General features: G+C 41.1%; 4 protein-coding genes and 1 long non-coding RNA gene across 12 annotated transcripts; 3 read left to right on the top strand and 2 right to left on the bottom strand.

Annotated features, from left to right (window-relative positions):
- The first annotated feature begins 25,438 nt into the window (after window positions 1-25,438).
- On the top strand, window positions 25,439-30,033 carry PIGZ (phosphatidylinositol glycan anchor biosynthesis class Z). Its single transcript, XM_068692389.1, has 2 exons — window positions 25,439-25,602; window positions 26,127-30,033. Exons 1-2 carry the CDS (start codon window positions 25,485-25,487, stop codon window positions 27,686-27,688), a joined length of 1,680 nt encoding a protein of 559 aa, XP_068548490.1. The 5' UTR covers window positions 25,439-25,484; the 3' UTR covers window positions 27,689-30,033.
- A 679-nt stretch (window positions 30,034-30,712) lies between these two features.
- On the top strand, window positions 30,713-34,627 carry LOC137861241 (nuclear cap-binding protein subunit 2). The gene is made up of 4 exons (XM_068692400.1): window positions 30,713-30,872; window positions 31,068-31,249; window positions 32,016-32,154; window positions 32,785-34,627. Exons 1-4 carry the CDS (start codon window positions 30,792-30,794, stop codon window positions 32,854-32,856), a joined length of 474 nt encoding a protein of 157 aa, XP_068548501.1. The 5' UTR covers window positions 30,713-30,791; the 3' UTR covers window positions 32,857-34,627.
- Window positions 34,628-56,948: 22,321 nt separating this feature from the next.
- Window positions 56,949-130,660, bottom strand: CPB1 (carboxypeptidase B1). 5 transcript variants are annotated; one of them, XM_068692392.1, is made up of 12 exons: window positions 130,586-130,660; window positions 125,584-125,646; window positions 79,240-79,315; window positions 76,629-76,753; window positions 74,787-74,886; window positions 70,535-70,636; window positions 69,842-69,943; window positions 67,529-67,639; window positions 67,330-67,420; window positions 66,490-66,692; window positions 58,362-58,446; window positions 56,949-57,176 (listed from the first exon to the last, which is right to left on the bottom strand). In XM_068692392.1, exons 3-12 carry the CDS (start codon window positions 79,309-79,311, stop codon window positions 56,989-56,991), a joined length of 1,179 nt encoding a protein of 392 aa, XP_068548493.1. In that variant the 5' UTR covers window positions 79,312-79,315; window positions 125,584-125,646; window positions 130,586-130,660; the 3' UTR covers window positions 56,949-56,988. The 5 variants fall into 5 exon arrangements, with proteins under 5 accessions (XP_068548493.1, XP_068548492.1, XP_068548494.1 ...); XM_068692391.1 differs by having other exon boundaries at window positions 125,584-125,661; window positions 130,586-130,643; XM_068692393.1 differs by lacking the exons at window positions 125,584-125,646; window positions 130,586-130,660 and adding exons at window positions 91,485-91,652; window positions 92,766-92,796.
- On the top strand, window positions 65,303-85,478 carry LOC137861243 (uncharacterized). The gene is made up of 4 exons (XR_011099487.1): window positions 65,303-65,601; window positions 70,809-80,066; window positions 81,428-81,473; window positions 82,160-85,478. It is a non-coding gene; the product is annotated as an uncharacterized lncRNA (long non-coding RNA).
- Window positions 102,357-130,703, bottom strand: AGTR1 (angiotensin II receptor type 1). 4 transcript variants are annotated; one of them, XM_068692399.1, is made up of 3 exons: window positions 130,586-130,659; window positions 125,584-125,646; window positions 102,357-109,332 (listed from the first exon to the last, which is right to left on the bottom strand). In XM_068692399.1, the coding sequence occupies exon 3, from the start codon at window positions 109,282-109,284 to the stop codon at window positions 108,205-108,207; it is 1,080 nt and encodes a 359-aa protein (XP_068548500.1). In that variant the 5' UTR covers window positions 109,285-109,332; window positions 125,584-125,646; window positions 130,586-130,659; the 3' UTR covers window positions 102,357-108,204. The 4 variants fall into 4 exon arrangements, with proteins under 4 accessions (XP_068548500.1, XP_068548496.1, XP_068548499.1 ...); XM_068692395.1 differs by having other exon boundaries at window positions 125,584-125,661; window positions 130,586-130,643; XM_068692398.1 differs by lacking the exon at window positions 125,584-125,646 and having other exon boundaries at window positions 130,586-130,703.
- Window positions 130,704-144,179: the final 13,476 nt, after the last annotated feature.

Genomic DNA, 144,179 nt, shown 5'->3' with positions numbered 1-144,179 from the left:
ATCAGGAGGGGGTTCTTCACAGAGAGAGTGGTTGCACACTGGAACAGGCTCCCCAGGGAAGTGGTCACTGCACCGAGCCTGACTGAATTTAAGAAGAGATTGGACTGTGCGCTTAGTCACACGGTCTGAACTTTTGGGTAGACCTGTGCGGTGTCAAGAGTTGGACTTGATGATCCTTAAGGGTCCCTTCCAACTCAGGATATTCTATGATTCTATGATTCTATGAACTTCTTGGTGCAGGTGCTAACGGAGCCAACTAGGAAAGGTGCCCTCCTAGACCTGTTGCTAGAAAACAGAAAGGGTCTGGTGGCAGATGTGGTGATTGGTGGCCGCCTCGGTCATAGCGACCATGAAGTGGTTGAGTTCAAAATTTACGGTGACAGAAGGAAAAGTGCCACCAAAACCTCATCCCTGGATATGGGGAAAGCGGACTTCAGGCTGCTCAGGGAACTAGTCAGCAAGGTCCCCTGGGAAACTGCTCTTGAAGGCCTCGATGTCCACCAGTGCTGGTCATTCTTTAAGCGATGCCTCCTAGAAGCACAAGATCAGGCAATTCCTAAATATCGCAAGTCAGGCAGGCGGGGCAGGAGGCCTGCCTGGCTGACCAGGAACATTCTAATGGAGATTAGGCGGAAACAGAGAGTGTTTCACTACTGGAAGGAGGGCCAGGTATCATGGAAAGAATACAGGGATGCTGTTCGTGTTTGTAGGGAGAAAATTCGTGTGGCCAAAGCACACCTAGAGTTGAAGCTGGCTGTGTCTGTGAGAGAAAATAAAAAGGGTTTTTTTAGATATGTGAATGGAAAAAGGAGAACTAAAGAATACATAGGGCCGCTCCTTGATAGGGAAGGTCTCCTCACAGACAATGACGTAGGCAAAGCAGAGACGCTTAACGCCTTCTTTGCCTCTGTCTTCAATGCCGATGATGGGCGTCGGGACCCAGCGTGCCCTGAGCTGGAGGACCGGGACGGTGGGGATGACAAACTCCCAACCGACCCTGAACGTGTACGGGATTTGCTACTCCACCTGGATCCCTACAAGTCCATGGGTCCAGATGGGATTCATCCCCGGGTGCTGAAAGAGCTGGCGGACGTCATCGCGGAACCTCTCTCAATTATTTTTCAACGATCCTGGGAAGTTGGAGAGGTCCCGATAGACTGAAAGCTGGCAAATGTTGTGCCGATTTTCAAGAAGGGTCAGAAAGAAGACCCTAGCAATTACAGGCCTGTCAGTCTCACGTCAGTGCCTGGTAAAATCATGGAGAAGATGGTTCTCGAACTTAGTGAGGCGCACCTGGGGGACAAAGCAGGCATTGGTCCCAGCCAGCATGGGTTTGTGAAGGGTAGGTCCTGCCTAACTAACCTGATTTCCTTTTATGATAAGATCACCCGTATGGTGGACCAAGGGAAACCAGCTGATGTGATTTTTTTGGACTTCAGCAAGGCTTTTGACACAGTTTCCCATAGGATCCTACTGGACAAAATGTCCACCATACAGCTAAATAAAAACATCATACGATGGGTGAGCAATTGGCTAACGGGCAGGGCCCAAAGGGTTATGGTAAATGGCGCTGCGTCAGGCTGGCGGGCGGTCACTAGTGGGGTCCCTCAAGGCTCCACTTTAGGGCCGGTACTTTTCAATATTTTTATAAACGATCTGGATGTAGGAATAGAAGGTATTTTGAGCAAATTTGCTGATGACACCAAACTTGGAGGAGTTGTGGACTCTGTTGAGGGTGGAAAGGCCTTGCAGAGGGATCTGGATAGGTTGGAGAGCTGGGCGATCACCAACTGCATGAAGTTCAATAAGAGCAAGTGCCGGGTCCTGCACCTGGGACGGGGAAACCCTGGCTGCACGTACAGACTGGGCAATGAGACGCTGGAGAGCAGCCTAGAAGAGAGGGATCTGGGGGTCGTGGTAGACAGCAAGTTGAATATGAGCCAGCAGTGTGCCCTGGCAGCTAGGAGGGCCAACTGTGTCCTGGGGTGCATCAAGCATGGCATCGCTAGTAGGTCGAGGGAGGTGATTGTCCCGCTCTACTCTGCGCTGGTGCGGCCTCACCTCGAGTACTGTGTGCAGTTCTGGGCACCACAGTATAAAAAGGACATGAAACTGTTGGAGAGTGTCCAGAGGAGGGCTACGAAGATGGTGAAAGGCCTGGAGGGGAAGACGTACGAGGAACGGCTGAGGGCACTGGGCCTGTTCAGCCTGGAGAAGAGGAGGCTGAGGGGAGACCTCATCGCAGTCTACTACTTCCTCGTAAGGGGGTGTCGAGAGGCAGGAGACCTTTTCTCCATTAACACCAGCGACAGGACCCGCGGGAACGGGGTTAAGCTGAGGCAGGGGAAATTTAGGCTTGACATAAGGAGGGGGTTCTTCACAGAGAGGGTGGTTGCACACTGGAACAGGCTCCCCAGGGAAGTGGTCACTGCACCAAGCCTGTCTGAATTTAAGAAGAGATTGGACTGTGCACTTAGTCACATGGTCTGAACTTTTGGGTAGACCTGTGCGGTGTAAAGAGTTGGACTTGATGATCCTTAAGGGTCCCTTCCAACTCAGGATATTCTATGATTCTATGATTTTTCTTCCCACTCTTTATGATATGTACCCCTCAATACCGTGCCATGCACATTTGTCAAGGAGGTTAACATGGACATTCGTTGTAACAATTTCCAATTCCAAACAAGTAATACAAAAGACAATATTAAACTTATACCAACTAATATCAATAAAACAATAATTGGGTGACTCAGTGTGTTCAAAATTTCATTTGCAGTTGGCAACCATCTAAAGAGTGTATCCCACCAGTTGTGATTTGTGTCTTGTTTTACTCTTTGCAAAACTCTGCTTATTTCCTTTGTATCATGATGGACAGTGATTAGAGTCTTCTCTCCATTTTCCTGACTGCCTTTTAAAATTTTAATCAGGTGTTGGTGTTTTTATTAGTTGCTTCACTAGTGTGAGGTTCATCCCAATAGGTGTAGGTAATAACTTACGATACATTGTGTTGTTAGACTTGACCAGCTGGTGGGATACCACTGGTGCCAAATATAGAAAATCACACCCGATGATTCTGACAAAGTTACAAATACAGAAGTTAGAATGATTTTTGCTACGGAGAGTTATGTTCTCCTTATCTATTTCTACAAAATCACAAGCAGTTCTTAAACACACACAGCCTTGACCTATATATACAAGCACAGTCTTTTGACTAGTATTTGGATGAATTTCAAAGTGGCAGACACCTTGCTCCGTGTCAAAACATACATCCTGAGCATCAATTGTATTGCTTTCACAAATAAATCCTTGTTGTTCCCGGGTAAAACATGATTCTAGATTTACAGACTGCCATTTCCCATTCTCCATCCGTGCCCATGTTCTGTGCTCCAAAGGATAGAGCACTGTCTTCTCATGGTTTAATCCTAATGCAATGATTGGGTGGATAAACTGTGGCATTACGTATAGTAAGCACAAAGGCAGTAGCCATATTAACAAATGGGATCATAAGTAAAATTTACCAGGGTCCACCAAGACTGGAACTTCTTCTCAAAATCATTGGCATTGTCCCAAACAGTCTTTCGGACTTCAGCCAGAAAAATGCCTTCACTTCCCTCCCTAAAGATCAAGGCAGCTGTTGCCTGCAACCATAACTGTGCTTGCATACAACTAAGAGCTAAGGATACATTATCTTGAACCATACTAAGTGCATCTATTATTAGTTTGTGGTCTTGGTCTTCTGCATTTTCCCATCTCGGTAACACCTTTGAAACTTGCCATTGGCTAGTTCCCAATGCCAATAAGGATGATAGTAGGGGTTGTTTTAGTTTTGTCAAAAAAAACTTTTTGCACCACTCCACAACATGGGGAATTCACCTCTCCAGGACTATACCAGGGAATGGCAGAAACAAGATGAAAAGCACACTCTGAGGTACCTCATAACCACACTCTACCTACTGCAATACCTATCTCTTCCCAGCTGTTTTACTTCTGCTGCTCTCTGTCTCCAAATCAAATTCTTTTAACTGCCATGCAGAGCAGTGGTCCTCCAGGCACCATAGATTGGCGGTCATCTGGGTTCCATAAAGCACATAAAGCAGTGCCATATTTTTTTTTATTTTTTTTTTTTATTTCAAAACAGCAGTCTGCATCCCTCTGGAGATGAACAGTAGGTCAATCCAGTCACTGAGTTACCAATGCAAAGCTTCACAGTTCCAGAAGGCGCTCTTTCCTTTGACCGATTCCTTATAAGTGTTATCCACCACTAGCAAAAGCAATTAAGAGACTGCAGACAGGCACTGCCACATTTGACAAACTTCATCTTTTTCATTTTATCATTTCAAAAGAGCAGTCCACTTACCTCTACACCTGAGAAGTAGATCAAACTAGTCACTGAGTTGCCGAACAAGAACTTGACAGTTCCAGAAAGCACTGTTTCCTTTGACCAGTTCCTCCTAAGGTTTACCTGCTGCTGGAAAAAAGAAAAAAAGACTCTGTGCCAGCTGCCCTTGAGTACTCACCCAGAGCTTGATTATTCACCCAGAGACAGACCAGATGTCTTTTCCAAAATAGTCAGGACAATGTATTATTGCACTGATGTACCACCACATTAGCTACCATCACTAATTGCCAGGCAGGACAGCTCCAGGCCAAACGCACACATAAAAAGGCACACTACAAATATCATGAATGAAACACGGGAAAGAATTATTTATGCTATAGGAATTACTATAAGAATTACTCACCTGAGGAAGAACTGCATGTGATAAAGGCACCTACTATTATATAGATTGATTTACTTTAAATGATCCTACTAGATTTTACCTTAAGTAGATATACTTATCTCTTTCAACTTGGAAACACATCAACCCATAGACTCTGACCCACACCCCAAAAAAAACAAAAAAAACACAACCTGCAACTGACTGAAGGAAGAGCAAAGCACTTACCCCAAAGAGCAGCTCAGGCAGAAAGAGCTCTTTGATAGGACACCTGCGGTTCATATATGTGAGAAACACTCTGTAGCCAATAACTTAGGCTCAGGCGAGGATCTCAGTGAAACAGTAATTTATTCGCAATTGCAATGGCAGGCGCCCCACAAGCAGGAGAGAGCGCGTCTACTAGTTCCATAACACAATTTATATACTTTTTGATGACAGGACCCTCCCCTGTTTCCCCACTGAGTGGGTAGTCCAGGTTCACAATCTACCTGATGCTTCACAAACAATGCATGGCCTTCAGTTGCTGGCCTGTTAAATTTCAAATTTCTTTTGACATTTTTACTGCTTGAAGTGGTAATGTTTCTTCACTTATCTGACTTGACACCGTGATTTTCACCTAATTGTCCTAAGGAGTCTGGTTGTCTGCATTTTACAAGGTCGCCTGCTAAGCTTTCTTATCACTGCACACATATCTCAATACCACATTCCTTTCCTCTAAACAATATAACTCTGCAAAAACAACATTTATATTCCCATGTATACCATCAGGCCCCACCCAGCATCCTGGCCCAATCACCTGGGAAAGAGGAGGGGCAAAGCACAGGAAGGGATAAAGAGAGCAGGAGGAGCAGCAGCTGTGTTTTTTATTTGGCTTAGCTCAACAGTGTGTGGAGTGTTACTAAAAACAGCAATTCCTGTGCTTTTACTTCAGTTCTGATCATTGAAATGACAACGTGACCAAGTAGGTAACGAAAACTGGTTTTGACTGTAATTAGCCAAAATTTTTATTTACATAGGTAGAAATAATCTAGGAGTGTAGCAGATTACAAACCACAAAAATACTATATTGAAGTGTAAAATGACTCACAGAAGCAGTAACGTATGTTAGTAGACTATCTAAAATACAATGCAGATGGGTCCAAAACTATGCAGATGAGTCCAAAAAAGTCAACCCAACCAAGATCTGAGAAGGGTACAGACATTCTCAAAAGAAGCAGGGAAAAAATAGTGGCACACTACAAGCCGGAAAGGACACTGCGCAGATTTAAGGGACCTGTAGGACCTCAGGAGGAGCAAAGCATGTAGGTCCTTAGAAAGTGTGTTTGGGGGGGAGGGGGTCAGGTTAGGCAGGGACTAGGAATACTAAGTAGAAGAGAAAAGGAGTGTTGTGAGCCTGAAGTGTGTATAAGGATTGTAAAGAGGGCTCCTGAGAGGACAAGGAAACAAAGGGAAAGCCGCTTACCTCTTAGAAGTCATCCTTGATCTTCGTGCCACGGACATTTGTCTCGCATGCTCGGTGCACGAGTTTAGATGTCCCCGTCCATTGAAGGCTTACCTCTGAGAAGTCCTACATGGCTCTGCCTGCGTTACTGATTTTTTTCGCCAGCAGGCGGTGGCAGAGGGCGCTACCGCCCTCATCCCGAGAATGACAGACAGCCTCCCAAACAGTTTTCTCAATAATGGAAGCAGTGCGAACCGCATGGAAAACCACACCCCACGTTGTCTCAGGGAGGAAATAACTGCTATGAGCAACGTGCACTTCCCAGCTAGGAAGCTGAGCAGCAATGTGAAGAACTACGTTTCCCGTCATGCCATGGAAACCAACATGGTCGACAATGTTATACATGTATATGGAGTAGTAATTCTTGTCGAGAAAATAGTTGCTATTAATAAAGAAGGGGGAGATGTGGGAGTGTGCCATTGGGGTCGGCAAACCCCATGGTTAATGATAACAGTAGACTCTTAACGATGAGGCCATCAGGAATATAAGAGTTTAGAGGGCACAAAGAAAGGTGACTCCATGCAGTCTCGGGTTGCTTGTTCTCCAACCAAAGTTTCTGGGTGTTTGCCATTGCTGTTATTTGCAAAGTTGTTTGACCAATGAAAAGTTGTTTTTGAAAAGGACTGCTGTGGGGAGAAGGGTATAAGAGGGGAGCCTATCCTCAAGATAAAAAAAATTTAAAAAAAAGGCAACACGATGAAGTTATGTCATCAATAAAGAAGCAGGAAAAAGGAATGAAAAGGAACAGGCTAGCAGAATGGAGACCAGGACGGGAACACTTTGATTGCCTCATGAAGATGGGTTCGGCCAAACTCAGCAAACCGCTCAGAGAAGCTTGTACTGAAAGTTGCTGGAAATGGATGCACCGGAGCTGGAAAGAAGCTCAAGCTGAGAGAAGCAGACCCGCGCACACAACTGCCCCTCACTGGGCAGTTGCACATTATGGGGAATCATACGTCCTTAGAAACAAAGACTGTCCTGGTAACTTTACAGCTTATTATCCTTATTAACAATCAGACAGTTTATGACCCTGAAATATGGGACCAAGGGTACAATATGGGACCATGGGTCAAGGTATGGGACTCTGCAACTAAAAACGACAAGGTTGCAGTGGAATTGCTTGGCACCTGGTGAGCAGTCTCTGAGGCCTTAAAGAGCTGTGTGGGACCACAGTCAGAAACGTGTGGTTTGCCAGACAGTGAGGGAGCTGTGGGCTCGTTTACTGCTACGCCATCGGCCCCTCTGCTGCTACAGCCGTCAAAAGCTTTTGCTGTTCCGCCCCCTGGTGACCTGGATGTGCCTTTTGACCCAGGCCTCATTGGCCTTGAAAAGGAGATGGATATGCTTTTCTTCGATCTGGGAAGAACGGGATACATAAGGCCCAAAGACCGAGTTGCTTGACAACTTAAAGCAAGACATAGTGTTCAAAAGGAATGGAAAATGGAGACCTGTTTGTAATCAGGAAAAGGAATGGAAAATGGAGACTGTTAAGTCATGGAACTTAAAGGATTGTTTGTTACCTTTTCTGATTGTATAGGCATACTCGGGTTTAGTATGTAAAAGCAATGTTCTGTATATTTAGAATGTTTGATGTTTGTGTGTACGTGTTGGTGGAGCGTAGACTCCCCGCACACACAGCGCTGTTTACTTGCTTTTTATACCTTTGATAAATATTTCTTTTACAAATATTACTAAATTCAGATTGAGTTGAGACTTAATTTATAACAACAGGAAGCTCAAAACCCAAAGACCACGACTCCCAGCAAGCCCCTCAGGTCACCTGGCTCTGCGGATACCCCGGAGCCAGCCCCCAGCTTCCCGCCCTGCAGCCCGACGCCCCACCCCACCCCCCGCCGGGGCTTTCCCTGCCCCAGCTGCTTCACCTGCAGTATCACGTTCCCAGCAGCAGGTGGCGGCATAGGGCGACGCACCACTACCGCGCATGCGCGCCGGGCCCCGCTGGCTGCACTGCTTTTTCCCCGTCCCCTTGCGTGGAACCAGGCACGGCTTCTCAAAACGTTTTATCGTTAACACAAGCAGTGGGATCCGTGCGGAAAACCACATGAAAGCAGCAAAGAGGCACCCCGGTCCACTGGTGCGGAGGAAACAACTACCCTTCCTACCCGTCTCCATGTTGCTCCTGGCTTGGAAGCCGAGCGGCAATGTGGAACTACATTTCCCAGCATGCCACAGAAGCCAAAGTGGCCGAATGTAAGCTCGGAGCCCAAAGACCACAACTCCCGGCATGCTGCGGGGCACCAATCTTGGCAATTACTATAGCGCATGCGCGTCGTCTCCGCCTGCGGTACCTCCCTCTCACCAGCAGGTGGCAGCAGAGAGCGACGCGCCATGCAGCGACTCTGCCTACAGCACCGCTCGCTGTTCAAAGCGGCGCCAGCCCGCTCTGTGCATGGGCGGAAGCAGAACAGCGGGCACGGCTTCCCAGGCCGTATGCTCGTTAAGGGAACACCAGACGGAAACTACCAGAAAAGGCACCCCGCTCCACTGGCGCGGAGGAAGTACCTGCCCATCCTAAATGGCCCCGTGCCGAGTGGCAACTTGAAACTACCGTTCCCAGCATGTTCCGGAAACCAATGTGGCCGACCAGAAGGCCAGAGCCCCAAGACCACAACTCCCGGCATGCTCCGGGGCAAGATGCTCCTAGCCACCATCCCAGAGCCCCATCTGTGCTTCCTAACCACCCGCCTACCCCCTGCAGCTTTCCCTACCCCAGCTCTTGGTAAACATTAACATAGCAGCAGGTGTCTTGGTAGTGAATCCAGTATTGCTACTAGAAATGCATACCGCAAATGTTTATTTAATCTAAACGAGATAGTCAAGATAAGTATTATGGGTATCTGCGAGATTATTGCTAGGTGAATGAATAGTTTTCAAACCACTGAAATCCAATGTAATCAGTAAAGTATCTAAGTAACTGAAAAAGGTAAATAGAGATAAGAAAAGGGACCAATCAGATTAATAAAGGGGCTGTGATTATAGAAGACCCCCCGTACTGGGTCTCGCTGGAATGTTAACTTTCCCGGCAGCAGCCCATACAGTGCCATACTCTGCACTTGTAGCTGGAACAGCAGTGTTATCACACCAGTGTTGTGTCTACTGCTGAGCAGCAGTGGCACAGCATTGGGCCTTTCTTTAACCCTCCTAGGGGGTGGGCAAAAAGTGAGGAGAGAAACATCACTAGGGCAGCTGACCTAAACCAATCAAAGGGATATTCCATACCATGTGATGTCACACTCAGCAATAAAAGGTGGAAACAGGAAGAAGAGGGGAGGGATGGGCTCTCGTTGGGAAAACATCGGGCCTCCTCTTGAACACCGGCTACATGCGTTGAGGCCTTGCTTCAAGGACGTGGTCAATCATCGCTCATTTGTGGGAAGTAGAGAGTAATTTCTTTCCTCTGCACTTCCATATAGCCTTCATTTATTTTATTTGTTTGTTTTCCTCCCTTCTTTTTATTTTTCAGTTTTCCCCTCCCTTTTCCCCTTTCCCTTTCTATTTCCCCTTAGTTAAATTGTTTAGTTCATAATTATCTTTATTTAATTATTATTATTATTATTTCCCTTTAATTAAATTATCCTTATCTCAACCCATGAATTGTTCTTTGCTTTACTTCTCCCCCTCCTCATCTAAAGGAGGGGGAGTGAGAGAGCGGTTGTGGGGTTTAGCTGCCCAGCACGGTAAAACCACCACACCCCCAAAATAAACTGCCCTTCATTGCATTGTTCCTAGCCGTGATAGTACTAATTGAATGCGACTAGATCAAGGACATGCTACGTTATAGGTGAATCCGTGACCATGAGACCATTATAGTTCAGTAACCTGAATCCGACCAGACCCATAACAGTTAGTCAGCTACACCCCTTAACACAACAGTATTTCACAGGGAAAAACATAAAGCCTAAGATTTCTCATCCCAAAGGCCTTGGGGGGCAGGCAGAGAAGGAACCCAAGACTCTTAGTATGTCTCCTGAGAATCGCAGCTTACAATTACTCCATGTCTCCTGGTCTCACAGGATGAGGCAGAGGTATAATTAATTCCTTCTACATCTCGCTGGAAAGAACTTTTCTCATATCTGTGACAATGGAAAAAAATGTTATGATCATGGGAGTCATTATACAAAGCCACACTCAGTGAATTCACAATTACCGTTAAAATCGCTTTTAATTAAATGCACCTCAGCAGCAATATTACCACTGCAAACATAGCACTGCAAAAAAATTCAACTCAAGATAAAGGAAAGAGCAAGCTAAAAGGACAAATAACGTGATCAAAGGCATCTGCAACAACCATCTGGTAGATGGTTGTCCACAACCCTCAGATTTCATGGTCATCTTTCCTGACAAATGAATCCTGGAAGAATAGCAAAGATACACAACATGTCCACAAAAACTTTTGGGGAGACTACTGAAAAGAATAACAAAAAACAAAAACAAACAAACAAACAAACAAACAAAAAAAACACAGAAACAGCAAGCAGCTAGTAAGTCAGTTTTGTTAGCAGAGTAACATTAACATACTAGAAATTTCCACATTCTATGTAGCCCCAAGGTGGTGCTGGGTACATCCACTCATATTATTAATGGAGTGGCACAATGTGAAAGATAGTTAATAGACAAGGTACACCCAAGGCGCACAGATTGCATATTCCAGGCAACAAAAAAGGCACAGCTTGGCATCCAGTTTCGATCAGCTTGCATATGAGCCTGCTGATACACGAGTATATGCAACAAGCAGAAAAGTCTTTCACTCCACAGACTCAGTTTCATCTATATATATACAAACAAACATTTTAAACTTTATAACCACTTGAGTAACAATCATTAGCTACACCTAAGCTTAAAGCCAGGACTACACTTAAGTAGTTAAGTAAACATGAAACCTTATATGTGAAACGTTGAAAATTCCCCCAAACCACTGGGCATCTTTAAGCATACATTATTTTTGCACAAATGTGCATCTTAATACACAAAGAGGAGAGGCAGACAAAGTTTTTAGAGATGTGTCAAGACCAGAACAACCAATGGGCAATTGTTCAGATGTGCAAAGCTCAGCCAAAACCCGCAAAAATCCACTGAAGGAAGGAGGCTACCTACTTGTCTGCTTAAAATAACCTCTACAAAGAACGTATTACAAAATAAAAAAAATTGAAACCATCGCCCAGCAAAGCAAACAACTGGAATACAAAGGGCTAAAACTGACAGCTGAGGTTTGATCATTTAGCAGTGTCAAAGGTCTTCAGATCCTACCTGACTTCTAGTGGATGTTGGTGTTGCAGCATAGAAATGAGGGGATTGGGAAGACTGCAGCAGGCCAAACGCAGTGCTGAGCTCCTAAAGGAGCTGGTGGGACAGCACTAATGAGAGTGAGGCAGGCTGTCAGCCTTCTGCACGAGCTGAAGAAGAGGAGTGCAAGTATCCGAAAAAGGTGTTTCTTCTCATCCTTCATTTAATACACACCGTCTTTAAATCTGTGACATTTTCTTAGGGAACATATAGAGGTAGAGTTAGCAGCTCCAAGGACACTTCAGGATTTCAGTTCTTTTTATAGTTAGCTGCTATCCATATAACTGAACCAGTTGAAATAGAGAGTTACATTAAAAATTCCAGATAATAACAAAAGTATGGGATTATAAATGCATGGAAAAGAGGTTAAATGATCTTTCATTTCCCAATTCCCCTGCAAACTATGCTCAGCTCCTCTTAACTCACTTACCTATCCAAACACAGGGCAGACGCATCAGTTCTCATCATTCTTGGTAAAAAGATGACATTTTCATGATTGCTGTCAAATATCATCTCTTTCCAGCATAATTTTCTGCAAGCTATGCTAATTCCTCCAGGCTTTTTAATATATGGTAGAAAGTTAACTGTTTTATCTTAATGGCCTTCTCGGGGGGAGTCGCCGAGCTGCTATCTCTGATTCTGCTGTCTTCATAAATATAAATAAAACAGTACTTCAGCTATGCTCTATGACAAACTATGCAATATATGCATTGACTTCTTACATAAGTAAGGAAAGAATTTGTAGACAACATCCAGAAAGCATTACTTTGTTAGACATTAGAGTGGTGGAGCAGAATGACAATGCTACACAACACTGTACTCCTGGGATTGTACACAGTTTGCTGGAATCCAAAAAAAAAAAAGTAAGGTCACTGTGTGGAACAAGTTCATTCACTCCATTATTATTGTGAATGACAAGAATATTTTAGTAAGCATTCTTTTAAACCCGTAGACATTTTTGGATTTATCTCAATTTGGCTTCATGAAAAATGAAACTTGCAGTGCAAAGATCATTTATAAAAGCTTTAGCAGCTGACCTTTTTAGACATGGATTTGGTAACCTTTCTGGAGGGTAATATTCATCTCTTTCCCCCTATCCCCCCCCAAAAAAAAAAAAAAAGCTTAAAGACCAAAAAAATGGGACTTCTTGGAGGCGTGTCTCCCTTTTTCACCTTACCTAATACACACTGTTTCTTTACTATGTTAAACTTTCACCATGACTGCATAACAGAGCCTCACTGATATTGTTTGTCTGTGAGTTTGATACCTCCCCAAATTGAATGAGATGAGCATTTTCTGTTGTGATGGACATCAAAACCAACGATGTCTCTTGTCAGCTGTGGAGTCCTGCTGGCACTATCACCAGCTCTCACACAACCCCCTCATTTTGGGATCCACCCCATCCATCCTCAGCAGTGGGAAGTTCTTCCAGAAGCAAACACACTGCTATTCGTTCCTAGGTGGAGCTGAGGCTCTGTAAGGCTTTCCTTTTTTATTTCCCAAGCTTAAACATAAAACATAAGCTCGTGGGGCTGGGGGAGGGGAGGGGAGAATCCCCAAATCAAATCCTAGCCCCAGCATCCCACAGTGCTCTACTCTCAGGCCCATCAATCTACAAATGCACACAATGCTACAGACTGTGGCGGGCAGGTCCTTCAGGGCAGGGATGTCATCATCTTTTCAGGTGATGTTCAGCTCCCTGAAAGGGCTGAAATACCACATCCATACTCCCTTCTCCTATTTAATTCCCACAGGTGTAGTCAGGGGAGCAGGACCACACCAGCACTCCCTGCTCACAAAGCTGACCGCCTACCTCCAGGTTTGCGTCATTTCCCTGGATTACTGCTACTTCTGACACAGTCCTGCTACAAAAGCATAGCTCAGTGCCATTAAGCAACCAAATGCGTGGATTGTGCTGTCCGCAGTATTTTGTCCCACATGCTCCTGCCCCAGGCCAGTTATTTAATCAGCTAGTGAACTCATGACTTAAGGAAGCCTCTTGCTGGGTAACCAGCTCCTAGCCTTGAGGGGACACGTGAGAACTTCCAACTTTGTTTCCTGGTAATGTTTGAAGTAAAAGCAGTAAGGAAAATCCCTGGAAGAAAAGTCTTCCATGAGCTGAAGACCTGCAATATCGCAAAACTGCTATGAAATATTACAAAGGCAGGATGATGGCTGAGTCAGCCCACTCTGACCAAGTATCAGTAACCTCCCAGAGGTCTTTCTGTTTGCAAGAGCCCATATTTGAGATACTTTCGTGCAGCTACCCTAGTGCATGCTGTGTGTTTCTCAGGCCACCTAAAATTCTAGAAATGCAACAGTTCTGGTTTTCCCACCTCTTATTAATACCATTATTTCAAGACAGTCAAAAAAAGTAATTTATGTTTTTATTTGGTAGAGTGAAATCACTTTCACTATCATTACGCTCATGGCTTGGACTGACATACACTTCGTTGGGTTAAAAACTGGCTGAGTAGCCAGGCCCAAAGAGTTGTGGTGAATGAAGTCAAATCCAGATGGAGGCTGGTCACTAATGGAGTCCCCTGGGGTTCAGTACTGGGGCCAGTCCTCTTTAATATCTTATCGATGATCTGGATGAGGGGATCGAGTGTACCTGCAGTAAGTTCACAGATGATACCAAGTTAGGTGCATATGTTGATCTGCTTGAGGGTAGGAAGGCTCTGAAAGAGAATCTACATAGGCTGGACTGAGGGGCTGAGGTCAACTCTGTGAAGTTCAACAAGGCCAGGTCCTGCACCTGGGGCGCAACAACCCCAAGCAGCGCTACAGGTTGGGAGCTGAGTGGTTGGAAAGCTGCCTGGCAGAGAAGGACCTGGCAGTGATGGTTGATAGTCAGCTGAATATGAGCCAGCAGTGTGCTCAGGGGGCCAAGAAGGCCAACAGCATCCCAGCTTGTGTAAGAAGCAGTGTGGCCAGTAGGTCTAGGGAAGTGATTGTCCCCCTGTACTCGGCTCCAGTGAGGCCGCACCTCGAGTACTGTGTTCAGTTTTGGGCCCCTCGCTACAAGAAGGACATCGAGGTGCTCAAGAGAGCCCAGAGAAGGGCAACAAAGCTGATGAGGGGTCTGGAGAACAAGTCTTACGAGGAGCGGCTGAGGGAGCTGGGATTGTTCAGCCTGGAGAATTGTGAATAAATTACTGCTTTACTGAGATCCTCGCCTGAGTCTAAACTATTGGCTACAGAGTGTTTCTCACAAGATGCTACAGAACGTGAAACTGTAAGGTTACTACTACATTTTGTGACCTGTGGGATCTTCGGTAGGAACAGCTATCTAAAGAGCCAACAAAATCCCCTTCACGCCTCGATTTCACCCGAAGGTCGCTACATCTTACCTGGACAACCTGTGACTGCAGCACGCCAGCTGCAGCCTTCCTCAGTTTACCTGCCGTACCACCCTCACTCGGCAACAAACCCCGCAGGGGTCCTAGCGCCGGGGAGCTGCTTCTGCCCTGGTGAACCGCAGAACATGGAGCCGGCTGTCAGAACGCAGGGAGAGGAAAACCTCCGAGGCACAGTCCAATGATCAAGCGCAGCGAGGACCCGCGCCCGGCCGCCGCAACCCCGACCTCTCCCAGCCCGACGCTCCGGGGAGGCACCCCCGATAGTTCTCGCTCGCCTCACCGCCGGCAGCCGCGCTCGCAGCCAGCGGCAACCTGCGCCTCCCGGCGCGCACGGCCCGACCCGGGGAAAGACCGGCCGCCCACGGCCCGGAGCCCGGCACCACAGAACTACAGCTCCCAGCACGCCTCGGGACGGAGCACCCATCCAACCCAGAGGGGAGTCGGCCAAGCGCACGCAACCGCACCTCTCCCCTTCCCCTTCCCCTTCCCCCGCCGCCACCGCCTCCTCCCGCCCCCCTCTCCCCCAGCCCCCAGAAGCCCTGCGCAGTGCAAACTCCCGCGCACGCCCGGTCTGGTCCGGCGCCGCCCCCCCCCCCCCGCACAAGGGCTATTTCCGCAGAAGCCACCGATCCAGTGGCGCCCGAACCGCCCGCCGCCTCGCCCCGTCCCATCCGGGGGAGGCACCGACCCGATCACCAACCTCGTCGCGGCACCGCCCTTCGATGTGGCGTGGCGTCCCGAGCCCGGACCCGCTTCAGAGAAGGACGCCGCCATTTCGCCGCGCGCAGAGGTCCTGCGGCGCCGCTCGGCTCCCCCGCCTTAGGCGAGCCACCTGGCTGCGCGCGTGCGCGGAAGCAGAACGGCAGGCACAGCTTACGGAGCAGTGCTGATGTGCGAGCTAAAAACAAAACAAAACAAAAAAAACGCCACTCACAGCTTTATGCGTTTACACAATTTAGGGCAGAGGTTTGCCTCTGTGTTGCCTTTTTTTTAAAAAAAAAAAAAGAAAAAAAAAAATCTTTTTTTTTTTTTTTTTTTTAATCGAGAGGGTCCGGGTATGCTTGGTCCTCTCTCATTGCGTATTGCAAGAGGAACACGAACACCTTTTCTGGAAGCTGGAATTGCTCAAAAATTTCTTCTGGAACTTGCCCAAATACATTTGGTGGCCTTGAGGTAGAACTGTCCATCCCTATCGTTGCTTCTGCCCCATTTCAGGGTCTGTCCAAGGCAAGCGTATCTTTGCTTTTGGCGACTGAGAGCACCCCGCTAATAGCATTGTTATTCTGCTGGAAACCAGTCTCGGTTATGCACAAGAATAACTAAGTTCCCATCTCGTCACAGAGCTTAGCCACAGTGCCTCTGCTCTGCTCTGCACTCTGTACTGCTGTTCCTCTCAGAGTCAGCATGCCCGGTTTCCCAGTGCAATCAACATCTAAGGCTTGAGGCCTCAGGATCTTTTCTGTAGCATAGCTACACTCCACCTTGGAAGCTTCTTCAGCACTGTACCTTTTTTAAAAATGTGAATATCAGGTTAATTTTCAGGTCACGTGAGGCAATTATTACCCATAGCAGGGACTAGGAATGCTAAGTAGAGGAAAAAAATTAAAGTTGTGGGCCTCAAGAGTGCACAAAGAGTGTAAGGAGGGCTCCTGAGAGGACAGGGAAACAAAGGGAAACCTGCTTACCTCTGAGAAGTCGTCCTCAATCTTCGTGCCACGGACATGTCTTGCACGCTCGGTGCATGAGTTATGGGTCCCCATATGTTTGAAGGCTTCTTACCTCTGAAAAGTCCCCCCGGGCTTTCTTCTGCCAGACGATGGCTTTCCCAGAGACTCGCCACCATGCCACAGCTGCTCTCCCCATGTGTTGTTCTTTGTTTGTTTGTTTGTTTGTTTTTAAAATATATATATATATTTAGTTTTGTTGTGTGTTCAAAATTACAATACAATCAAAAACACACTCCACCTGTAGATAACCACATTTGGTTTTCTACAATGCAGCAACAATGGCTGTTTTTGATCTGAAAATAACTCTTCTCAGAACAGTGAAAAAATAATAATTTAGAGCAAAACAAGTAACAAGTACTTTAGGAGCATAAACTCAGGTGGGGAGCTACCTATCAGAGCTTCCAGCTGATTCTAATACTTTCTTCTCTCTAATTACAGCCTCTGTTACCAGCCTTTCCTTTTCGTTTCAGCAGTCAGTCAAGCAGGTGAGCTTCCATCACCATGACACAACTATTGGATGCAGCATTTTGGGTGGTGCTTATCAGCCTTCTATTTATAGAAGCAAGCTCCATCAGACTTACTTTCTTCTTTAAGCATTTATTTATTTATTTATTTAGAGGGGACTGGTCCAGCTTAAGGTCTTTGGGTGGTTTGTTTGTTAAGCTTTAAGAAGGAATCAAGTGCTGAATTGTTGTCTTATGCTGCTGGAGTACACTTAAGAAAATTAGATGGTGACATTATGTGCTTAGAATATGGATATATCCAGAGGAATGGATGTCTTCCAGATCTATAGGTTCCTGTTGTTTGTTTGTTTTGGCAATCTACTTGCTGAAAGGAGTGGAAACAATTGTGATAGTCTTGAAAGAAGCCAGAAAGAAAAGGCTTGTTAGCAATTATATTAATCTCCATGCATTTCAGGTGGTGCAGCAGGTACTATGTTGTTTTAATGGAATCCGGACAGGCAACCCCTGAAAAATAGGAATGGGACTTACAACTATCATAGTTGAGGATGTAGCATAGTTTAAGTGTCTTAGCAACAGAGAGATGTCAGTTAATCACTTAATGGTGGCTGGAAAGGATTTGTGTTCTTAGAATGCAGGGGACTAGGAAGATGTCCACAATTATGATTTGATAATGGAGGGAGATCCTGCCCTTTGTGTTTGTGTTGATTTATGAGAGTTTATTGTTGTTTGCATTGTGGTTTTACTAAACCTTAGGCCGTATTAAGGCTTAAGAACATAGCAAAAGGTAGTCTTTACTGCAAGACTTAATTCAATGTAGCAGAGCCAGGGCATGTTCTTCTGGAGAATGCTATGTTTTTTATGCTCCTGTCTCAAGTGAATGACCTGTTTTACAATAATGTAGCTTGTGAAGTTCTATTGTAATTAGTGTTTCATGTAAATACTAACCTGCAGGAAGAAAATCCATTTTGTGCTGCACTTTGACTATTTCATTCCTTCTCCTGTGTGGACCTCATTACAAGATCCTTGTCAGGCAGGACAAATTTCCATTGTGCAAAAACCTTCTGTAAGGGAAGACTACAAATAACCTACTCCTTGAAAGGTTCTTGTCCGAATTATGTGTAAACAAAACAGTTGAAAGATTAGTATCTAAGTAGCTTTTTAGTTGATTTTCTTTCAATGTAAAGTGACGTCCAAGGTAATCATTCTGCAAGAGTAACAAAATTTTGTATTGTTCCTCTTGATGCATGAAATGTGTGCAAAATTGTTTGAAAAGTGCAAGTTGATTAGTAAAAGAAAGCTGGCAGTAATAGTATGCCTCTTTGTGTGTGCACCATCAGGAGATGTCACTGAGGACCATAGATGGCTATTTTGACCGGAACACTTGTAATTTACAATGCTCTTTATGCCTCTGTACTGCTTTTAATCCAGAAAAAAAAGTCTCGGACTTGTACTAAAGTTATATTCTGAAGGATATATTTACATTCTGTTCTGAGGCTTTATCAAACCTGACTCTGGACAGTACTGTAGCAGCAGCAATGTAGAGTTCAAAATACTGGTGAACTTTTTTTAGATGCCTTATGCTGAGCTACCACTGTTGCAGATTCACAGAATGGTTTGGGTTGGAAGGGACCTCAAAGATGATGTAATTCCAGCCCCCCTGCCAGAAGCAGGAACACCTCCCACCAGACCAGGACCCTCAAAGCCTCATCCAGCCTGGCCTTAAACATTTTGAGGGATGGAGAATCCACAGCTTCTGGGAAACCTGTTCCAGTACCTCAGTGCCCTCTGAGTAAAGAACTTCTTCCTGATGTATAATCTAAACTTTGTTCTCTTTTGGTTTAAAGCTATTCTCCCTTGTCCTATCACTATTCTCCCCGGGGAGTTCTTCCCCACCTTTCCTGTAGGCCCCTGTTAGGTACTGAGAGGCTGCTATAAGGTCTCCCCACAGCTTTCTCGTCCCCAGGCTGAACAACCTTAACTCCCTAATCCTGTCCTTGTAGGAGAGGGGCTCCAGCACCTTGATCATCTTTTTGGCCCTTCTCTGGACTGACTCATTCTAATAGGCCCATGTCTTTCATGTGCTGGGGGCTCCAGAGCTGAACACAGTGCTCCAGGTGGGGTCTCAAAAGCAGTAAGACCTTGAAATTGTTTTCTCTAGGCAGTAAGCAGTTTAAGTTTGCTCATGCAGCAGCAGAGCTGCTCACCACAGCTGAAATATATTCTCAAAAGGTATGAGTGCCTTATGCCAAATTCTATCCGAAATTCTAAACCAAGAGCAGACGTGAGATTGTGATGCCTGTCCTGGCTTGTGCAGGTAGAAAGGTTAGATGATTAAGTCTCATTCTGTTGCGGCCTACATGGCCCCTACTTTTCCCCACACCTTTTAGATGTGTGTTCCCATAAAGGTCCACTGTGAGGAGTTCTCTGTCAGTGGACAAATCATGGCTCATAGTAAAAGCTGTTGTTGACTCACTGGAATTATATGCATTCTCCTCTTTCTGCAGCAAAAGAAATTATTTGAGCTTTCTAGAGAGCTGAAGAGTTTCTTTCTGTTACTTAAACAACCCTTACAGCCCTAAACCTACAAACCCTTGCAACACCCCTTTCTTTTGACTCCTACAAACCTTTGCAGAGCCCTCTTTCTTTTAACTCCTTTTTAGAGAGTTTAAGAGTTTTTCTCTTACTTACAGAACCCTTACAGCCCTAACCCCAAAAAACCCTTACATCCCTAGCCCTAGAAACCTCACCCCTTGTTGCGCAGTCCTTCACCCAGAGACACCCCCCTTGTTGTGCACCCTTACCCCCAGACACCCCTCATCCCCTTATTGTGCATCCCTACCCCCATAAACACAAGCATGCCCCCTTTTGCGCCCTTACCCCCAGAAAAACACCCCCTTGTTGCACTCCTACCCCCAGAAACACAACACCCACCCTTGTTGCGCACCCCTACCGCCAGAAACAATACCCAGCCCCTTGTTGCACACACATACCTGCAGGTACATGCCCTCCCCCACCTTTTTGCCCACCCCTACCCCAATAAACATACTCCACCCCCCTTGTTGTGCACCCTTACTTCCAGAAACACACACATCCAACCCCTTGATGCGCAACCCTTCCCTGAGAAACACACACACGGCCACCCCATTGTTTCACCCCTCACCCTCCAGCCCCAACCCTGAGGAAAAGCCCCTTCCCCTGTGGACCCAACCCTCAGGAAAAGTCCCATTTTTTGTCCCCAACCCTGAGGAAAATCCCATTCATCTCCAGCCAGAACACTAAGGAAAAGCTACAACCCTGAAGAAAAGCCCCTTCCCCTCCGGCCCCAATCCTGAGGAAAAGCCCCTTCCCCTCTGGCCCCAATCCTGAGGAAAAGCCCCTTCCCCTGTGGACCCAACCCTCAAGAAAAGTCCCATTTTTTGTCCCCAGCCCTGAGGAAAATCCCGTTCATCTCCAGCCAGAACACTAAGGAAAAGCTACAACCCTGAAGAAAAGCCCCTTCCCCTCCGGCCCCAGCCCTGAAGAAAAGCCCCTTCCCCTCCGGCCCCAATCCTGACGAAAAGCCCCTTCCCCTCTGGCCCCAACCCTGAGGAAAAGCCGCCGCCGCACCTCCGGACCCCAACTGCGAGGAAAAAAACCCTCCCCTTTGTCCCCACCCCGGGGGACGCAGCCTCTTCGAGTCTGGCCCCACCCCCGAGGAAAAGCCCTTTCTCCTCCAGCTCCAACATAGAAGAAAAGCCCCAACCCCGAGGAAAAGCTCCTTCCACTCCGGCACTGACCCCGAGGAAAAGCCCCCCCCCTCAGGCTCAACTGTGAGGAAAGCCCCTTCCCCTCCACACCCAACCTTTGGGAAAAGCCCCTTCTCCTCCGGCACCAGCACTGACGAAAAGCCCCAGCCATGAGTAAAAGGCCCTTCCTGCCTGGCCTCAACCCTGAAGAAAAGGCCCAATCCTGAGGAAAAGCCCCTTACACTGCAGCCCCAACTCTGAGGAAAAGCCCCTTCCTGCCCATCCCCCACCCTGAGGAAAAATCCCCTTCCCACCCAGCCCCAAACCTAAGTAAAAGTACCTTCCTACCCAGCCCCAACCCTGCGGAAAAGCACCTTCCCTCCAGGCCCCAACCCTGTGGAAAAGCCCCTTTCCCTCCAGCTTCAACCCTGAGGAAAAGCCTTCCAGCCTGAAACCTAAAATCCCTAACCATAAAAATTTAGCACCCTAAAACCCTAAGCCTAAAACCCCTAAAACTTTAAAATCCTAAAAACACTAACCAAAGAAATTTGAACTGTAAAACCCTAAAACCCTAACCCTTAAGTCCCTAAACTAAAAAGACCTTAAAATCCTCACCCTAAATACCTGACCAAAAAAGCCCCTAAGACCTTAACAGTAAAACTGAAGACCCTAACCCTAAAAACCGTATCAACACCAAAATCCCCCAAAATCTAAAACCCTAACATGCTGACCCCCAAACCCTTAAAACCCTAACCATTAAAACCCCGACCCTAAAAACCTTAAAATCCTAACCCTAAACCCTGAAAACCCTAACCATGAAACCCAACCCTACTGCCCTAGCTGGGAAACCTTAAAACACTAACACCTTGTGAGAAACACTGTAGCCAATAACGTAGGCTCAAGCAAGGATCTCTGTGAAGCAGCATTTTTATTCTCAATTGCAATGGTGGGTGTCCCACAAGCAGGAGTGCACCTACTAGTTCCATAACACAGTATATATATATATATTTTTTTTCCTTGATGACCGGGATCCTCCTGTTTCCCCATTGACTGGGTAATCCAGTTTCACAATCTATCCAGTGCTTCACAGACAATACATTGCTTTCGGTAAGAGAGGGAGTTAGGAGAATCTTATCAAGTAGAGATAGAGCGCTGACGGCATTAAACTAGGATGCTACTTGGTGTCTTTGCTAACTATGGTGCACTGTGCAAATTAACTAAAGCAAGAAGCCTTGGACCCCTTTACCAAAGTCAGTCTCCTAATAAAGAGTGTGAGCCTATCTTAAGAAACTGGTAAACTGATCCTGCGGATGGACAAGAGCCAAGGAGCAACTGAGTCTGCACAAAGACAAGAGGTCAACTAGCAGTGATGAGGAAGAGTCATCAGTCTTCACCCCCACGACCCCCGATGACCACCACCAGAATACACTGCGCAAGTGCAGATGGAAGGAGTTTATGGAAATGACTCCTTGGAACTAATCTTAATATGAAGCGGGGACCGGTTATGAATATGTATAGGCATATTGTGAAACTTCATGCATATGTAACTCTTTACTACATAAAACCAAAGCAAGTTGCCGTGTCAAGTGCACACGACTTTGGTGGGACTACCACCCATGCTGCCCAGTGCTGAATAAACCTACCTACTTTACAATCTTATTGATTGTGGAGTCAGTAAAAGGTTAGTGAGTTATTGTATTCTCCTAACTCCCTCTCTCAGAAATACCCAGAAGAAGTGAAAGAAGCTTAGGAGTATCATTCAATGATAGAGATACATAGATTCTGTTGGGGTGCCTAAAGGAGTTCCTGATGAACAGAAAGCCAGGAACCAAATTGTTGCAGGGTTTGAGTCACTGTTCTGGTGGGTAACAATCAATAAGAATGGGGATTGGACTAATTATATTGTAGTGGGTTTACGTGGCAAGGTTTTCGTAGCAGGGGGCCATAGGGGTGGTTTCTGTGAGAAGGATTTAGAAGCTGCCCCATGTTTGGTAAGGGCCCCACTGCTGACCAGAGCCGAGCCAATAAGCGATGTTGTTTTGCACCTCTGTGAGAGCATATTTAAGACAGGGAAAAAAACACTGCGCCACACAGCAGCTGGGAGAGTGAAGGGAGTGAGGAACAGCCTTGCAGGTGCCAAGGTCAGTGAAGAAGGAGGGGGAGAGGTGCTCCAGGCGCCAGAGCCGAAGTCCCCAGCGGCCTGTGGTGAGGACCATGGTGAAGCAGGATGTCCCCCTGCAGCCCATGAAGTACCACGGTGGAGCAGGGTTCCACGCTGCAGCCCGTGGAGGAGATCACGGTGGAGCAGGTGGTCCTGCACCGATGGAGGCTGCCACCTGTGGAAGACCCCTGCCAGAGCAGATTCCGGGCCGGACCTGTAGCCCGTGGAGAGGAGCCCACGCAGGAGCAGGTGACCTGGCAGGAGCTGCTGCCCGTGAGGGAGCCAGGTTGGAGCAGTTTTCTCCTGGGGGATGGACCCTGTGGTACGGACCCATATCTGGAGCAGTTCTGGAAGAGCTGCTGCCTGTGGGAAGCCCACGCCGGATCAGTTCATCAAGGACTGTATCCCATGGGTGGGACCCCACAGCACAGGGTACGAGAGTGACTGAGAAGGAGCAGCAGAGAAGAAGCACTGTAGACTGACCATAACCCCCATTCCCCCATTCTCCTGTGCTGCTTGGGGGGAGGAGGTGGAAAAGGGTAGATGGGGGGGAAGGTGCTTTTGGTTTCTTTCCTTTGTTTCTCACTTCTCTAGCTTGTTAGTAATAAGCAATAAATCTTACTATCTCCCTATGCCGAGTCTGTTTTGCCCGTTACAATAATTATTGCGTGATTTTCTCGTCCTTATCTCAACCATTGAGTCCTTTTCATCATATTTTCTCCCCATTCCTCTTTGAGGAGGGGGAGTGAGAGAGCGGCTGTGGTGGAGCTCAGCTGCTCACTCGAGCGGAACCACGACATTATATTTACTATAATCAGCAGAGATTCATAAATTATACAAGGGATGCAATAAGAGGAATCACTGAACAATTAGATGCCACCAGCAAAATGGCTTGGGAAAACAGAATAGGATTAGGTATGATGCTCGTGGAGAAAGGAGGTGTGTGTGTGTGATACTGAGCAACCATTTTTGCACTTTTATACCCAACAATACTGCCCTGAATGGCACAGTAACTAGAGCATTGCAAGGGCTTACCACCCTTCCCAGTGAATTGGCAGAAAACCTAGGAACAGACACTTCCATCACTGGATGGTTGGAATCTTGGTTTGGTAAATGGAAAGGGATGGTAGTGTTCATATTTACATCCTTGATCATAGTAGCAGGAGTTTTGACAGCCACTGGTTGTTGCATTATCCCCTGTGTAAGAGGACTAGTACAGTGGTTAATTGAAACTGCACTACTGAAACAAATGACCATGGAGCCACCACCTTACTTAGATAAGGTGGTATTAGAGGAGATGGAAAGCAAAGAAAGTGAAGAAAAGGAAGCTATAGACCAAATTGCACCTAGAGAAATGTTTTGCAAAAATCAACAATTTATAAAGAAGAAAAGGGGGGAATTGTGGGAATAAAAATGTTTTTGCACTGATTCAAAGATTGAAGCCGAAATTTCCTTAAGTGGTATATTCTTTATTGCAGCGCTGGATGCACGGGGGATCTCTCTGCCTATCGTGCATACCCAAAGCGGAGAGCAGTCTTGAACAATCAAGCTATTAATATTCTATAAGTGCCTATACATATTCATCATCTATCCCTTCCTTCCCTCACTTCTCATGCTAATTAGCTCTTTGGCACCTTGCGCCTGCGCAAAGCCTCCCAAGAATGGCAGGCAGGGGTCTTCGGGATGTGGGCAGTGGTCTTTGGGAGGAAGACCCCGAGTCTTCCTCACAGTGTACTTTTCACCTTTGATCAGGATTCTGCTGAGTTGGCCCGTTTCCTAACCGCAAGAACTGGCTTTTGTTGATTCTTCTGCTTGCTGTCTCCTTATCATGAATTCCAGTGTCCTCTTTTGAGTTATATAGTCCTTATCTGGAAATTGTCCTTGCCTTCTCAATGTCTCTAATCAGCACAGGGTTACATCATTTAGAGGTAAGGAACGTGGTATTGAGATATGCTTGCAGTGACAAGAAAGCTTGCAGACAACCAGACTCCTTTGAGCAATTAGGCAAAAATCATGGTGTCAAGTCAGATAAGTAAAGAAACATTGCCACTTCAAACAGTAAAAAAGTCAACATAAATTTGAAAAGTAACAGGCTGGCAACTGAAGGACATGTATTGTCTGTGAAGCATCGGATAGGTTGTGAACCTGGATTACCCAGTCAATTGGGAAACAGAGGAGAGCCTCGTCATCAAGAAATAAAGTATATAAACTGTATTGCGTGACTAGTAGGTGCGCTCCCCTGCTTGTGGGGCGCCCGCCATTGCAATCGCGAATAAATTACTACTTCACTGAGATCTTCGCCTGAGCCTAAGCTATTGACTACAGAGTGTTTCTCATAGATTCTATCCACCTGGAGGAGCCAACTCCCTTTGGCTATTCTCCCCCAGCAACTCCCATTCTGTGGTCCCCCCTCAGCGGCCCGCACCTGCGCGCCCGGTCGCTCCGCCATGACTATGCAGAGGGCGAGCGCCCCCTGGTGGCGCGGCGGAGCCCCCGTCGGGCCGGGCCGGACCGGTCCCGAGATGGCGGCGTGGCGGCTGTGGGCGGTGCTGGCGGCGCTGCGGGCGGGCTGGTGCCTGCTGCCACAGGCCGGCTACTTGCATCCCGACGAGTTCTTCCAGTCACCCGAAGTCATGGCAGGTAAGGCGACCCGGGGGGGGAGGGCGGCGGCCCCGGGGGAAGGGGGGGGGGGGGGCGGGGCAGCCGCGGGGCTTCGGGACGTGAGGGGGCCCCGCCGCCGCCGCCGCCGCCGCCGCCGCCGCTCGTGGGCGGTGGTGGTCCCGGGCGTGGTCCCGGGCCAGGGGACACAAAGGCGGCAGGTGAGGCGGGGAGCTGCCGGCCCTGCTTCGGGTGCCCTCTGCTACGCCGCCCCTGCAGGCAGCGGGGAGCCCGGCGGCCGCCCCTGGTGTTCTGGTTTTTGTGGCAGCTGCTGCCAAGTAAGTATTGGCCAGAGCCGTGCTGCCCTAGGAGATGTGGTTCCGTCTCTGAAACTTGGTTAAAATTAATGGTGTGATCCTAAAAAAATCATGGTTGACAGTAGTCCCAAAGATTTAGGGACTGCACTGCATCATGATGCCTTTTACACTAAGCTGTATCCCTATTGCCGAATTACTGAATAAAATGTAATATGTATGTTTGTTTTTTTGTTCTTTCTTCCTTTGTAGGAGATATTTTAAACCTACAGGTCTATTACCCTTGGGAGTTCCATTCCAGCTCTCCTTGCAGAACAGTTGTTTTCCCACTAATGACTTCTGGAGTTACCTACTGGGTGGTCAAGTCTTTGCAGCAGCTGGACATATGTTCAAGTTGCATCAACAGCTACACCCTTCTTGTATCACCTCGTCTTCTCTTTACAATCTTTTCTTTTGTACTTGACTATAGCGTGTATCAATTAGCTCCGTCCTGGGAAGCAGATCCATGGAAAGCGCTGGTACTTCTGGCTGGATCGTATGTCACTCTGGTATTTTACACAAGAACATTTACCAACACGCTTGAAGGACTTCTCTTTGCTCTTCTCTTGGTATTGGTTTCCTCCAACAAATCTGACAGCAGCTCACTAAAGCCTACAAGCAGCCCTCTCATAGGTATTGTAACAACTGCTGGGTTTTTCAATAGGCCAACCTTTTTGGCATTTGCGCTAATGCCCCTGCTTTACTGGGCAGGTTTAAATGTTGACTCCCAAAAGAGCATTAAAACTATCATAAACCCCTTATTGAAGCTAATCACCTGTGCATGTTTTACTGCCGTTGTTTTCATAACAGCTGACACCTTATATTTTACCTCCGTGGGCTTAGACAACTTTTACAGCATTAAAAAGAGCAGCCTATTTGATGTAATAGCTCAATTGAATCACAAAATGGTAGTAACTCCTTTAAATTTTCTCAGCTATAATCTCAATCCTCATAATCTTGCGCAGCATGGAAGTCACCCACGAGTTACACATTTTACAGTCAATGGAATAATGCTCTTTGGGATCTTACATATTCTGGCCATTGGTGCCGGTTTTAAAATGCTAAAGAAATACATCTATCAATTAATGCGGGTCAAATCATACTACCGTGGGTCACCTAGGGTATTTGTGCATTCTGAGGGCAATCCAAAATTACTGCTGTTTTATTTTGTTCCTTTGGCATTCCTCTCCCTGTTCAGTCACCAAGAACCTCGTTTTCTCATTCCTCTCATCTTGCCATTAGTCCTGTTCAACACATCACAGAACAGAGCTATGAAGTGGAAACCTGTCATTATTATTTTCAATGTCCTTGGGGCTTTGGTGTTTGGGTGGCTACACCAGGGGGGACTGATACCATGTTTGTTTCACCTGGAACATCTCATGCATTCTCCAGGGTCCTCAAACCATACAAGACACTATACTCTACTCTTTGCTCACACCTACATGCCTCCGAGGTCTCTGCTTAATATCAAAAAAAGGGACACAAATATAGAAGTAATCGATATGGCTGGATCTGAAGAAGAAACCCTCTGCCAAACAGTTGGGCAGCAAGCAAAGAATTTTACCTGCAATGACTGCCATTTTTTTGTTATAATCCCTGGAACAGTCAGAGCCACAATTACAAAGTGTGGTGTCTTGCTCAAGAACGAGACTTTGATCTTTCCACACTTATCAATGGAAGACCCACCACAAATATCCTTCCTCTTCAGTGAAAATTGGAGAAGTCAGCTAGGTCTATACATCCTTCAGCTAGGCAGAGATCATCAGAGCCCTTAGATGTTAGAACAATGTGATAGCTTTTCACTGCCCTTTGACTCTGTGCTGTCAGACCCCCCTTGTCACAGTCCCATGCTCAGTATGGGCAGTGTCCATGAGCTCCCTGATTCTCTTCATTCCCTTTCTTCATGTTTGTACACTCCTCAGGATAGCCAGCTCTTGCTAGATGCAAGTCATTCAGTCCCTGTGGTGTTTCTTAAGAACTTGTGTAATTTTCCTGATGAGAGAGGGTGAACTTAGAGTCCACAAAAACTGTGATTCAAGCTTAGCTCTTTTCACATGAGATATACTTTAAAAGTTCTTACAGACTTGGATAGAGGGCTTGTGGACTGTGTTACTGATAACAGACATTAACACTGCTGCTGCCGGAGAGAGGTTACTGGACTAGACAGAACCTCCTCACTCATTAGACCAGACTGCAGTCACAATATAGGCATTAGCATCATGCTATTATTGTCTGAGATGCTCTTAGGTGGTTCTGTCTTGAAAAATCCCTAGTATTGATCTAAAAGAATCTGATTTAGAACTCGGAAGATACTTCAGCATAGGCAATTATGCTAAATCCTAAAATCCAAGCATTGTTTTTGCCAGTTTCATTCCTGTAGAAATTCTGCACAAATATTACATACATCAATGCGAGGTCACTGGTTGATGTGACTAAGCCTATCTGCTGCTTAGCTCCTGAAATGGGGCAGGTCCTTTTTGCATTCCAGGTGAGTGTCACAGCTTTCATTGCTCTCAGGTGGCTCTGTGCCCGGCAATGCTTGATTCAAGGAGCTGTGCAGACAGAAAACTGGCACCTTGGAGGGGCCCAATTCCTTTTATGTATTTGACCAGACAGATCTCTGAACTGGTTGATGGCAAGGTTAGAGGGGCACAAGTTCTGTTGCCAGGGTGCGTGCAGGTTACCAGGGAGGAGTCACATTCACTATGCCCCCTCACCTTTCAGGATCAGCTCCCAGCTTAATCGGAATGATGGATCACAGCCCTGGTGCCCTAGTTGAGACCAGTTTCATTTTAAAGTAGGATACTGCAGCATGACTAAACATTTTATTTCAGAACATTTAGAACTTCAAATGCAGAAACATCCTGACCTGGAGGGAGGTACTAGTTCAGTACATTTGTAACACCCCTCTCTATGAACTGAATCTGACACTAATTCTTTCTGCTTATAATGGCAGTAAAGCTTTTTGCAGTTCTTCATCCATACAACTTTACATAAGACCTTATTTGCCAGTTTTTCAACAGAGACAAGAATGGTTGATACCAGAGTCTAAAGGGAGGCTAAGAAAAATCCACATGAAGGATTTGCCTCTTATCTTCCAAATTAAATATTCAGTCTAGATTTTTAAGGAACATCTCTCTCATAAAGCATATTGTGTTAAAAGCCTCCCCTACGTGTTCACTGTAAGATCCTTTATCCCTCATTACTGACAGGCCTGCATAATGAAGGTGTGTGTTTTTTGGTGAGGTAGGGGTTGCATGTGTGTTTGTACTGATGTCTCATCCAGTAGTGAAGAAGTTACAAAAGCATCATGACACTTACCAGCTGTATTTTCCAAGTTCAATTCCTCTTTGCTCTTTTACGCTGGGACAACAGTATTGTGCCACAGCTTGTATTCCACATCCCATTTACTGTTTTGAGCTGTTTTTAAACAGCTTTCTTTAAAAGTTGAAAATTATTTTGAAATTTACAATCTCTGGCTGTATAAGCAGGGTAGATCTTGAAACTGTTCAGAGTTGATGAAGCACCAATTCCATAACCTGACACTTCCACTGCTACACAGGTAACCTGAGATGGAGCCAGAAGAGACTCTGGGCTACAAACACTAATTCAGAATGACATTACACTGCTTTTGTCTCACCTGCTACTTTTATCACTTATACTACAGATTCAGGTTTTCCATCCTTGCACACCTAAGTCTTTGTTGGCAGGAAGTTTAATTTTACCAGCAGTGCAGGAAACTGTGCATCTCATCTGGTTTGCAAGGTTCTTTCACCTGGAGCAAGACTGGAAACCTCCCTCCCAAGTTAACTAAGCATCTAGGCAGCTGTACATAGTAAAACACAGTGTGGGATGGCAATTTTAGTCTCATGGACAGTGTTAGAAACAGCGATGAGAGTAAAGCAGCCCTGTGTGTTACGTAAGATAATTTATTTTTCTCATTTATTTTTCTCTATTTATAGTTATGATAGCAGTATTTGGCTTTTTTTTTTTTTTTTTTTTTTTTTCCCCTAAACCCTTTTTGCTACCATTGTCTTAAGGTGTGCCTTTCGGAAAGCTACCAAACTCCTGCACCCACCTGTAAAGCAGGGCATTATCCTATCCATCACCACCATCCTCATCATCAAGCACTCTCGGAGCTTTTTGTATTTTAGTTGCCATACAAATGTAGAACATTACTGTTGTACAGACAGGAATTGTTAACGGAATTCCGGTGCGAAATATGGCTTTATTTCAAGTTTCTTAATCAAGCACTTAAAGTGGCAATGCTGACAGTATCTTGGTTGATGTTTAACGCTGAGTCCGTCCTCTGCGTGTTGCCGAGTCCTGTGGAGAGTGCGGGCCGGCGCTGAAGTCCATGGCAGCAGCTTCGCCTCGTCACGCTCCTCCTGTCCGGCGGTGGCGGTCCTCTCCTCCTCCTCCTTCTCCTCCTCTGTCCCGCCGGCGGCCCTCCTCCTCCTCCTCCTCCTCCACCTCCACCTCGTGCCGCCGTTCAGGGCTCGGCCCCGGGCCGGCCGCCGCGGCCCCTCCCGCTGCCGGGCGCCCCTGGCCATCCGCCGGGCGGCCGCAGGAAGGCATCCCTCAGGCGGGCCAGGCCGGGGCCCAGCTCCCGCGCGGCGCGGCGGGCGCCCAGCTGGCCGCGGCTGAGGGCGCTAGCGGTGAGGCGGGCAGCGGCGCGGATAGGCGGCGCCTCGGAGAGCTTCTGCACGAGCCGCGGGTCGCTCAGCAACGCCAGCAACAGCCGCCGCAACACCATGCTCCCGCCGCGCCCGCCCCGGCACCGAGCGCTCTCGCGAGAGTCCCCGCCCCCTCGCCTCCGTCCCCGCCCCGGCGGGCGCGGATCTCGCGAGAGCCGCTACGCGCCCCGCCGCTGGCAGCATGTGCTCGGGGGGCAGCCTCAGCATCTTGCGTAGTGACTCCTACGTGGACCTCAGCCAGTACCGCGACCAGCACTTCCGGGTGGGCGGCAGGAGCGGGAGCGGGGCCGGAGCGCGGGGTCACCTGGCGGCCGGGCGACGGCGTGGCGGCGTGACCTGGCGGTTGGGTGGCTGGCTTACGGGTTGACCTGGAGGCCGAGTGACGGGGGTGGTCGGGAGATGGGCCGACGTGGCGGCCGTACCTAGGAGATGGGCTGACTTGGCGACCGTCCCGCAGGGAACCCGTTATGACCAGGAGCGGCTGCTGCGGAAGAGCTGCACACTGTACGTGGGGAACCTGTCCTTCTACACCACCGAAGAACAGATCCATGAGCTGTTTGGCAAGAGTGGCGACATCAAGAAGATCATCATGGGGCTGGACAAAGTGAAGAAAACCGCTTGCGGGTTCTGCTTCGTGGAGTATCCTTGTGCTGGGGGCCATGTGGGGGAGCTGCTGAACACAAAGTGATTGAGGTGCCCTCATGTGGGTGCCCCATCCCTGGAGGTGCTCAAGGCCAGGCTGGATGGGGCCTTGCCAGCCTGATCTAGTGGGTGGTATCCCTGTCCATGGCAGGGTATTGGAGTTAGATGGGCTTTGAGGTTCTTTCCAACCCTGTCTATGATTCTGGGCAGCATAGTGGGTGGAAGGCAAGGGCCCTTAGGCCGCTTTCAGCCTGGTGCTTCAGCCCTGGCTCCTGCAGCCAGTCCAGCTCTGCAGGACGAACCTGCCCTTGGTGCCCAAGGGAGGGTGGGTTCCTGTAAGTGTGAGTATGTGTCTGAGGGTTTTTGTTGGTACATTGCATGATTGATGCATTGGCTTTGGCCCATAGTGTTGCCGAGGATCACTCTGTTATGCTGAGGTGATGGTGGTTGGACGTGACAGGAACACTTGTGGCGCTTCTCTTTCTTTGTTTGGTAACATACCTTGGTGCTTCTGAGGGAGAGTGTGGCTCCACAACTTGACCCAATGTATGTACTTCTGACATGTACATTCCTGCACATTACTCTGATTTAATGTTAGTTTTCTTAGCCCCTGTAGCTTCGTAATGGCAGGCACCTTTAAAAATATCTGAGCAGGAACCTGATTCAAACAAATACTTGGTTTTGCAGCTCATGGGATATATTTGTTCTTTCCACATGCAGAAATTAGAAGCCTGTTTTTTTTTCCCTTTAACTTATTTATAAGATACTATGCAAGAGGAGATGCTGAAAATGCAATGCGGTACATTAATGGAACCAGACTTGATGATAGGATCATAAGGACAGACTGGGATGCAGGTTTTAAGGAGGGTAGACAGTATGGTCGTGGAAGATCGGGGGGCCAGGTAGGTTGTTGTACACCAGTTTTTAAAGGACTGGTGACTTTGCTGAATAATTGCTATTTGAATTAACGCACTCAGAACAACTTAAGAAACAGCAACTTCAGGCTTGTTGTTAAAGATAGTAATATGCATTAATTCTGAAGACATTTTATCTGTGATGATGATATCCACTAAGAACATGTAACATTTTTCATGTATTTATTTCACTGAAAGTACTTTTAGAAACTTGTTGGCTGTCTCGGGTAATGAAGCTCAGAAAATGTGAGACTGTCAAGAACACAAAGGATGGCACTTAGCTTACCTGAAGTTGAGCAGGTAGCAGATGCTTTTATTGCTGAAAAAATGAGACTAGCCACCTTCACTTTAGCTGTCTTGATTAATAATGCCCAATTCCTTTAAAAACGAAATTTGTGTATGTGGTATTGTGGGCTTCTTCATGACACACTTTGCATTCTCTTTTGTCTTGTCAACTTCTTGTGGACACTTAGATACAGTGGTCTCTAGTTTGACTATGTAGTCTGATGGTATAATAGTTCTTGAGAAATAGATAGTCTTATGGTGCAATAGTTCTTGAGAAAATAGTTTTCTTTATATCTTTCACAGACTTTTTTTTTTTTTTTTCTCCTTTGTAAGGTCCGAGATGAATATCGACAAGACTATGATGCTGGAAGAGGTGGCTATGGCAAAACCGTTCAATGCCAATGAACAGTAAATGACTCATCAGCCTCGCAGGAGAACTAAATCTGCATTGTAAATGTCACGAGGCACAAAGTAGGTCTGTTGCACACAGATTTAACATAAATAGAATTTCACAGGTATATTCAGTGTTCCTGTAACCGCATGGAATGTTCAGTATCTCTTCCATTTTAATACCAGGATTCAAAACATTGCAGAGTACATTAATACAAAGGACCTGGGAGCAAGGTTTTGAGCAATATTATGCATGAGACTTTGGTCTTTGGAAGTTGCTGTAACTCTTTCAGAAGAAACAAAGGTTTAACAGTATGGTGCTTTTCTTTTTCCCTGGCAAAAACTTGATTATTCTATCACTGGATTTTGTTTACATTAGTATCACAGGGTAGAGAGGGGTCATAAAGGAGGATTTATGTGTGTTTCAGAGATGAGAGGAAAAGGCAGAACATGAACAGGAAGTGAAGTTCCAATTTCCAGGAAATAACTTAAAGTTGCAGATTTTCTGGAGTTACTGATTAGTAGCCTTTTACACTGATGCTGTTCCTTTGTGGAGTTAGCACATGTACTTGAAGGGCCACAACAAAGCAATTCAGATTGAGCCCAATAATAATAAAGCCTAACAGGTAGGAGAAAACAGACCCTTTCAGTCTTCTACAAAGAATAATGTGATTGCGTGACATGGCATGATTCAGAACCATTTTGCTTTATGGGATACAGGGAATAGCAAGTGCAAGAATTACACTACCAGTTATTTTCGTAGTTGGAGTAGTACTATTTGCTCTTGTCTGGTAGCTCTCTGCAGCCTACTATTTGAGGAACAGTATCTTTCCTGTGACTACAAGGGTGACATGGAACCAAGCTTTTACAGTTTACCCCATCCCTGCTCCCTCCCTGTCCTGGTCAAAATGGGGTGTTTGGGAAACTGTATGTATAATGAGAAAGTTTGTCCTCAAAATGGATTTTCTCTTTGAGAAAGCCAATTGCATATAAAGGTAAGAATAAAAGTTAAACAAACAAACAAAAAATGATGAATTTTGTGAGGAGCCTTACATTATTCCAAGCATGTGGTAAGACTGGTAAAAGAATTGCAGGACTCTAATTTTTTATTTTTTTTTTTAATTTTTTGGATCTTACTAACACTGCCAGTACATGTGATGGGATATTGTACTGTAGACATAGAAAAAAAAATAGATCCCAGCAGGTGTGAAATTGAACTGCTGAAATGGTAGGGTTTGAAAGAAACTGTTACAGGGTTTGGGATTTTTTTGTTTTGTTGTTAATGGACTTCTGAGTTCTTTGGAAACTGCAATACATAACGTTTTGTCCGAGTGTCTTGTTGTCCATAACTTCTTAAACTCCTTTAAAATATCAGGTATGTAAAATTAGACCGTTACTAATTTAACGTATTGTTGGAAATATTAATGTATTTCTATTTTACAGTTTGTCAAAACTGTGACTGTAAATTGGAAATGCAGTGAGGTAGAATGGTAGTAAGACTCCTTTCTTAATAAGTGAAGCTTTGGGTGGGTGCTTTTTGCGCAGTAGCAAAACTAGATGGCAAAGAGTAAAACCAGATTTTCAGAATTACTTGATGCAGGTCTGTAAACGTGACTGAACAGATTTTTTTTAATTTTTTTCTATATATTGCATTTGATGATGAGTTTACAGCCTGTAATCTGCTCTAGGAAACCTCTGAAGTTTGTTTTTCACTGTATCAATTTTGTATAAAAATTGGTGTTAACAAAACTCTTAAGTCACTTTCAAATAAAGCTGCAACACTAAAGTGGATTGTTATTTCTTAAAATGGAGTGAGTGAAAGAAATGAGCTATATCCAGACTCTTGCCCACAACCATCGTTCTACTATCTTTTAAGATGGAGAGGGAATATTCCTTCCCTTTGACTGGGTTTTTAAGTCTCGTTCTGTTCTTAAATGAAGATGTTTGCTTAATGCTCTTCATTCTGGTATTTTTTGGGTTACAGAACAGAAATGAGTTAATAGTATTGAAATGTATGTGAAAAATAAAATAAAAAAGAAAAAAAAAGAAAATGAACCTTACTCTGCAGTGATTCACCAAGCACTGCAGAATGCAAACGAGCAATGTTACCTTCCTGAGAGGATCTGCTTTTGAGATATATAAGCTTAATAGAATAAAGCATACCAGTAGGCAAGGGCTGATATGCACCTGTTCAGTTTTAGGTGGTGCTGTGTTTAATGGTCAATGTTCGATGTGGTGGCAAGCAATGTGAGGTAAGTCTTAAAAAACAAACAAAAAAAAAACAAAAAACGTTCACATCTGTTATTATTGTAACAATAATCTCAAAAATTGTAACCAAAAAAACCCACAACGAAACAAAAACAAAAAAAAAATGTAAAAATAATCTCAAAAACTGTAGAGCTTAACAAATGAAAAAACCATGAGTAAGTCTCTACAAAGAGACCAATGTATGTGATACCATAAGAAAGGCAAATTCTTGTTTTAATCAAATTTGTTTAGATCAAGCAATATCCTTCAGGAGTTCAGTGGTGTCTAATAAAAACATCCTCTCTATACTTCTGGCTGTCTTACTGAGTACAGTAACAGTACTATTCTGCTGTGACTAGACAGCATGCTTGAAGGGGCTGTGCTCTGCGTGTTCTGTTTGCAGCAGCAGCTCTGTTACATATCTGTCTACGTTGTACTGAATAACATTTAGAAAGGGCTTAGAACTTCTGACATTTGACTGCAGTCCTTATAAGAAATGCTAAAGCTTGTCTTCATTAGGGGATCCTGATTCTCTCTTGTTTTGCCTGGTCAATGGGAAGCCAGGTGTTTGGAAGTGACTTGATTTATTCCTGACCTGTTTCTAATGAGATGGTGGGGGAAGGTTATAATGAGTTAAAATAATTTTATATTGCTTTTTATTAGTAGTATAAGGCTTTCAGATTCTTTTAATATGGAAGTAAAAAGTTTTAATGTGAGGTTTTCTATTTGGAGAGGTATTGAACAATGGGATTTAAGAGCACATGGACATACCATTTAAAGTCTTAGTATCTCAAAAGAGAATATAGAGGAAAACTCTTGAACCTGGTTTGATTTTTGCATACCCCAATACAAATCAGGCATGGCTCTGCTGAAGCTAGTGTTGTATAACTGAAGTTGTAAAACTTAAGTGCGGGGCTTGGTTAGTTTTCTAACATGCAAATTCATTGTGATTAGGTTCACAGAATCACAGAATTTCTAGGTTGGAAGAGACCTCAAGATCATCGAGTCCAACCTCTAACCTAACAGTCCCCACTAAACCATATCCCTAAGCTCTACATCTAAACGTCTTTTGAAGACTTCCAGGGATGGTGACTCCACCACCTCCCTGGGCAGCCTGTTCCAGTGCCTAACAACCCATTCAGTAAAGAAGTTCTTCCTAACATCTAACCTAAAACTCCCCTGGCGCAACTTTAGCCCATTCCCCCTCGTCCTGTCACCAGGCACATGGGAGAACAGGCCAACCCCCACCTCCCTACAGCCTCCTTTAAGGTATCTGTAGAGAGCGATAAGGTCGCCCCTGAGCCTCCTCTTCTCCAGGCTGAACAAGCCCAGCTCCTTCAGCCGCTCCTCGTAGGACTTGTTCTCCAGGCCCCTCACCAGCTTCGTCGCCCTTCTTTGGACCTGCTCAAGCACCTCGATGTCCTTCTTGTAGCGAGGGGCCCAAAACTGAACACAGTACTCGAGGTGCGGCCTCACCAGAGCTGAGTACAGGGGGACGATCACCTCCCTAGCCCTGCTGGCCACACTGCTTCTTATACAAGCCAGGATGCCGTTGGCCTTCTTGGCCACCTGAGCACACTGCTGGCTCATATTCGGCCGACAGTCCACCATCACTCCCAGGTCCTTCTCTGCCTGGCAGCTCTCCAACCACTCATCTCCCAGCCTGTAGCTCTGCTTGGGGTTATTGCGCCCCAGGTGCAGGACCCGGCACTTGGCCTTGTTAAACTTCATAGAGTTGACCTCAGCCCATTGGTGCAGCCTATCCAGATCCTCCTGCAGAGCTTTCCTACCCTCGAGCAGATCGACACACGCACCTAACTTGGTGTCATCTGCAAACTTACTGAGGGTGCGCTCAATGCCCTTGTCCAGATCATTGATGAAGATGTTAAAGAGGACCGGCCCCAGCACCGAGCCCTGGGGGACGCCACTAGTGACTGGCCTCCAACTGGACTTGGCTCCATTTACCACAACTCTTTGGGCCCGGCTATCCAGCCAGTTTCTAACCCAACGAAGCGTGCGCCAGTCCAAGCCAAGAGCAGCCAGTTTCTTCAGGAGAATGCTGTGGGAGACAGTGTCAAAAGCCTTGCTGAAGTCAAGGTAGACCACATCCACAACCTTTCCCTCATCCACCCAGCGCGTCACTTTGTCATAGAAGGAGATCAGGTCTGTCAAGCAGGATCTACCTTCCATAAACCCATGCTGACTGGGCCTGATCGCCTGCTTGCCCTGCAAGTGCCGCATGATGACTCCCAAGAGGATCTGCTCCATGAGCTTCCCTGGTACTGAGGTCAAACTGACAGGCCTGTAGTTCCCCGGGTCTGCCCTCCAGCCCTTCTTGTAGATGGGTGTCACATTTGCTAGCTGCCAGTCAGCTGGGACCTCCCCCGATAGCCAGGACTGCTGATAAATGACGGATAGGGGCTTGGCCAGCTCCTCTGCCAGTTCTCTCAGTACCCTTGGGTGGATCCCATCCGGCCCCATCGACTTGTGCACATCCAAGTGCCGTAGCAGGTCACCAACCAGTTCTTCGTGGATGGTGAGGGCCACATCCTGCTCCCCATCCCCTTCCACCAGCTCAGGGTACTGGGTATCCAGAGAACAACCGGTATTGCCGGTAAAGACCAAGGCAAAGAAGGCATTGAGCACCTCCGCCTTTTCCTCATCTCTTGTAACTAAGTTTCCCCCCGCATCCAGTAAAGGATGGAGATTCTCCTTAGTCCTCCTTTTTGTGTTGATGTATTTATAAAAGCGTTTTTTGTTATCTTTAACAGCAGTAGCCAGATTGAGCTCCAGATGAGCTTTGGCCCTCCTAATTTTGTCCCTGCACAGCCTCGCTACATCCTTATAGTCCTCCCTAGTGGCCTGCCCACTTTTCCAAAGATTATAAACCCTCTTTTTTCTCCTAAGCTCAAGCCACAGTTCTCTGTTGAGCCAGGCTGGTCTTCTTCCCCGCTGGCTCATCTTTGGGCACATGGGAACAGACCGCTCCTGCGCTATTAGGATTTGCCTCTTGAAGAGCGCCCAGCCTTCCTGGACCCCTCTGCCCTTCAGAACCGCCTCCCAAGGGATTCCACCAACTAGTGTCCTGAGCAGCCCAAAGTCAGCCCTCCGAAAGTCCAATACAGTGGTTTTACTGGTTCCCTTCCTGGCCTCGCCAAGAATAGTGAACTCCACCATTTCGTGGTCACTCTGCCCAAGACAGCTCCCGACAATCACATCATCCACCAGTCCTTCTCTGTTTGTGAAGAGAAGGTCTATCGGGGCACCACCCCTGGTAGGTTCACTAACCAGCTGCGTCAGGAAGCTATCTTTCTCCAGAAACCTCCTAGACTGCTTTCTCTGGGCTGTGTTGTGCTTCCAGGATATGTCAGGGAAGTTGAAGTCCCCCACGAGTACAAGCGCTGAAGATTTCGCAACTTCTGTCAGCTGCCTGTAGAACTCCTCATCCGTCTCCTCATCCTGGTTCGGCGGACTATAGCAGACCCCAACCAGGACACTAGTCTTGTTGTCCCTGCCGATCCTAACCCAAAGGGACTCGACCTTGTCATTCCCAGCCTCGAGTTCTACAACATCGAAAGACTCTCTAATATAGAGAGCCACACCACCACCCCTTCTGTGCTGCCTGTCCCTTCTGAAGAGCCTATAGCCAGGCATTGCAGCACTCCAGCCATGAGACTGGTCCCACCACGTTTCCGTGATGGCAACCAAGTCGTAGCCTGCCCGCTGCACGATGGTTTCCAGCTCCTCCTGTTTGTTACCCATGCTGCGTGCATTAGTGTAGATGCACTTCAGCTGGGCCTTTACCTTATCCTCCGGCCTTGCCATTGCTCAAGGTTCTCTTTTGGAAGTGCAGGCTCTCTCTCTCCTTTTTTATTTTTTTTTGAGAAGATAGTTCACTCTGATTATATGCACTTTCACAGAAATGTAAGCTATATTAGCTTTTCTAAATACTTGTTCATCATAACTAGGTATGTTCATGGAAGTGTATCTGTAAAGTAATACAGCATCTGAGACTAGGAGTGGAAGCTTAGACACCTTGATGAAAGAGGGGATTGTTAAAAATTAAGATAGGGATGTCTTTGGCCTCTTCTTTGTTGTGAAGACTCACTGAAGGTTGATTTACATGTCTGTCTTCTGGCAGTTCCTACATAACATTCCATCCAGTTACATGTTATTTTCTGTAGCACCTTATAGTTAAGGATTGGGCAAAGTCTCTTTATGTTTTGTTCTAATTTCTCAGTGAACGATCTAGGTGAGGAGATTCCATAACTGTAGCATTTGTATATTAAGGGTGTGTAACTTCCTGCACTCAATGTTTCTACCTCAAAGGTTGTGAGGATGTGTTGCGTCCCTGTAAGTTGAACACGGTTACAGGAAGAAGACAGTTTGCTGAACTCCTTCTTAAACCTCATCCTGAAAGAAGGAGAAACTTGTTCTTGTATATGTGTTCCACAGTTTATGAAGATGATCTTTTCTGCCACCCTGCTTCCCACCCTACTTTCAAAGACAAAGATACACTTTACCTAAGTGAGATAGTGTTCTCCAAAATTATTTTAGCTTCTAGCTAAAGACTGGGAGACAGAGGGAGAATTGCGTATCCGAACTCTTCTTTGCAGCACTTACTAATTGGTATGTTTGGATCTGACACAAATCTTTCCCTTAGCAGAACCATGAATTTTGAATTTCAAACATTTAATGAACAGCAGAAGAAAAATGCCAGATGGCTCCCTCTAGTGACTACAAAATTAGTATGTGCTTATTTTCTGACAGCCCACAACTGCTGAAAGCTGTTTAGCACAGCATGCTGCGTGTGGTACTGTCTTATGATTTTTCTTTCTTTTGTGTTGTAAAAGTGGAAAAAAAGCCCCACTAATTTTAATCTGTAAACCTTCTTTCAGAGTGGGAGCAACTAAAGATCAGGACTGTATCCCATTGCTGTTTCTCTGATTAAAAAAACAACGTAGTTGTACTTTATTATAATGTGTTTTGCCATATTATATTCAACACAAAATGGAGAAGTTGTGATTGCTTCAAGCTGGTGTTACTTCCTGTAGAACATTATTGGTCCAGCATGGTGTGGTGTCCTGGAAAGCAGATGCCTACTTACCTCTCTAACTTAAGCCACAAAATTCCACTCCCCTGTTCAACAGACCTGTTCAGAAGGGTTCAATCAAGACACCTCAGTCCATAACCATTGAATGAGATGTGTAGGGTTTGTATCTTCCCCAAAAATTATGTTCAATAGGTTTTTATGCCAGTTGATGTCCATGTAAGGACTGTGGGATTTGGTACTGGAGGAAGAGAGGACTTCCTGATCTGTGGTTTGTGATATGACTCACTTCTATGGATTTTGGTGTGTATATTTGTTAATTATTTAATATGCAGTAGTACATTTTCTAGTTTGGTACATCTGAAAGGCTGCAACCAGTGTGGAATTTATAAGGAATAACTTCAGTGACTTTTCTTCTCCCCTAGCAACCTCCTAAAATTTTGCAAAAAGCACTTCTATGATATTAAAGGGATGTTTGACTATTAAATTCCCAATCCAAATTTTACGACCTCCTACTTACTAGCTATAACTGTGTTCCAGCAAATTCATGTGTGCCATAAATCTGTTTTTCAGTCTCTAGCAGGTTATGAAATAAAGTTCTGTACTAAACATAAGGTAAATGTATGTAGACTGTCAAGGTACCAGACAGGGTCTTAATGTCAAATTTGCTTATATGGAGTTAGAATAGTCCTTTGAGCACTTTGCAGACTTTAATGTCTTTAGAGTATCTTTCTAGGAAAGTGTCCTTTATGTTACATACTTTTTTGATCTAAGGTGTAAGAGGAGTTATGCAGAGTGTTAGAGAAGCCTGTGCTGGTTGAGGAGTTGAACCTCTTGATCTCCTGCCTACAAAACTGTCTTTCCTAACTGCACAAATGTATTTCATGACGTGGTAACATGAGTGTAAGGAGACCAATAAATATGTGCAGTACAGTTCTCACACATGATTTGGAAAGATGAGCAATGCTTGCAGGCTCAGTTCTTTTAACCTATTTTTACAAAATAAATATATTAAAAATGAAATAAAGTTCTAGCAAACTGAATTCTCTTCACGCAGGACTGGCATTACGTGCTTTGTTTTAGTACCTTCCAAAGTAGTTGCAGGCATATATAGTACTGCATCTGATAGTACTGACATACTGCTATATAGGCTGGGATCGGTTGAGTTGAGTATATATTTACACCGCTCTCCTTTCACTTCCGTCCCTGAAGCACCTCAGCCTGAATTTCCAGTGGCTGCTGACAGTTCACAGTACTCAATGTAAACAAAAACCCATGGAGTGGCTTTTCACATGTATCCCTCCCTCTGCAGCTTGGAGAGTCATAGTTCATTCCACCTTTTGTGTGGTGGCTAAATTTGGCAGAAGCAGTAACCTAAAAGTACACAACTGAATGTAGATTTTGTTCTTCACGTGTGGAAGCCAAATACGAGATAGTCCTATGTTAATGGTTTCACTCCCTTGAGTGTACCAGAGCAGACAGGTGCTTTTGAAATCCCCTTGACTGTTCAGAAAGAGCAGCATTTCTGGTTGAATGTTCCACAGACAGACTCCCAGAAGCTTTCTCTTCATTCTCCGTTGCTTGCCTGAAACCTGCTTGTATTTTGTTCTGTTCCCTTCCAAGAAAGTTCAGACAAAGCCAGTTGCTTCTGCCCTTGCAGGAATATCTACCACTTTCTCAGAGCCTGGATGAAGGGCTGAATCAGGATTTCAGAAGCCAAGTTGCATAGTAAGAAACTGAAATAACTTCAGTCGAGAAACAGTGTGAGTCAAACATTAGTCAGTGACTAGGAAAATTGCCTTCAGTGCCTTGTGAATGAGCGTGTTTTCAGATATAAGACTATATCTTAAGTTACTTTGTTGGTTTTAATTTTAAGTTAGAGGTATCTCTGACTTTTCTATTTTATTTTTATTTTTTCTAGGGAGGGTCATTTATTGATTCCTGTGGGATCAGTATTTTTTGATAAGGATCCCCAATTCATTTCAGCTATGATTAAAAGACGCTTTTTCCTCAGCACAATTTTAAAAACAAATGGAAAAAAATGCTATTTTGTTTTTTCTCCAATTACGTGTAGCATAAATATCAACATAATTTAGCCTGATGGAGTCATTTGTAGCTAAGTTTCTGGACATTGAAATCTTTTCCCCTTGACACCAATCTTTCCCTGCAAGCCAACAATTTAAGGAGATACTGATATTGTACTTATAATAGGTAAGAATGTATTAGGCGTTAGAAAGACATACTTGTCTTTAGATCTGTCACCCACATGTAGTTTGAATTGCATGAACTCGTGTCAGTTTTCTGACTTTCTTTTATTAGTTTAAAATAACAATCCTATTTTTTTGTGCTTCGTGTCGTTATGCTTTCTGTATGGGAAATTTTTCTCAAATAAGTGAATTTTGCCACTCTGTTCACCTTAATTTAATTATAAATTGGTGTTTTTTGTTGTGTGTTTGATTTTCTGTAATACCACTGTTTTGCAACATTTTAAATTGCTTTTTATGAAAACAAACCAAAAACCCTGTCAGCTTGTCGTGCTGCCACAAGATGTCATGAGAAGCTGTGTCTCGCTCCAAGATGCTCTGAGTCCTTGGCAGTCAGCTAAGTTGAGTGGTTGTTCTGGAACGACGTGTTCTGAAAGCACATCATTTCACCATACAGCTAATGCAATATCTTCTCTTGAATAAATTCTTTTTCATGTTGGGACTCTCTCCAAAACAAGAGAGACTGGTGACTGATTTAGTGATCTTCTAAAATACCCCAAAGTAACAGAGGTAAAAGTGGCTTATTGCTGAGGTGTAGTATGCCTCATACCAGTGAGCACTGTAGAACTGAAGAAGGGTTCTGCATGTCTGTTTGGGAGGGCGACACTTTGCCAACATAAATATTAAAAAGTGAAAAGACTCCTCTTCTTGATTACAGAGTGATCTTGGAAAAGAATGGTGGGTTTAGTTTGTATGATCTTTTGCATTTAATATCTACGTAATCAGCATGGCTCTCCTTGTTGATAAAAGTACTGGATTCTCAGGAATATTCATGGATTTTATCTGAGAGTATTGAATGAGGTCAGTGTAACTCCAAACTGCAATAGAAAACTATTCTCATGAATATAAATAAACCTAAAGCATCATAAGGCTGTTCTGCTTGTTACCAAAGTCCGAGAGCTGTACACTAAAGAGCTAGGAGGAACAGATGGATAAAACAACATTTCCTTTTTTAGGAAAATGTTCCCTGCTCGTTCTGTCTGTCAACACGTGCAATGGGGACATAGAAATATATCTATTTATTTATTTATTTATTTATTTATTTATTTATTTAGCGTGCTTCTAAAAATGCTTTTTAGTTTGCTTTAGTTTGCTTCTGCCTCAGGTGTTTTAGTGATCATGGTTCAGTTTCTGGCTTCCTGAAGGCAGCAGGAGTTCTATTGTTGATCTGGGAACAGGATGTGTATCACCTACCTGTCCTTCATAGCTTTTCCTTTGGTAAGTATCGGACAGACTTCAGTCATGTTTTAGAACTTGTGCAGCTATTAATAACAGGAAAGCTGTTTAAGATGTATCTTATCTTTATGTCCATAATTTTTTCTTGTGTATACGTAAGATGGCCCTTATCTGGACCTAGAACTCATTGAGCACAGCCTCTTTGTCACACAATTATTATCTAACCAGTTCCTTTCTTGGATCCTTTTCTGGAAATCGGTTTACCTGTGTGCAGATGTTTGTGTGCTTTCATTTGTGCTCATGCTTGGACATCTGGAGCTGCAAATTTGCCACACAGGCAAATTTTGCTCTCCTACAAACTCATTTAAACCTCTGTAAGTTTGACTAATGTCCTAAAATCTTTTTGGGATAGAAACAGTTGCTTTGTATGTTCATATATATGTGACTGCGGAGTCACATACTGACAAAAACAGTTTTATTGCATGGGCCACCTCTGCCTGTTGATGTATGGTGAATATCCTAAAAGATGAATAAATAGATTAAGAAAGTACATGCATTAGCATGTGCATGCATTAACTGGTGTGTGTACTTGCCCTGACCTCTTTTGGTCTAGCATGTCTTCCACGAGATAGTCTTTTTCAAGAATCAAGAGCAATGTTAGAGGGATAATACGGACTAAATAAATATTAACATGGATTATTTAAAAATTACTGCAGTCAGATGAGTGATCTCTTTTCTTTAAATTTATGACCAAATGAATGTCTGTGAGAAACCTAAGAATATTTTGGGTAAACATCATGCCAAAGGTACTCCATGTAAATTAATTGCATCTTTCATTTCTCCTTTTGAACTGCTTTGGCGATGCTCTTACTTGACACAGCCAGGGTAAGGCATGCTATGAACAGCCCAGGTGAGTGCTTAGTAGCACTTAAGGGAATGTGTCTTTGGGCTACAGATACTGGAGAGTGAGAAAGTAAACCAGATGTTCAAGTAGTTCTTTCAGCCTTAAATAGTTTTATAATAAATGGCTGCAGCTAACATGCCAGGGGAACTCTGTCAAGAGTGTGTGGGAGCAGTGTTGACTCCTGAGCTATTTCTCAAAGTGAGTCAGAGACGCTGAGCAAAACAACTTCACAAAAAGTAATCACATCTTTTTAGTAGGAGAGATTCAACATCCATCAGGGTAAGTGTCCAAAATCAGTTGCAGGACAGTATTCTCAGAATCCAGGGCTGTGAGGGCCAACAAGTATTAGTCAATGTACAGAGGCTGGCAGAGAAAGGCCTTGCTTCAAAAGAATGCAGGAGGCTGGCAGGATGTGAAAAGTGAGGGGAGATTCCAGCTGTTTTGTGCTAATCCAATATCTCAGACTAGACATAAAATGGTCACCAAGGCAAAGTTAATGAAAGATTAAAAGAGGTCCTGTTGCCTGAATAAATACATGGCATCCCTCAGCAGTCTCTGGATGCAATGCTGATTCTGTTTGATCATGCATTTTTCCCTACATATATTTAATTGAACTAAAACTCATCTGGGACTGAATTTGTTAAGATTAATTCATTCCCTGTTAGAAAACAAAATCACTTTGATGTACGTGAGTGAGTGGTTCTGTTTCTCTGTGAATCGCCTTCCTGGTTGAGCCAAGTAGTTTGTAGATGACAGTGCTCCACGAGCAATGCACACCACAGAAGGCACAGTGCTTTTCCTTTTTAATGGCTATGGCTGGCACCTGGTCTGTTCAGGAAGAGATTTTTTTAACAGCTTTTAAGTCTAGGAAAAAATAGTATATTCTATGGGTATACTGATACAGCCATGCGGATTTTAGTTTGGGTTGAAGTTAATGTGAGGGTACTGCAATCTTTCAGTTCTTGATACTTTAGTTCTTAATAATTTTGACTGAATATTTTAGTACACTTAAAAAACAACAAAACAAACAAAAAACAAACAAAAAAAGCAAAATGCACAGAGGTCTAAACCAAGAAGTCAAGTATAGGGCTTTTATCAAAAACAATGTTTTTTAAGTTCTTAGGTGCAATGGATATTCTAATTTTAAAGTGTCGTACAAATTCAGTTTGTGCTAAGAACAATATATATATATATATATATACATTTATTCATTGTATCTAAACATTTTTATTGCTGAGTGTGTTGCCACAACTGTTGACTGTGACAGTATAACATAAATAGAGATATGAGAGACTGAAACCACAATGAAATATCGGTGACAAAAGCTAGAATTGAAGCATTCTCCATTCAGATTTCCTTTTAAATGGAGGAATATGTATTCCACTTTTATGAAGGCTATATCATTGCTTTTCAGATATGATTCAAAGATACATATTAAAAAAGGGAAAGTATAAATCATCTGTGTCATTAAGAATTCTAATTCCATTTGAAAAGGAAAAGTGCTATTTATGAACCTTACAGAAAGCCTTTGGGTCATGAACAGCATTTCCATTTGTAGGAGAAAAATGTAAGAATAGTTTTCTACAAGTCAATATAAAATGATACCTTTCAAAATCAATTTCTGGTGAAATTAAAACACTGAAAAATTATCAAAAGCTATGTGAAAATAAGATAAAAAAACATGCAGTGTTTTTTCCAGTATTCATAACTTCATTTTTGAATGGAGTTGCTGTTGATTTCGGTAGGCCTGAACTCCTTAGCTGAACGTACCCCAAGGAGAACCTGCTTCTCCTTTTGCTTACCCCAGAATGGATGAAGGGTGACTTCACTGGCCTTGGTGGCATCACTATGCATTCTAGAAAGCGGCTGAACAGAACATCTGCTGTTGTTTGTGAGTGATTTATTTTTTTTTTTAAGAGGAGAGAATCTTGGATTCTGGATTTGAAGGTACTATAAACCTGGCCATTAGAACATTCCTACTGCATCCTTTGAACACTTGAATTTCTTAAACTTCGTATATGTGAAGTTATTATCTTTATACACTAAACAGGGGCATGATAATAGCACTGACAAACAGGCTATTTGCATCTACTGCTGTATTTATGGTCTCATAATCTGAGAATGTTTTTTTTTTTTCTCCACCATTTGCAATGGTGGAGAGAGGACCATGTTCATAAGTGCAATTATATGTTAACAAAGTGCAATTTATATGTTAACAAAGATGCCAGTGTTGTATCACAATGTTTGCCTTTCAATTTTGTTTGTCATTTTTTAAATTTTCTAGCATTTCTTGATTGTTCTAGCAGGTTAATTAGATTATGGATTAGCTGTGGTAGGAACGCTGATGCTCTGAGCTCTATCACTTCTGGACACAAGCTGGTGGATCACTGAGATGTTGAGCTGTGTTCTATGGTCTGATCCATGTCATAGCAACATAGGGATCTGCAGGGTGACAGCCATTCCTCCTGAATGATTCTTCTTTTTCTTCCTTGCAGTCTTTATTGTTATTCTTATGGTTTATTTTATCAATGTATTAAAGAGAAAAATGAATATTTTATTTTTCCTCATGAACTCAGGAAACTGGGAGTTGATTTTTGTATTAAAGCAACATGATTCATGCTTTCTTTGAGGAGGTCTGGAGTTAAGCATCTTAGGCCTTCTGTTAAATGCAGAAATTAAAATGCTTTCATGTATGGCAAGAAGCTGGAGTGCTTTGTTTAAAAAAGATTTGAAGGAAAATTTTTATATAATTTGAAATATTTTACTATCTCAGAATATATTTTCCTATTTCCTGGGGATGCAACCCCACTCTCCAGAGCAACACTTTCCTCTCCTCTTATTGTAAAAGACTGTGTATGCAGCTGTAATGCAGCTGTTAGGAGTGCAGTGGGGAGCACAGAGGCAACCTGCTTCACTGGGCCACATCTGTCCTTAGAAAAATTCAAAGTGACAGGAAGCATGCTGAGGCCGTATGTCAGCAAAGCAGTGTTCAGAATGGGCTGAACTGCAAGCACAGTTTTAATTTCTACCTGAGATTTTGAGGCTATTGTGTCTAAATCATTAAGAACAAGTTTAATTCTCTGAATTACCACTGTGTGTCAGTAGCTGTTAGAGAACTTTGAGCAAACTGGGCGATAACCTGCCCTGGAAGCATGTTTAACTCTGACAAAACGGTCTGGATTTACTGTACTTCATTTGGTTTTATGTGCAGTTACCTGCTTTGTATGTTAAAGAATCAAGAATTTGTATAATGCTGTTTTTGTCAGGCCTTTGCAGCTGTGATCTATACTGGGGCATTTCCTCCACGAGCAGTCTGATATCTGATATCACTGCTGTGAGAGCTGGCACATGGAGAGTACATTGTCTTCAAAACACTTCATCAGTTCTTAGTCTCTTTTGAATTTTGGAGCACTGAAATTAATTGACTGAATGCATTTGCCTAAAACAATAGCTTTATATGAGAAAGATGCAGCTTTTTGATGTGTTTCTTAACCAAGAAAACAGCATGCTCCTTTTCTAGTTATCTATTCAAAGGAGCAATATAAATCAATTAGAAGGTGTTCATCTCAATCCTTAGTTGACCTGCATCAGGTCAACATCCTGCATCCTCTCTGCACTCTCCCTTGAGGTACGTATACATTTTGATGAGATCCCCCTGAGCCTTTCCTTCTCGAGGCAGAACAGTCCCAGACCTCTCAGCCTCGTCTCTTGTGACAAATGCCCCAGTCCCTCTGCCTTTAGTAAGGGGTATATGAGGGCTGAATAGTTAATCATCAGTTTTTTATTTTATTTTTTTTTTCATGACTTTTTGTCATAAACATAATTATGGTTAAAAATATTCTTAGATGCTACAAAATTGCAGTGTGGACTTAGTGTTCACAGTAAAGACTCAGCCTAAAATGTACACTGAAAGAAAAGTTGAAACCACAGATGGTTTGAGAGGTTGGTTCTATTTACATTTTTACATTGGTAGAATATTCACTGTTTCTGTACAGACTTACTTGGTTTTATGAAAACAAGAAAAAGACTCAGGCTGGAGAACACTGGAAAGTTTTGTTTAGGGTTATTGAAAAAAGTTTGCTGTTAAAAAATGACAAAATGTACCTCCATCACCCATGTAATGTGTTTTTATTTCTTATCTTGTCGTGCCACCAAAACCTCATCCCTAGATATGGGGAAAGCGGACTTCAGGCTGCTCAGGGAACTAGTCAGCAAGGTCCCCTGGGAAACTGCTCTTGAAGGCCTCGATGTCCACCAGTGCTGGTCATTCTTTAAGCGATGCCTCCTAGAAGCACAAGATCAGGCAATTCCTAAATATCGCAAGTCAGGCAGGCGGGGCAGGAGGCCTGCGTGGCTGACCAGGAACATTCTAATGGAGATTAGGCGGAAACAGAGAGTGTTTCGCTACTGGAAGGAGGGCCAGGTATCATGGAAAGAATACAGGGATGCTGTTCGTGTTTGTAGGGAGAAAATTCGTGTGGCCAAAGCACACCTAGAGTTGAAGCTGGCTGTGTCTGTGAGAGAAAATAAAAAGGGTTTTTTTAGATATGTGAATGGAAAAAGGAGAACTAAAGAATACATAGGGCCGCTCCTTGATAGGGAAGGTCTCCTCACAGACAATGACGTAGGCAAAGCAGAGATGCTTAACGCCTTCTTTGCCTCTGTCTTCAATGCCGATGATGGGCTTCGGGACCCAGGGTGCCCTGAGCTGGAGGACCGGGACGGTGGGGATGACAAACTCCCAACTGACCCTGAACATGTACGGGATTTGCTACTCCACCTGGATCCCTACAAGTCCATGGGTCCAGATGGGATTCATCCCCGGGTGCTGAAAGAGCTGGCGGACGTCATCGCGGAACCTCTCTCAATTATTTTTCAACGATCCTGGGAGTCTGGAGAGGTCCCGGTAGACTGGAAGCTGGCAAATGTTGTGCCGATTTTCAAGAAGGGTCAGAAAGAAGACCCTAGCAATTACAGGCCTGTCAGTCTCACGTCAGTGCCTGGTAAAATCATGGAGAAGATGGTTCTCGAACGTATTGAGGCGCACCTGGGGGACAAAGCAGTCATTGGTCCCAGCCAGCATGGGTTTGTGAAGGGTAGGTCCTGCCTAACTAACCTGATTTCCTTTTATGATAAGATCACCCGTATGGTGGACCAAGGGAAACCAGCTGATGTGATTTTTTTGGACTTCAGCAAGGCTTTTGACACGGTTTCCCATAGGATCCTACTGGACAAAATGTCCACCATACAGCTAAATAAAAACATCATACGATGGGTGAGCAATTGGCTAACGGGCAGGGCCCAAAGGGTTATGGTAAATGGGGCTGCGTCAGGCTGGCGGGCGGTCACCAGTGGGGTCCCTCGAGGCTCCACTTTAGGGCCGGTACTTTTCAATATTTTTATAAATGATCTGGATGTAGGAATAGAAGGTATTTTGAGCAAGTTTGCTGATGACACCAAACTTGAAGGAGTTGTGGACTGTGTTGAGGGTGGAAAGGCCTTGCAGAGGGATCTGGATAGGTTGGAGAGCTGGGCGATCACCAACCGCATGAAGTTCAATAAGAGCAAGTGCTGGGTCCTGCACCTGGGACGGGGAAACCCTGGCTGCAGGTACAGACTGGGCGATGAGACGCTGGAGAGCAGCCTAGAAGAGAGGGATCTGGGGGTCGTGGTAGACAGCAAGTTGAATATGAGCCAGCAGTGTGCCCTGGCAGCCAGGAGGGCCAACCGTGTCCTGGGGTGCATCAAGCACGGCATCGCTAGTAGGTCAAGGGAGGTGATTGTCCCGCTCTACTCTGCACTGGTGCGGCCTCACCTCGAGTACTGTGTGCAGTTCTGGGCACCACAGTATAAAAAGGACATGAAACTGTTGGAGAGTGTCCAGAGGAGGGCTATGAAGATGGTGAAAGGCTGGAGGGGAAGACGTACGAGGAACGGCTGAGGGCACTGGGCCTGTTCAGCCTGGAGAAGAGGAGGCTGAGGGGAGACCTCATCGCAGTCTACAACTTCCTCGTAAGGGGGTGTCGAGAGGCAGGAGACCTTTTCTCCATTAACACCAGCGACAGGACCCGCGGGAACGGGGTTAAGCTGAGGCAGGGGAAATTTAGGCTTGACATCAGGAGGGGGTTCTTCACAGAGAGAGTGGTTGCACACTGGAACAGGCTCCCCAGAGAAGTGGTCACTGCACCGAGCCTGACTGAATTTAAGAAGAGATTGGACTGTGCACTTAGTCACATGGTCTGAACTTTTGGGTAGACCTGTGCGGTGTCAAGAGTTGGACTTGATGATCCTTAAGGGTCCCTTCCAACTCAGGATATTCTATGATTCTATGATTCTATTTGTAAGAACCACTTCAAAACTGAGGAATTGCTTCTGAGGAACTCTAATGACATCTACAAAAATATATTATCCATCAGTTTTGCTCGTGGGTTTTCTATGTTTTTTGAAAGCAGTGCTGAAATTTGAAGCATTGTGACTTGTTGCTTCTGCCGTTTTATTTTTTGTCTCTGTTTTAACAGCTTACGTGCTAGCAGCATGTCTTCTCTGCTTAAATGTCTCCGTGTATTCTTAGTTTTATGTTCCAGCTGCATAGGTTATATATGGTATAATTTGTGATTGCTGTTCTTTTCTACATCTCTGTAATTTGACCAGAGTTGCTAGTGAGTGCTGGAAAGAGCATGGAAATCTTAGCACTGCCTTGCTGTGACCTGGCTTTGTGAAGCTCAGAGCTAACAAATGGGTGCCATGTTCTGCCTTGTAGTCACACTTTTTAAGTTAGCTGGGGTAACCCTGACACCATTGGAGCTGCTGGGTGAAGTGACCTTCCCATCACCTGCATTTGTAATGGTGTTTGGTTGCCTGCAATCTTCCTAGAAATGAATCGTGCAGAGCATCAGCAATTCACTTTGTAACCAGCAAAAGGCCTGTGATGTTTTCCAAAACAATACAATTTTAGTCAGGATAATCCCTGGTTGATTGCTAGTACTTAGTTAAAAGTAGCCAAAAAAAAATTGGTATTCTGAATAATTTATGTTCCTGCTCTTTGTAACATGTTTGGCTCTGGTCAGTATGTTCTGTTTGCATCCTGTGCTATTACTGGTAACATTGATTATCCTTCCCCTCACTTCTGTTGCAAAACTGAATGCCATGTCTCTTTATTGGTACGTGCTGCTTTCACATATGGGTTCTGTTTCATCGGTGACAAAGAACAGATGGATCGGTTGTGTGTGTGAGGACTGGTTTAATCTGGCTATTGCTGGGCTAATTGGAGCGGGCTAGTGGATGTGTTTCTTTGCTGGAAATAAATATGAATGAAAGTGTTGTTTTAGATTGGACCTTGCTACCTCTGCTAATTGCGAACTCTGTGCCAAACTCATCCTGGTATCTTTAATCAATGGTGTATGGTTTATTGCTGTGCTCTGCTTAGTCTTATGCTGACCTTGTGGCTGAGGTATCTGAGAGCCTAAAGCTAAAGAGGAGTTAGTTTTGTGCTCTACAGTTTATGCACTTTTATTATTGTATTTTCTCTGCAAACAATTAATGGCAAGTGCTGCTTTTTGGTATTTTGCTTGTGTGAGGCATAAAATCATAGGAGAGCTTTTAAAAACCAAGTCAAATAATAGCACTACTATAGACAGTGGTAGGAGGTGGTGCCCGATACACTGTGAATATCAGGGATGACGTTGTATTCTCTTCCAGGAAGTGAAAGAGAGCACAACATGTAATTTATTTTCAGAAATGATTCTCAGAGGCATGTAAGTGCAAAGGCACATATCTTTTGTCAAAACCCCAGGACTTCTCTGTGCTAGTTTACTATCAGACACTAGCCTGAGAAAAAGGAAGGAGCCGAAAGGTAAGTGACGTAAAGATAGTGTGTGTGCCATGTTGTGTCCTGTGCTCCTCCAAGAATGAGAGCCAAAAGAGGAGAACACTTAGCATTCAGACCTCTGAATTTGGTGATTTTCTTGGAGAAATCTTTTCTCTATAAAATGCGTTTCAAGACCTGTTTTGAGTGCATCTGTTTAGGGACCTGCCAAAAATAGCGATAATTGCAGGAGTGCCAATGGACAGATCAAGTCTCTGTTTAGAGCTTCTAGCAATGGCTTAAGATGGGATGGGAGATCAGGCAGGTCATATCTTGACACAGGGCTTTTCTCCATCTTTCTTCAGTGTGGACCATATTAGCCAAGCTCCAAACAGCATTGATAAATGCCAAACACATTTTTTGCAGCTGTGTGAGAAAGCTGCCCAGAGGGGCTATTTATCACTCTTACCCACTTTGACCCAATCAGGCCCCCGTTACTTGTATAGACAATTGATCAGGAGAGGATAATTCTTTACAGCTTTTCTTGAAAGGAAGAGTTAATCATTTATCGTCAAACTTGTTCTTTGTGGCTGTTTACAGTTCTCCTGCTAATGACAGTAGGAACATGTGGGGCCCCAGGAAGTACCAAGACTGAGAATACTGTGAGAAATGCTACTGTGGTGAGTGTGAGAGCCTTAAACACGTAGTAGTGTATAGCACTGTTTGATTTATGAAGTCTTGGTCTTTAAAACTAGTATTAATTATAAGCTTCAGCATTGAGTTCAGGTAGGACAATCAGTGTCCTTGGGTCCAAAGTAGGAGATTTCAGTGGTGGGGAAGATCCAGGGTGGGTTTTAAGACAATTCCAAGAACATATCCCAGCTAACATCATTTTGGAAGTATGTGTTGTGAACTTTTCCTTGCTACTGTTGACTTTAAGACAATGAAAGTTTGGATGAAAGTGTATTTATATAAATCACCTGGACATTTTCTTTATGCTTATATAAGTGGGCTGTATAAGTTCTAATGCTCTGCCCATTTGCTCTGTGTAAAAATAATTTTAATCATTAAAGCAGCCTTTATCTTAAATTGTTTAAGCTTCTTGTGCAAACTACTGGAGTACAGACCTGAAACAGATCACAGAATCATCTAGTTTAGAAGAGACCTCCAAGATGATCGAGTCCAACCTCTGACCTAACACTAACCAGTCCTCCGCTAAACCATATCACAAAGCTCTACATCTAAACATCTTTTAAAGACCTCCAGGGATGGTGACTGAACAGCTTCCCTGGGCAGCCCATTCCAATGTCTAACAACCCTTTTAGTAAAGAAGTTCTTCCTAATATCCAACCTAAACCTCCCCTGGCACAATTTTAGCCCATTCCCCCTCGTCCTGTTGCCAGGCACATGGGAAAATAGACCAACCCCCACCTCGCTACAGCCTCCTTTAATGTACTTAATAGAGAGCAATAAGGTCACCCCTGAGCCTCCGCTTCTTCAGGCTGAACAATCCCAGCTCCCTCAGCCGCTCCTCGTAAGACTCGTTCTCCAGACCCCTCATCAGCTTTGTTGCCCTTCTCTGGGCTCTCTTGAGCACCTCGATGTCCTTCTTGTAGCAAGGTGCCCAAAACTGAACACAGTACTCGAGGTGCTGAGGGACTCTACTGGTCTCACAGTACTAGAGGCCTGGGGGACTCTACTGGTGAGTGGCCTCCATCTGGATTTGACTCCATTCACCATGACTCTTTGGGCCCAGCTACCCAGCCAGTTTCTAACCCAACGAAGTGTATGAGAGTCTGCCAAGAGCAGCCAGTTTCTTGAAGAGAATGTTGTTGGAAACAGTGTCAAAAGCCTTACTGAAGTCAAGATAGACCACATCCACAGCCTTTCCCTCATCCACTAAGCGCGTCACTTTGTCATAGAAGGAGATCAGGTTCGTCAAGCAGGACCTGCCTTTCCTAAACCTATGCTGACGGGACCTGATCACCTGGCTGCCCTGTAAGTGCCACGTGATGACACTCAAGTTAATCTGCTCCATGAGCTTCCCTGGCACTGAGGTCAAACTGACAGACCTATAGTTCCCTGGGTCTACCCTCCGTCCCTTCTTGTAGATGGGTGTCACGTTTGCTAGCTGCAAGTTGACTGGGACCTCCCCTGATAGCCAGGACTGCTGATAACTGATGGAAAGTGGCTTGGCCAGTTCTTCTGCTAGTTCTCTCAGTACCCTTGGGTGGATCCCATTTGGCCCCATCGAATTGGGTACATCTAAGTGCTGTAGCAGGTCACCAACCATTTCCTCGTGGATTGTGAGGGCCACATCCTGCTCCCCATCCCCTTCCACAAGCTTAGGGTGTCTGGAGAACAACTGGTCTTGCTGCTAAAGACTGAGGCAAAGAAGGCATTAAGCACCTCAGCCTTTTCATCATCTTTTGTAACTAAGTTTCCACCTACATCCGGTAAAGGATGGAGATTCTCCTTAGTCTTCCTTTTTGTGTTAATGTATTTATAAAAACGTTTTCTTTTATCTTTAACAACAATAGCCAGACTGAGCTCCAGATGAGCTTTGGGCTTTCTAATTTTGTCTCTACACAGTCTTACAACATCCTTATAATCCTTCTGAGGATTCTGCTCTCTTTTCCAAAGATCAGATCCTCTCTTTTTTTCTCCTAAGCTCAAGCCACAACTCTTTGTTCAGCCAGGCCACTCTACCACTCAATCTCATCTTTGGGCACGTGGGGACAGACCGCTCCTGAGCCATTAAGCTTTCCTTCTTGACGAGTGCCCAGACTTCCTGGACTCCTCTGTCCATCAGGACTGCTTCCCAAGGGGCTCTGCCAACCAGTGTCCTGAACAGTTCAAAGTCAGCCCTCCAGAACTCCAAGACAGCTGTTTTACTGGTCCCCCTCCTGACTTTGCCAAGAATAGAGAACTCTACTGTTTTGTGGTCACTCTGTCCAAGACAGCTTCCAACCACCACATCTCCCACCAGTCCTTCTCTGTGAACCAAAGGTCTAGCGGGGCACCACCCCTGGTAGGCTCACTAACCAGCTGCATCAGGAAGCTATCTTCCATGCTCTCCAGAAACCTCCTAGACTGCTTTCTCTGGGCTGTGTTGCGCTTCCAGGATATGTCTGAGAAGTTGAAGTCCCCCACAAGGAACTCCCCTCAGAATGTGTCTGGTGTCCCATATCCATCTTTACTATAAAATGCTTCATTTCACATGAGTCTTCTATGCCATGTTCATCACTGAGATGAGCAAATGGATTTAATCTGTCTTTTCTGGTAGATCTCAACCTTTGTTTTTAGTAAAGTCATCTTGTTGCAAGTTTTAAATACACCACCATACTCAAAAGGTAAACTAGTCCCCTGGATTAGAGCACATGGTCACATTGACCTAACTGAGCTGCATCAGGGAAGAATATGGCCCACAGGACACTTTAAAAACAAACAAACAAAAAAACAACATGGGTATTTTCACATACTGTTTAAATAAAATTTAGATTGCATCATACTTTATTACACAGTGGAAAATAAATTTGCTGATTGTCTCTGCTACTTGTAAGCATAATTCATCTTTCTGATTTGTAAACTGCACATATTAACTCAGATGTAATGCATTTGGGGTTTTTATGGTTACCAAAACCAAGTCCTAACAGTCTTAATCTGAGGTAGGTCTTGGTCAGCTCTTTGAAAAGATTGTGAGTGTAGGCTGTATGGCTGTAGAGCATTTTAAAGCAAGTTTTAGGTTAATAAGCTTAAAATTATTTTGATATCAGTTCAGGAAGAAAGGAAGAATGTTTCAACTTCCTGTTCCTTGTATTTTCTCACCTTTTGGTTTGTCAAGAGTTTAAAATATTAAACTTTCAGTTTGGAAGGTTACTATACTGAACACAATAAAAGAGAGAAAGATAAAGAGAGAAAGCTAGGGAGGGCTTGAGGGGAAGGAGTGTCAGAGACAAGGGAGAACAGAAGACATGGTGAAAGACATGGAAGTCATGATATTAAAGACAGAAGTATGTGCTATATTTACCAGAAGAAATTATAGGAACCTGAGTGAGAAATCCCACCTATTAGTGATGGGAAGAAATCAGTAGCTGCCACAGTGCAAGCTGACTTGGAGGTCAGACATTAATTGTCTGACGGTCTTCACAATCCTATTTTGTGAGAGAATTAGTATACGTTCTTTTTTCTATCTGTGCAATTGCAGTGAAGTCAACATCCAATTTCATTGCCTGAGAGTGCCATTCCTTTAAAAATGTGTTTTAACAGTCAAAATACATGTATACAGGATTGGCTTATTTATGCCAAATCCAGTCACTAGAGAAATTCTCCAAACACTGTGTTGTTAGCATTGAAATATAGCCAGGTAATTCCAAATAAAAAATAAATAAATACGGAGACGAGGTTGGTAGGGAAAAGTAATTGAAAACTTGTACTTAATGATGTGGATCTCAAAAGATCAGGCAAGTGTACGGGCATGCACGCTTTACTAGCAAGGATTGTCTTTCATCCCCCCTCCCTAATTATAACAGTTGCCTTTATAAAATATATAATTTATCTCAAAGTTTTGTATTGACCTATGATGGAGTAAGGATGCAATTCAGAGCAATAAGTTTAAAAAAAAAAACAAAAAAACTATTGAAGAATGAAGAGGAAGATGCCTTTGAATAAATCTTTCTTTAATAGTTTTTAGAAATTCATTCTAATACAAGTGATCAAGGACATAATTGGCAATGTATTTAACAGCAAGCAAAGTCTCCTCACAGGTTGGCTTTATCTGAGATTCAGGGAGAAGAAAGCCATAATAGCCAGTGTCTCGGAGCTCAAAAGTGAAAGAGTACTTGATGCCTTGATCATAAGCCCAGTCATCAGAGCCCCCTGCAGCAGGATCTGATAAAAAGAATGAATAAAATATAATTGAAAAAGTGGAAATGTCAAGTCACAAAGCTAGAAATATAGACTAAAGTGATAAAAAAGTATATTTTGCGAATTGATTAACTTCTCTTTCTCGTGGCAAGACTTCTTTGATTTAGGCCATTTGTGAGCTCCTTTTCAGCTGATGTGTACATGGAAATCTTAACCAGTTATCCTGTTCCCTCCTTATCAATACGGTGGGCATGCCATGGTGTCTAGGGAGCAGGAGAATGGCATGCTTCTATAGGGCTGTTTAGAAAGATTTGATAGCAGAAACAAGTAGTTTTTGCAAAAGAGAAATCACTTTTGAGATTCATACAGATCTGAAAGAACCACATATCTGGGATATTAGTTGGATCCTTTTCTTCTGGAAGAATAGTACATTACCATTCTAGTACTTTGGTACAGTGAAAGTAGTCTCTTTTTCTTTTCCTAAGGAAGGAGCTTCCAAAATTGCTAAGCATCACTAAAATAGATTTAAAGGAAAAAATGTCCATATATATTTTTTTTAAAGGGGGTTACTTTTCAAAGGTTTTAAAAGTTTTTTTTATTTAAGAAAAGTAAGATTAGGAAGAGATCAGTTTCTGTACTTAAGGCAATTAAGAGCTCTTAAATATTGATGTATACAAGTTCTAGAAATCTAGAACTGGCCACAGATCATCTTCTGACACAGCTAAGGCTATGTACTGACAGCTGAGTTCCCAAGGAGTATAAAAGAATGGAATTATAGCTGGTACATTCCTCAGACCATAATGCAAAGGTAAAGAAATAATTAAAGGTGTTGGTAAAGTGGTTGAACTATTCTTTAGCATTCAAATAATTTTTTACTTTGACTTAAAGATGCTGGAAATATAGAAAAATTCAGGGTCAGATTTTATATTTAAATCTAAACTGGGCAGATTTTGGGAATTCATGCTACGCACATGAATTCCTGAACACATTATCACATCTGTTTACCTTCCTGGGGCCACACACTCCCTGGCATCCTTACGGCATATATTGTTCCCTATTTTAGACATAAGCGATTGCATATACCTCTGGGAATATGCTTGTGAGGAAGGAAGTTGAATGCTTATCAAGAGGAACAAAAGTCACTAAAAAACTGCATTTCAGAGTCTGACTAGCACTTAGTGTAGTTGGTAAGTTTAGGCCAGTACTCACAGATTGTTGCAGCTCCTGGGCCGTATGTATATTCAGTATTGTACAAAGTGGCCAGCTGTTTGACTGCAGCACTAGCGATGGAATTCTGTAGGGGAAGAAGTATAAATGCAGATTTGTAGAAGCTTTTTGAGTGAATCTAAGTAAATGCACTGTTAAATAATCTGAAAAGCAGTGTTTGGAAAGTTTTTATTTGTGAACTCTTGTGTACCTTTGAAAATTATTAGGTGTCAGTAGCTGCCAATGCACAGCTTGTCAGTATTGAGCTTGTTCTTCAAGATCTAATGGTTTGTAGTCTGGAGTATAGTCCGGTTTGTGTATAGCTCTCTTGGTGTATAGCCTGCTATATAGGTAAGGGACAATAGCTAACAATACCTTCTACACTGAGAAGAAACTTGTACAAGATTAAAACTAAATAACCTTGCACAGTAAATTGTGAACGCACAATAACCTTTCTTTTCCTTCTGTTCATGGAGCTATAAATTCAGAGTAGAGCCAGTTTAGTCAGTGAAGTTGAACACTCCTGTAAGTGGAAGCAGATTAAAGTCTTATAAATATTAACAGCCAGAAAAGGCATAAATTACCTTGGAACCATATGTAGTCTCATTAATTTCAATTCATTTCCTGTGCACAGAAGGACTCATTCAACTCCCACTGATTTCAGTGAGGGTTGGATCAGGCCCATCAATAGCACTGTGAAGCTTTGTATATTTGCATTAAGGAAAATTACAGGCTTTTCTTTGGAACGTGTGGCTTTTCCAGTTCTTCATTATACAGCATGTTGGTAATAAAACATGAAAACTATTACTAGCAGATGATAAATATGAGTGATTTTTGAAAACAGATGTGCAGTATAAGAATAAGCGATGGGTTGCCATATTTTCTTTATAGCTTACAGCTGAACAGCTTACTATTCCAGGAATTTCCTCAAGCCCTTTCTTTCTCTGTAGGTTATACTCTGGCTTACTTCCCAGTGGAAGAGAGATTGTATAATACATGTATTCTATGTTCATCCTTATGCTTCAAGTATTCCTGTAAATTACTCAAAATTGCACATTGGACAATGCGTTTGGAAAAATCTTAGTTTAGTGAGAGACCTTTCTTAGCTTCTACAAAACAGCATCAAAATGTGTTTGCTTTACTACAAACACAGCTGCCTAGTCTAGCACAGGGTTGCAAGTGTTTCTCCACTCCCAGGTGCTGGATTTTAAACATCCCAGAACTGTAGGAGTTTACTATAGAAATCTGTGGTCATTTTATTGTATAAAGAATATTTAAGCAAAGTAGGCCAAAGAGTATTTGAAGCTTGTCCTTCCATATATAAAACTGTCTGTACCTGAATGTGAGGTTTTGTTTCTGGCCTCTGTTATCAAAACACAACCTATTGTAGATATAATGTTGCTTTGCATTTAACAGTCTGGGATTCATAACAACTGGGGTAGCTGAGCTCTCTCCAGTGTGATTTTGTTGTTGTTGTTTGTATGGTTTTGTTTTGTTTTGTTCTAAAGTCCCCTGAAACTGACTCTTTTTTTAATTCATAATCATTTTAACACTTGTTGAGGAAATTGTAGAGGTTGGAGAGTAGTATTTTCTAGTGATATCATTTTTTTCAGGCTTCTTTTTTATTTTTATAATACGTACATTTAATCAGCAGCTGAGATTGAGTTAAATTTGCCAATAGTAAACATGTAATAGTAAATGTAAGCTGATTCTTATTCTTTCCAAAAAAGAAAAAAAAAAAAGTGAAAACAAAATTTGGAAAGATAGTTTTATCCTATGTATGGACCTGATGGTAATTAATATTTGCTCCCTCTTTAGAAAAATGCATTGTAGGGGCAACAAAAGAGCAAAGCTGCTGTAATGAAAGAGTGGGGCATACCTTTCACTCTGTCAAATGATTGCGTCAAGTCATACCAGCACAGATATGCAAAAACTATGTCAGGAAATCTTTTTACCCAAGGGATATTTTATTATTAGCCTGGAAGTTGTAAAAAGAGAGATTTGTAGAAAGAGCAGTTGGGGTTTTCAGCTGTATGGAGACTGGAATTCAGATAAACAACTTCCTTAAATTCCCCAGGTTGTATTTTCCCAAGGTGGTATTTTAAATGACCCTCTTCATTAGCTGAAGAACATGACCGAGCATTTATGACTTCAACATGAAATGAATCTTTGTCAGAAGTTTTGATATCTGATTTTTTTTCTTTGTTAAGCTACTCTGTCTCTGTTGCTGTCCTAATAGATTTATAGTCCAAAATCCGAAGGTCAAAACAAAATTCAAGTTTGTAGGAACTAAAGTCACCTCTTTCTTGTGATATAGAAAACAGGAATAATAAAAATGAAGTAGATTCTCGTGGGTCTAAATATAAAATAAGAGGAAAAAAAATAAATAAAAAAGTATTCAAAACCATCTGTAAAGAGGAACTAACTCAGTGACTTATACAGAGCTATATAAATAATAGGCAACATTTCATGCTAGTGTGTTATTTGCACAGCTACAAAGAGAGGCATGTCTGTCTTTTTGTCCTTTGAGAATACTCTTTACTATTGACTGATTTTCAAAATTTATTTCTATAACTAGCTTAACTCAATTGTTGTGGTTTGTTTGTTTTCTTGACTGTCAAGAATCTCTCTGTTACAAGGAAAATTCTGCTCAGAGTTATAGTAGCCAAGAAACAACTGGTGCCCAGAAGTCCTCCAAATAACTCCAGATTAATACTTTGTAGCTGCAAGCAGAAAAGGCTCTTCAGCCTCCGACTTGCTGCTGAACTCAGCGGGCAGGTCACCTCAGCAGAGGTAGGATTTCCTGCACTGCCCATCCATCTGTGTTTACACTGCAGCTACGAACATTTACTTCATGAAGGATGTGGCTTACTGGCCTCTCTCTATGGCATCTGGAGTTTTGAACTAACAATGTAATTTATCAGGCTAAGCATCTTCTGCCTGTTAATAGGTAATTTTTTGGAGGAGCAGCTCCTTTATTTTACTCTTCGGGACAGACTTGCCAGCAAACTGACTATTTAGAAACACCTCAGGGATGTTGACTGTGCAGCTGCTGCATGTAGGCAATTCCCTTTGCCATCATAATCTGGTGGTGATCTGGAGACGCCTGTTCATTGACTGTCTGGACCTCTTGCTCTCTTCTCTCACTGGACTGCAAATTGATTTGCCTGAGGCTGAAAACTGTATTTTCCCTTCACTTCTGTCTTGTGTGCTACTTAAGCTTCCCTTGATTTCCTTTGTAATGAGAGGCTGAAAAAGTGGTATTTGCAAAGTTAACTACAGCCAAGTGAAGCTAAAACTTGCGAGGCTTTCTGTTTTGCCAGTAAAAACAGACTCCTCTCAAAGTCCGTGATTGATGTGTAATTTAGTTCACTATTCTGTTGTTGTTGATAGTTAAGCATCTCCCCTAAGAGCCTAGGAAATCCAGCCAAGTGGAGGACTTTAGTATAGTGCTTCTTTTTTCTTTGCAAGCTAGCTCCTCTAAGGCGGTCTTAGACTAGGTAAGAAATCGATCCCTGGTGAGAGGGTTTGCAGTGTGACTGAGTTAAGGTGAACCTGCCATACAACTGGAGGAATCTTGTCTTGGAGCCAGGTTCACACATCAGCTTCATCTCGAAGAATCTGCTACTAAAAACATCATTTTTACAATAGACTGTTAGTACCAAGTAGTTCTGTTGTGGCAAGCTCAGTGAAAGAGTTTCCAAATTTTGCTTTTCTGCCTGCTTGCATTTTCTGTGCTTCCCAGTTTCTTTACTGAATGTTTACTTGTAACAAGTAGTACAATCACAGAAGTTTGAAACAGCACATATAAAACAACAGGAGATTTTGCAACTCAAAAATTGTTATGTCTGAATCCCTCAGATGAAAGGATTTTTGATGTTCAAAAATTCCTTACTACAGGTATTCATGTATCTTAAACATTTAAGAATTAAATCAGGAATTAAAAGACTTTGCTCCTAGCCATCAGGTTAAATAATCAGACTAATATTTACAAAGTCATACAATATATTTGAAATTCACTCTTCTTGCATGCTGGATAGACTCTAGGCATATCTCCACCTTCTACTATGTTCTATTTTAAGGGCTTAAGAAGAAACAAAATGGTAGACCAACCCCACATGGAAGACTCATTTCAGTGATCTTAAACAACAACAAATGTGGAAATTCCATGTCTAGAAAATTATATTAATTTGTGAGTTAATATAATAATCTGTAGCCTACCAAACAGTAATAATACAAATACACTAATCTAACAGAATATGAGCTGGCTGCAGGCATGTATTTGGCCCCTAGTTTGTTGCTCAGCTAAGAGAGAGAATTGAACCTGGGAAGGAAGAGAGAGCATGATGGACATTCCTCTGCTCTATTAATTCATAGTTCAGAGCCAATGCAAATACAAACATGAACTGATAAAGCTAGATTTGTTTTTGCTGAAAATGAGGAAAGCATTATTCATTATTTATTATTTCTTATAAGGTGACATTATAGGAAACCATGGCCAAAATCTGAACTGATTAAAATATATGGGCTGAAATTTTTATGAAAATTGTGATTAAATGCACAGGTTTTATTACAAGAGGACAAATATGTGAATAGTAAAATCAAGATAAAAAGAATCTTTTTGGGGTGGAGAGAGATCCTGGCCTTGCCAAGCACATTTTTTTAATTGTGAAGAGCTAATGCTTCTGTTCTCAGCAGGAGATGGATTCAAGCATGTATTCTGTGTGCAGGGTAGCTCTCTGGGGTATAGTAAAGAACGAGACAAGTGAGGATTATGAAGCAAGCAAAATGTGATCCACCAAATCAGAGTACATATTTATTTCAAGGAGTCATCACAGGAATATTGTGTAACTTCTGAGAAATTCTGACCTAGATTTTCCTGTCTTGGGTGTTTGTATTTGTTCAAATATTGTTTGGATAGCGGTGAAAGTTCTGTGTAGCATCCCAGGAGGGAAAAACACAAACAAACAAAACCACCCAACCATAATTGCAGGGAGAAGAACTGGGGGAAAATTCTTGCGTACCATGGGGTTGAGATCTTCAAGCTCCTCCTACCTCTGAGCAGAAGGATGTAAAGGCTTGGGAAGCAATAGACACTTGTGACTTTCATCACCTGTTTTACAGCCTAGTACTGGGGGTGGCTGAAGGATAGTCCTAATCCTCCACTCAAAGCAAGTTGCAATAAATTAGAAGTTGTTCTGATTATCTATAGCAATGAAGGATGAAGCATAAAGGATGTCTGGGACTCACAGAGTGCCGTTTTCTACCTGAGAAATCAAAACCAGAATAGTTTTATGCTTTCTGGTGGTTTCTTGAGGCAGTGAGCAAACAAAGTCTTTTAAGCCCCAAGGATATTGGACGCTGCTCAATACTCTTGCATGAAAGGAAGGTACAAGCCTTCTCTACATCTTTCTCTTCTGTAGGCTTAGTGTTTTCAATCTCAAATGACTCAATTTTTGTGCCATTTGTATCTCAGACATTGGAATGCAGCACAAAGCCCAGTGTATTATGCTACCTTTAATTAAATACAACAGAACATAATGTTATTAATGATAAGCAGACATGAAATTTTGTTTAACCATGTCAAGCTGCTCACTGAAAGAGATAAGAAATTGTAGTTATATTTCCTATAATTTATTACATATGTCAGAGTAAAAATAATATTTAAGATAATATAATGGCACTATAATTTTTGCTTCTTCATTTGACAATTGACTTATGGTCCTCTTATTTGCCTGAACAATTTATATGAAAGGTTGAGAATCTAATTTTTCAGATTTCCCTAAATTCCAAATCTATATAGTAAATTTAGACATGAAATAATGATTGGCATGCAACATAATATCTCTCTTTGTAGGTGTATCATTTTAAGCAAATACAATTGTTGATGGAAAATTCTTAAATTTATTTAGTCACAACTCAGATTAATGTGCTTTAGTTATTTGAAGTAGCCTGAAAAGCTGCACTTTTGAACCTGACCCAGAGCTTGTGGAAGTCAGCATTTTAATTCACTGGTGTGGGAGTGAATTGGGATCTTTTTGTTTAATAACCCCAACTATAGGCAAGCTTGATTGGATGATACTCTGATCTTATTCTTCAAAAGGACTTTTGGCAAGAAAAAAATCTTTTTAAAGTAAAATACTACAGAAGCTGAACCTCTCTGGGACCACACTGTCTTTTTGTTGGGATCACCAGTAGAAGAAATGTTTTCCTGTAATTAAGACATGAAAACACCTCAGTGGGTCACCTTGTCATGATGGTGAGGTTCATGATTGCTTTGTAAAGGAAAATAATGGAATGCCGTCTGGGATCATTGGGCTCAATATAAAATATAAGGTAAAGTGACAGTGAAAAGACTCACTTATGAAATTAAATCAAATGGTTGAAGAGAAATATACAGTTTGCATTCTTAAGCATTCTTAACTTTTTATGCTGAATAGTAATTGTAGACTCATTCTCTATGGCAGGAAGAGAATTCTTACTGCTCAAAACTGCAGAACGATAGGGTGATTCATTAAATCGTATATTGGAGTAGAGCATTGATAATACAAAATTATAATTTGATAAAAGAATGTGAAAATGTAGAAAAATCACATAAGTTCTTATTGTTAAGGATTGTTTTAATGGATAGGATTTACTATATTTTTTAATACTGGGCTGTTGATGTAAACTTTTTTGATTTAATACTGTGAGAAACATGCTGTACTTTTAGTTATGTTTCATCACATTTGCTCTTGGTTCAAATAGTTGGGCAGAATGTCATACAGTTTTTTAACACATGGGAACTTTGTGATCTTGACAATAAAGCAGCTCAAGGTTTTTATGTTGTTTATTACTTGAGACTGAACTGCAATGTGTGAAATGTTAATACTTTTGTAAAAACTGAAGACAAGAAGTTACTTTAGTTCCCTGGAATAATTACAATTAAAACCTTCTGCAAAATAAATTGAGAAGGCAAAATTTTCATGTAGATTTCGTCCTCTCTTTTTAGGCTGTAAAAAAATGCAACAAGAAACTTCACTGTTGGCCCCAGCTTTCATTTGTGCTTTGAAATTATGACATCTACTTGGGAGATCATAAATCTGTCAAGCCTCCACAGCAGACCGGCACACTTAATATTGTTGCCTTGGATGCCTGTTGGCAGCATCCTGAAAAGAGGGGGAATCAAGATTTGTTTGTTTTGTTTTGCTATGCTGCTTTCCCTGCCAACAGCTTCTAGCTGCTATTATGCCAAAGAACTGAGGTAATTTTATTATTCCTGATTGTTGATTATTGGCCTTATAAAATGTTTGCAACTTTTATATAGATTTAATATTTTTAACCTCACTCTTTTTTTTTTTTTCCCTAGATTATACTGCAGACTGTTTTATCTTATGTAAATGGTACTAGGGTGTGTCCTTAATCTTGGATAGATAAAAGAGTTGTTGTAACTTAAAATACAATATTGATCCCCTCTTCTTCCACATAAAAGGTGTGTTTCAGTTGAGGCCTCTTTAGAAAGGCCTCAGAACTGATTTTATTTTTCCAACTGTTCTGTGTGTAACTGTTTTTAGTAACAGTTTTGACAAAAACGTCCTCATTTTTCCCTAGCTATTTCATCCTCATTTCAGACGACTATAAACCATCACTGCCAGGTCCTTCTCTGCCAGGCAGCTTTCCAACCACTCATCACCCAGTGGTTGGGGTTATTGTGCCCCAGGTGCAGGACCCGGCACTTGGCCTTGTTGAACTTCATAGAGCTGACCTCAGCCCATCGGTCCAGCCTATCCAGATCCTCCTGCAGAGCCTTCCTACCCTCAAGCAGATCAACACATGCACCTAACTTGGTGTCATCTGCGAACTTACTCCGGGTGCACTCGATCCCCTCATCCAGATCATCAATAAAGGTTAAAGAAAGCTGGCCCCAGTACTGAGGCCTGGGGAACTCTACTGGTGACTGGCCTCCACCTGGATTTGACTCCATTCACCACAACTCTTTGGGCCCGGCTACTCAGCCAGTTTCTAACCCAACAAAGTGTATGCCTGTCCAAGCCAAGAGCAGCTAAGTGCCTGAAGTCTTACAGACCTAAACAGCGAGTGATTTTTTCTTATTCTTTTCATTATATCAAAATGACAAAGAGCTTCTACTTACCAGTTCCTCATAATTCTCTGGGTATTTGTAAGTATATGAATAAGGAAACAGTAGCAGCTGGGAATAGGAGTGAATAGTCAGATATGCTTTGATTGTAGAAAGATGTTCACGAATAAAATCAGCCAAAGCCTTGGTCTCCTTTTCAGACTCAGGTGCAGAGCCACAGTAAGTGGACTCACAGGGTCTTCTTGAGGCCCCAATACCTGGAAAAAAAATAGTAAATTTAATGAATATTTAACAAAAATGTTGGTTGTTAAGAGAGTGATTCTACACCACTTTCATAAATATGACTTGGAAATCCTACTGACACACACATATCAGAAGAGAGAATTTCTTCTTGCATAGTTAAGACACTGGAGAACGTGACATAGTATTAAGTAAATATGCTCTGTAGTATGTATTGTGTGCATATGGGAAAAGACATGAGTATTGATGCAAAGCCCTACTTTGTCTAAATGTTTTGGAAATCATTTGCTTCAGTACTTAATCTTTTCCTTGCATATCTCCCTCAGCTCTAAGATGCTTCCGGGAGCCAGTGAGGTGAGAACCACTCAAAAGGCACCCCTCTCCACTGAGTGAAACCAATCAAAATAGAACTATTCTGGCTTCTGTTCTGAACTCTTCTGTTCATGGAAGTAGCCATACTGATGACACTAGTAAACAAGGACTGTTTTTTCCCCATATTGCCCCCAAATTTAATACAAGATATTCTACAGTGCTATATTGGTGATCTTGACTCAAAAATGAGATGGACCAACATGTAGGAGAAAACCTATAATTAAATATTTTGGCTATTGTATTCCTGTATGATTGTTGCAGCAACTGTTAGGAGACACTTACTGCACCAGCCAGCATCAAAATTCCGGTTGGGATCAGTACCAATGCAAAAGCTACCAGAATTTTTAGAGCGTGTCTTTCTCCACATACGGTCCTAAAATAAAATGGTGAAATGCAGATCAAAAGTAAGAAAAGTTTTAACCATTGGCTTAGACAGCCAGATTTTTTTATTTTTTTTTTTGAGAAAGAAGAATGTACTTACATTTGTCCAAGTGTAAATGTAACCATCAATATTAAGAACAGGCAAAACATAGAAGTCCAGGTTGTTGAGAAGTCTGGTCATGACATTATCTTTTCCATAGGTCTCAACAGCCTAGTTGGAGAGAGTTAGAAAGAATTGATGATATCTTTATGGGATGAAAACATCTCCTGTATGCATTTAAATGCCTGGGTCTAGATCAGGAATTAATGTGGTGGGCAAAGTCATGCAGGTCACTCCACCGTGTGAAGTGGCAGCTCTGATGTTACATATACCTAGATGATTTAGACTGACTCATACCACACTGCTGTTGGAGAGCCATCTTACTTTGGTGGATAAATTACATGCTAAAGCAGTGTTGATTTTTGAACAGGATAATAAATCCCTGGGGAGAGATTACCATCTACTAATTTCTTGTTTAAAGACAGAACAGAGTGCCGGTCCATATATCTTTACTACATCCTGTCAACTTAAAGGTTTGTTTTTATTTTAAATTATTTATTTTCAAATCATTTCCTGTTTTTGGTATCTGTTGTATAGACAAATTTCAGAACTAACAAGAATTAAAAAGCATATTTCAGAGAACATCCTTACACATTTCCAGTCATAATGTCAGGTACATGTATTATTAGGGTGGCACATTTTTTCTTGCACTTTTCCAGTCACATACATTGAATAATGTACATAAGAACATATCCTGATTGCTCATGACCTGGCACTATGTATGCTTGTTCACAGATTTAAGTCAATGTCAACTGAATTTCCATTAATCATGGAGATTTGCTCTAAGAGGCTTGGTGAGCCCATGATTCCTTTACTCTATACAGGTATAAAGGAAAACATAAGGAGCAATGCAATGGAGAATGGCATCTATTTTCCTGTAACTAGGAAGCAGACAAGTTGGATAGAAAAGCGATATTAGATCACTAGAATTTACCCCCCCCTTTTTTTTATTGTTATTTGTTTATTGTTTTTTGCCTTTTTTTTTTTTTTCTTTTCTTTCCTTTTAGATACATATGATAATCTACCTTGCTCATGTTTTTTCTGTAGTTTTTGACTTTTATGTCTAGAAGCAATCCCAGGTGAACCACTGATGGTTTTCAGAGGACTGTGCTTTTAAAGTGTTCCTACCTATCTACACTTGAATCCACTGTGCAGAGCCTCTGTTGGTGTCAGGCACATCCATGAATTAAGTGATCATCTGGTAAAAATGTCAGCAATTCACATCACTACAGCTGTGAGAAAAATGGTAGCACATAAGGCTGTCTGCAGCCTTTTTGGGAGATAATGAAATAACATTCCCATTGACTCCACTGACATGTCACTTTCAATTTCTACTACTCATTACACAAAACCGCATGGCTGTCTGGGAAGATGGAGATTGTACTTGCCACCAATGTCTTTGCCAGCATGGCTTATTCAAGTACTTTGGCTTTCCTTTATTTGGGTTTTAAATTCCAGCTACTCATTCTGTTTGTTTAGTTTCGTTTTAAATCTTCAAGCAGAAATTGTTACAAAATTTGAGATTCGATCAGTAAGCTGTTCTGATAAGATGATCGATTCCCCGGCCTTCCCCTCCCCACCCGAAGAAGAATGTACCTATTTTCTTTACAGAAGACTGTGCAATGTTTGATAACTCCCACCTGCTTTATATTGGTGATGGTGAGAAGGAAAAGAGATATGAGGTAATTTTTTTCATTTATGGCCTGAAGCGTCCCAGCCTGAAGTGAAGCCAGTTGCACCTGTGAGGCTTTCTTGAATATATTTTAATGTTTTAGAAGCCATTCTGTGCAACTTAACATGACAGCTCAAAGGGAAATATACACATTTCCCTATTCCTAAGTGGAGTTTAGGGAGCTTAAACTATAATCTTCCTCCTCTTGAGTGCATTCCTCAGTGCATTCTGACTGTGCTTAGCTGAGGGTAGGTTTCCATCATTCCTGTTGTCCTACTGAGAAAGACTGCTTGCAGGGAATCCAGCACCTGGTTCTGGAGAAGGCAGCTATTTTGACACATTTGGATGCTTTCTGACATGTCCCTGAACTTTCCCTTTTTCCTGTTCGTTATGACTATGTAAAGAACATGACTACATAACTATAGTATTACTAGACTTGTTTACTTGTCTCTCACCTTCCTCTGACTACAGGTACAAAGATGAATTTACAGACTATAAGTAACCTTTTTAGTTGTTACTTACACATGCTCACATAGTCTTAAGATGCTCAAAGATTACAGGGCGAGATATTAAGATCTAGTTTAAGTAGTTAAAAATAGTTGCGTTTTGTAAAGCACATTTTGATTGTTAAGCTTACTGACTTCTTTCACAAACCACTGGCAGAAAGCAGGGGAGATCCACTCTCTTGCATGGAAACCACAATCCATAAAGATGGCCTTCTTATTTGTACCACTTTTTCCCAACTATGGATAAAAAACAAGATAAAACAGATTCCAAATGAGATAATTTGTATGTAGAATAAGTCAGACAGCATGTTGACCTAAAGAGTGTGAAACTTCATATAAATGTAGCATTCCTTGATTAAATGAAAGTCTATGGAGTGTTCTCAACTGTAGCTGACTGTGATATTCAAGCTAACACCATACAATCATAATGATTTTATTTGTATTAATGCAGATAAGCCTTCTCTCCCACGATTATTTGATTATTCTGCACTTATATTTCCTGTAGTGTTTCTAGTAGTTGGTCTTGTTTGGTTGGATAAGAGATGCTGATGCAATTTTGGGTGAATAATCTTAATTCTCTCATCCGTATTTAATTAATTGTATCTTATTTTTTCATAAAAGTTATTCCAAAAAATTGTACCTGATGAAGATACAAACAAATTTGTTGTTGCTAGATAGCCCAACATTTATAGATCCTGTTAGAGCAAATGGATTTGCAAATGCCAGATGGAGAGATTATAGAGATAGACCATTCACATGGCTCACAGGAGTGTTGCTAAATTTATAGTATAAGTAGTGCACAAAATATAGAGAAATCAAAGCACTTACCTTGAGAAGGTACATTGGCCGTCCTTCATATGTTTCCCCAATTACACTTCGAGAAACAAGGTCTGGGTTCTGAGCAGTAATATCCTCAGTCCAAGCAGCTATCTGTTTAATAAGGATATATTTTTAAATAATAGAAATTAATAATTTATTGATGTCTCTGTCCTCAGGTCCAGAGTAACTAGCCAGAAGAGTTTATAGATTTCTAAGAATTAATTCCTACTTAAACTAAAGTTATATATCGTGTTTTTTTTGTTTTTTTTTTTTTTTCCTCCAGTGACCATGGTTCATTGCAGACATCTCAACCTCTCAAGTTATTGCAATGACTGCCTGAATTAGTATTTTCTGGTATGAATTTATCTAGCACTTCATGTCATTGGAGTCTGGTTGGTGGATTACAAAACCTTTTGAATGCTGACCCTACATAGGATTTAGAGATTATGGTCTTGTCATCCCTTAAACTTACTGCGAGTGCACTCGATCCCCTCATCCAGATCATCGATAAGATATTAAAGAGGACTGGCCCCAGTACTGAACCCCAGGGGACTCCATTAGTGACCGGCCTCCAGCTGGATTTGACTCCATTCACCATGACTCTTTGGGCCCAGCTACCCAGCCAGTTTTCAACCCAATAAAGCATGCGCCGGTCCAAGCCATGAGCAGCCAGTTTCTTGAGGAGAATGTTGTTGGAAACAGTGTCAAAAGCCTTACTGAAGTCAAGATAGACCACATCCACAGCCTTTCCCTCATCCACTAAGTGTTTCACTTTGTCATAGAAGGAGATCAGGTTCGTCAAGCAGGACCTGCCTTTCCTAAACCTATGCTGACGGGACCTGATCACCTGGCTGCCCTGTAAGTGCCACATGATGACACTCAAGTTAATCTGCTCCATGAGCTTCCCTGGCACTGAGGTCAAACTGACAGACCTATAGTTCCCTGGGTCTACCCTCCGTCCCTTCTTGTAGATGGGTGTCACGTTTGCTAGCTGCAAGTTGACTGGGACCTCCCCTGATAGCCAGGACTGCTGATAACTGATGGAAAGTGGCTTGGCCAGTTCTTCTGCTAGTTCTCTCAGTACCCTTGGGTGGATCCCATTTGGCCCCATCGAATTGGGTACATCTAAGTGCTGTAGCAGGTCACCAACCATTTCCTCGTGGATTGTGAGGGCCACATCCTGCTCCCTGTCCCCTTCCACCAGCTCAGGGTATGGGATACGGGGTATCCAGACAGCAACTGGTTTTGATGCTAAAGACTGAGGCAAAGAAGGCATTAAGCACCTCAGCCTTTTCATCATCTTTTGTAACTAAGTTTCCACCTACATCCGGTAAAGGATGGAGATTCTCCTTAGTCCTTCTTTTTGTGTTGATGTATTTGTAAAAACATTTTTTGTTGTCTTTAATGGCAGTAGCCAGATTGAGCTCCAGATGAGCTTTGGGCTTTCTAATTTTGTCCCTGCACAGCCTTACAACATCCTTATAGTCCTCCCGAGTGGCCCATCCTCTTTTCCAAAGAGTATAAAACCTCTTTTTTCTCCTAAGCTGAAGCCACAATTCTCTGTTCAGCCAGGCTGATATTCTTCCCCGCTGGCTTGTCTTTGGGCATGTGGGGATAGACCACTCCTGAGCTATTAAGATTTCCTTCTTGAAGAGTGCCCAGACTTCCTGGACTCCTCTGCCCTTCAGAACCGCCTCCCAAGGGACTCTGCCAACCAGTGTCCTGAACAGTTCAAAGTCAGCCCTCCAGAAGTCCAAGACTGTGGTTTTACTGGTCCCCTTCTTGGCTTCTCCAAGAATGGAGAACTCTACAATTTCATGGTCACTCTGCCCAAGACAGTTTCCAACCCCCACATCTCCCACCAGTCCTTCTCTGTTTGTGAACCGAAGGTCTAGTGGGGCACCTCCACTGTCAGGCTCACTAACCAGCTGCGTCAGGAAGCTATCTTCCACGCTCTCCAGAAACCTCCTAGACTGCTTTCTCTGGGCTGTGTTGTGCTTCCAGGATATGTCTGCGAAGTTGAAGTCCCCCACGAGAACAAGCGCTGATGATTTCGCAACTTCTGTCAGCTACTCTTCATCAGTCTCCTCATCCTGGTTCGGCGGTCTATAACAGACCCCCACCAGGATGCTTGCCTTGTTGGCCTTCCCACTGATCCTAACCCATAGTGACTTAACCTTATCATTCCCAGCCTCAAGTTCCACAGCATCAAAACACTCTCTAATATAGAGAGCCACACCACCACCCCTTCTGTGCTGCCTGTCCCTTCTGAAGTGCCTATAGCCAGACATTGCAGCACTCCAGTCATGAGAGTGGTCCCACCACGTTTCCGTGATGGCAACCAAGTCATAGCCTGCCTGCTGCACGATGGCTTCCAGCTCCTCCTGTTTGTTACCCATGCTGCGTGCATTAGTGTAGATGCACTTCAGTTGGGCCATTGCCTTCTCTCCCAGCCTTACCATTGTTATCCTTGGCACAGCTCTAACAAGCCTTGTTTCAGCCCTGTCCCCCTTCTTACCTAGTTTAAAGCCCTCTAAATGAGCCCCGCCAGCTCCTGGCCTAGAATCTGTTTTCCCCTTAGAGATAGGGACCCGTCTGCAGCCATCAGGCTGGGTGCCGAGTAAAGTGCCCCATTGTCAAAAAAAACCACAAAATTTCTGTGTTGGCACCAGCCTCCGAGCCATGTGTTTATCAGGTGGACTTTCTGTGTCCTCCCTCCCTGCCACCGTAGGGATAGACGAAAACACCACCTGTACTCCCACTCCATCCACTAACCATCCCAGTCCCCTAAAGTCCTGTTTGATAGTCTTCAGGCTTTTCTCCTCAATGTCATCACTGCCAGCCTGGACTATCAAAAGAGGATAATAGTCAGAGGGGAGAACCAGGTTGGGAAGCTTTCTGGCAATGTCCCTGACCCTGGCCCCAGGGAGGCAGCAGACTTCTCTACAGGTGGGGTCAGGCCAACAAATAGGGCCCTCTGTTCCCCTGAGAAGGGAGTCGCCTACAACAATCACCCTTCTTTCTGTCTTGGTGGAGGTAGTCCTGAGGCGTGGAGTCAACTTCCTTGCCCTAGGCACCCTCCTCGGTAGACCTTCTACCTCTTCTTCACCTACCGGACTCTCAAGCTCCAGGGCCTCAAATCTGTTGTGTAAGGGCACCTGGGAAGGGGAGGCTGGCAGGAGGGGGCTTTGCCTGTGATGTCGAGCTTGTCCTTCAATCTATTCATTATTTAAGGGAAAGAACTAGCCTTTATTATTTTAATATTTGAGCAGACTCCCTTTGTACTAGGTGCCTTCAGATGTTCACAAAAAAAGTCATCACATCCATACAAAAAAGCATTTCTACCCAAAGAGTCACAAACTAAGACAGGAAACAGCAGATGGATCTAGACAGACTGGCAAGGGAACATTAGATATAATAGTCGACACTATGGATGATGGTGTTTTATAACCTTAGCAGAGTCAGAGAAGCTTTTGTTCTTATTTTTAGATATCCTTATAGAAGCAGGATTTAATTAATGAATCATTTTTATGAGAGTTCTGGAGGAGGAAAATTATTTAGTTCTGTATGTATAGTTCTATATATTTCTATATACATGTAGATCTATAAATATCACCCGGTGAGAAAGCACAAATTTTATTGTTTGAAAATGTAACAGGTAAGCCAAAGATCAGCACAGAAATGAAAGGTTCTTTCAAGGAAAAACAGGAAAGAGATATTCTCATACTTGTGAGTATGCAAGTATGCGAGAATTGCGGGTTGCATACTTGCAACTGTGATGCAATGGATTAAGGAGCCGCTGCAAAGATGTAAAGTGGGGGATGACATGGTCAAGACTATGTGTCAGGAAAAATCAGCATGGCTGTGAAGAAAGGAGGGAGAGGGGAGAGCTTATGGTGGAAGATGAAGATCTACAGTTGTGTCAGGGGATAGAATCAAGTTGTTGCTGAAACACTTTTTAACAGAAGAGATAGGAGAAAGAGGGAAAAGGAAAGTAAATTGGTAGTGAAGCATGTTAGCCTGCCCACTGGATTTCTGCCAGAATTTCCCACAACTCTGGGAGCAGTAGAGAAAATATTTATAGGTTGTGATGGGTTGTGCAGATTAGCTGTGTAATGAGTGAAGGAGAAGAGAGAGAGTTTGGAGAAGGAGTTATCATATTAATGGATGGAACAGAAGAGGAAAAGGGGAGAAGGCTGGAAGAATATCAGAAGCCATTCTGATGGCCAAGTTACCAAGCTGATGAACTTCCACACTTTACCTGTTCCCAGGTGTTGTACTTTTCATAGCTGTGACTGGTGCTACGAGCTTTGCTGTCAAACTGAGCATCCAGTGCAGTCTTCAGGTTGTTGATCAGAACTCTGCAATAAGCCACCATGAAAAGTGGAAAGAGAGACATGCACTTTACTAGCAGGAAATCAAGAACCAGTTAGATATTTAAGAATCTGCCCAGAATTAAGGCCATGTTGAATGTGAAGTGAAATATGGGGGCCTGATTTATGGCCCCCATTTGAAAATAACACAGTAGGTTCAAGTTTCAACCTACTTCCTGCCTCATCCTTGCTGACAATGTTTGTGGAGCAATAGCTTCATCCTAACTATTACCTGCCTACTTAATGCCATCCCAGCAAACCTCCAGGGTGCCAACAGTTTGATTTAGGAAGAATGCTGAAACAACAGAATGTAGGAAACCAGCTCTGCAACTGAAATCAGCCTTCTTTCCTTCGGACTAATCTCATGTTACCAGATTGCCTCTGCCTTGAGAGGAAAAGAACTCTTTCTTGAATTGTTGGCACTGAAAGACAGACTGCAGCACCATCCTGCAGCAATGCTGAGATGTTTGCCTGATTAATTTCTTTGTTAAACCAAGCTTCCAAAGTTTAGATGCATGTTGCGGGTGGCATGATACATCCTCCAAACTACTTTACTACTTGTAAGGTGGGCTATTAAAGTAGCAACACACCACAGTAAGAAAAATGCAGCATCCTACTGCATTGGCTGAATTTCTCCTGTTCCTCTTTTCCTGGGGCTTATACAAAGGTATACCTCATCACCGAGCATAGTCTTGAGAACCTTTTGCTAATATCTCAACCTTGGCTATCAAGGAAATGAACTTTTCTAATGTTTCCAATGCTTGTCTTAATATTCTTACAAATTTTTACTCGTTCAAGATACATGTATGTCCTTGATCATCTGTGATTTGTATGGAAGAGCAGGAGGCCAGTTTGTGAGGCACCACCAACCTTCAGAACAAACAGTGCAAATGACTACACTGACATTTCCATGGCACTGTAGCTGCACTTCAAAAGAAGTGTAACTGCTTGGATTGTCACAAGGACACTCCACTAAAGTTTGTCAGGGACACCTTCCAGACATTATGGCCCTTGTTGCAATCAAAAGATTTGTGCATGGACCTGAGGGAGTTCAATAATGTCATAAGAAAAACTAGCATATGTATAGTAACTCCTCCTTTGGGTAATACTTCTGGGTATTACATTTTGAAATATTTGAGCTTAATTGCTCTTTCTTTGGAGAAATCACTGTCATGGATCTGCTATATGACTTGTGTCCAGTTCTCTTCACTCCCTGGGTCCTTCACCAGCAGCTGTCTTCTTTTTTGTCATCAGTTGTTGTGTTTTTGTCCCTCTAGCTATTGTTTTCTAGCTTAGACAACTCAGTGAGGAGCCTCTCATGAATGCTCTTGGGACTCACCATTTTCTGGCTTCAATTCACTCATAGTATCATGTGAACTTTTCTGATGCGCTTTCTGGCTCTTTCTAGACCTTTGCTGCATTTTGTCTTAATGGTAAGCCCTTTTTGTCCCCAGCGCACTGCAGTGAGCTTTCACCTTGGGGAAATGTCTGATAGTAAGTTCTTGCTTCTGGTCTCCTACCCCTATCAATATATCACCTTATCCCTTTAATGAAGAGCAGGTACAGTCTGTTTGAACTGTCACAGGAAATCTGAGTGCAGTAGAGGCATCCACAGGAGGCAGAAAGTTTGTGACAGGAAGATGAGTTGACCAATAATGAAAAGATTAAACACATTTTACCCAGTTTTTAATCTCCTCCCACTCAAAATACAGTAGTGAGAACAAACTTACCTATACTCCACTTTGTTTTCCTTCAAAAGATGTTCAACCTCAAAAACCTTGTCAGCTTCAACTCGGAAATCAACTTGCATTTTTGGCTTTACCAGCGTGACATAGTCTGGCTGCCAAAAATCAACCTGAAAGAAGGCCAAACAAATATATGAACTAATAAATAAATACATGTGGCTGTGAGTTTTAGGTAAGTGTATGTGTAATAGTTATGTTGACTGTGATTAGTACAACAAATTTAATTCCTGTATTACACTGAATTGGTCTTGCTTGACAGAAATATCGACCTAAGTTTTAAACATAACTTGATTAACAAGATTTTATTTGATCCTCCAATTTATACGGCAGATTTCTGGAAACAGTGGTGACAATTTCACAAATACCAAGTATTAACTTGATTTTTGTGTGTATTCCATTTTTTAACTTTTATGTTACTTAATAGGGACTGCACTGATCTTGCACGGTGTCAAAAATCAGTGCTTAGTTTTCTGACTAGGGATGCTCACACCTATAAAATCCAACTCATTGACTCATTGTAAAGATGATCTTTATATTGCTAGTAGATGTGGCATATAAATTCACAGAAGACCCCAGTCTGAGACTGAACAGTGCAGTGTTAGTGTTGTGCAGATATTGAGCTCCACCTCTGACCAGTTACTAGTTGCAAGTGCATACATTTGTACAGAGTACATGTTTGTACGTTTGACTCTAAACAGTATACTTTGCTGGAGTAAAGGTTGCTAATCCAAATAAGGGTATTTAAATATACCCTCTCCTTGGTGTCTGAACAAAACATTATCATCTTAGAATTAAAATAATATAAGCAGAGAGCAAGATCTTCTTAATGTTACAATAAATTGGTAATCCCAGTTTAAGACAATTAGAATTTTCTGATAATTGATATAATTTACTTCATTTTATTTTTGTTATCACCTTCTTTTGTTTAATACTCTTTAATGCTTTGATCATACTAAGTACCTTACCATTCCTTACTTTTGGCTTAGTAGGACAGTTGTAATCTGTTATTTCAAGTGTGCCATAAAGGTGTTCTTGTTTTCAAAATTGAAACAGAAGAAAACAAGTATTGTTGTAAATCAAATGGAAGGTAGCTCTGATATCCATAAGAATATTCTGAACTTCATTTGAAAGAATCTGATGCAAAGGAGAATGGAATTTTAGAACATATGGAACATTGTCTGCTCTGAGTATCCTGAACAGTCTTTTTCTATTACTACAGCATCTGAACACATATGGATTTCTGAATGCTGTGCAAAATTTATGGTTATCTTTATGACTTTTTTCATTCTTTGTACATGTTCTATTTGAGGTGTTCGTATATAAGCATTAGACAGGAATGGCCTCCCAGCTATAGTAGAGGGAGACTATGGCTATTTACATACTTTACATATATCAGCTGGGAAAGACTGTTGCCTGTATAAGTATTTTCAAGACTCATTTCACTGAAGTTGGTATGAGGAGTCTGCCTTTGAAAGATGCTGTTTAGTTCAGAATGGATAAATGACAGTGCTATTACTATTTCAGATATTATTTCAAGATCTCTAGATTAGAGACCTATTAAAAGCCAACAGGAACAAAGCTGTTTTACCATCCTAGTGCCTTTTCAGCCTTTCATCTCCTAAAAGTAAATGAAATTGGGGCTGGTAGGCATATTCAGAAACCATGAAACTTTAAGTGAGATGACTATTCCAGTATATACTGCTACATCACTCCTAAGTGATTGTTTTGTACAATAATGGTAGCTCAGTAATCTTTTCTTTGGTTAAAAGAAAACAATCTCTTTATCCTACAGACTTGGAAGCAAACGTGGTATATTACTTTTCTTAATACTGGCAGCAACATACCAGTAGTATGTTCTTCTATAGAGTACCGGTTCAGCATGCTATACTAGCCTGCTGCTGATAGTTCTCCACATCTGCACTGCATTAAAAATACCATCCTTTCATGCTACAGATAATGGTGTCTTTTTCACCAACAGCTATTTTACAACATCAAAGCTGAAGAGAAATATTGAAAACACATTTGCTGTCTTTATTGTTTTTTCTCATGTCATTATGTCATCGTATATCTACATCAAGGTCACTATGAAAAAATGCAGCTTGGTTTGAGAGAAAGAAAACTTTAAAGCAAAGTCAGTGAAGAAAAGATGACAGGAGAGGCTAGAGGCCAAAGAAAAGTTCAATTTGTTGGGAGCACAGATTTTTAGATTATTTTCATGAACAAAACGTTTTGCCTATAATGCTAAAAATTCTTATACTTGGAAGTTCCATGTTTAATCTAATACATTCTTGAAAGAACTCTACAAGGAATATATAATTTCAAATTAACTTATTTAATTAATAAATCCTGGTGGGCACTTTGATGTTCTAGCTGGGTTAACTGGACTTTCTAGGAAGGCATTGGAATGTATTTATGTAACTAGCTTTACCGCCTTGTCTGTTTCTTCTGAAGAAACAGTCCTAATGCGATGAATGGATTAGGCCTTTATTTCAGTAGCATGTTTTTTTTTAATTTATTTATTAAATATTCATTAATTGAGGAAAACAAGAAACATTCTTTATGCATGCAATAGAGCTCCTTCCTCAAGTTATTTTACCTGCATTTTGCTGGCAAGGGAATTGATGATTTCCACCTGGCCCTCATTCTGTAGAATCACACGAAACACCATATGGCTGAAAGGAGAAAGAAAGGTGGATTTTAAAAAGGTAGGTCAAATGAAAGTCTTTTAGCTTATGGAGAAGAAGGTCTGCAAATATAAACTCTGTGTCATTACATACCCATCAAAAGCAAGATTGTTCGGATAAGCAGACACAGCTGCAGCACCCAGGAGAACCAAGAAGGCCCACATTATTTCAAAGACGAAAACCACATTTTCAGTTCTTCTAGGCTGCTTTTATAAATTTGTTTTGTCCTCCTTTTTATCAAAAATACACCAGAACAACCCACTAATCAGCTGACTGATTATTCCTTTGGCCATGTTTTATTTGCATACTATTTCTAATGTTTGTTTTAATTCACACCTGTGAAAACAGCTGAAACTCTCAAAGGTGTGGGGGGAGAGTGCTAAGGAATCTCACTACTTGAGCTGAATAAACTTGTGATTTGAGAAACTTAATTTAATTTTGTTCTTTTCTGTTATTTGTGGAATTTTTAATTTATTTATTTTTGTTCAAAATTTGGGTGCTGGATTACAACCTTTATTTACTTTATACTTTTTATTTTTATTTATTTACTGTATTTATTTACTATATTATCACCTTATGTAATGGCAGACATCTATAAGATGTTGTTGCAGCGTGATCAGTCATCTTAATCACACCGCTCTGTCTCTTTTCCCAAATGGACTGGGGCTGACTGACAGAGGAAGAGGAAATACAGCTTGGACGTATGAATCATCCTTTTTTTTCCCAACAAAGGGGAAAGGTACTAAACTTGTTCACTGCTCAATTGCCTCTCTCCAAGTAAATCAGATGTCTGCAGAACTGAAGGTGTAGAAATTTCTAGTCACAGTAGAGTTGTACACGTACTTCACATAATATATTCACTGATTCTTGCATGTTCTCTAATTTAGTCATGTGAGAATCAGAGGTAAACATCTTTTAAATTAACTACAGTAGGAATGACCTGTAGGCCAAGATAGTATAAAATGTTGTCACACAAAAACATTTTTATTTTTTCCTTTCATGTTGTGCTTAAAATGTCTGAGAATAGTGGATTTGTATCATGCTAAGTGCTTGCATCTGCTTAATTTTCATTAACTTGTACTTGGCATTAAATGTTACATTAATTGTCTGCTGGTGCTGTGACCTGAGGTGACTGATGTTTTTGAAAGGCAGCCCCTAAAAGAATCAGTGTATAAATATATAAAAAATGAAAATTGAGCTCAATTCTGTTACACCTAAGAGACCTGGTAGATTCCAGGGTTTCAGACACAGACAATCTTGAAGATGTTTTCTGACACCATGTCTGCTATTTTGCAGGAATCTGCATATATGTGTTTAATATAATGTGTGGAAATGAAATATATTAGTCTCAGAATAAAAGATATAGTGACAGTTTCAAAGTGCAGAAAGTTGTATTGTTGATGACCATTTTAAGGATGACTGTGGCATCAGACACTGCACTTTTAAAATGAGGTTCTCTGGAGTCAGCTCAGTAAAGCTGCAGCAGCCTAATATACAGAGTATCCAATAAAAACGCTTTAAAGATCAATGTACCAAAAATGCAGCAGTTCATACTTAACAATATGACCCATGATAAATATGTTCTTAAAAGGAGATTCCAAAACTACTGAACCTGCTTATTCAAAAGCTGTGTTTGCCAAATCATACAGTTTGAACTTACTTTACAATTAATGACCTAATTTGTAGCACTGCAGGCTCTTGCCCTGCAATAATCTTAGTGAAGTCTCTAAGAAGGATGACAGCAGGAGTTATTCTGACAGAATGCCAAAACAATACTGCAAAGTCTTCAGAAACTTCAGTTTAAAGTTGATGAGATCTACGGAATTAGATAAAATGGTCTGGTCCCATGAACACTGCAACAACAATAATGTGAAGCTGATCAAGCCCAGATCTTGCAATGAATAAATGATCATAAGAAGTAATCAAACAAATGTCAACATTCCCTGTTGAGCACTGAGAAACATCTTGGAAATAGAAGACTGCCAGATTTCAATGTCTGAGTTTACTTTTAAGATATATAATTTTTTCATGCAGTTGGAGATATATATATACATATATATATATATATATATTTTTTTTTTTTTTTTTTCCTTTTTCCAGTCACTGACACAGCATTAGTGCCATAAGCTACTGAGCTGGTGAGCTGGTAAGAATTTCTGAATATTATAATTTCTGATGACAGTCTTTTCTGTTTCCATCACAGACTAGGTCAAAAAGGAATCAACCAAACAATGACCTGGAATATTATTTAAATTTTTCATTTTGCATCTCAGGATTGATGGTTAACTGTTAGATGAGCTCATAAACTAGCTCTAAGCACTGTTTGTTTTTTTTTTTTCTTCCCAACTGTATAATATTTGTATGATAAAGATATGATAAAGAAGTGATTTCTTCGGTTTTAGGAATAAAAATACTCTGGTATTCCACTTGAAAAACTTATGAAGGTTAAGTGCAAACTGATAAAAGGAAAAAATATGCATCAGGGTTACCATTTCAGAAGCATCCTTTAAAGAAGCATTCTATTAAAGCCTTTCATCCCATTTGTTGTCAAACTGAGTCCAAAAGTCTGATGCCAAACAATACCTCTTTTTCTAGGAATTCTCAATATTTATAGATATCTTGAATCAGATAGTTTGTTGACCTATTAAAAAAAAAAAGAAAAAGAAAAGAAAAAGTCTACTATCTTTTAGTCACAAAATATTGCCAGTTTTTATAATCTTGGACTGACAAATTTGCCTTCTTAATACTGTTTGATATTTATTAATTTCCAAAGCATCAGTGAGAAACTTCTCGATGCCCAAATCATAACCCTGTTTATGTATGTCTTCACAGAATCACAGAATCATCTAGGTCTCGATGTCATGTAGCAAAATCCTAGCATGTGCTCCAGACCAGCCACATGTGTTTGAATTATGGGGACCCTCTCACCACCATTATTTAGTAATATGTTTTTATGGCTAATATTAGTTTTGAAGAGTGACATTATTGAATATATTCTGAAGACCTCTGAGAGTACTTTGAAGATGCTGGGATCAGCAGAATCACTACTCCAAACTTTGCTGGTATTTTCTTTGTATTTATATATTATTTATATAAATAAACATTCGTATTTATATTTATATATGTATATATAATTTATATTATTTATATATTTATTTTATGTATTTATATATTATTAATATTGCATCTTGTAATTCATCAAAGGATTTTTCAACTTGTGTGCCTTCGGACATGCTTATAGCCTACTGTTTTGGTAGCTATGTGTAGGTATCTTCTCCCTCACCCCAATTATACATGTAGATGCAGTTTAACATGTGAGCAGGAACTGGGAGAGGGAAGAGTGAGAGTGATGAGGTCTAGGCTAGGGACCACAGAGGTAGGTCTCATGACTTAGGAGTGTTTATACTTCTGCTATTGACTCATCAGGTGAGAAACAAAATGTGTAATTGTTATTTTGCAGGGTCAGTGGATTCTTGCAGGGTACCTCCTGTGGGATTTTTTTTTACCATTGTTTAGGATTAAGAGTGAATGTATTCCAGCTTTATCATATGACCACTGAATGAATGGCTTAGTGTTCAGAAAATATTTTATATCCTTAGCTAGAGGATGTTTGTGCATTCTATTTGAATTCCTACATGCTTGAAAAGAGTGTGAAATATACTGAAATATAAGCAATGTATTGGCAGTGCCAGAATTCCCTGAAGCCAAGCACCGAGAATCTAACTGTTTAGTGCCAAGCAGAAAAAAGACATTTAACGAAGCATTTAGGACTAACCTCACAGCCATTTGTTATGGATGTCTTCTGTTTAACTAGCTTGTCCTTGGGATGCCATGTACAAGGCTGTGGTGGATTCTCATACTCGAGCATACTCTGGCATCTGTAAGACTGGCTGCATCATGGCAGGACTCAGCAACAGCTCAAAGATCCAAAAAACTTAAGGTCCCTCCCCTTAAAATTCTTAAGGCATTGAAATCAGCACGTGGCGTGTAGTGAGACATCATGCCTATACTGAACAGATCATAATCTAAAAAAGTACAAGAATAACCAGACACTCAGCACCTTACTGATAGGAACCAGGTCTTTCAACTTCTTGCTGTATCTGATGAGTTTCTTTTCTGGTATGGATCAGCACACCATTTACACCTATATAATGTTTCCATCAATGCCAGAACCAGATGCTGCTGAAGTGGGTGCTAGAGCTATACTGTAAGGAGATACAAGAGTATCTGCCCACTGCTGACATCTCTCCAGGATATCTAATATGGGTTGTTAGCACATTGTCTTTCTCAGTATTCCTCAGTTCCAATTCTGGGCTCCACAGGGGGCTGAGGGTAAATCAGGCTGTCAGTGTGCAATCATCCACTTCCAGTTTTAACATATGGATTTAGACAGGCAGACGAATCTCCATTTCATCTCATTAAATGTGATCCAGATAGTGATGTTGTGTTGGAGCTAACACAGCACAGCAGGGTGACCATGAGTGGGAGTAAAGAGAGATTAAATGTAACGGGAGAGTCTAGGCTGCATCAAAAACACCAGCAAGATAGGTTCAAGGAAGAGAGTGGACTGAGTGCAATGGCTCTATTCCACACTGAGGCTTAACTGAAATTCCTTTTTACAGCTTGCTGAGTAATTTACTGTTCTGTTTTGTTATTTGTGTGTATTGTCCTTCGTGGATGAGGTAAATCATGAACATTCTTCTCCTGTATAGCTTGTTTGTGATCTTGATAATGTTTGTTTGTGACTTGATAATGTTTGAAGCTTGTTTGTGACTTGATAATGTTTGAAGCTCAGCACTTAGATACATTACCTTCAGCTCTGAATGATTTTGAAATCTGGTGCCCTTTGCTGAAAGGCAGGTTGTATCAACCACTGCTAGACCTGGGAAAAGGTCAGGGAGTTCTACCATTTCAGAAAAACAAGACTGTAGAAATGAACAAATTTTCTTAGTCTGCATTTAGTGAAGAAAGATAAATTTACAAGCTTCAGAAGAAAGTGGAACTCCACTGAAAGCAAGGAGGCTTCAGCTAATTATCTGTCTTCAGTAAAATAAGTTCCCTCTTCTTTTTTACCACCAGAGCTTGGAGATAATTTGGTGGTGTCATATTGTTAAACATACAGACTAACAAAGAAAAAACTATGAAACCAAAAAGATAGATCAAGTGTTACAAATTAGGTATTCTGTACACCAATTTGCTCATTTAACAATATGTTCCCTTTCAAAAGACTCATGGTTCTTAGTTGATAAGAAATGTTCATTAAACTCTTCCCAAAGCAACTTGTTTGACTAATAATATATACTGGGATGTCATTATTAAAACACGTTAGTTGCAAAAATCATAGCAATAGCTCGTTCACTTTAAGTGTACGGGGTAGTAAATTAATCTGAACAAATTAATCTTGGCACTGTTTGTTCTTCTGTGAATATGTAAGTAAACAAAGCTCAAATTTAGAGGAGACCCTGTCTGATTTAGGCATTTTTATTAGCTATTTGTGAGATAGGAAAAAATAATGAAATCAAATTCATGCTACTGAAGTGTGTGGAACCAAATCTGATTGAGGCATGGATTTCTGTCTAGACAAAAAAGCTCCTTTTATTCACAGAAATAAGTCAATGGCTAAAGACAAAACTGGGCTTCTCAAGAATGAATAATTTACTATTTTTCAGTAACTGGTAGACTTCACAGTATAAAGAAAAAAACATATGGAGTGCAAACAATTTTCTCATGTAGACATAGTGTAATCTTATTTTCATGAATTTGTCTGGAAATTAATTCAGTCATGCAATTCTGCTAAATTTGTATGAAAGTGGTCTTGTCAAGGAAAAGAAGCAAGCTGTGGAACATAAAACAGCAATGTTCCTGGGAAATACATTGGTCTATACATGTAGAAATGTTTAGGCATTAGAGATGATAAGATAGTGGCTTTAAATTCGGTGTCCAGATTCTGCTGTATTATGCTCATGCAAGTCTGTATCGTTAAATTGAATTGTTCTTCCCCTCTTCCCAACCCCCCTTTTTTTTAATGGTGGAGTATAATTGAAACAATATTATTTTTACCAACTTGGTTAGAAGCAGTTTATAAAACTCTACATTGTAATACAGCTATCCCAAACACTGGGACTATGCAGGTCCAATTTCGGACAGAGGCTTTTTGCTACTAATTTATGGCTGCTTCTTACTTGTGTTTCTCTGCATTTCCCACTCTCCAACCCTGAAATCACATCTGCTGGGAAGGGGTGAGGGAGGAGAGAGAGAGACCATGCTTTGATCTGCTACCTCCTGAAACATCACATCTACCTGAAATCCTTATATTTTATGTGAATTATTTAAACTTTTTCTCAAAAAAGATACATTTTGATGTGGAAATGTTGCTGTAGTGCTTCATGGAAGTAGTTCAGAAGGTATCCCAAGGCCCTGTGCTCTGTTCTCCAGCTGGTATGTCACAGCTGTGATGCTCTGTGACTAAGGGCTCCAGCAATGCAGTGCAGCAGCTCAGCTGCTGGTTTGGTGCACGTGTCATCAGAAGGGATGTGATCTGGTCAAGGAGCATGGCTGGATATAAAATATACAAATATACACAGTTATGTATGAATATGGAATACATATGAATATACATGTATTAATAAATAAGTTATAAAGAGGAAGTTCCTCTCCTGGTTAGCTGTTTTTTTGTCTATTCAGCAGCAGAGTGCTGATAGGAAGGCTTAGGAATTCTTTCCCCCTCTTTTGCTGCCATTTTTTTTCCTGCCATGTAAAATTTGTTTTGTTGTTGTCGTTGGTGTTAAATCTAATTAATTGATTGATTAATATCTACAGTTCCAGAAGTGATATATAGGCAAAGGCAGTTATGTACTTAGTGGCAGTGTAAGTTGTAGGTGAGGGAGTTGACTAAAAGCACTTCTGGAATTTTACCTAGGTCCAAGGGGACAATAAGATCTGCTTTTCCTTATCCTATCATTGTGATCTGATTTCCATTTTGAATGGAAAAATCCTATAAAGATTCATTGGTCCTGCTGTGCAGAGCTTCATGATATTTAAAAGAAGAGTAGATTTATAGGCTTTCTAAGATTTTTTACAGATGGGAAGTTTGCATTTGTCTTCAAGGTGAGTTATAGTTCATACTTTTCTTCTTGTAGAATTTGTAGGAGCCTGTTGGGATGGTGACATTTCCAAACCTGTATAATACCTCTGTGCTAATAAATGGAGCACGGAGCTGCGATGCCTAATATTTCAGGCTTTTGAGCTCATGAGTCTATGTGGCACAGGGCAAAGCACTGCAATTTTGATGCAAACTTGCTGTAGGGTTTTCCGCAGATTCAGGGTAAATTAATATGCCTGTTGAAACTGGTATATTAAAGGTTGCTGTAATATGCTCAGCATTTCCATTATATGGTGTGGAAGAAATGAGACAATTACTTTGGCTTAAAGCTTTACTGTCAGCAAAATGAGGACATCTGGGCTGGAAATACACATATGTGTGTGTGTGTATTTGTATACATATATATATATATATATATATATATATATGAAACATCTTTTGTAAGACTTGGCATCAATGTAGTTCAAATTGGGTGGCAAAGCAGTTGGCTGCAACACATGGACCAGAAAAGCTAGGAATAGTCTTTAAAAACTGAAGCTGCTTGAGTTTCAGCTGTTTTTTCTTTTTCACCTGGCTGATCAGATGTAAAACACAGATAAGAAATTCAGAAGGTGTAGTAAGAAGTGGGAATCCAGGCTGAGAATAAGAACTGAGACTGAGATGAGGACAGCTCATCCTGCATCTTCTTTATCAGCAAATTTTCAGTTCATTAGGGGATGCAGTTCTGTCTAAAAAAATGTGGTTGTCATTAGTTAGGGATTTGTATTTGCATGCTCAGATACCCTGCAAGTTGTACGTGCTCACATTTACTTGCTGTATAAGTATTATTTAAATAAATACTCCCTGTTGCCAGAACATAGTAAAAGCTGGAAAAAATGTAATTTATAGACACAGGATGTTCTATGTACACAAAAATTTGGCCTTGTATCTATTTCCCCTGATGTTCTGGATTAATATATGCCTCAAGATCAGGAGCTGTGTAATGCAGTGACCCAGCTGGAACAGGGTCTCTGTGCTTCCAAACCAGCCTTGTTCCTTGCTTTCTCAAGCATCACACTGTGTTATCTCTTTTACAAACATATCAAGTGCCACCTTAAGTCTGTTTAGTTTGTTGCTCCCTCTGCTCCCATAAGAAAACTTCCTGATCATCCCTCTTCTGATGTTTGGAAACTGCCTTTTAATTAATAATCTGAATTTGTTTGTGATAAGCTGATACTCAATTATTCATGTACCAGCACTATCCCTTAGCTTAAGAAGGGCTTCATTTTCCTTTCTGTGATGTTTTGAGGAATAATCCTATCACCTTAGATAATCCTATCACCTTAGAACACCTTAGATTTTGCTAGACAAAGTACTTGATGGATTAAACAAGCTTTTGTTTAAACCAGGCACACGCTCTGTTCCTTACTGTCTTGCTCTGTGTTGTTTCAGTCTCAACTTTTCTTCTAACCATGGCTTACCAGACAAGTGTTTTGGAAAAGGAATCAATAGAAACTTTGCTTTTAGCATCAGTATTTTCCTAACTCTTGACAACTCTTCATGTCACACATTGTAGCACTGCAGTGGCTTTCCCATAATGGCATTGCATCAGAAGTTTATGATCAGCTTGTTTTTGACCACAACTGAAACAAGCATGTTTCTGCAGAACAACAGCATCTTGAACATCTGTTAGAGAATGTGTAGAGCTAAGTGTTTTAGTCAATCTTTTTTTTTTTTTTTCTTTTTTTTTTTTTTCCTCCTAGTCAGATGACACTATGAATAACTCATTATTTCAAAAATGCCACTGGTCACTTGTAACTTCCATTTTAAAATCACATGGACAAACACAAAAGATTCTGTAGATGTTGGACTTAGGCTTGAGAATTTAAATGCAATCCCACCAAAACATTCAAAATTATCATAGCCAAATGACAGCAACAGGTCTGCAGTATTTTTTTTCTCAAATACTTATGTAAAAGCATGCATATATTTCTATTTCTTTATGGAAGGGGAAAAAGATATAGTATTTGTAGGGAATTTATTATTATTGTTTTCAGTTTACATTCTAAGCTTCAAAGTTGCATGAAAGACACAATTTGTTTAGTTTACTGGCACATGAAGTTTGTAAATTAGCAAGCAGTAATCCGAAGAATGAAAAGTATCTATTACTAAAGACAAGAGCCTTAGTTTCTGCACCGTAGCAAATGTGGAAATACTTCTGGATAAACTTAATAACTTTATGTAGAACAAAAGATGAATGATTTTTTTCCATCAACTCTTTCTCCTTCATTACATTCTAGAGTGCCATCCTAACATCCAAAATAATTAAAACTGAAATCTTTTTAACTGTCATATTACACCAAATTCTGTAGCACTAACTCTGAATATCATGTTTGTCTTTTCATAACTGTGAAAGAAAAGAAATAACAGCTTGCTCGTTCCTCTCACTCACCTACTAAGTAAACAAATTCTGGTTTAGTCATGCTGCTGCAGACACACAGGAATGTGAGGGTGAAGCTCCTCACTGAAATGGCTGTTTTACTGCTGCTTCATCTCTGGGACCAAAGAATCGTAGAAAATATTGGGAATATAAGTCTGGGATACCTCTGATTTCCAGTCTACTAACAGCAGCAAAATGAAAACTGGAGACGTTGAATGATAATAAAACAACTGAGTTGGTATAAACTCGACCGATGGAGCTCTCATGTAGAACATATTGTGTCTACAATGTTACAGGTCATTTCCTTCGCCTTTCTCTATAAACATGTTTTTCAAATTGGTTTCAAGTGGGTCCAGCTACTTCAAGCACAATATATTGAAAGCATGTTAATATGACAGATAACTAGCAGCTGTTGTTGGAAAATTGACAAAGCAAAGGATAGATGTTGCTTTGGAGGATGAACTTGTGCTTTCAGGCACAACATCTTCCTCAGTATTTTGCTTCTCTATGAATTTTTCTTTGCAAAGGCTGGGCCAGTGACACAGAGGCCACATTCTTTACAGATATAACACTAGCAAATGTAGCCATGCCTTATAAAAAACAGATATATGGAGGGACTTATCAAGGCAATGAATGAGAGAAAGAAGTGTTCTCTCTATTAAATTGCTCCCTCTATTAAAACTATTGAAGATTTTGTATTGAAGATTTGTAGATAGTGTATATAGCAACACAAATGCTCTTGACTGAATTTGTTCCAGAGGTGATCTAATCAATTTAATCATATACTATTTTCTATCTCTTCAATTCAGATTTTTATTTATTTATTTATTTATTAAGTATAGTTTGGCTAAAACATGGGAAAGCAATACTTTCCTGTAACTTTTCTGTCTAGAAAGAAATACCATTTTTTCTTTCTAACCATTATTCATTTTTGTCTAAAACACTGTATGCATGGCTTGAGAAGGAGAGAAAAAAATACAAACAATTTAACTGGCAATATTATTTACTTATTCTGTATTTAAATCTATTGGGTCACATAGTGCTTCAGGTTTATTGCTGTTATGATCCTGCAAGTTTCACACAATTCACATTGCCTGTAGATGCCAAATACTGTACAGTTTCCTTAATAATAGAGACTAAACACATGTATTCTTTGATCTACTTCACAGCTTCAAAGTTTAAAATGCAGTCTGAGAGCTTTCCATGGGATTTCAAAAAACTGTTATTGAGAAAACTAATTATGAAAGTAGTAATTTTCTCACTGATGCTATTTTTCTGTAACTGAGATCTAGGAGGTAAGAGTGTTATGTTTCTTTATTATTTTTTCCACAGTGTAATCTACAAGGACTTTTAATTTATATAATTTTTCTGTTGTAATTCATTCTTCCTGGAGGAACCACATTCAAGAAGGCTAGGAGACTGCAAGAACACAAACTATGTAAGCATGTATAAGCAGTCTGACAAGCACAAAACATTAAAAAATGAAAACAAAAACAGAAATCTGCATTTCAAATACACTTGCATCAGGAGTTCTTGTGTTTGTTTCTGGAATAGGCCACATGATTAGAGAAAGATTGCCTGTTCCACCCATTCACAAATTGTGCTGACCTTCATTCCTTTACTGATTTTCACAGAATCACAGAATTGTCTAGGTTGGAAGAGACCTCAAGATCATCGAGTCCAACCTCTGACCTAACACTAACAAGTCAACCACTAAACCATATTGCTAAGTTCAACATCTAAATGTCTTTTAAAGACCTCCAGGGATGGTGACTGAACAACTTCCCTGGGCAGCCCATTCCAATGCCTAACAACCCTTTTAGTAAAGAAGTTCTTCCTAAAATCCAACCTAAAACACCCCTGGCACAACTTTAGCCTGTTACCCCTCGTCCTGTTGCCAGGCACATGGGAGAATAGACCAACCCCCACCTCGCTACAGCCTCCTTTAATGTACTTAATAGAGAGCAATATGGTTGCCCCTGAACCTCCGCTTCTCCAGACTGAACAATCCCAGCTCCCTCGTAGGACTTGTTCTCCAGACCCCTCACCAGCTTTGTTGCCCTTCTCTGGACTCTTTCGAGCACCTCGATGTCCTTCTTGTAGCGAGGGGCCCAAAACTGAACACAGTACTCGAGGTGCGGCCTCACTGGAGCCGAGTACAGGGGGACAATCACTTCCCTAGACCTGCTGGCCACACTGCTTCTTATGCAAGCCAGGATGCTGTTGGCCTTCTTGGCCCCCTGAGTACACTGCTGGCTCATATTCAGCCGACTATCAACCATCACTGCCAGGTCCTTCTCTGCCAGGCAACTTTCCAACCACTCATCACCCAGCCTGTAGCGCTGCTTGGGGTTGTTGCGCCCCAGGTGCAGGACCTGGCACTTGGCCTTGTTGAACTTCATAGAGTTGACCTCAGCCCATTGGTCCAGCCTATCCAGATCCTCCTGCAGAGCCTTCCTACCCTCAAGCAGATCAACACATGCACCTATCTTGGTGTCATCTGCAAACTTACTGCGGGTGCACTCAATCCCCTCATTGAGATCATCGATAAAGATATTAAAGAGGACTGGCCCCAGTACCGAGCCCTGGGGAATGCCACTAGTGAATTTTCTAACATTACAGCAGCAATTACTTACATGGAAAAATGTTTAATGTATGTTGTACTTCTTTTATTGCAGTGTAGGATCTGGAAACTTAGAGGAACACTCTGCTTACTAGGGACAGCATTTTGAGAACTGCTGACTTAGGCCACAATCCCATGCAGTCACAAGGATGTAGAGATCTTGGAGGATCACTGCAGAGGGCTATAGAATATTACAAGTTGATTTTTTAAAAAAATGCTTTAAAACTATTTCAGGTACTTATTTATCTATTTATTTATTTTCCCTCTTGTCCCAAATTGCACATTAATAAAGCAGTTGTTTAAGGTTTATGATCTTTTAAGAAAAATATAATTAGTTTGTTGTGAAGTAGCTGAGAAAGGTTTGTTTAAAAAGGAAAATTTGACATTCTGTAAATAGCAGAAGCGAAGCCTTTCATTTGTTTATCTTGCCATGGCTCCTATGAAATTTTGTTTCAATATCATTCAGAACTCAGTTCCATTCCTCTTCTTTTAGTTTGTTGCTTTTACTCCTTAATTGACCCCAAAAGGAGTCACTTCTGAGTTGTTTGCAAGCTAGACCAAGATTTTGAGACTTGGGGAGAGGAGTGAGTTACAATTTACAAGTAAGGACAATTAACTGATAGATTTTGTAATCTAAGAACCTTCTGTATTGCAGAATATACAAGGTTTGCAAAGCTTGAAGACTTTTACACTAACATTAATGTTTTTAAGGTTTTATAAGATCTGCAGAGAAAATGATGAACCTTGCAATGCATGTGTTCACAACACAAAGGGTTCATCATAAACATAAGCCACTGGGACTCATGCCTCTTTCAGAACATAATAACAAACAACATATAGCAAAGAAAGACTTTTCTGCCTTCTTTGAAATATATACACTGTCATCAGAATTTGCAAGCTGTTTTTTGAGAGAGGCCGCAAGTTCTAAAAGAGTCAAAACTAGTTCAAGAACATTGATCCTAATGTTTTCCTGTGAAACAACATTAGAGGATGTTGTGGTTTAACCCGGCCGGCAGCTAAACACCACGCAGCCGTTCGCTCACCCTCCCCCCTCCCTCTCTGGGATGGGGGATAGAAATGGAAAGTGAAGCCCGTGAGTTGAGATAAAAACAGTTTAATAAGACAGGAAAATAATAATAATAATAATAATAATAATAATAATAATAATAATAATAATAATAATAATAATAATAATAATAATAATAATAATAATACAATGATGATAATAGTACTACTTAGTACTACTACTAATAATATGTACAAACAAGTGATGCACAATGCAATTGCTCACCACTCGCTGACCGGTGCCCAGCCTAACCCCGAGCAGTCCGGCCCCCACCCCCCGGCTAGCCACCCCTATATATTGTTTAGCATGACGTCAGATGGTATGGAATACCCCTTTGGCTAGTTTGGGTCACCTGTCCTGGGTCTGTCCCCTCCCAGCTCTTACTGCACCCCCAGCCTGCCTGTTGGCAGGACAGAGCAAGAAGCTGAGATGTCCTTGGCTTGGTATAAGCACTGCTCTGCAACAATTAAAACATCGGGGTGTTGTCAGCACTCTTCTCATCCCAAGCCAAAACACAGCATTCCACCAGCTACTAGGAAGAAAATAAACTCTGTTCTAACTGAAACCAGGAGAGAGGAATACCATCCCAAGGAAAAAGGCAAAAAAACCTCCCAAGCTGTGCTGAGGCCAACACTGTTTCTAATAAACGGCAGTTAAGTTAGTCTGCTATTATGAACTTCTGCAAGAGTTGAGAAATCCAAAGCTGATGTCTTCTAAGTTAATTATTCCATCAGTTAACCCTCTGCCTCAGAAGGTGCCTTCTAAACCACCAGAAAATTCCTCACAGGTTTGCTAGTCCATCAGTTTGATTCCCAAATGGAAAATCTCTGTCATTCCTGATATCTGGCTGAGCTACCTGTTCTTAAAAATTTTGAGTACTAGAGATGCTACATTTTGCTTTCACAGGTGCTATAAAAAGAAATGATAATCTCTTTAAAAAAAAGAAAAAAAATCTGTTTATGAATGGATAAAGGAGGTTGATCTTTGAAATATGGAAACCAAGCCTGGTTACTAGTTTATACAGGCGACCAGTAAATGGCTAAGGAATGTAGCTATAAATACCCAATTTTACTTGGCTCAAGAGTTTCATCACTAGGCCAAAGCCAGACCGTGCTGCCCATCATTTCCCTGTGTGGCTTTTTAATGCATTCTAGAGGAGAAGCCTTTGGTTTATCCTGAATCACCTTAAATCTCCAACTAAACTCAAGCCCAGGTGAGACTGAGTCTTAAAAAGCAGCTAGATGTTAAAACATGACTGATTTTTTTCTGTCAATCCCAACCAAAGCAGGGCCTTTTTTTTGAATTCCAAGGTATGATTTAGGTGTTCATGTGGGATGCAACCCTGGTGCTAGCTAAATTTGTGTGGAAAATTTCTATATCCCAGCCTCCTCCATGGTCAACTTCTGGCTCCCAAGACCACTACCCAAGTAATTTCAGATTTGACAACATATTTCTTTCAGGGTCAAGCCCAATGAGGGGCAGCACGACCAAACATAAGCCATCAGTCTGTGGGTCAGGTCTGAACCCAGGGGGCCTGTCCTGGTTTCAGTTAGAACAGAATTAATTTTCTTCCTAGTAGCTGGTGGAATGCTGTGTTTTGGCTTAGGATGAGAAGAGCGCTGATAACACCCCGATGCTTTAATTGTTGCAGAGCAGTGCTTATACTAAGCCAAGGACATCTCAGCCTTTTGCTCTGTCCTGCCAACGGGCAGGCTGGGGGTGCAGTAAGAGCTGGGAGGGGACAGACCCAGGACAGGTGACCCAAACTAGCCAAAGGGGTATTCCATACCATCTGACGTCATGCTAAACAATATATAGGGGTGGCTAGCCGGGGGGTGGGGGCCGGACTGCTCGGGGTTAGGCTGGGCACCGGTCAGCGAGTGGTGAGCAATTGCATTGTGCATCACTTGTTTGTACATATTATTATTACTTTCCTATTATCACCATTGTATTATTATTATTATTATTGTTATTATTATTTTTGTTATTATTATTTTCCTGTCTTATTAAACTGTCTTTATCTCAACTCACGGGCTTCGCTTTCCATTTCTCTCCCCCGTCCCAGAGAGGGAGGGGGGAGGGTGAGTGAATGGCTGCGTGGTGTTTAGCTGCCGGCCGGGTTAAACCACGACAGGGCCCATGCTCAGGAAGGACTGGAAAATGGTATCCTTCATTTTTGGCTTAGATTAGGACAGGTGGCCTCAGGCTGGACTGAAATGTGATGCCAGGTGGGACTGGTCTGGTTAAGGCCCATAAGTGCCCTCAGGGCACTGAGACTGCTCCCTCAGGAGCAAGGCAGTTCCTTCAGAGTGCACCTAAGTCCTGTCAAGAGCAGTATGGGAGGGTGCAGTGCCTACCTCGCTCCTCTCTTTCCTCTTGATGGGGTACCTCTTTTGGGGCTGGGTCTTCCCCAACCCTGATTTGAAAGGAAAACAAGATATTTAGGCTGTAGAGAGGGAAAGACTTGTGTAACTGCCTTCCCCTTTGGCCAGCAACTTGTACCAGGTTCCAGGACTAATGCCGCAGGTGTGCCAGCCATTGGCGCACAGCGTTGAGACTCTGCTGCTGGCTTAGGCAAACTGTTAATTTGGTGAATTTTGGTGTGACAGAATTAAAAAGATCTCCTTGCCCTTTGTGCTGGCTTAAATGAAGTAAATGTTTTACTGGTTGATGTCCTAATGAGAGTGCGAATCTGACATCTGTGAGTTGTGTTTGGTCCTGGGAACGTGAGCTCTTCCAGCAGTGAAGTTACACTGTGGCTCGGTTTATCTGTGCATCTGTAAGAATTTATATTGTGAGGATTAGGTTGGTTTGGTTGGGAAAGAAAGCACACGGCCAAATTCTGATCTCAGTTGCACGTGTGCAGCTCCCAAGGCAGCAGGGCTTCATCCTTGCTCAGCACATGGCCTAATGAGGTCTTGCATGATTCAAATAACATGGATGGCACACTAGAGGGCCAGAAAACAACTGTTCTCTGTTTTGTTTTGCTCTCTGCACTGCAGCATCTGTTTTGCTTCATCATTTTTAAAAAGAAAACCACAAATATTTTGCACTAGGGAGCTGAAATATATATATATATATATATATATATATATATATATTTTTTTTTGGGGGGGGGGGGAATAGTCATTCTTCTGGTGTCTAAAGTCCTTGTGTTTGGAGTCGAGCATTAATTTACAGATTGTCTCTCATTGTTTTGTTCTCAGCTCAGGAAATCCTATGGGGTATTGTCCCTCAGGAAATAACATGGAATGATGTCTTAGCATGATTTATTTTTTTTTGTGCATCTAACGTTGCATAGTATCCTCTTTCACAGCAGTATTTGTATTTCTTGGAAAAACTGGCAAACGGGAGTATTTAACATCTTGTCAATGAAAATTTAAATGATTGAGACTTTGTGGATGCACTTGATACTGACGTGAGGGGTGTGATGTAATAAACAATCTTAAAGGGCTGTGGTCAAAAGATTATGTTATGTTGCTTCCATCTTAAAACATCTGCCTGAGAGAAAATGTTTTCTAGCAAATAGAATACTGCATGCATAAACAGGGAAGAGTTAGCCTGAGTCTAGTCTTACTATTTCTTAAGTACTTTGTGTAGCTGTAGTATTTTCCTTGCATTCATTCCTTGCTTCTTGCATGTTTCATTTGATAGATGACGGTGCTTGCAAAGAAATTTTAGTTATCCCTTCTGTTTCTCATATTCTTGAGGTTACAGGTAAAGGTTTAAAAATTATCTATCAAAAAGCGTATTTAAACTGGTGATGTTTATGTAAAAAGAAATCTTCAAAGGTACATGTTATGACCTCGAAGTTATGGCTGGGTAGGTTCTCAGGTAAGTTCAGATACTTTTGTAATAAGAAATTCTTTTTTATATGTGGTTTTCTAACAGCTCAGTGGTTTTAATATATATGAAGCATGATATGGTTAAGATGTGATGTCTTGTTTCTGCGTTTCTCAATACAGTAAGCTGGCATTTATTTATTGTTTATCCAGCATCACAAATGTAAAAATGAACTCACTGAGTAAGTTCATGGACTCTTTCTGCACAACACTGCATTTTAAAATTGGGCATAACAAGAAGTTCAAAAACAAAGCAAAGGAAGTGGGTGAAAATGTGATTTGGAGGAGTACTGGGAATTTGTAGATTAGATAAAAACGATTGCTTGAGTTTCTTAGAGGAAAAAAAAAAATTGTTTGCCTGGGATGCAACCTTGACTAAATGTCGAAGTTCTGAACTGAACAAATCCTGGCAGTCAAGTTGAGAAGCTCATGAGATTAGCCTCATGTTAGTATGTTAGTGGAAGATCAGCATACCACCAGCAATAGACCTAGACAATAGTATTGAGAGCAGGGCATTCATGAGAGCAGGGGCTATGTTGTATGGAGGACAGCTGGCTCTGTAATGACCATGAGTGGCACCACGTGTGCCCTAACACATGGTCTCTTTGCTTTGGTGCATCTCCCTTACAACTCCATGCTCTCACCTGGAAGACCAGAACAGGAAAATCCTGCTACTTTGTACGTTATCAGTGGCAGAAGCACAGGCTGAAGAAGGTTGCCTCTTCTGGCCAGAGAAAGCAGCCTGCAATGCTTAACAGTATGACAGATGGCTCTGCTTGGGTGGCATGGGGACTGTTGCATTTCTGCCTGGCCAGTGTTAATGGTGGGCTTGGAAGTGGTGTTTGGAGTAAGCTGTTGTCTGTCTAAAGCTTTGAGCCACTTTCAGATGGATTAAGGTTATGACTGAAGCCTTCAAAATTTAGTGAACTCGTGATGAAATCAAAGCCAAGATTGTAATGGCATTAGAGAATACCAAGACACAGGGCCTTCTTTGGGAAGCAGTAGTAGCAACAACAAAATGGTTGTTCCTGGGTCAAGAGAAGAATAGATTATTTGGAAAGGCATGTGAAGAGGAGAACAAAGAGACCATGGATATGTTTTCTCTAAATGAGAAAACAATTGTAATAAATGCAAACCTAAACAAAAATACAGTCTATTTCTCAATATTGCTTTTCTACATTAAGCAGTCGAACAAAGCAGGGTGTTGCAATCTAGCAGTCAAGTTGCTGTAGGGATACAATTATATATATTTTTAAGTAGTTTGACTGGAAAAAGACATGGTCTGTGTGGTGATATCTGAAACATGGTCTCTGCTATGAGGAATTGTAAATACTCTGTTCTATGTAAATCTTGTTGTATGCTCTTAATCTAATAGTCATAGAACAAGAAATCTTGAATAGAAGTAATTTTTAGCTATTATGGGAAAGCTTTTGTTTATTTGTTTACCTAATGGTATTACAGTTTTTGCTGAAATGTCTGAAAGACTTGATGTAGGCTTTATAACAATAAATTATTCTTATAACATTTATCTTTTTCGGTATTTCTGACTGAATTTATTAAAATAGTGTTGCAATTCCTTATTATTTTCCCTAATAATTCCTTGAATGATATATATCTTCCACTTTTGTACAGCATTATGTAAGTAGTGGGTACTGAAGTGCATATTATTACTTTAAAAACTCTGGGTGACAAGAATTAATTACAATTCTAAATTATTCCATAAATCTATTTTACAGTGGGAGCTTTAGTGAAATGCTGGCACTGGGTAATTAGCTGGTGTTAATCTCTGTCTCTGGTTTTGGGTAGTCCAAAGAAGATTTGATATTTCCTTTCCTGCAATAAATAAAAACAGTTTCCAAACTGTCAGAAAATAACAGTAGTTCTTAAGGGCTAATCATTACCAGCCTTTGTCATGGGGTTGTAATTGTTTCATGAATTCTGCTACAATCAGGGAAAAGTATGCTTAAGTGCCAATAAAAGTTTTCATGCTGCTTTGATTTCCTCCTGCCTCATCTTCCTCCTCCCAATTTATGGCTTTGTTCTGCTGTCTCTGTTACTAAGCAACACTGTACATGGTGTTCATGCAAATTACTGCAAATTTTCTGATAGTGAGGCAGAATAACACCAGGTTAATTTCCTGATTAATATATGCTATGAAGACGCCCACTATAGAAGATTCATAGCATAAGGATTTTTTTTGTTACCTTTTAAGTTGTCTTGTCTGTATCTATTACAACACTTCCAAGTATCTATTTGGACCAAATTCTTGCTTCCATCATTTTGACTCTGTTTTGTGTGGAGCAACCCAGCTGATTGCACGGTGTATATGCTGTGATGATGCAAGTAGCTTTCTTGTGGCTGCATGCTATATTTTGATCCATATGCAGGAGGAGATGAAGTGATTGTTCAGGTGCTGTTTTTGCTCTGCTTTTGAAATTAAAGGTGCATATGAGATTCTTAAAACCGAGAGTTGTCTTTTCATTCAAGCTAGTGGCAAAAATCCAGCTGACATAATGTGAATGGGTTTCAACCGGTGTTCATGCTTGTGTGATCAATTTATTTTGCACACCATGGTACCACTCCCATAGCAAAGCTCTTGTGCATCACAGGTGACCGCATGTTTTTCTCTTTTTCAATAATCTTAAAAATGCAAAGTCTCGTTTAACAGACTAGCAGTTATAATCATGCCCAATGACTATTACAGCAATACAGTTTTAGATGGAAATAAAGCAAGCAGATTGTAGTACTGCATTATAGAAATCTTCAGAGCAGTTTTCAGACTGTCATGTTTGCTTGCTAGAACTGTGACAGGATTATGGCTCATGTTTCCAGAACTGCTTTCACTTCACTTATCTAAATCAAAGGCCAGGCTTGCTATTAGAAGTTGGAATTTGAAAATTTAAGTGTAGAATATTAGAGGGTTTAAAGTGCACTTAAAAGCATGTTTGCAACTTTGATTACTGTAAAGCCTGAAGATTTATACTTTTCAAATTGCCTGAGGTAATATCAAGCCTCCAGACAACTTCTGCATAGATAGGTTCCTGATTTAAAATGTGCCCATTTTTAGTGCAGTGAAAGTAATAGTGTGTAATGCAGCTCTAGGAACTACATTTGCATTGACCCGTCTTCAAATGTTTCTAGTTCTGTTTTACTTCTTCCCCTCAGCTTAAAATACATCTACTGTTACTTCTCCTTCAGAGGCATTCTGAAGGAGAATGAAACGTTGTAATGCTTGTCAGCAAGATGCCCTCAAATGCATGTACAATAGTACAATGGACCAGAAAAATAGTTTATTTTTTTAAAGTAATCATATTAAAAGTTTAGTCATAAATTGCAATTCAAAATTTGTGCATAACAATGTTTGAATTTTTTAACTTGTGTCGTCCCCCCTCACCCCCTTTTTGTCAGAGAGCTTCTGAGAGAATTGCACTGTGCTTTTGGAAAATCAAGTATTTCCCAAATTTAAAGCATATAGAGAAAGTCTTAGATTCCCCTCTTTTCTCTGAAAACATGCATTTGAAAACAGCATAGGATCAATACGGATATGTAGCACATTCTTTGTACTGTCATGTGTATTCTTCTTCATTGCTGTGGTGAATGTAACAGCTACACATGAATTTTCTCTGTATTAGGAGACCAGACTGTAGAGAAAGCAACAGTTAAGTGTAGATATGGTTAATTAACAGGGCTTGGCTAAAACCTTAAAACCTTAAACAAGCGCATATTTGCAGCCTGCTGGAGCGCACGTGGTGTGTGCTGGATGGCAGTCAGTGTTATAATGCACTACAGCAAACACTGCAGGTATGTCACTGTAAGTGAAATTTAGGGATGACCCTACCTACAGCAGTTTTTTCAGGATGCCATTGCCTCTACGGAGTTATTGATGAGTGAACTTTATTTGTGGTGGGTGAAACTAGACTTAACATGTGCTGAGCATGCTGTTACTCGGTACAAGTGCAAGTGTTGTTGTTGCTTGTAGCTGGAAGCTGTGGAGCTCTGCAGTGTTGATCAGCTTCTCCTTTGACATAGGTGGATCATCAATCAAAAGATGTGACAGGAGAGATAAAGGCATATTTCGTCATGGAATAGCCTTGTCAAAATATTTGAATTAGCTTGGTAGAAAACTTAGCCTTCAGACAGCTCCAAGATAAGCAGTGAAGTGTAAAGAAAAAATTTTATCTTGCAGGTTAAGTTTGCAATCTTCCTTTGGGCTGGAGGTAAGAGGTTAAAATTGGAATATGCTTTTTAAATGTACTGCATACTTTTCTGGAGTCTTGACAGTATCATGGTTGAGTGCCCCGTTTATATCCAGCACCTATTTGTGGGTCACAACAAGGAATATTGATGTTGTTTTGGAGCCAGTCTACTCAGCTGCTGAAGCATATGGGATATCCACATTAGCAGTTAAGCCCCACAGGAAAACTGAAATTAGATGCTGTAAGAGAGCACAGGTAAAAGAATTGTAGGAGCATAACCCTTGACAGAATATTATCTAGATTCAAGCAATAAGTACAATGTAATTTTCCAGTAAGTGTTTTAAAGTTTTCTTTAATTAACGGGAATTGATTCACAAGCCTTGATCAAAACAAAATCACATTACAACTTCAGAATTTTTAGGTGGTGAGTTGTAGGACAATGTTTGTTTTCACTAGGAATCCAGTGTTCTTGTCAGACCCTGCACTTTGTTCTGCTACTGATGTTGGGAAGTAAAGCTAAAAACACATTTACTTTTTGGTCTGATGAAAAACAAAACTTGGAAGAAACAATCTAACCATATTCTGTGAAGATTAATTTGAACCAATGCTGTTAAATGTATTTTAGATTAATTTTTCCAATATTTCAAAATATCATCATTCTGATGTAGGTGTTTGTGGCAAATGATTTACTTTGTTTTGCAAAATTCAGTGAGAGAAAAACCTGTCTGAAGTTTGCAAAATCTTTCTAAAACAGAGCATTGCATATCTGCTGTTCACTCTCATATAAAATGTACAGATGATGTTATAGAAAGCTATCATAAATAAACAGAGAAATTCAAGAATAACAGAAATACTATTTGGCTGTATTTATCAGGCACATGCTGCAGTGTATAACAGTCTAGTATATAAATAATGCCTTTGTGTGTGCTGCTTTATACTTCCATTTAGAGTAATCATATCACAAAAAACAGGCTTAACATTAACAGTTCTCTAGTAGGTTAAATTACATCTCATGTACCTTTATTTTTATCCTTGCTTTGAAAGGTATCCTGCAAATTATAGACATTCTCTAATTTTATAGGTGCTTTTATACAAGAAGGGGCTTTGAGTCTTCGAATTTTTACTGTGCTTGGAGGTTTTTTAATAGTGCCAAACTGAATTTTTACAAAAGCTTCAAAAAAGTGCTAATTGAATAAAAACTTGTTAAAACAATGTTATTGTAGATCATATAGTATTTAACTCTTCAGCAAAATTAAATATATATATAGTACTACTATAATATATGTAATATTGTTGTGAAATTATTTTAATTTTTTTTGGTTTCTGTTCTTTTGTGTTTGTATGTTCTGCTGAGCCTGAGGAAGAGTTCAGCCTAGGTAGGCTAAGCTGATGTAAATTTATATGTGGTACATTGTCTGCCTTTCCCGGTACAGTTATTTGATGAGCATCCAGTGTATAATTTGTATAATTTAACTTTTTTTTTTTACTTTTTTTTCTTTTTTTTTTTTTTTTTTTTTTTAATGAGAGAGAAATCAATAGTAGCAAATCAACTAATGTCTTAAATGATACCTATACATTCATTGACTTGAAACATTTCTGGTTGTTCATTCAATTTCATAAAAATAACCAAGTTTACATTTGCTTGATAGTATCAGTGGGAAGTGCTTGAACACACAGAGGGTGGGTGTTCTTCAGTCAGTTTTGTGTAAGCTCCCAACATCAAAGCCTTTCAGTATTTTCCTTTCTGCTGTTTTTATTTTCTTATTTTTAATGATATAAGGTTTTTTTTGTTTTTTTTTGTTTGTTTATTTCATGGCATTTTTAGTTTTTATTTTTAATTTAACTGCAAGATGAAAATATCCTTGCAGTCTTTTTGTTTGTTCAGTAACAGTCTTTGCTTCCCACTCTGTTCTAACAAACTTTTGCTCTCTGATTCTAAAGCTCCAAGGGACTCTATGTCTCTGTGTATGAATATCTTGTCTTGCACTAGGGTCTGTGCTTTATTGCAACCTCACAGCACTGCCAATATATAAAGCTAAGTAATAATTAAAATACATGGAAAATCAGTTTTTCAGTAAATAAGTTATAAGAAATTTATAGGTCTGGCCCATAACTCTACTTTTTTTTTTTTTTTTTTTTTTTTTTTCCTCCTGGTGTGTGACAGTATAAAAATCTGAGGTGGCATTTACTAGGGATATGCAAAATTAAATTCAGTTTATTTTTCATACAAATTCAAAGTGGAAATGTGATCCATTCTGCTGTTCTTTTAACAAAACAACAACAAAACCCACACCAAAACAAGAGTCCCCCTCTTATGCTCAAACCTGATCCTGTTTCTGCTGAAGCCACTGGGACATCTACACAGAACACAATGTGGCACTGCTTGGAAACACCAAAGCTTGTTCTAAAGACCAATTATTCATAATTTAATATGACTTTATATTTGACTCAGTATTCTAAAGTCTGTCCCTATAGTTTAATTTATCTTCTAAAATGTGAAGCCTAGATTCTGCTTTAAGCTCTAAGCTGTATATAGCAAAATGAGCAATTTGCTGAATATTCAGTTCAAGGAAACTTCATTAATTAAGCCGGTCCTTGAAAACACAAGCCAATTCCTGATCCCCTATTGTGTGTGTGCCTGATTTCTGGAGTTAGCTGGTGCTATGTGGGTATCCTATCCAGAATGAATTATGGACACAACATGTTCAGGCTGGAGTTTAGGGGGAGCTGGCTTAGATTTTAGATTACAAGGAATGAGGAACAGTGGTATAAAGTATTACAGCATTCAACAGAAATACTTTGGTAAGAATGACATTGCCTAAGATATAGCCATAGATACACTGATATACTGGAGAACTTACAATAATACAGAAACATCTCTCTTTTCTTTGAGTGGACTAATACAGCAGCGGAGATGGATTTCACAAACACATAATCTATTGATGATATATGTTTTTGGTAATGCTTCAGACAACAAAAGTTCTTATAACAGTAGTAGCCTTTTTACAATATAAAGATAGTTCTATTGAAGTAGAAAACGTTGACATCTGCCACTTCATAGATTCTGACTGCACAAAAATATTTAAATGAAAATAATATCTAGTTCCTGCTACTTTATTTATCAGGTGTTTTTAAAGCCGAAAACCATAGCACTAGCCCACTAAAAAGACTTGCACAATCATGTTCTCAAACATTATCTGTACCTCTTTCTTCAGTGTCTAGCCATATCTGCCGAACTTGTTAGTGACAATGGGCTTGACAGCCCTGTGGTTAGCACTGAGGATTTGTTAATTCAGCCTTGGTAGCGAGGTTACTGATGAAATGGACTTGATGATTGATAGAACAACCTCACTGCTTCTTGCTAGCTGGTGGGATGATGTGCTGGCCAAGCCTGTAATGGAGGAGAGCAGAGCTGTCTTACCCTGCTCACAAGGTCAGGGTTTTGTGGTTCGGTATGTTCTGAACTGAGCAGGAGGTACTAAAGAAACTTAAGAGCCTCTCAAAACTTTCTGGAAGTTTTTAATACTTAACTGAAAGACCTATTTACATGCAACACTAAGTATTTCCAAAATGGGCAAGTTCCTTTCTAGGCCATTCCCATGCCATTCCCCCTCAATATGTGTTTGTTCTTTCCATGGCAAGCTTCTCTGTGGGAACACTTGTACTTCAGTGTACTGAAAAAAAGAGGCCAGTAAGATAAATCATTGCTGAAGCTATGCAAGCAAGCCCAAACCTGGGAATCCTCCTATATTCTCTGCATATTCTCTGCTTCTGTCACAGGTCCAAGCTGATGATCATCTAAACAGCAGTTCTGGTAAAGGAAAGGACTCTTGGCCTAGTATGTACTCTGAAACATCTTGATTAACTGTATAAACATAAAATAATTATTGAGCTGAGAAGCCAAATGAATCCCCACTGTGTCTGTAATGGTTTTGTTTGAATTCAGGTTAACCAGTGCAGATTATATTGTGTGATTTCAGATAGGCATGTAACGTGGAAGTGAGTAGAGTGTGAAACATGAGTCATATAAAGCACAATTGCACAATAAATAGAAATAAATATTCTGCATGTATGTGTCAAACATAATGCAATCTAACTATTATTCTGCCAGCAGAAAGTATGCATTCAGATAAGTCAGCAGCCTGTAACAGTGATAGCTCAGGAGGAGTGATTCCTGGATTTAGGGCTATAGGCTGTCCCCATTAATACTGGCTTGAGTTCCTCAAACCAGGAAAGTACAGGGGCAGACTAAAAGTTTGTCAAGCATTTTACTTTGGTTACCCTGAGAAGGAAAAGTGCTTAGGATACTTGTTTAAACTAACATCCTGTTGCATCTTATTTAACTTTGTGTTCTTTAAGATAGTGGGCATTTGTTCTAAAGTACATATAACTAGTTCTTATTTTGGTATGGAATTAAAAGGGGTCAGTCTAAAGTTCCCCCAAAATGGTAGTCGTACAGGGCTAGATCTCATTTCTTCCTGCTCTCTTGGCAAGGGGTAGGTTCTTTGGCCTTCTCCTTCCTCCCCCTTGGTGGCCAGAGGCACAACAGACTTTTATCTAGTCTATGCCTCTTGCATGCTGGAGGTCAGAATAATTCAAAGTAGTTCAATGGGAGGCTGTGACTAGAAGGGCTTGATAACACTGACACTGCTGTGTGCCCCATACACAGGTTTCCAGCAAAATATTTTAAGCAAGAAGGTGGGCAGGGGGAGTGTGGGGCTCAGCAACTAGGTGTTTGTCAGCACTTGTGTTGACGGCAGCTGGATGGGTGAAGAAAATGGTGTGCCTGAGCTGAGGAGTAAGGCTAGCATCAACTAGCTCTTAGTCTGGGGCTCTGTGGGGTTGGCTGAATCTACAGGATCTGGCTGTACACAGTAACTGTGCCATGATCCAGAGGAGTTTGTTCTGCTGCTGCCCAGTTAGAGTTGCTAGAAGATTTTATCTCTGGTTTTATGTGGTTTTTAATACCTATCACTTTGTGGGGGTTTTTGTTTGTTTTAGGAAATGCTAAACTAGGACCCACTATCCTTGTCAGCTGATGATCATTCTCTTACCCTTTAGAACATTTTTTTCCCCCCAATCTTATTTGTTGCCTATCAATCCAAGGTTGGTCTTCTATTCAAAGCACACCAGCTGCAATCCTTTCCTGCCTTTCCTGGAGTAGCTCAGCCAGATGTGCATGCTCCTGCTTTTTCCCATGACACAGGTAGGCACAGGTGGCACCAACAGCTAGGATACAGAGTCTCTGAAACATGCAGGATTTGGCCCGAAGTGGTCAAAATCACCAACCAAACTTTTTTGCTCTATTTTTCAATGCAATACAGTCATAGAATATCATAGAATCATAGAATATCCTGAGTTGGAAGGGACCCTTAAGGATCATTTTTATCATTTGTGGTCACTACTGATTCTGCTGCTTTTTCTTCCTGGTGATAAGTGAGTCCTTTCAGTTAAATACTTAGTTATCACTTATACAAATGTGCTTTGTTTTTTCTACTGAACTATCTATTGTAGTATGGGATACTGGTGACCAAAGGGATCAGCAGGTGGTGAGGAAATGCCAGCTTAGCCCCTTCCCAAATACAAGATCATCTGTCCAGGAGGCAGTTACTTCTACAGTAGTCTTGCCATAGGTAAGGATCTCCAGATCTTTCAAGCAGCAGGAAAATACTGCTGTTTTTCCTATAGCAACTTTTAAGACGAACAATTTTGTGGCTGCATCCAGCAGGTGGCAAGCACAGCACACTGAATTATGTCTGAGAAAGAGTTACTTCTGGAACTGGAGGCTCCTGACTCAGTTTGACATACGTATATGTGTATATGAACAAAATGTTATACAGATGATGGCAAGCTCTGTTAGTCCCACATCAGCTTACTGAGCGCTAGGGCAGTGTTGCTGCTCTGGATGCTATTTATAATGCATGTGACTTATATTCTTTTTGAATGGCTGCCTCACATGCATGTGTAAGGATATAAGCTAAATAGAGAGTATTGTATGTGAGAACAATTTACCTGTCTCATTAAATGTCACATTCAGGTTTCATTTTTTTTTTTTTTTTAATACTAGCTTTCAATTAAATAAACCTCCAAAGAAAGAGCATTTTCTAAATATACAGCTTTAGAAGTTTTACTGAACTCACAGTATCTTGTGACATTTAAGTAGAAAATGGAAAATCCAGCCACTTGCTAGCTAAGCCACATTAAATATAATTATAAATATTGCAAATTCTTGAGGGTCATATATTTGCTTACATGACATGTAAAATTCTGGATTTTTTCTTAAGCTTTGTTATGTTGAAAAGCATTTATGAGCTCGTGTATCTCTGAAGAAAATAAATGGGAGTGAATCAAGAGCAAATATGAAAAGGATATATAAGGATATCATTAGCTGGAACTTCTTACAATGCTTAACGCCTTTTCCCCTTCATTTGTATGGAGAGTTTGAGCCAGACTTTTGTTCTGATTTATGTAGTATGCTCCTCATTCCAAGATCTGTTTTATATAAATGGAGAGTAATTAAGTAAAAGTCAATAATGAAGTTTGGTCTCCGTTGTTTAGTGATATGATTAAAAGCATTATTTGTTAAACCATAATATAATAATTGTCACACTTCTGCTTGTCAGTCTGAGTTTAAAAGCCCAGAATTTGAAAAACAGAGTGGATTTCATTAGCTGGTACTTTTAGAGTACTCTGGATATTTTACAAAAATAATTTGAAAGTTTCTGATCACCTTTGTCTCAGAACTCACGTTTCAAATAGTTTTTGACTTAATGACTAAAATTATGCTCCATAAATAATTTTCTTCAGAGTCAGCATGGCATATTATTGAGAAAGGTGAGTAAACCCCATTCATGTGTCTGTGTGTATATATGTTACTACTATAAAAATACACACTGGGATAAAAACACTTATGAAACAACATTTGAAATCTATAAGTAGGAGTATAAATCTAAAAATGTATTTCTTCTATACTTAATAAATAAACCTGCTTTTTATTGCATATATTATGAACTTTTGTTATTTTTAAATGAGAAATAGTGGCACTAATTAGAATGAGACCAGTTTCAAGGTCCTGAAATTTCCATTTGTGTTTAAAGTTGGGCCTGTAGATACAGCATATATTTGAAAAACAAGTTATAATATAACTCTGATATATAACTCATGTTTTAAAAAAAAAAAAAAAAAAAAAAAAGAAAAAGAAAAGAAAGAAAGCCAAGCCGTTTAGCTCTCAACTCCTGGAACAAAACTTGGAATAGCTCATTTGTAAAACAGGTCCTTCATAATTCATGTAACTTACAAAAGCTTTTCCTTTAAGTTCAGAGATCTTTTTAGTTTTATCTACCCTTGTTTTGTAGTTCTGCGCAAATGGCAGGATGCTGACAAACTCTGGTGTGCCTGTCTGTCATACACATTGCTTTCAACAAAGATAAACAAAATGAAAATCAGGCAGTCCTCCACATACTCTAAAATAGAAGGCCACTGCTAAATCTTTTCAGTGTGATTTCTCTGAGGTGATTCAATGTTTCAGTAATGAGTAGTAAGCTGTGATGTTTGTGACTGCAGATGAATTTTGTCATTCTTGCTGCTTTGTTCACAAGGTTGTTCAAAAAAGTATATTATAAAACCGCATCACTTGGTTTCGAGAGACCCAGCAGCCTTTTTAGTGGGCAAGTGGATATTTTCTGGTGGTCTGTAGGAAAGGGAGCTCATCTTCGTTGTTAGACTGGGATGTGTGCTGACATTTGGTGGAATGTATTTTATTAGCTGAAGAAAGTATTTTTTAAAATTTTTTCCAAAGAAAACATAAAAAAAAGGATTCAAACAGTTGTTAAAGTAAGCAATGCAAATAGTGAAGGGCATAGCTGTATCCACAATATCAGTGATTTTGCAGTCTGTTATTACATGTAATTGAATTAATACATCAAGAAAAGTGAATACTTGATGAGGAATCCAGGAAAAGAAAAAGAAAAATACTATCGCCACAATCATCTTAAAGATATCATCATTTCTGGTCTTATTTCTTTGAATCTGATATGCCTTCTTTAGGGTTTTCCAAATTAAGGTGTAGCTTGTTAATATGATTAGAAAAGGAATTAAAAATCCCAGCAAATTTTTGGATAAGCCTAGCCCAACCCGAAGTGTTGTATTATTGTTGTCATACCGAAAACCACAGACTGTCATATTCAAGTTCTCGGCAAAGAATATATTACGGTGAATGATGACGGGCAAACTGGCCACACCAGCAAGAAGCCAGATGGCGATGCAAGTTATTCTGGCAACAAACATGGTACGCCGGATTCGTGACTTCACTGGATGTACTATGGCCAGGTAGCGGTCAATACTAAGGCATGTGAGTAGGAACACGCTGGCGTACAAGTTGAAACTTATTCCTGCAGATGCTAGCTTGCATAAACAATTGCCGAATGGCCACTGGTACTCCATGGCCGTGTAGGCTGCCCAGAGTGGCAGAGTTATTAAAAAACACAAGTCAGCAAGTGCCAAGTTTAGCAGAAAGATGCTGGCCACTGTTTTCAGTTTCATGTAGCAGTAAATGACAATAACAACTAGGCTGTTCCCAAATATGCCTATGATGAAGATGATACTGTAAACAGTTGGAACCATAATGTAGATGTAACTGTGCCTTCCTGAAATGGGACAGTCGACGTGGATTCTTTTAACGGTTTCTTCGGTAGGATAGTTTGGGACCATCTTGATCTCTTGTACACTTGTTTCAGGGAAACAATGTGAAGTTCACACCTACAGGGCAAAGGTAAAGAGGGAGGAAAAAGTAATTCATAAGGTATTTAGTTATTTAAAAAAAATTCAATTAAATATCAAGATTTTCTGTTTAACTAGAGATATAATTCAGTGTAATAAATTCAATTTCTGATTAATAAGTTATGGAAGAGTAAGAAAACTTTTCGTTAACAGACTGCTACCTATGGCTTTCAGTTGAAAACTGGATTATAGGCCCAATTGCTAATCAGTACTCCTCCTGAAAAACTTTTAATGGAAAGCAATGAAAATGTTTTTTTTTGCCCTCTTTATTTTTGTTCACAAAAGTTTTTTTGTTCACAAAAGCCACACAGTATGATCTACTTATGTTTTTTCTTTTTTTTCCCATGGATGCATCTTATGGCTAATGCTACCAGTATTTCATACTGTTTCTTGATTTTTATAATTCCTGGGCCGTATCCTGCTCCCATTTTCTGTGTAATCACAATTCCCTTCCAAAAACATGAGGATATGTTTCTCTTTCTAGATCTGAATAGAAGCAGTAATCAAGTTCTAAATCTGAAAGTTGTGAACTTGCAGTTCATTCCCTGTGGAGTTCTACCCTAACACCACAGATATCAGCTGGCTTAATTACGAAGCATGTGTTTGTCTGGAACTTGCATTGTCTGGATTCAGAAATTCATGCCACACAATTCTGTTGGATCATTTTTGTTTGGAATGCAGGCAGATGGAACCAGTAGACACAAAATTAACCAAGTTTCCTTCACTTTGCTTTTCTTCTGATATGGCATGAAAGACCAGATTATTCATGACGGTCTTGATACAATGCCTATAGCAGGAGCTTTATCAGTGACTCTGTAGGGAGTTGGAAGTGAGCCATTGTTCACAAGTGCAGTATGTAACAGTTCAGTAGTTAAATAAATAAATCCCAAACCAGTCCAAGGCAAACAGCATACTGATTCTCAGATCACAAAAACCAAGGGGAATTTTTTTTTTGTATACCAGGTGTCATATGGGGGGCCAAGTTTAAATATTTTCAAAACTGATTTCTATTTTAATGTAGGCTTTGTGGAATAAAACAGAGGTAATAATGTTAGGAGTTCGGTGTACATTGTTAGATTATTTTTTAATGTAAATGAAAGCCAACAAACTTCTTTCAATTACTTAATAAGTTTACAGTTCAAAATACAACTAGTTAATGAACATATGTTGTAACAGAGACCCAAAGTACCAAACGAATGTACAGTTATCTAGGTTATTTTTTTCCATAGATAGGTGCTATATCTCATGAGCAAAGTTATTCGGATATCTCAGAAACTACACTTAAGCATTAAGATGTTGCATTAACAAAATAAATGAATACAGATTCATTTTTTTTTAATACAAATTAGTTTTTTTTTTCAACCAACCAACCTCCCCCAAAAACCTTTTTAAAGTTTTAATAGGAAAGTGAAGCATAGAGTCACCTCAGCAAAGTCCACATAGGAAGCCTGTAGAAAAGCCAGGGACCAAACTCAGAACAGGGGTTGCAGTCAGTACCTTTTGAGCAAAGTATCCCTGTGGCTCTCACTTTATTATCTTTTAAGATTTTATATTAACGTTTATTATCAAAATCATTATATTCATTATATTTCTATAATTTATAATTATAATTTTATATACAACTCACATTATATATCAATATATTTAATAATAATATAAAATTATTATTATATGATGTTATATAATATATAAATATATATACTCGATATAATTTAGAAATATATTTTTATATTTATTATATTATTATTGTTTCTGTCTTATTTTATGTTCGATTATTAGGTTTGCATTAGTTAGCTGATTCATTTCAATTAAGCTAACAGTGCAATTTCAAGATGTAGGTTCTTGCTAATTCTATCAGAATTGGAATATCTAGTTAACTGCAACCAGTGACAAACCTTTTGTCAAGATACGCAGTGCAACACCTCCCAACATCTCCAATTCATTATGTGAATTTGTCTTGTTTCCTTGGTTGGTGAAGATGGCTCAATATGACATCAGCGATTTTAACCATGTTTAAGACATTAAAAAGTCAAGCAAATGCATCTCACAAAAACAAATGTGTGCCATTCTGATCATGTGTGGCAGTGTAATGCGTCCTGAGCTCAACTTCCTGCTTTCAAACTGTGCCAAATCTAGAGTAGTTGGTGTTTGCCTCTGTGGAATGTCATGCTGCCTGCAGGACAGGGAGAGACAACATAAAAAGTTTGCAAGATCAAGAAATTCTCATATCTCAACTGGTAGATTCCACAATGCAATATTTGCCTTGCTGCAAAGGTGCTGTGTGGTTTATTCACTATAGAAGCCTTTGCTCACTTATATTCCCATTGAGATAATGGCCAAAGTAAGTAGTAAGAAACCAAAACGAAGTCTCCACCAAGAACATGAGCATTGCAAGCCAGACATGCGGTAAAGTAGACCAGGGCGCAGTTAAGGCTGAGCAAGAAATTTCTCCATGACTGTGGTTATACACATTTTATACAAAGCAGGAATTTCTGTATGAGAAGTACTGATGTGTTTGAAAATGTTGCAACTGAAATTGTGCACATTGGTAATACCATTTAAAGCATCTGAAATGACCTGAGTTAATATAATGATAATTGGATCATTTGAAGGCTGATACACAAGGAGCTTTTTCCAAGAGGTTTGAATTGATGTGATTGTGAATTGTATGTCAACATCCATCTCAAACCATATTATCTGGAGAGCAGCAAATCCCTGTTGTATGCTACTGTCCTGTGACCTTTTATCTACTTTTAATTACGATGATTATAAGAAGTCACTGATCGTGAACTGATTCAGACTGCTCTACCAACTATTATTTATCTTTCTGTTCATCGCTGCTTTTGGGTGAGCATGCATCTTAATAAAACTGTCTACTGAAACAAGGAATGCTGGGTCTGTGCAAGTTAAAAAGCACTCTGCCTGGTGAAAGATAAGATCACACTGACCATGGCTTTCTGTGAGAACTTGATCAGATATCAGGTACACAGATGTCCCAAGTCAATTTTTAAACAAATATTTGTTTTGCATACTTGCTTTGACAGACTAAGTAAACTCTGATTGACCAACCCTGCCACAGTTTAGCCACCCTGCCATTAGGTAATGTGTTTTTTTCCTTCTGATGGTAGGTGGATTATTTGCTTTTCTTACAAATGAGAAGATACTTCTGTTTGAGGATGATGCATTCTAATTTTATAAGATTATTACACAGGTAGAAGAGAGGCTGTGAAATGTTTGGAATCATACATTCAATATATTAACTATGTTCACTTCCTTCTTGTGCCATAAGCTTTTTTCCTTTATCTTGGGAGTTTAGCTCCCCTCCCCTTCCTAATTTCTTGCATTTTATTTTTCTAATTGTTGAGAAACTAATGATACCTCCCAAATGTCTCATCTCACTACATTTTTTATACCCAACAGAACAACCCCCTTTATCACCACTGCCTTAATACCAGTCCTATACCTACTTCAGACTCTCCCCTGCATGGGTTCTTGAGCACTACTACTGCTCACCTGGCAGTAGATTATATTCCACAAATGGCCTGCATCAAATGGAGAAGGAGTCTGTTCAGAGAAAGAATTACTGTTTAACAAATATGGATTTAGAAGATAAATGAATATAAACGTACTGACTGCAGTTCCTGTCTGAGCAAATATTCTGGTAGAAAACCTGTGCTCATGCAATTATAAAACCATGCTCCAGAACTGAAGGAAGAAATACTCTTTGGGAGCCCCGTGGCTGCTGTCACTTGTATGTAGATTCCCAGTGGAATGGCAAAGCTGAGCTTGCTGCACTCCCTAGTCCAGTGGCTCCAAACCAGTCTCATAAGTGAAATCTGTTCACTGCAGCATATGCCTGTTGCCAGTCTGTTCCCAAGGTGTCACGTAGCAGCTCAAGACAGAAATGTTTTAATTTCTTTAATTTGGAGATGCCCTTATCCTGTGGTTTTGATGGTGTGCTAGAACAGCACTACATTCTCAGGTTTCTCAAAGTGAATGTTCCAGCCTCACTTTCACTGAAATTGTAAATATGAAAAAGTATTTTTAGTCCACAGTTGATATGTGAAATGAGGAGGGTGAGAGCAATGCAAACACTTGGGCAAACAAAGGCAAACAAAGGCTGGTAATTCAAGCTAGTGTGGCCTTGCTGTGTGCATAGGCCTCCTGTCATCACTGCCTCTATCTTCCACAGAGGTCATCTGACTTCATGGTAAATGACAATAAATCAAAACATTACTGAAATGGAACTGCATTGGCAGTATAGAACTGGAACACTGCCAGTGCATTGGTTCATGAGCAACAAGAACAGAAAGCAAGCTTCAAAAGATTCTTATTAGTAACTGTCAAGTTGGCTGTTGCTTTTGCAATTTTGGATCAAAAGGTGGTTTGATATGAGAACAAGTAGAATTTACAGGACCTTGTAATTGGCTGTGCGTTTTCTTTGAATAGCTGTCCTATTCAGTCTTGCATAAAGGAACAATCAGTCTGAAATTGCTGTCAATTTTGTGGTGTTTTGTTTTGGTAATCTTCTGAGTCACAGTACTGTGTTTAACTTTTTGCTTCAGAAGTATGCTCTGAATATACAGTATTAGCTTTATAAATGTGTATTTTTATGACCTATGCTAATATATTTCCAAATAACTATATTATACTCAATTATTACTCTCACTTATTCCATAAGCTAAGTGGAGCCTTATCCATATTCATGTGTTTCACAGGAGTGGGGCCCTGATCTGAAATAAATTTTAATTAACTTATGCTTGGCTTACCCTATGCTAACATGCAGCAGTTAAATGTTTTCAGCAATTAATTATTTTAACTATTACAACTAAGAATCATGTAGAAGCGAGGTGTACTAGCGTTTTCTTGCCAGTCTTAAGGTGCAGAACTGTACATATATTTTAAAAAATTACTAAAAATATTTATATTTTTTAATTCTGTAACCTATATGTGGATTCTTTGTATCTTCCCCTTGCAGGAGTTGGAGCTGGTCACCTTCATTCATGCTAGCTCTATAGAAATGGCAAATAAACCACCTGTGATCTTTCTAGGATATAGTCCTACTGCATCAAAACTCTAAATTGGGTATTACTTATTTTGTGCTAGCAGAGGACTAGTTATTGCTGTCTCATAAACACGAACTATTTATGTACTCTGACCTTCTCTGTAAGAATTCTCTGTATTTGTTTCTTTGAGAATACTTCAAAAGTCTGTCCTTCTACGTTATGGCTTTCATAACTTATGCTGAAAAGAATAACATCTCTTCCATTTTCATAGGCTACTCCCATTATTTTCCCTTCACTTCCCAAGTAGCTTTCAACTCTGCAACTTTTTCCTCTGGAAACATCAATGCTTGAAGAATGACTGAACAGTGCAATTGGGCTTATTTTGAATGTTGTTTTTTTTTTTTTTTTTGAGTGGTTGGGGGGGGTGTAAAGGAAAATGACACAGTTCAGCATGGTGATATTTAAATTGAAGTTTCATGAGTATAATATATATTTCCACCACTAGAGGTCTGTATTTCCTATTTAAAAATAGGATTATTATTTCATAATGAAATGTCATCACTTTCCACAGTATCACTTTCCTTCAAGATTATTTCTTTAAAATGCAATGCAAGACAAAATACCCATCATAAACATCTGCATTTATGTAAAGTATAATATACCAGTGTGAGCCATTTTAAATTTATTTTAGTATCTACTTGCTTATGTCTAATTTCCTTTATGCTGGTATGCTTCTGTTTTTTCAGACCTTGACTCTGATTTATGCACTAGTAAGTTATGGAGCAAGGTCCTGATGCTTGAGTTTTTCAGATATATGCAGCTTAAACTCTAAAGGGTTTAAGCCAAAATAAGAAAAAATATGTTTACAGGGAGAGTGGATATATAGTTTACCTAAACAGTGTAGATTTTAAAAAAAGTGGCACATACCCATAGATAATTTTTTAAACTCTGCCTGTTATTAAACATGCAACTCTTTCTTTTTTTTTTTTTTAATTTTTTCCCCTCAAGTATCACACAGGTTATTATTTAAAGTAATTCTAAGTTAACTTGACTCCAATATGTATTTTCCTATTTAGTGGAAGATGTTTTTATTGATGAAAATGCTGCTTCAGAACTACTTTTGATTTTAGATGAAATGGCAATGTGAGTCTACAGTTTGGTGATTTTTAGACCTTCTGCAGTATATATTTAAGAAATTGTAAGCAATGTCACAATTTGAAAACGTATCTTTCTCCCCAGTCATACATACACGCAGACTTTCTGTTTTTGCTATACAGCTAGGCATGTTTTTACCCCTTTGGACACTCAGGATGTGATGATGGTTCTGCTTCAAATGATTTATTTAGCTAACCATTCCTCTAATGCTGGCAAATATATTTTGATCCAGATAGAGAAGAAAGGTTATTAGTGTTGTGATGACATATTTATTTTATTGAAACTAGTAGATGAGCAAAGAAGAACTGAAAAGTTGATATTAACTGTATTATCTTGTGCCAGATAAGTAGAAATACTCAGTGTCTTGTTCTATATTCATGTGCAATGGGTTATACAGTGTCAGGCAACTTAAGGGATGTTTGGAAAAAACACTATACAAGCCTATGAGGGTTATATCTTGAAGTTTCTAAAAGCAGAAGCATCTAGAGAGAATTAAAGTGATACAGAGCACTACCATGCAGTGAGCCAGATTTAAAATGCATAATTAATGAAAATAATCTTTCAGTTGCACATTTTAGCACTGAGTGTTAGAAATGCACGTGGCAAACAGTGTTATAGGTGAAATGCCACCTCTAAAACACCAGTTTATGTCACTGTGGAGTTATGAATAAAAAACTTCTGAATACTTTTTTTCTTTGTAGACATTTTCCTGCAGTTACACTATTTGAAGACAATACTTAGCTGTAGAAAGTAAGCTGTTCTTCAGCATGTAGAACCCATGAAATTCTTTAAGACCTCAATTAATTGAGGTTCCATTCCCGCCATGCTGGTAATTGAGTTACCGAGAGCATCTCCAGACCACTTCTGCTTAGAAAGAGAACAACTTGGAGTGGCTTTCAGTTATCCTAGTCATCTGCAGGAGACTGGCTCGGCACCAAGGCCAGTCTTGTTATTGCAGCCTCTGTTCTTAGGGGGCGCTGAAAGTCTTCTGTTAATCCCCAAGATTTTGGAGAGAGTTGAGAAAGCTGTCCTATCCTGCTAGGAGTGGAAGAGATCTGCACTAGTTTTTGGATACTCTGACCCAGTTCAGCTTGTTAAAATTGAAAGTCTAGATGCAAAGCCCATGGGTGTAAGGGGAAACTTGCTGAAAGAAGCAGGCAAGTGGATCGTGCCTTGAATGAAGAGCAATCCAAGTGCTAGAAAACTCTTTTAAACAGAAAAATGTTGGCTTCGGAAAAGCAACATCTCTATTAAAGCTTAGTAGTATTACTGAATGCTTAATAATACTACAATGTAATACATGAGAAACTTTCTGCATGCTCTTTCCAACAACATGCAGTGTAATAATATCACAGTTAGAATTCCATTTGCTGATGGAGCAGTGAAAGCTTGGACAAGTTTTTGCCTGTACTTTTGTAGTACTTGCAGAGTTCAGGAACATTGGAAATACTTATTTATGCTATGTAGCTCTTTGGCCAAAGTTAATGCTACCTATTCCCTCCATCTTTTTTTTTTTTTTTTTTTTTTTCCCAGAAGTTGGGAAGTTGACATATATATTTCTATGAAAATTTATTCACAGATGTTACTGACAAGGAAGGATGCTTAACCTCACTAGTTTCTCAACCTCATTAGAGTTTAGTGGTTTAGTAAGTGCTGGTGTGGCAATGGTTAGGTTATTTTGTACAAAAGTTTGTTGACTGATCCCCAGATCGCTCATTCTGGCTAGCCAAAAGTAAGCTGTCAGGAAGTATTTTAGTTTATAGGTTTCATTTTCCACATCTTCTAGGTACGTGCTTAGCAGTAAACATTTTCTGGGAGCTTTTTCCTGTAAACACACATAATTTAGTTTGCTGTTAAGCAGAGGAAAACCATCCTTGGGTTTAATAAATGAAGAACTGGATTCGACAACACTGAAAGACTAACATGCAGTGTATTCATCTAATCTCTTGAAGAATATTGATCAGATGGTGGCATAATAGATCACTGTTTCTGGTTTGACTGTGTACCTCTGGGTATCTTAAAATTTTTCATGTAATTTTCTGGTCTCTTTCTTCTTTATTCATCTTCAATATACTCATCATCAATAGAGCAAACTCTATTTCATTCTTTGAACAAGACTGTAAGAGTGTGTTTAAAACTCTCTGGTGTTTAGTATGTCGTTAGGTATTATATATCCTTAGGAGATGTAAATATAAAATTATCCATGCAGCAGTAACTTAAAACTGAAAAAATAAATAAACTGATAGAGTGAAATAAACGTCTACCTTAAGAGTTCTAGTTCAGTACTTAAACTAAACATCAAAAGGTTAAGCTTCAGAAAAAATGTCTGAAAGGTGAATCTCTACATGATATCCCCATGTCCCAGTCATGGGACAGACACTTGTTCTGTCTTGATATAAATGAAGATCTTTTCTCATGTAGGTTACTAAACCTGTAGCTGAATTTCTTTTTAAATATAAGAAATTCACTGTTAAAACAGAAGGTAGTCACTCTTCTTGTTTTTACCACAGGGTAAAGAATTGCCTCTTTGTCTAATAAACACCAAAGACAACTGGATATATTGGCTCTTTGAAATGAGGGTATTACCTATAATTATCAATCAGCATGGAGTTTTGCACCTCTGTTCTAGCCATTAGCTTTATCAGAAAGGAAGAGTAGTGCCCTCCTAGGAGAGAAAAATGATCTGTGAGTAGTAGGCTAACCTAAAGGCTGTTTATCAGGGACCTACCAGTTCCTCCCTTTTTTAACCATTTACTGCATAGTGCCCAAAAAGGAAAAAAATATATATATTTCAGATCAAGGTAATACTAGAACTTCTACAGTTTTCAATATCAACATGAAAAGATTTTTTTGAAGGGCAACATAACATAAGGTACTGTTTTATTATAAACATACAGCTAACTGTACATTCATAATTTCAAATCTGATGCCTCATTATGCAGTATCTTTAGGGTATTTTGAAGTACCCAAAAGAGTCCATAGTTAAGAAGAATGAAGCCATCAAGTCCCAGAACGAATAAAAGTGATATTAGTTTGAGCTGTGAAAGGTTACGTACTGCACGGTTACTTTCTCCAAATGATAGTAAATGAGTGGATTAACACATTTCCTTTATTGCAGCTGGAATTGCCTATATAAAATATAGTGTGCCCCATGTGATTATTTTTAATAAAAGATGGAAATCAAATTCAGGTTTGCCAAGAGCAAGTGAAATCATTTGACGAATTTTAAGTTACTATTCTGATAGCTTAGTTCCACAGAATAAGTTTTAAAGGATTTTTTAATTGCATAGCAGTGCATGTCCTACGCAAATGTAGCTTCTGGACACCTAAACACACACCTGAAATTTCTGTTAGCACATTATTTCCATGGAGAATGAACTATAAACTGCTATGGTGAACTCCTCCAATCTGAGGAGTAAGGGAGTTTATATTAATTCTGGCCTACATCCAAATCTGTATTTCAGCTTGATGTTAAAAAGGCTAAGTAGAAACAGGGTGGTGGGAAACTTACTGAAGTAAAAGGCACTGCTGAAAACCCTTATTATGCCCTCTTCTAATAGAACAGAGACCAGGTATCACACGGGAGATACCTCACCTGTTTTCAAATCACACATAAAATCATGATTGGACTTACTGGGTATTTAATATACCTGTTTCTGTCTTAAAAGCTATGGGGTACTCTTCACTCAAGCTTGCGGGTACCTTCATCAGGTACAGCATTAACTACCACTCTTCCTTTCCACCTTGCAGCAGAAATACTGTGGTGGTTCACAGCACAAAGGGCTTAATAAGGAGCTACAAGACATTTTCCATGCTCTTGGGAGTATCATCAGCCTCTGGTTGTTCTTATTTCTTGCTAGAGTGAATGTCTTTGTGCATCCAACACTGAAAGACTTCTTAGTTTCACTGTCAAGATCTTAGTATCTGCAAATGGTTTCACCAGTCCTTTAGAACATGGCTATCACCTGGAGGGTGGTCTTTCTGGGGGAAATAAAGACCACTTCCACAAACTGCTCTGAATGTAAGATAAAAGCCCTTCTTTCTACTGCTGTTCAAGGATGCGACAATGTTTTGAGCAGCACAGAGAGATATCTAGCTTGATGATCAGCTCTTTTAAAAATATTCACACGTATAAAGACAATGGTTTCAACTTGCAGGTCCCAACTGTTCCGTGCATTGCCAAGACCAGAACTGAATCTGACAGGAAGAAATGGTACTTGCACGGCTGCCTTTGTGGTACTTAGGTCTTTAGCTATTTGTGTTCAATTTGAAATGCAATACCACTGAAAAGGCATGAATACAATTATCAAGCTGAGCATGCCTCAAATGCTCAAGTAAAGGCAAGTTTTCTGGATTTCTCTTCTCATTTACATGATCTTATTCTGTGATTTCTTTCTTTTTTTTTTTTTTTAACCACTTGACATGTTTGTACTTTAGTCACTTGGTTTTCCTCTGGTTTCACTGAGGCAACCTGTGTTGTACTAGTAGTAGGGCTAGTCTTTTGATGGCATACTGCAAATGTTTTATCTTTGCAATACTAGTAGTGGGGCTAGTCTTTTGATGGCATACTGCAAATGTTTTATCTTTGCAACTTCTTGAAAACAGGAAAATGCGGAGTCTACACAATCCTATGTAGATAAAGATCCTGTGACAGAAATAATGCATTTCTGTTATCTAAAACAATCAACAGATGATGCATTAGAGTTCTGTGAGGCATAGCCTGCTGCTTACTTTTGCTAACTGGTGGGTTAGCTTAAATCATATGCATAGTAACTATGTGATTTTCTACAAAACTCCTGAAGCTCAGCCAAACTTTTGGAAACTCTTACTGATGTCACTATTCATGAAGTTGGGCAAATGCTGAAAATCTTGTATGTAAAATATTGCTCTTTTGGTGTTGTGTGAAGAAGGACTTTTCAAAAAAGCGTGTTTTTTAGGGGCACTGACAATACAGAAAATGCAGATGGAAATGTTTTGTATGTTGAAAGGAAAGAAGGTGGGGGGCTTTCCTAAGGTGTTCAAACACAAAGGGCTGAATGGACCTGATGTATCAATATTGGTAGGAAAAGAGGTAGCTCTTCATTTGTTAAAACACACAAGGAAAATTCACAGAATATAGAAATTGATTTTATACAGCAGAAAGGGGTGAGAAGTTAGGAACCTCAGGAGTGCTACATAAATCTTTCTTTTCGTGAGTCAAATGAAGTCTTTGCCACTTTAGAGGTAATTTGCATTCTGGGATTTATCTTTTTGATGATCACAGTTATGGTGATGCTTTGAAGCCTTGAGAGTAACAGCTACTCACACAGACTAAGGCTCGTTGAATTGAAATCAAAAATATTAGTGTCTCATGGAGATTTCTTGCTCACAAACTGTTATTCCCAAACTGACTCCAGGACACGAAGAAGGTACATGTATGCATGGGTTCTTCCTAACAGTTTTTGCTGCATATAAACCTTAACACTTTAAAGTCTAAAATATTAGAAATGTGCATCATTTAACATGGCTGTTAGCCAGAGCAATTTCTGTAACAATTAATATTTTTTTCCTCAGGAATACAATGTTACTCCCAAACATGGGCTGTGAGAAAGTAACAGCTATGCAGGTCTCTTCCAGACTCCCCTGCCCCCCACACTGAAGACTTTCTACATCTTCAGCTTTTATTAATTGACATGAGTCAATGACAAGGTAAATGGCTATGTCTTTTAATGGTTATATCTTTTAGTTTATTAAGCCTAGTTGTACTGCTAGGTAACTTGTGTGAAATTAAATATACATGTAGTATGTGGTGAAACCCTGGACTCTTCTGATTTTGGTTCAAGGGAGAAAAAAAAAAGGTGGTAAAGGATAAAACGTCTCTTAAATTCTGCAAAGAATGATAAAATAACAATGGCATGGGTCATCACATGATGGAAGACAAGTATTACTAAATGGAAGCTGAAAAAAAAAAAAAAAAAAAAGCAGTATAGCCAGATTAGGAATGGCTATAAGAGGGTCTACTCTGGTCTACTCTGTGAAAGTCTGGGTACTACTGACTGAGGTAATTAAGTGTATATTTACCAGCCCATGGGCAAAAATAAGTAAAATTTGCTGACTTCAAACTAGTGGTGGTTGATAATTTAGCAGAAAATTAGAATTCATGCATCTAAATTAAAAATAATATTCTAAAATGTCTAATGCACGAGTGACATACTGACAGTGATTGCATCTTGCTGTGGGCATCTTCTCTGTCAGTGGCAGAGATCACGTTAGAGAACAGAATAGAAAGGCAGAGCTGCAGTTGTTTCCTTGTAAAGTAAATGGTCTTTCTAGGAGAAAAGTTTTTTCTTTTATTTTCTTTTTTAATCAAGGTACAAGGTTTGACATCTCTAGTTTTATTTACTGTGAAGGAAGCAGCTCAAAATCAGTGGTGTTACTACTACAAAACTACTGAAAGGGATATTCTAATTAGGTTTCTGTTGCTTTCTCTAGATGTTTGCAGGAGGAAGGGCAGGGGACACAGCTAATAACTTTGTAGACAATTGGTGATGGGGCTTCTTTGTGGGATTATAGGTTAGTGCAAATAGAGGCTTCTCTGGTAGTCCCTCTCCCACTGTCATGTTCTGCTCTTGTTCTGCTAAACTAGAAGATGAAGAGGTAAAAGTTAACACTATATATGTAACTCAAGCTCCTGAACAGTTTTCTTTAGTTAAAAGTGAGATATTAAGTATGATGAGCAGTAAACTCTGCAAGATAGTTACTCTTTTTGGTACCAGGAACTGGTATAAAGAACAGCCTTTCTGTATGTACTTTTAAAACAGTAAGGAAGGTGCATAAATTTGCTCCAAGTTGTGTGGCACATTGATAACGTTCTAACATGCATGGAAATATCTAATGTGTGTGAGGCTTCACCTGTACATTCAAGAGGACTTTTTCCTGCCGTGAACTAAATCACCAAAATGGGCCATGAGGCACCTAAGAGCTCTACAAGTTTAACACACAGACCCTTCTGCAGGTTGTGCGTCTTATTTTTACTTTTTCCCCTGCAAACACAGAAGGCAAGTGTAAGTTAATGAATAACAAGCCAGTGAAGAGTTTTCAAGTTTGAGAAATACATTATGTATGTAGTACAGATATTTTCACCTGCAACAACAGCTAATCTGTCAAAAAGTGGAAGAAGGGGGGAAAAAAACTTGCATGTTTTTATCTAATATACTCTCACTAAAAAGCTCTGACAAATCACATCCCTGTTTCCTACCTATCATCAGTGGTTAAAGTGACTGATAGAAACTTTTGCTTGAGTAATGAAAACATTTGCTAAAAAATAAACACTCATGCAGATGCAGCATTCATATGTGGACATGGACATTATCAATGTCACTAAAATATGTCATGTTAATTAAGCCATCTAACGTGGAAGATCTAGCACTACATTTCTGATACCATGGCTGGTGACTTTCACACAGCTTCCTGCTAATCAAGACATGGCTCTGGGGAAAAACAAATCCCATGTTGAATACTTTTTTTTTTTTTTTTTTTTTTTGACTTCACTGTGAAAAATAGTGTTTGTCCTACTGGAGAACTTATAAAGTGAAAGCAAGTGTATTGTAAATTTCTGTGTAAGGAAATAGATGTTAGATTTCAATGCCCTCATTCAAAAGCAGCTTTGTTTTCCATGTGTCATAATTCAACGCTATGTAACAGGATTTGTTTCACTGGGTCCGATTGAGACCCTTGATTATTTTTCTGTTATATAATTAATTTAGATATTCTTTTGGTAGGAAAATACTGCATTATGACACTATGCCTCAGAAAAGCCTTTTTTAAAAAATGAGAATGTAAGTAACAGCCTGGAGGGAGAAGTTTAAAAGATTAAAAGATTAAAAGAAAAGGATCAGCATGGAGGCTTCCTAATGAATACCTCATTAGGGTCAGAAAAGGGAAACCAAAGGCAGAAAGGAAAGAAAACAGCAACTGGTAACTGAAAGAAAACAGTAACTGGTAAAGTACAAGAGTTCACTCAGACAAAAAATAGTCTTTTTAAAAGGGTAATGCTGCTAAGCCCTAGATAAATTAGTAGCATTGTAACTGTTAGTAAGCATAACATGGAAAACATAGAGAACCAATTGTGATTTCACTTAAACAAAACTCCTGTTAAGGGCACATCATTATAAGGACTAGGTGAAAATTCAATGAGTAGCCAAATATAAAGACAAGCAATGAACCTGTGATTTTGACACATGTCAGTTGGACTACTGAGGTACTAAGGGGTTAATCAGAGAATGAAAGCTCAAATACAGACACCTTAATTCAAGTCAGTGTGAAAGATATTACTGCCCATGCAAAAAGCAGATATTGCAATCCCTAGTGCTTTGTCTGGAAAGCAGCACACTTAATAGAATGATAGCAAGATAGATGTTCTGCCAAATGTGTATAGCTTGTTTCCTGTTTTGTTTGTTTGTTTTTTAATCAAAGTAAAATTTATTGGTCTATTTTGAAAATAAAATTAATCAGTGAACTCTTTAACATCCTGGCTCTGAGACTTCTCCTGTGGGTACCAAGGGCCAGTAATACAGCTAGCAAAACCAAGAAGGATGGTAAAACCCAAAAAGGTGAAAAGCCCTTGTATTATATGATCTCTTGAGCATGTCAGTTCCATCATCCCGCTCCCCACGCTCTCCAAAAAGAAAAAACGAAAACAATGTTACAACAAATAAATCCACAAAACCACACAAAGCTAACCTAAGGTGTTGTGAATCAGTGCATCCTGAGTCAAGTGCACTCTTGATTCTCAAGCACAGGTGACTGCAAAGATGCTTGGGAGGTGTAGCACTGTGCCCTCCAAAAGGTGCCACGTGAGCTTTACTTCAGTGCTAGGAATATTACTGTTTGAAGTGAGAACATCCTTGGGTATGTGGCTGCCCTGTACTGACATGACTTTTTCACTGTATACTTCAGAGCACTTGGTGAAATGGAGCAGCATGATAATACCAATATTTAAATCAAAAGTATTTTAGGGCCCTTGTCTCTTCAAGAGCTTTTTTGAAAGCATATGGGTGAAGAAATGTCCTTTACTTAAATGAAAGCCTGATTTGAGCAAGAACTGCAACTATCCTATGGTAATCTGCTAAGATTAGCAAAGCTGATGTTGGCTAATAACCAAGTCAATAGTAAAACAGGGACATATCCAGCAGCAAAGCTAGAGTTTTACTTTGAAAACAAGCGTCTTCCTGCCCCGTGTTTTCCCTTTCTGATTGTTACACCTGAAGTAAAGAACCTGAGGAACAAAATCCTGCGCAACTACCAGAAACTGAATGGTATCAGACTAGCTATTGGGCCCGTAAGGGGAGAAAAGGAGGCAGGGGAAGAAGGAAAATTGTCTGAGGTTATGGGAAACAGAATATAAGACAAAAAGGCATTTTTTTTTTTAAAGACAAAAAGATGAAAGGAAGACATACATACTCCTATAAACTCAGTTTGGGAGGGACATGCATGGTTTCTAAATAAACAAGTTCAGTTTGCATCTTGTACATCATGCGCTGGCTGCTTTAAGCAAAGGGTCTGCCCAGGCTGTGACAATGCAGGGTTAAATGGAGGATAACTGCCAATAGAACATTTTTAGGGAAGTCAACTAGTGCATTTTTCTCCCTTGCGTAAGCCCCCCAACATAAAAGTACAGCTGTTCAGTGGTTTTCCGGAATGTTTTACTATTTGCATGAGTCCTCTGAGCTTGAAATGCTGAGGCACAGTACTCACATTCCCTCCCAATTTTCAGAGAACTGAGAGGACTCAGAAATGCTGTTATGCTGTTCTATCTTACATTTCTGTTCTTGTATTTCATCTACTGATTATTAGGTACCAATAGGAAACAACTGATCAGTATCAGATTTTTTTTTTTTTTTATGACCTAGAAATAAAGGAACAGATTAAATAGGTGAAATTAGGCATTTGGTTAAATCATTCTTTGTTCTGGCCTTAACTCTAATTAAAGCCTTCACCTCAAACAGTGAAATACTGTCTAAGTATTGACCTTCCCCAAATTCAATACCAGTTGCTTTAAATATTGCCAATGTTACCTTGTGTTACCCACTTTTTGTCTTGTCTTCAGTCATGCCATTCAGTGATGCATTGCCAATCTGATTGTTCTTTCCTGCTGTGAGATAGTCTTCTGTTATAGGCACAGAAAATAGGTAATAAGAGAAATGCTACTCAACTACAATAAAAGCAGATAAACACCACAAATAGTAACCAAGCATTCTAGCCAGAGTTGTTATATAGCAGATACCTGGACAGTTTTGCTATCAAGCAAAAACCAAATGGAATGAAAACAGTAAAAGATGCTTGACAGCCCCAAATCTGTAGTTCTTTCAGAAGGCAGTGCAACAGAGAATAGTAACAGCACGCCATTCTGAGCATGTTTTCCTACTCTTAGTTGCAATTCAGTTGAAAGCTCAAAGTAATTTTAGTCTAATCTATAATTTATCTGAGGATAAGTCAGTAAAGGATTAGACCAGCCATTCTATTTTATGTGCAGTCTCAAACAATCACAGCTGTTAGGATTTACAGTAAAGATAGCCTCTCTTCACTTGCCTGTTACAATTAAGGTTAAAAAAAAAAAAAAAAGGAAGCACCATAACTTCTCCTATTTGCTGGTTTTGTTAAATCCCCCAAAATGTTCAAAAATTACACAAGCTTCTAGAGTACATCTGTCAATTTTTTAATTTGGCAAACAATAAGTTTTAGAACATGGTATAGAACATAGTATGAGTGCTCTGAGTACAATGACTCTGTATTGTTGAAAGTGATCTATTGTTGACGGAGAGTGAACTGAAAGAAATATTGCGGTTACCAAAAGCTTACTGGCTTGCTTTCACTGTAGAATTTTTAAGACCAGAAGGAGGAGGTGCAAAATGATACCACGATTAGGAACTTACTCTGCAATAGCAGTTGTATATGGCAAAACAGCTTCGCTGAAACCTTTCTGATCTTCAGGATGCAGTATTTGGACCACCTACATGAAGTCTATACACTCTTAAGCTCTAAGAGAAAATCCTGTTGTGTCTACTTAAAACTCTCAAATGCATTTGAGCTCACTTTGTGAGTATGTGCAAAAATTTCAACTTTGCGTAAAATTTTCATTCCAGAACTGCTCTGACTCACCTGAAAAATAGTAACAATTTCAGAATGGAACCTTCCTACATAGTGTCTTGATAAGTAGCATGGGTTCAGTTCTCACCAAGAGCAACACTTTATTCCTGTTAGGGTGGTGGAAGCTAACCCTACATGAGTAAAATAGGGAAAGACTTCCTTCCACTCTTCCCTCTTCTCATAAGCAACACATTTTCCATTTTGTCTTCAGAATTCTATAAAATACTAAAAATGTCTCTACAATTGCTTGGCAATTTTCTTTCACCTAGCTTCTCAAACCGGATAGTAACAGAGGCTGACTTCTTAAAAATGCTACAATTTCCCTAAGGAACAACTGTCAAAAGTCAGAGTTACTACCCAATACTGCAAAATTATTAATTAACATTTCAGAGGAACACAGGGCAGAACACAACATAAGTGCAAATGACCAGTACATTTCTGATAGAATTGTTGCACAACTGAGAGCATGAGGCACAGACATCAGCAGTAAGCTAGGTAAGGCTTAAAAACTGAAACGAGTTTACCTAAAGGTTATTTTGATAAACACGCAGTAAGAGTCTGCAACGCAAGTAGACTGCCATGTGCCTGTAGTAGGCAGGCTTATGCTGCCCTGTCCCTGTTCCTGCAGCTGAAAGCCTTCCCAGGTTTGAAGACTGAAAGAATTCTCAGATTATACTTTCTGCAGATAAATGGTTTAAAATGAATGGATGCAAGAATTTGCAAGGGGTCTGAAGTGCAATTACCCTTTAGCCAGTCTTGGAGTCCAGAAGAATTAATGCTGGAATGCTGGTACTTACTTGACTTCCTTTTTGCCTTTCTGCTCTGTCATTTGTTGGAATCAGTCTGATCCAATTCCCCAGCAAATAATTCCCCACCCAACAGTCTCTTTCACACAGTCTGTGCTGTTTCACTGACCTGTCCAAGCTCCCTTCATTATAGCTAAGGAAACTGTGGGTGTTTTGTTTGGACCTCTCTTTAGGTTAGTATTTTGGTTGCCAGAGGATGCATGTTGATTGATTGCTGGTATTCCTGTCACAGGTAGGTGACAGTTTTATTTTGCTTATCCATTTGGTCACTTGCTTTGGCATATCTAATATACCATCTATTCATATCTCAATGAATCTTAATAACCTATGTCCCCAGCTCAGCTTTAGGTGTAATACATTCAGATTAAAATGTAGACTATTTCTCCTTTTATAGAGGTGACTCCTGTAAGAAAAATAACTATTGACTTCTGCTTAAAAAAAAAACAACAACAAAAAACCAACAACAACAAAAAACAACACACAAGATTAACCAAGTAGAGTGAGTCTAACATAATAGTAGGTTAAAATAATAGACAAACATCCATGTTCTCTACCCAACGTGTGACAAAATTTGACTTTTCATGAAGCTTCTAAGGGAGAAAAGGACACCTGAAGCGTCAGACACAGAGATGCATGCCAGTGACTCAAACAATTGGGTGGTTCTCGTTGTGATTAGATGCTTAAAATTTGGACAGTAATAGACCCAAGGGAGATTATGAATACTCCTGGTGACATTAGTAGCTTCTGGACATTCAAGGGAAAGGAGAGGGAGTGAGCAAATGAGAGCAATCTGTAACTATTTGAAACATTTTCAATCAAGACTATACTTTTTGCATAAATACGAGTTTAACTGGGACTGTGAGTTTGTGATTTATGCAAAACTTTAAGCTACCACATTAATCAGTGGAGCTGTAGTAAGGAACCATAGAAGTGAAAGAAAAGAGAACTCCCTAAATGCATTCCCTTATAGAAAACAGAACAAAATTACTGCATCGGAGAAAACCTAGAAGTGTAGGAAAATGCACTGGCTACCCACTATCTGAAATGAAAATTTTCATTTGACCCTCTCCAATTCCTATCTCCATGTCTGCAAACACAGTCTCTGTTTTGAAAGTATTCTGGAAAGTGTAAATAAATCATCTTTGGTTGTGCATTTGCCTCTTTTAAGTAGTACTCCAAGTAGTAGCAAAAGAAATGAGATGCACTTCCAGATCTTTTTAGATATTGAACATAATTAAAAATGGTAATATTTCACCAGGGAGCACCTACAAATCTCACACCTTCTTGTCCTAAACAGGTTGTGGAGCTGTGACATTTTAAACTGAAAGGCAGCGCTCTCCTCACTTCTGCAGTGCTGTATATACTAGCATTTCAGGCTGGTATTTGCTGTATTTTAAGGCAGTAGCTTCTAGTTGCAGTTTGCATGTGCTGTCCAACCCAAGCAAGGTATTTTTTTCCAAGCAGGAAGGCAGGACATCTCATATCATTGGAAATGGGTCCACTTCTACCTACTCCAGTGTAAGAATTAATTCTTTCCATCTATTACCTTGGCAAAAGTAAGGGGAGAATAAAACCAACTCTTCATGACAAAGATGACTTCCATCTCTCAATTGTACAGGACCACTTTGCTTATTCAGTTTAGTAATAAACTAGGAAGCACACCATAGAAATCACTGTTTTTTCTCTGCTATGTAGTTCAAGCTGTAGAGAGAAGTGTACAGAAACACCACATTCCTGCTGGAAAGGCACATTGCTAATGTTCTTTAAGTTCTTAATATATGAATGAGAGCTTATTTTTGTAGGCACTTCATGGTTTTGAAAGATACTGTAATTTAAGAGATTATGATGGCAACAAGCAAAATGAGCTGCCAAAGTCAGGAGCATGAAACATTTGTCAGGCAGTAAACCAGAGCTAGCAGAGCCCTTCTAAATCACCATGGTAATTAACCTACTTCAGGCCATGCTCAATTCTCCTTGTTCAGGCAAAAATCTAATCATATTAGTGGTGCAGGTTCATGTAAGTAAAAAAAAAAAAAAAAAAAAGAAAAGATGACAGACCCTGCTTCCCCCCTCCCTGCCTCCAAATAAACAAAAAGCCTTTCATCCCTTCTTGATGCTTGTGATTTTACTGGGTCCATTTACTTGACTGCCTCATGCTATGTCACACCGCACACTTGAGATACATAGTGCTGCTTATGGAAGTGATGGAAATTTACAGCAAGCTGTAGAATGCTTTGGACAGAGTCCTGCTGTCATTTATTGCCATACAACTCATTAATTCCAGTGGGTTTGTAGAAATATACACGTTGGCAAGATTGAATCCTGCAAATTAATGCTCATATATACTGTGATCTAGCTGTTAGTTTGCTTCTGTATCTGTAATTAGCTGCTAATAACTTAGTATTTTTAACAGATGGAGAATAGGAGGACAGTAAGTGTTACAGAATTTCACCTATAAAGGTCAAAGAACATATTGAATTTAGTTTTATGAGTTGAAGCTGAGTTGGGGAGCTGGCTAAGGGACAAGTCTGGTTATAGAGACAGCATGCTACCCCATTTTTGATGAAACAGGTACCAGTTGCTAACTGGTGGAAGTTGTATCGCCTGGCTGCTACATTTTATTTATTAATTAAGAAAACAAATGTTTGCACAAGTCTAAAAATTAATCAGCATTGCTTTCAGTGATTTTTGATTAATTTATCTCACGGATTTAGCACAGTAATGAAAACTTCAAGTGCTCCTCTGATCTTGCCCAGAGGGAAGAGCTGGCTGCTGCGGGCTTGCGGAGTCACCTCACTGGGGAAAGGAGGTGACTGTTCCCAGCACCGCACCTTCTGCCAAGGTTGCCTTTGCTCTGCCTTCAGGCTGGTGCACGCCAGGAGAGCTCACGCAAAAGGCACGGTCGTGAATGTGGGGGACCTTTATCCGTCTCCAAAACCAAGACAAACGCGTGGTGTTGGCTTAGCGAGTGGGTCTCGAAGTGCAAGCCGCCCCGATTTAATTGCCGGCAGCCTGCCCTGCCACCTACGAAGGAGCAGAGCGGGGGGAGCAGCAGGACGCAGCGCCCCGACCTCCAGGCGCCTTTCTCCCCCGGGGCCCAGCAGCACGCTCCCGGCCAGCCCGCAGGGGCTGCCTTACCTGGCTCGGCGGCGGCGGCTGGCCGCCGCGAGACGGGACGGGACAGCCCCGTGACTAGGCTCGCTGCGCTCTCCCTCCCCGGCCGCACCGCTCCTTTCGCTCTGCTGCGCGGCCCCCGGCTTTATAGCGAGGGGCGTTGCGGCGCAGCCCGGTTCGCCGCCGGCTCTCCCCACCCCTCTCCCGGGACGTGCCCCCCTCCGACCCGGCTCCCTCCCACTTCCAGCCCCCAGGCCACCGGCACGCCCGCGGCCGGAGACCCCTCCCCGCTGCGGGCAAGGGGGCTCGGGGGTGTCCGGGACAGGACGGGTCGGGATGGGACTGGACGGGCGTCTCCGGCGCTGCGCAGGGCGCGAGGCTGCTGGTTCAGAGGCAGGAGGATGCTCCTGCCTGCGGCTGGCCGAAGGAGCAGCCACGAGGCGTACAAACGTTTGTAGTCTCTCTAGGAATTCCCCGGGCTGCCCGCGAGCACACCTGAAGTGATCTGATCTGATCATCGTTAGCGAAGTTGCGATGTATGCAAAAAGGCGCAATGAGTCGGACAAACTATTCTCAGGGAGTGGGGCGGAGAAGGAAGGAGGTCTGTTACCCCCCTTGGAACGGGAGTCCTGGGAGGTGCACTCTTCAAGTCACTGCTGACATGAAAAGACTTTGTGAGGGATTTTTTGTTTCTTTGTTTTTCTCTTTTCTAAACCTGGATCTGGTAAACAGAACAGGCAGGGTTTCTGACATTGCCATGCTCACCAGGAACAGCGTTTCATGAGTTCTGTTTTTATTTTAAGCTCCACGGTTACAGACAGAGCTAATGCTTCCAGTGAGAACTGCCTTACTGCACATTGCTTTCTAGTCTTTTATACACCCACTGCATTTTTGAAGGCCCTCTTAAGGAAGATGTCGTGACCTAGGATGGGACTGGTAATGTAAATTTGCTGTGGCTAAGAGTGATCAGGATTGACAGCAATCAGTGATGAGAGCAGGCACACCATAAGGAAACATTTGCATTCTGCAGTAATAACTCTGCTGGAATAAAATTACTCTTCAGCATCTGCAGGTGTATTATCAGCAAGGAATTGGCCAGTTATAATTTGTTTTTAAATGTCTCTTAGCTAAAATGGAGGTTCGGATAGAAATACAGAACTGAGGTGTATTGCATGAACTTAATTATTCCAGGATGGATCACGGGTGCGTTACATGGAGCCAGTAGCTCACTGATGATAAAGTCTTTTGCTCTGACCTTATTTATGTCACATCAAGAACAAAACATCTGTGTTTTCATCAGAACAGTCAGGATTGGAACCATTTATATTGGCTGCTTGCTGCCCTCCTGCACTGGGGAAGCTTGTAATTGGCTTCCTCTCTGAGGAGATCATGCTGAGGTATCATCTAATGTGCACAACTTTGTGTGTGTTCCCAGATTTAGTCCCATGACAAGGACTGGAAGCCACTGCCAGTAAGTACTACTCAGGCCTTTGCAGTCCCTGAAGCCAACTACTGCAGTTTGCTCTTTTATTCCCAGACATGTTATTGGTTGTATTAAGTGGGGCTCCTGACATGTGGGACACATTTATTCTATCCAAATGTTTCTTTGTACGTGTGATGTGATTACACAATTCTACTGAGTATCAATGTATCTGGCAGACATTGCTGGGGTAACAGGCACAACTCTGTCTCTCTCTTCCATGGTAAAATATGCTGGATGGAACTGGTGGGGAGGAGACTTCTGTAAGGTGATGCTTACAGGGGTTTGTCCTCAAGTGGTCTTTCAGTTCTCCTAAAGCTGAGCTGAAGAAACTGAAGCCAAATCTCAATGCCTGCATCAAACCCTTGCTATTTAGAGTCCCCAAATGTCCCTGGATGCCTGCAACCAGTCGTTCCCTTTATTACCTTCCATCATGCTGTTGTTTTAGGAAAGGGATAGCAAAAGTAGATGATCACTGTACTTTTACTGGAATAAAATCATAGAATCCTAGAATGGCTTGAGTTGGAAGGGACCTTAAAGCCCATCTAGCTCCAACCCCCTGCCAGGGACACCACCCACCAGGCCAGGTTGCCTGGGGCCCCATCCAACCTGTCCTTGAACACCTCCAGGAATGGGGCATCCACAGCTTCTCTGGGCAACCTGTGCCAGTGCCTCACCACCGTATTTTTTATTTATATAAAATAACTACTGTTATTTTTATTTTTTTTTAAATATATGTATAAATTGATTTTGGTTCTGCATATCTTTGTTGAGTTCAGTCCACCTCTGGAGAGTATTCACATGAGAGAAGATGTAATTTCATGTAATTTTAGGAGAATCTCCTCATTGCTAGGAGTTTTGTGTCTGGAATCTCAGTAACAGATTTTTAATATGATGAGCAGTGAAACACATACTCATTATAGAAATGTGGTTTACAAGAACATCCAGTGAATAATAGACTTGATGACTAGAATTCCGTTTTCATTGAACTGTGTAAATAAAAAGCCTTCTTCCTTCCAAAATTGAGTGAGGTGCCTGTAATGCAGAAAAGGCTTTGGGGAGTAGGTTTTATTCCACTACTTGTGTTAGATTAAACAACTCTTGAAGGTGACTGTGCTGGGCAGTTTGATTTGTATAAAATCAAGTAGATACCTCTTCCAATAGTGATGTTTACTAAGATCACTAGTACAATATTGAGAACAAATTGTTTAAAAACTTTAAAGTGTTTCTTCACTGGGACCATTGTCTTTAAAACCTCTGATTTTTAGTAATATGTTTGTAATGTTTGTATCTGAAACTTGCAGGTGTTTGTTGTTCACATTTTCATAGATTTTTTGTTCTGCAAGAATGAGAAGAAAATATTTTATCTGTTGAAAGCTGTCATTCCATACATGGATCCCTATGGCACGGGACTTCAAGAACCAGGCTTTAGGAAAGTACTGCAGGCTGTGAGATTTGTGGCATGCTGCTTCTAGTTGTTGTTCTTTTTTATTATGTATTTCTGCCGTATTTTCCCACTGTTGGTTATGTCAGGAAACTGATTGCACTTTTGCACGTAGAATATAGCTGTGCGCTTGCTTAACATAGAACGAGTAATTCAGAGGCAGATCTGCCACTGTACTGGAAACCCCTACATGTCCTGGTAGCAAGCTGATCTGAGCATGCTGAAGATTTGCCTGAAGATGAGAAAAGTTACAAATGCTTCTTTAGGAACATTTCTAATCAAAAGACACTCCTCCAATCATAATGAGTATTTCAGTCACATCCTGTTTACACATCTAAATGTTTCCCGAGAAAAGGGACCAGGAATTGATCCCAAGTCACTGCATCTATTATTTAGAATTTGTCATTCTCTTTTGTTAATGAACTGCATTTTCAGTGTGTGTTCTCTTGCTGTCTACCACAACTGAAAGTTACTGGAAAATGTTGAGGAAAGAAAATTTTGAAGAAAGGTAAACACTGTGAGTCTCGCTGCCCTGCTCTTGAACCCAAGCTTGTATAGCTGTAGGACTAAATGCTAGCAGCTTGTCTTGTAGGAACAGGAACGTATGTCACTACTGTCATCTGCGTGAGACTGTTGGGAGACTATAAGCTTTTGCTAAGGCTAGAAGGCTCTGCTGAGGGTAATATGTATTTGTGTATGTCAGAGAAGGATCAAGTGTGAGAGGGAGGAATGTGTGACAAGTGAGAGAGATCATTGGTAGACTTCTGAGCAGCAGTGGTACTAATATCCGCAAGGTCTGCCTGTCCAGGGCTATGGAAATTTACATTATTATTTCTTTTCTGTTGAGGTTCTCAAGTAATTAAGATAGTTAATCTCCTTCTAGGAAGGTATGCAGTTTAACTTTATTCTTTCTCAGCTTTTATGTTTTAATTGTATCCCCTATAGTCATTGTGGCATACAGCAAAATGGGGGGGGGGGGAGGGGGTGAAAAATACAAAGACTCCAAGGAAGCCAATGTTTTGATTTTTGGCATCTTCTCAGCACTGGAAAGTTTAATTGGTTTTATTTTGGTAGATAAGTAGTAGATATTTTGATCAACTTATGTGAATTTAGGAAGCTGAACTGAAGTGAAAGAGTTGACATCACTTCTTAAAGTTTATAAAATATGGTATGTTATGTACTGCTTTTTCTGTCTATGTGGGGCTTTGCTGGGCTGTTAGTTTAACAACAACTGCTTTGGGAGTTTGGACCGTTGAGTCCAGAAGCAGATATAATGTAGAATGGGCTTGGAGAGCAGAGACTGCCATGCAGGTGGCAGCAAGGGCAGGCTGCTGGCCCTGGGTCAGCATTGCAGCAGGCCTGCAGTGGGGCTGTGGCTGGGCAGTGAGAGCAGTGTGTCCCACCCTGTGTGGGCAGCTGCTGCTTCTGCTGGTGAAGTAGTTTTTGATGGTGGTATGGGCAGAGGAGAGAAGGAGACTTAGACTTTTTTTATTTCCAGAGTAAGTCCTTGCTTGATGAAACTGTCAGGTCACCAGATTAATGCAGAACTCTGGCCCTTCTCCAGGAGCTTTTTCTGCTGTCTGCATCCGAAGGAGGCCATCTGCCTCAGTGCAGACCTCCTGTCCTCCTCAAACCTTCTCAGAGTTCCCAGGGATCTGAAGGAAGCTGATGTGGCAGAGCCATATCATTTTTTGCTGTCTTAAGAAGTGGAAGAGAGAGAGGTAGAGATCTCTTTCTGAGGTAGGGACACCTACATCAGCAGCAAGTGCTGGGTCCTGCGCTACTGGGAAGACAGACCAGAGCCAGATGAGCCCAGAAGCTGAAGAGGGCTGGGCTGGGCTCCCCAAACTGAGCCTGTTCTGCTCTACAAACTTTTCTCAAGGGTTCATGACATAAAGTTCATCCTGGAAAATCCTACACAGCAGCATTGAAATATGGTACTGTTCAATGAACACGTGCTCTTACCTCATTTCTGTGGCTGCTGGCAGGGCTGCAGTGCAGTCTGGCTGTTGGGTGCAGGTGCTTACAGACTTACAGGATTTACTTTTTAATGGTGTTTCATTGCAGGCAGATGTATCATGTAGCTTAGCTTCGCTGTTTAAATCTGTCTTTGTGGATGTTCACACATTCTGCATGAACATTCAATGTTCTTTCTGGGAACTGGCAGCAAAACACTGTATTTGAAATGCATTTTCTAAATGCTACATGCTATTAAGTAAAAATATTACACAGATCATGCCATTCAAAGCATTTATTTATTTTTCTTTTTACAAAATGCAGCACAGGACACAGTGAATGCTGAATATGATCATGATCACAGAATCACAGAACTGAAGGGGCTGGAAGGGACCTTGAACGATGATTGTGTCCAACACCCCCGCAGAAGCAGGTTCCTTAGAGCAGGCTGCCCAAGTAGGTGTCCAGACAGGCCTTAGATATTTCCAGAGAAGGAGACTCCACAGCCTCCCTGGCAGCCTGTTCCAGTGCTCCGTTACCCTCACTGTGAAGAAGTTCTTTTGCACGTTGGTGCGGAACTTCCTGTGCTCTATCTTGTGACCATTACTCCTTGTCCTGTCCCCACAAACCACTGAAAAGAGGTTGGCCAAATCCCTCTGTCCCCCACACCTAAGGTATTTGTACACACTGATGAGATCCCCTGTCAGTCTTCTTTTCTCCAGGCTGAACAGACCCAGGTCTCTCAGCCTTTCCTCATAGGAAAGATGCTCCAGGCCCTATATTATCTTTGTGGCCCTCTGCTGGACTCTTTCCAGGAGATCTTTCTTGTACCAGGGAGCCCAGAACTGGACACAGTACTCCAGGTGAGGCCTGACCAGGGCAGAGTAGAGGGGGTGGATCACCTCCCTTGACCTGCTGGCCACACTCCTTTTAATGCACGCCAGGATCCCATTGGCCCTCTTGGCCACAAGGGCACACTGCTGGCTCATGGTCAGCCTGTCGTCCTCCAGGACCCCCAGGTCCTCCTCCTCAGAGCTCCTCTCCAGCAGGTTGTCCCACAGCCTCTACTGATACGTGTGGTTGTTCCTTCCCAGGTGCAGGACTCTACATTTGCCTCATTTGGTTTCTTCCTGCCCATCTCTCCAGCCTGTCCACATCTAGCTGAATGGCAGCACAGCCTTCTGGCATGTCAGCCACTCCTCCCAGCTTTGTGTCATCAGCGCACTTGCTGAGGGCAGACACTATTCCTTCATCAAGGTCATCGATGAAGATGCTGAACAAGACTGGACCCAGGACTGACCCCTGGGGAACACCGCTAGTCACAGGTCTCCAGCTGGACTCTGCGCCACCGATCACCACCCTCTGAGCTCGGACAGTCAGCCAGTTCTCAACCCACCTTGCTGTCCACTCCTCTATCCCACACTTTCTCAGCTTTGCTATCAGGATGTCATGGGAGACAGTATCAAAAGCCTTGATAAAGTCCAAGTAGATGCCATCCACTGCTCTCCCCTCATCTACCCAGCTGGTGATGCCATCATAGAAGGCAATGAGGTTGGTCGAGCACGACTTCCCCTTGGTGAATCCATGCTGACTACTCCTCATAACCTTCTTCTCTTCCAATTGCTTGGAGATGGCATCCAGAACAAGCTGTTCCAACACCTTTCCAGGGACAGAGGTGAGACTGACTGGCCTGTAGTTTCCCGGAGCCTCATTCTTGCCCTGATTAGAGACCAGAGTGACATTGGCTATCCTCCAATCTTCAGGCACCTTTCCTGTTCTGCAGGACCTTTCAAAGATGATAGGGAGTGGTTTGGTGATCACCTCTGCTAACTCCCTTAGCACACGTGGATGCATCCCATTGGGACCCATGGATTTGTTTGTGTTGAGCCCACTCAGATGCTCCCAAACCACTCCCTTGTTAACAAAGGGGGAGATCTCCATTTCCGAGACTCCTTCTCCTCCCTCCAGGGTCGAGGAGTCCTCGGGGGGAGACACTGAAGCAAAGACTGAAGCAAAGAAAGCATTCAGTATTTCCGCCTTCTCAGTGTCTCCCGTGACCAGGACACCCGCCCTTGTTCAGCAAGGGACCCACATTATCCCTAGTCTTCCTTTTACTGTTTACATACTTAAAAAAAAACCTTCTTAGTATCTTTTATCTCTTTTGCAAGCCTCATCTCTAGGTGGGCCTTCCTTGTCGCGTCCCTGCAGGCCCTGACAACCCTTCTATACTCCTCCCAAGAGGACAGGCCCTTTTTCCACATTTCATAGACCATCCTCTTCCTTTTGATCTTATCGATGAGCTCCTTGCTCATCCATGCAGGTTTCCTGTCGCCCTTCCCTGATTTCTTCCTTCCCTGATCCTGAGCTTGGAAGAAGTGCTGTTTAAATGTAGCCCAGCTCTCACATGCACCCTTGCCTTCTAGCAACCTAGCCCATGAGATACTCCCAAGCAGGTCCCAGAAGAGGTCGAAGCTGGCTCTCCAAAAGCCCAGGGTAGCAATCCTGCTTTTAGCCTTACTTCTTTCATCAAGTTCCATCTTGAACTCTGCCATCTCATGGTCGCTGCATTCCAAGCTGCCCCAGCCTTCACATCCCTAACAAGCCCATCCCTGTTGGTAAGGACAAGGTCCAGGAGCACCCCCTTCTCTTCAGCTCCTCCACCACCTACGTAAGAAAATTGTCTTCAATGCATTGAAGGAACTGTTTGGACTGCGCGTGCCTGACCATGTTGCTTACCCAACAGATGTCCAGAAAATTGAAGTTCTGCATGAGAACCAGTGTCCGTGATGGTGAGGCTACTAGCTACTTGTAGAAGGCCCCATCGACCTCCTCCTCCTCCTGATCTGGTGACCTGTAGTACACCCCCACAACAGTGTCCCCCATACCAGCCCACCCCTTAATTCTCACCCACAAGCTCTCCACTTGTCCATCACCCTCCCCCACATAAAGAGCAACCCCACCCCCTCACTTCCCCAGCCTGTCTTTCCTAAAAAGGACATAGCCCTCCATGACAGTGTTCCAGTCCTGTGAGCTGTCCCACCATGTCTCTGTGACTGCAACGAGATTGTGGCCCTGTGACCAAACACAGATCTTGAGCTCATCCTGTTTATTTCTTTATGATCTGAAAGCCTTTGAAGCTAGACTGCCATTTCCATCAGGGACTCTCATGTCCATTTGAGAATCTCTTTCAATCTCCATGCAATATCATGCTATTGGCATAATTTATGATTCAGGTGATGCAAGGGCAAAATTTGAGCCAAGAAAGTGTTCCTGTAGAAAGGATTTTGTTTAAATTCCTTAGTACTGGAAGCAGTGCTTATAGTGGTGAAGTACATTTTGGAAAGCTTGTGTGATTTATTCTCAATATGTGACACTATGTATGAACTGAATGGAGTAGTGTTAGTAGGGGAACACATCTTAGCCATTTGTTTACCCTTTCTTTACTTACTCTTCCTGAGTAAATTCATCTTATCCGAAGCAAATGTTATGTAAAAATGAGGTTCAACGTAGAAATGAGTTAAAATATGACAAAAGCATGTTAAAAATGGAAATACAGAAATCCCAGCTGTAACAGTGGTGGCTCCTTCAGTTCTTTATCAAGTTCTATCAAGTTCTTTAATTGTGCAATAGAACAGGATAGTTTGGAAACCTGCTATTGACATATTCATGATTTAAGGTGCTTGAAGGTTCTAAGAAATATCCCATTTAATTCTAACTGATCATAAAATTATCAGTTTCTGGAAAAGGCTGTGCTTATGGTAAAGCAAGCTGTTGTTTGCATTGCTTAATCATCCCTGAAAAATGGGCTTGGACTAATGTGTAATTAGTCATTTTAAAATGTCTTTTCTCAAAACAACAAACAAGACTTCCCATTGTGGCAAACTTGAAAACAGTACGTATTCATAAAAACACATTTATACTTTGGAATGAGAGGAGAAACAAAGATTGGTGTTTGAGTTGCCTCCACTTCGTATTAAACCTAATCATTGTGATTAAATTTTAATGGAGAGTGTGCAGTGTTATCAGTGATAATTATTATGTAAAAAACCTCTCCCCTCCAGGCTAACTGTGGAAAGATGTAGAATTCAATTTTTACCTCTGGAATTATTTAATTTACCAAAAACCACAGCCATAAGACCATCGTAACATTATTTACCATGTTCTTTGAGCTAAGCAGAAGCACGAAAAGATGATTTTTTTTTTTTTCTCTGAGCAGATTGCTTGGAGGAAACACAATTTTTCTTATTACAAGGGATTTTTACTGTTTCTGAAAAGAAATTTAACCAACAGAAGAGTAAAAGACTGTATTTTTAACTCAGAGGAATTAAGCAGCTTCTTTTCTGCCTTATGCAAAAACACCACTTTTTTCCTCCTCAGAGTATTTAAGAGCAAGGATGAGGATTACTGTAGCTGTGGCTGAACACCCCAGTTGTTCCAGGCACTTATCAGTTACCAACCCAACCCTTCCCAATTCCGGTGGGATAAAACTGGGCAGGGCAGAAGCACTATTACTGTCATCTCACAGGGGAATTAGGCCACTTAATGCTCAGTAACTTGCTGGAGGTTCTCAGGCAGCTTTTGACAGAGCAAGAATTCAAGCCCCTACTGTCTGAGGCCCAGAGCAGTACTATCTGCAAACCACTGTGGTCAGCACTTTCTAATCTAGTTGTTATAAGTAAAAGCAAACATTTTATTAAGTAAGATAAGGAGCAGCTAAATTGTAGTCCTTATTAGCTTGATACTGCAAAAAAACAGCTGTAAGTCTCTGAGCATGGAACGGAACTTGTTCCACTGTGGAAGCAATTCTTCCTCAGATGTCTGCCACTTTTATCAAAATCCAGTTTAATTAGCCAATATGGAACTGAAAATGTGTGTATTAGCTACAGAGCCAAAGAGTTGTGAGAGCACCTGGGTGAACATGCAGGAGCCAGGAGCTCCCCTCCCATTGCAAGAGCTCTGTGCTGTGAGGCTGTGATGGGGAGAAAAGACACTTCTGTACTTTTTCTCTCTGGCCCTCCACCCCTTGTTGCAGGTAGTGGAGGGCCTACAGACATTGTGGCACTGCATAAAAACACGGAAATCTTTGGGCAGAGGATGAGGCTAATTAGTGTGGCTAACTACCCTCCCATTTGAATGCTAAAATGACCTAGTTGTTTGTTTCCAATTTTGGTTCTTAATGGCCCAAGAACCGTGTTAGTTCTTTATATGATTACATATGAATGAAAAGTCTAACTTAGGTGGCTGCTTTCTTTATTTAATTCTTGGCCAGAGCACACTCCCATCTCTAATTCTAAGCCATTATCTCTTAGTACTCTTGGGCAGCTCAGCCAGGCCAGGGTGTGCCTTTGACACTTCTGTTTCATAGCTTTTGGATGTTATCTGTTTTACTACATGTATGGAGACCGGGTTGTTTATTCTGACTTTAACTGTTTTTCAAAAAAGTATAAATGTTTCCTAGGAAATCTTAATGAATGGTAAGAACATGTTAGTTTGTACATCATTTAGATTACTTTAGCTTGTTTAGTTTAGCTTGTTTAAACTGTTTAGTTTATTGCAGTGGGCTGGAATGGTTTATTAAATGAACTATGCAAATAGGAGGATAGGAGCAACACACCACCGAGAGGAGTGTAGCATGGTTATCAGGTGCTTTTGTGTGTGTGTTTATTGAATAGATTTATATTTCTAAGTTTTTAACACCAATGAGTAGCAGCATTTAGGATGCTTTGATACAAATACAAATTCCAGAAGGTGAATGACAGTTTCTTAAAGATTTTCTTAGTGTGCATACAAAGTAAGAATACAAACATGTCTAAATAACATACCTATATTCTCTGTATACCTAGATAAGAATATGTAAAAAGCATACATTGTATATATTTAATTAAAAAAAAATTATCCAAAATACAGAGGTGTATTTTGATGTTGTTGCCTTTTATAGCAGCAGTTTGGACCAGCAGGCTTAGAAAGACAATTCTGATCATGATGACTAATGTTCTTAATTTTCTCCTCTGAAACATACGTAAGGGGTCAGGCTCATTCTATGTTACACAGTCAACTATCATTAGATGTTGAAATATTGCTGAAGTCAAAATACTACTAGCACAAAGACAAGCATATCCTTTTAGAAATGTACTGGATGAAATGTATGTATTTTCTTGCAGGTGAGTAAAGTATGGTATGACTACAGTAAAGGAGTGATGCTCTATTTATGAATACATTTAATCATTCAAGCCAATTTTCAGCAGAGACTGGGAAACAGAATGTGTTTCTTCCATGCACAGTTCATATTCAGTTCAGAGTGTTTCCTGACCAATTTGCAAGTTTGTGGATACCTGTTGTCTGAAGGAGGAGCTGATGCAGCCTGGCTGGAACAGTGTTGTACCAGTGAAGGAATGCAGAGGTCTTTGAACAACTGACATAAAACATACTACATCTTTGTTGTGACACGCAGCTCTAAAACACAAATCCCCTTTAAAGCTCGAACTAATTTTAGTGAATTGGTACTACCCTATAAACTTTTACTTGGAAGTGCTAGATAGATGTTATTGGTCATATTTCAATAAATTATTTATAGGTGTCAGGATCCTGCACATTTTTTCCATGAACTATCATTTCTTTTGCTGTATTTAGGCTTCTAGCATTGAGCACATGGTTATAACCACAAAAAAAATTTACCTCAACATTAATGCAATTTGACTGGAAACAATGTCTGGTCTGGTATAATTACATGAATCCAAAAAAGGGAATCTATATAGGGAAACATAGATACGTACATTTTCAAAAGATGTTTTTATAAATACATCAACACAAAAAGAAGGACTAAGGAGAATCTCCATCCTTTACTGGATGCGGGTGGAAACTTAGCTACAAGAGATGAGGAAAAGGAGGAGGTGCTTAATGCCTTCTTCGCCTCAGTTGCTAGCATCAAAACCAGTTGCTGTCTGGATACCCCATATCCCATACCCTGAGCTGGTGGAAGGGGACAGGCAGCAGAATGTGGCCCTCACAATCCACGAGGAAATGGTTGGTGACCTGCTACAGCACTTAGATGTACGCAATTCGATGGGGCCAAATGGGATCCACCCGAGGGTACCGAGAGAACTGCAGAGGAGCTGGCCAAGCTGCTTACCATCGTTTATTAACAGTCCTGGCTATCGGGGGAGGTCCCAGTTGACTGGCGGCTAGCAAACGTGACGCCCATCTACAAGAAGGGCCGGAGGACTGACCCGGGAAACTACAGGTCTGTCAGTTTGACCTCAGTGCCAGGGAAGCTCATGGAGCAGATTATCTTGAGAGTCATCACGCAGCACTTGCAGGGCAAGCAGGTGATCAGGCCCAGTCAGCATGGGTTTATGAAAGGCAGGTCCTGCTTGACGAACCTGATCTCCTATGATAAAGTGACGTGCTTGGTGGATGAGGGAAAGGCTGTGGATGTGGTCTACCTTGACTTCAGCAAGGCATTTGACACCGTCTCCCACAGAATTCTCCTCAAGAAACTGGCTGCTCTTGGCTTGGACTGGCGCACGCTTCATTGGGTTAGAAACTGGCTGGATAGCCGGGCCCAAAGAGTTGTGGTAAATGGATTCAAGTCCAGTTGGAGGCCAGTCACTAGTGGCGTTCCCCAGGGCTCGGTGCTGGGGCCGTTCCTCTTTAATATCTTCATCGATGATCTGGACAAGGGCATTGAGTGCACCCTCAGTAAGTTTGCAGATGACACCAAGCTAGGTGCGTGTGTTGATCTGCTTGAGGGTAGGAATGCTCTGCAGGAGGATCTGGATAGGCTGGACCGATGGGCTGAGGTCAACTCTATGAAGTTTAACAAGGCCAAGTGCTGGGTCCTGCACCTGGGGCGCAATAACCCCAACCACTGGGTGATGAGTGGTTGGAAAGCTGCCAGGCAGAGAAGGACCTGGCAGTGATGTTTGATAGTCAGCTGAATATGAGCCAGCAGTGTGCTCAGGTGGCCAAGAAGGCCAACGGCATCCTGGCTTGCATAAGAAACAGTGTGGCCAGCAGGGCTAGGGAGGTGATCGTCCCCCTGTACTCGGCTCTGGTGAGGCCGCACCTCGAGTACTGTGTTCAGTTTTGGGCCCCTCGCTACAAGAAGGACATCAAGGTGCTCGAAAGAGTCCAGAGAAGGGCGATGAAGCTGATGAGGGGCCTGAAGAACAAGTCCTACGAGGAGTGGCTGAGGGAGCTGGGCTTGTTCAGCCTGGAGAAAAGGAGGCTCAGGGGCAACCTTATCGCTCTCTACAGCTACCTTAAAGGAGGCTGTAGCGAGGTGGGGGTTGGTCTTTTCTCCCATGTGCCTGGTGACAGGACGAGGGGGAATGGGCTTAAGTTGCGTCAGGGGAGTTTTGGGTTGGATGTTAGGAAGAACTTTTTACTGAAACGATTGTTAGACATTGGAACAGGCTGCCCACGGAAGTGGTGGAGTCACCATCCCTGGAAGTCTTTGAAAGACGTTTAGATGTAGAGCTTAGGGATATGGTTTAGTGGGGACTGTTAGTGTTAGGTCAGAGGTTGGACTCGATGATCTTGAGGTCTCTTCCAACCTAGAAATTCTGTGATTCTGTGATAAAACTGAAGTGTTTTGTGCCAAAGTCACCATCTTTTTGGCAAGAAATAAAAACATTGCTGCTGTAGTAGCATCACTAGTCTTTCAAGTGCTGTCCTATTCTGCTTCCTGAAATTTATTAACTATTTTGATAAGTCCAGGAGCTTCCCCCTCCAGTTTT

Source organism: Anas acuta, chromosome 9 (assembly GCF_963932015.1).
Source record: "Anas acuta chromosome 9, bAnaAcu1.1, whole genome shotgun sequence".
Classification (NCBI taxonomy): domain Eukaryota; kingdom Metazoa; phylum Chordata; class Aves; order Anseriformes; family Anatidae; genus Anas; species Anas acuta.
The sequence above is the reverse complement of the archived record's forward strand: the minus strand, read 5'-3'. Positions and strand labels throughout refer to the sequence as shown.

What these genes read in the sequence shown, in the direction of transcription:
- CPB1 (XM_068692390.1), bottom strand. Translation starts at nt 79,491, where the DNA reads ATGTGGGCCTTCTTGGTTCTCCTGGGTGCTGCAGCTGTGTCTGCTTAT. An exon ending in AACAATCTTGCTTTTGATGG is followed by an intron (nt 79,316 to 79,420) that starts GTATGTAATGAC and finishes TTCTCCTTTCAG; the next exon opens with CCATATGGTGTTTCGTGTGA. An exon ending in CCCAGGAGCTGCAACAATCT is followed by an intron (nt 57,177 to 58,361) that starts GTGAGTACTGGC and finishes TCTTTTTATCAG; the next exon opens with ATCCTGCTGCAGGGGGCTCT.
- PIGZ (XM_068692389.1), top strand. Translation starts at nt 25,485, where the DNA reads ATGGCGGCGTGGCGGCTGTGGGCGGTGCTGGCGGCGCTGCGGGCGGGC. An exon ending in GTCACCCGAAGTCATGGCAG is followed by an intron (nt 25,603 to 26,126) that starts GTAAGGCGACCC and finishes CTTCCTTTGTAG; the next exon opens with GAGATATTTTAAACCTACAG.
- LOC137861241 (XM_068692400.1), top strand. Translation starts at nt 30,792, where the DNA reads ATGTGCTCGGGGGGCAGCCTCAGCATCTTGCGTAGTGACTCCTACGTG. An exon ending in ACCGCGACCAGCACTTCCGG is followed by an intron (nt 30,873 to 31,067) that starts GTGGGCGGCAGG and finishes ACCGTCCCGCAG; the next exon opens with GGAACCCGTTATGACCAGGA. An exon ending in GTGGAAGATCGGGGGGCCAG is followed by an intron (nt 32,155 to 32,784) that starts GTAGGTTGTTGT and finishes CTCCTTTGTAAG; the next exon opens with GTCCGAGATGAATATCGACA.
- AGTR1 (XM_068692398.1), bottom strand. Translation starts at nt 109,284, where the DNA reads ATGGTCCCAAACTATCCTACCGAAGAAACCGTTAAAAGAATCCACGTC.